This window comes from Miscanthus floridulus, chromosome 12 (genome assembly GCF_019320115.1).
Source record: "Miscanthus floridulus cultivar M001 chromosome 12, ASM1932011v1, whole genome shotgun sequence".
NCBI classification, from domain to species: domain Eukaryota; kingdom Viridiplantae; phylum Streptophyta; class Magnoliopsida; order Poales; family Poaceae; genus Miscanthus; species Miscanthus floridulus.
Genome location: NC_089591.1, coordinates 33,887,536 through 34,031,714, shown reverse-complemented (window position 1 = coordinate 34,031,714; position 144,179 = coordinate 33,887,536). Strand labels below are relative to the sequence as shown.

Below are 144,179 nucleotides of genomic sequence, written 5' to 3'. Positions count from 1 at the left end.
GGGAGTTAACCCCTTTTGGATATACTTCTTGTTGAGCTCTGACCTCCAACGTCGGAAATGACTCTCCCATCATCCTGAAAGCATTCTTTTTTACCAGTTCATGCTTACCCTCTGGAAATCTAAAATTGAGCTTCAGCTGCCTATCCCATAGTTCATCTTTTTTCTTCTCTGGTACCTCTTTCCAGTTAGGGATTGTTGGGTTCAATTTATCTCTAACTAGGGCCCCGATCGCATTACGGAATCGTCCTCTTAATTCCTTCGGCTCAAGGATCTCCCCTGCTGGCCTGACCTCCATTATCACATAGCATGCCTTATCTAGATATAGATTTGCTTTTCTATCCCCTCGTTTCCTCTTAGGCTTGGTAGTCGTGGTTGTGTCTTGAGGTTGTGGAGCAGAGGCCTCAATGTTCGTCTCTATGGTTGTTGCCTCTGCTCTCCTTTCCTCTACTCCTTCTTGTCCAGTGAGATGTCGCGGACGTCGACGTCGTCTTTTCCTGAGTTTTAGGAGGGACCTGTATATACGACAGGTCAAAGTGTTAGCAGAGGTAACACAACCAAAGCTTTAGCAAAATTTACAAGCTAAGGCTTTTTCCCTACCTCCTCATTCGGGTCAAAATCCTTGTCCAAATCTTCCTCTGTTGGCCTCCTTCTGGCTTCACGTGGGAAAGGATCCTTAGGACTTACATATCCCTCTTCTGAGTCAACATCATCATCATCCTCTTCTTCTTCGCCTTCAGCAGCCTCTCCTGCTCTTCCTCTGCTCACCCTTCCTCCTCGTCACACTGCTCCTGAGTAAGCATCACTTCTAGATCCTTTTCTAACACGTTATCGAACTGCTCTTGAGTAAGCTGGTCCTCTAGTGCTTGCTCCTCATAGGTTGGCTGCTCATCATGCTCGAGGCATCGGGCTGCACTGTCTGGTGTCCGCAACATTATTTCACGCTTTGTTCTAATAGATGCAAGAAAGTGTGCTTTAGGTACACGAGAAGGTATAAGAAATCAAAAAGGTCTATAAACCTAAAGTAGTCCTATAAAACAACAATATATCAAAAAAAGAGTAGTAGCAGTAGTAGAGGCCTCAGAAACATGTCAATCATCATTTGATCATGAACTTAGGAGCATCAAGGCATCATAACAGAGAAGAGAGGAGAAGGTAAGTGTAGGGGCGGTTGTTAATGATGCCAAGTTCCTCATAAGTTCTTGATCATCAGCTCATATTCCATATAATGTATGGACTTGGACAATTTCATCATTCGGCAAAACAAAGGAGAGGAGAGGAGAGGGGAGATTTGGCAAAAAAAAAGCAATAGCTGCTTAGCAAACATAGAGCAGCAACTGATGGCAAAAATGACCAAAAAATAGTTGACTATTGCCACATGGTTGGAAGACCCCTGCAGATCAAAATCTGGTAACTTAGATGTGATAAATAATGGATTAGAGTAGAGGAGGAGTAATAGTAGATAGAGTAATAGTAGAGGAGTAGAGAAGTGTAGCAGCCAGTAGTTAAGAGCAGCAGCCACTTAGATACAGTAGTAGTCGTAGATAGAGTAGTAGAAGTGAGCCACTTAGTACCAGCCACTTAGTAGTATAGGGAAGTGAGTAGAGTAGCAGCTAGCAGCTAGGGAAGAGAGTAGAGTAGCAGCCAGCTAGTAGTAGTAGGAGTAGCTAGCAGTAGCAAGTAGAGTAGTAGTAGTTCAGTAGAGTAGTCTAGGACAGTAGTAGGACAATAGTATAGCAGTAGAGTAGTAGTAGAGTAGAGAGTAGTACAGTAGTAGTAGAGTAGAGAGTAGTTGAGTAGTAGTAGAACAGTAGTATAGCAGTAGTAGTACACGAGCAGAGCCACTTAGTAGTGCAGTTGAGAGTAGTAGAGTAGTAGTAGGATAGTAGTATAGTAGTATAGCAGGAGCCACTTAGTAGTATAGGGGAAGAGGGCAGAGCAGCAGCCAACACTAGAGTAGTATAGAGTGGTAGTAGAACAGTAGTAGTAGTAGTAGTAGTAGTAGTAGTAGTAGTAGTAGTAGTAGTAGTAGTAGTAGTAGTAGTAGTAGTAGTAGTAGTAGTAGTAGTAGGACAGTAGTATAGAAGTTGCAGCCAGCAGTGTAGTTAAGAGAAGCAGCCACTTAGATACAGTAGTAGTCGTAGATAGAGTAGTAGAAGTGAGCCACTTAGTAGCAGCCACATAGTAGTATAGGGAAGTGAGTAGAGTAGCCGCCAGCAGCTAGGGAAGAGAGTAGAGTAGCAGCCAGCTAGTAGTAGTAGGAGTAGCTAGCAGTAGCAAGTAGAGTAGTAGTGAGAAGTTTCGGCCAGTATTATTGAATTCAAACAAAAGTGAGAAGTTTCTAAATTCTACAGTGTTCTTGAATTCAAACAAAAGTGAGAAGTTTCATCCAGTATAAACTTTTGCTAGGACCACCTAGTAAAGGCCATTACTGCCAAAATTTCATAGAAATTAAATCATCTACACTATTTCTATGCATGCCTAAAGTCTCCTTTTTGCAAAACAATGTGTCTAGTGGCGCACGTAAAAAAAGGCGAAAGATCTGATATGCCAATGTGTTCCAGGAAATAAAGCAATTAATAAGAACAAGTATCCTTAATCCCAGTCAAGTGGTAGCTTAACTCAAAACATTTACTGGCCTTCTACATATTCTATACAAGTTTTAGGTTACAATATTTTTAGTTACTAGAAACACGTCCACTGAAAATGTTACATATTTAAAAAAGGCTAATATATGGAGATATAAATCTAAGAAAAAATCAATTGCTGCAAGTAGAAGTATCGAGCTACAGTTAGAGATGAGAGAGATATAGAGTTTAGTATGGGAGAGAGACTGAAGAATGCTGCAGATATTTAAAAAAGTGATGGAGTGTACTAAGGGTTCGATTTGTGGACAGGCTCGTGTTTGGGGAGAAGAGAGCAGAGTCTAAAATTTATGAGAGATAGAGGTGTTGTGATGCAATTAGAGAGGAGAAGTGATAGACTGCAGTAGATGCAACAAGGCAATGGAGTGATAGTTTGGGAAATGTGATAGAATACAAGCATCAGTAGTACCATGTTGACAAGGTGGGAGGTGCTGTTAAGTAAAGAGGGCCTTAATTTCTATGGCAAGTGAGAGTTATGCAGTAGAAAGTATTAGAAGAAGCAAGCAGGGTCTAAAATTTATGGGAGACAGTGTGCTGCAGTTAGAAAGAAGTGATGTACAAATTAGTATACAGTTGCATTGATGAGTAGGGTATGGACACAAGAGGAGTTGACAGTGAATTTTTTAGTGGAGGTGTGGTGGCAGAGTGCTTTGTGCAGTGCAAGAAATATAGTTTCAGGAGGTGCTAGAAATATGAGTGGTAGATAGAGAAAAAAGGCTCGTAGGCTACAGCAATGTACTAGTTATAGGCGTGCAAGTGAAGGGCTCAAAGACAGTAAAGAGCAGTGACAGATTGCTGAAGTAGTAGATCAAAAGCACATGTAGGGATTGGACATTTCTATAGGCTGGCTATAGCTAGGTTAATAATATCCTTGGCCATTTCTTCTCAATGACAGATTGAGTCCACGAAATTTAAACTATATGCAGAATGATAACTAAGCAAGTAAAAACTTGATTTTCAATGGTAGAATTCCTGAAGAATTTTCGCTAACTAAAAACAACACTTCAACTGCTTTTCTTTTCTTTTTCACTTAAACAAGTTAGGTATTTTACTCTTAGATGCTGCTGTCCAAAGGAACTTTGCAAGCATGCACAACCAAGTACAAGAATAAGAACAAGAAAACACAGAGCAATAACACAACTCCCAAGTAATTTATGTGGTGTTAGGCTAGAGCTCTATCCCAACAAAAACAGAATGCATTAGTTCTCTATAAAAGAGTTTGCAAGCTCTAGCAGATCCACTGCATGGCAGTGACATTAAGGCCTCCCATCACATGGCAATAATTAGCCTTCCAGACAACATGGAAAATGTGAATACAATGAAGAAAAGGTCCCCAGTAAGAACCTTGATAAATCTTACTATGGCCCTTCATGTACGCCCTTTCAAGTAACATATTTTGTTCAGATGCTAATAGGGAAGAAACAAGAAAGTACTGATACAGATTTTCAAGAAAGCACAATACATAAAGAATTTGCTTTTAGCTTCTGATGGTTAACACAGTGGCCAGGGATAGAAATGCATGGAAATCAGTAATCCACATGCCAGAACCAATACTAGGCTACTGGTCTACTCTTATTACTATTGCTAGGAACTTTTTTTCCTTTTGCTCTTCTACATTTTTTGTCTCTCATGTTGAGTTTCACCTCTAGACTACCCCAACTTGCTTGGGAATAGAAGGTTGTGTTGCTCAAATATCTAAAGATAGTAAAGGGAAGTAGAATTTTATGTTGAGTTTGGCCTAGTGCAGGCCTTCTTTTGAACCCAGTTAAAAAATCATACCAGTCATTCACCAGCTGAAACAACCCTTTCACTAGGTCCTAGTGGCACTCAAAATGTCAAACCAAAATATTATTATGAAAGTTTGTAGAGTATTGTACCCCAAACATAATGTATGTGGATAGTGAGTAAGCAAAATTAGATTCTGATTTAATACATTTGAAGTATGGGTTGCTAAATTTGTTTCTGTTGGCACATCTGGCCAAAAAATGCTAGGAATTAGTGGCTGGGTGAAATTAAAATCCCATTTTACAGAACCTGTGGTCTGAGTTTTGATCATCACAGAGGCCACTACAGTGGTCTATTAATTTCTCTCTGTAAAAAAAACTAGAATTTCATTGCAGTAACTTTCAGCGCAAACTAGTGTCTCCCATCCAAGATTCCAATCACGAGAGGAAGGAGCCAAGCGAGCGTACCTGCGGGGGGACTTGACGGAGACGGGAGGAGTGGCGGCAGAGGGGGATCTCGACGGCGACAGCGACAGGGAGGTTCGAGCCGTAGGGCGCACCGCGGGGAGTAAGGAGCCGCGCTGCGGGGCACGCTGCAGGGAGGGAGGAGCCACGCCTCGAGGCTGCCTCAACTCGCGGCGGCGGAGGGCTAAGGAGCCCCAGGGACGGGAGGGTCGGAGGGGTGGCGGCGTTGCGGAGGAGCCCTAGCCGCCATGGAGATGGGGCGCGGAGCGAGGCGCTCAGGCTCTAAAACCCTAGCGGGAGCACCGTGGGCGCCCGGGAAAAGGTTGGGCAGCCTGACGGCGTCGGGAGGAAGAAGAGAGCACCCAACACTTGTTCAACCGAGTGCCCTTGTTTTTATACTCTGGACGATTTGTAGGGGTGGTTCCTGATCCAGCCGCCCCTACTGCATTTGTAGGGGTGGTTCCTGATCCAGCCGCCCCAACAAATATTTTCTATTTTATTAAATTATTAATTCTATATTTTTTATATCACAAAAACACAAAGCAAATGTATATAATATTTTATATTATTCTATATATGCACAAATATACATAAAAATAATTGTAGTCGTAAAAGTTGTAAACATAACTCAATCTTGTCATGTGACTACAATTTGAATTTTAAAACTTCGACTACAATTTTAGGACATTAAATGACCTAAAATAAAAATATTGTAAACATAAAAGTTGTATAACTCATCAACATGTACAACTTTTATTTTGGTCATCTTGTAATGTGACTTTGTTTGAACAATTCAAAATTTAAAATTCAAATAATTTTAACTTGAAACGATATTTTGAAAGAGTAAATGATTTCAGGTGGAAAACTCATGAATACCAAAGTTGTAGAACTCATCAATATGTACAACTTTTATTTTGATCATCTTTTCATTTGACCAAATTTGAATAGTTGAAATTTTGAATTTCAATAAATGACAACTTCAAATAAGATTTTGAAACATTAAATGATTTCAACAATAAAAGTCGTGAACATAAAAGTTATTGAACTCATAACTATCTACAACTTTTATTTTGGTCACTTCTTCATGTGCCAAATTATTAGTAAACATTATTCACAAATTCACATATGGCTCATAGTTTCATGAACTATACGAGAGACATGTTGATTTATGAACAATGTTTACTATCACTTTGTCAGTTGAAGAAAAGGCCAAAATAAAAGTTGTAGATCTTGATGAGTTATACAACTTTGATATTCATCACTTTTTCAGCTGAAATCATTTAATAGTTGAAAATCTTGTAAGAACTTGTCATTTTTTTAAATTTGAAAATTTGAATTGCTCAAACTTTGTCAAATGAAAAGAATGACCAAATCAACATAGTAACTTGATAGGGCATGATTTTAGAAAATTTTAGGAAAAAAATCATCACATTTAGAGCTAGTATGAGGGAGAAAGACTAGTTACAAATTTTACCTAGAGATTAAAAAGAAAAATCATAACTGCTCATGATGATCAATGATGAACAAGTGTGATTTCTCTTTTTAATCTGTGGGTGAAACTTGTAACTAGTTTTTCTTCCTCATACTAACTCTAAATGTGATGGTTTTTTTCCTAAAATTTTCTAAAATCATGCTCTATCATTTTAGTCTAGTCATCTATCTTTGTCACTAATTTTAAACAATTTAAATTTTGAATTTCAGAAAATGATAGCTTCAAATCTGATTTTCAACCACTAAATGATTTCAGCTATAAAGGTGATGAATATAAAAGTTGTTGAACACATCACTATCTACAACTTTTATTTTGGTCATCTTTTTATTTGACAAAATTTGAACAGTTTAAATTTTGAATTTCAGAAAATGGCAGCTTCAAACCTTATTTTCAACCACTAAATGATTTCAGCTGTAAAGGTGATGAATATAAAAGTTGTTGAACACATCACTATCTCCTACTTTTATTTTGGCCATTTCTTCATTTCATATAGTGTTAAGTGATTTCATAAAGTTTTAGTAGTAATAAAGTGAATGTTGAAATAGATTCATCTGGATGTTGCAAAGGGTAGTCTCACATATATGCATAAATGTAGTCTCATACACATATATAAATATATAGTCTTACACACATACATAAATATATAGTCTCACACGCATGCATAAATGAAGTCTTATAAACACACACTTACACAAACACTCCACGTTCAACAACTAGCTAGCCCGCTGTAACGACTTTCCCCTTGACACCTTTTCGTTCCCATGGCAATATATCTTTGGATAGGTTCTTTTCCACAACACTGATCTTCTTAGAAAAGTCTGTAAATAGCGGCATCTCATCGTAGTTATTGTAAGCTTCAACATCGTCCACGCCATCAACTCCGATAATGTGCTGTTTCCCGGAGGCAACCACGTGCTTTGTCTTCTTCTTCGGGGGGAGGTTACTTTGTGGGTTAGACATATAGAAAACTTTTGCGACACGTGAAGCAAGCACCCAAGGGTCATCTTGGTAGCCTAGATTCTCAAGGTCTGGGACTCTCAATCCGATCTTGTTCAGTTGGTGTTGTTTGATCTAGCGGCGTCGAAATAGGGTCACCATTATATCCCTTCCATAGTCAAGTTCTCATATCTCTTCAATGATGACAAAGTATTGGATCTTTCGCCCTAATCCATCAAGAGCCTCTATTTGAACGCCGCTGTTTTGGTTCACATATTTACTATCCTTTGCGTGGGTATAGTATGTATAGCCATTGATGTCATAAGCATTCTAAGATATCACTTGTCTCGATGGCCCCTCCGCCAACCTACTGATGGTAATAGAGTCTATGGTTTCTCCAGGCGGTATGTTTTGGTCCTTTAGCCATGTAGTTAGTCGTTGATTATGTTGTTTCATGACCCAATCATCCGAACAACCATTTCTCTCCGCCATAATGATAACCAAGTGTTCATCAATGTACGATTGCATCAGTTGTGTACTCTATAAGATGTTGTAATGCGCTCCGACTCACCTCTTTGTAATCATGGTCGATGAATACTTTTCTACCACCGGTGCCCTTCCCAGCCAGCCTACCCTTATGACGAGAATCGTGTTTACCAATCCCTTTTTGTACTTTTAGGTACTCTTGACAGCACTTGATGACTTCTTCAGTACTGTAACCCTCTATCATGGAGCCCTTTGGGTATGCTCGATTATGCACGTATCGACTTAGAACTGACATGAACCGCTCGTAGGACCACATTTCATGCAAGTAGCAAGGGCCCAGCGCCTGTATCTGATGAACCATGTGAATCATGAGATATGGCATTATATCAAAAAAGCAGGAGGTAAACACATCTCTAGTTGGTTTTGTGTCTCCACCACAAATTCATGTAGGTCACTCAGCTCTTGCTTGCCAATCGTCTTCTGTGAGATCTTCGAAAAGAAGTAGCACATGCGGGTGATGGCCATTTTCAAGAACTCTGGCTTTATAGCCCTGATTGCAATGGGTAGAAACACTGTCAGCATCACATAATAATCATGAGCCTTGTAGTGTGTTATTAACAAGTTATTCATCGACACTAGCTTCTTCACATTTGCTAAAACCCTAGTCGGGACTTTGACCCCCTCAGGAAAGTGCATATAGCTCTCTTCTCGTCTGGTGTTAGGTTGAAGCACACCACAGGCAGAGTGTATTTTCCATTAGCCTCAGGTACTGGGTGAAGCTGTGGCATCACGTTTAGCTACACCATATATTTCTGTGCTTTCAGACCATCCTTTGATTTGCCTGTGTCCATCAAGGTAGCAATGAGGCTCTCAAAGACATTCTTCTGCACATGCATAGCATCAATGGCATGGGGGACCTCCAAGTCTGGCCAATAAGGCAGATACTAAAAGAAAATTGATTGTTTCTTGAAAGGTACGCCTTCGACAGGAGGTGTGCTTCTATCTCTATTCGTCCCATCTGGATTCTTCTTTCCATAGACGACTGCGTATGTTTTTCACTATTCTATACACGTGTTCTCTGTTATGACGTCTCTCCGGAGGGGGTTCAATCTCCGGGGTGTTGTCATAAAATCTAAAGAACAATTTGCTGTGGTACTTGTGACTTGTCTTTAAGAAGCATCGGTTCCTTAGGTAAACTATCTTTTTGGATGCATCTAGGTACACCCATGTAGTATCATCCAAGCAAACTAAGCATCCTGTCTTCCCTTTGATCTGTCCAGACAAAGCAAACAACGCGGGGTAATTATTGGTAGTAACAAATATTATTGCTCTATATATGAAGTCCTCCTTTTGGAATGCATCGTACATCGGCTCCCCATGCCTCCATAGCCTCTCCATTTCTTGCATCAAAGGCTCGAGGAACACGTCTATATCAATGCCTGGTTGTTTAGGGCTAGAAATAAGAATAGTGAGGAGAAAGTACTTTCTCTTTTGAAACAACCACATTGGGATGTTGTACATGGTCAAGATCACTGGCCAAGTGTTGTGGTCGCTCATCCTCTTATTGAAGGGATTCATTCCATCGGTGCTCAAGCCAAATCGTACATTCCTTGGGTCATCGCTGAATTCTTTGTGCTTCTCATCGAACCTTTGCCACTGACTACAATCAATCGGGTCTGCAATCTTATCATCATCCACCTTGCGCTCATCATCCCATCATGTCATGAGTGCAGCTTCTTTAGGGTTTAGGAAGATACGTCTTAAGCGGTCAGTCACTGGCAGGTACCACATTACCAAGGCAGGAATTCTTCTCTGCTTTGCATCGTTGCCTAATGCAGTGTCCTCTGGGGGACTGAGATTCTTGTACCACCTTTTTTGTACCCTTCTTATTCCTCTTTTTCCCCATGGAGGCTTCGTCCCCACCGTAAAGGTCATTGTTCTTGTACCGGCTAGGCCCCACACCGGGGACATTTATCCAGTGACTTGAATGTTTCACCACGAAAAAGTATACAGTGGTTGGGACATGCATGGATTTTTTCAACCCCCATTGTCAATGGACTTATGATCTTCTTCACTTAGTATGTGTTGGCAGGGAACTGAGTTTGGTTGTGGCAGCACCCATGACAGGAGATGCAATAGATCATTGAAACTACAGTCTGACCAGCCGTACTTAGCCTTCAGGATGAGTAGCTCAAGCACAAAACATAGCAATATCTAATGTGTCGGACAACCCTTTTCAACACCATACACAGTCTCCTTCGATGCTTTGGTCACCCTTTCCAAATTTTCTATACCTTTTGGGCTATTTAGTAAAATCTTTGGTCTAAGGGCTCGAATCATGTCCTTCAAATCATCTTCATTCCCGACATGTGCGCCACCATCATTATTGGCACCACCTTCGTCGTTACCATCCCACCCACCAGCATCACCACCTTGTTCATTGCCAAACTCGGAATCAATTCGTGCAAGTAACAACCTAAAATTTGCATTCTTTTAAAATAGTTAAATTTGATTTATTTATGTAATTATGTGTGCATTCAAATATAGAAAAAATAATAATTTTTGTGCAATTAAAATCAATCTTAAGGATAGATACATGTTGATGCACTCATGCTGTAGCATTTTATTTATTGAGTAGAGTGGTTTGATCCAAAACTCAAAATGATTCCAAAAACTATTTGAAAATGAAATTGGAAAAATTGTTTTGGAAAAAGAAAAGCCAATTCTTTGTCCCTCCCTCTCTTTCTCTCATTCGGCCCGCTGGCCCATCTTTCCCCCGCCGGCCCGCTCGCCCACCTTCCCTTCCTTCCCCTTCTCCCCTTTCTCTTCCTGGGCCGGACCAACTCAGGTGAGCAACTGTCGCCGCCGTGCCCTCCCTCCTTCTCTCCCCATTGACCTCCTAGGCCCACTTGTCGGTGACCATCGCCCACCTCCCGCGTCGCGCGTGGTCAAGGCGGAACCTCCACTACCATGCCTGCCCCTCACGTCGTGGGAGCATCCCCGTGCCCTAGCCTCTATAAAGGGGAGCTCAGACTCGTCGCTGCCCTCCCTGCTACAGTTCCCCATCGCTAGGGCTCACAGAGCCGCAACCACCACACAGAGATGCGTCGAGATCCGCCGAGCTCGGAAACCGCCATGCCGTCTGCCATTTCTCGCCACATGCCGTCTCCGTTCATCTCCGACTTCATTTTTCATCCGTGGTGAGACCCCCTTGTTCCCCTCCTTCTCCCATGTGCCTTTAATTTCATGAATCATGGCCTCTAAGGCCCTAGCCGTGGAACACCGGCGGGATCCTCGCCGCCGGCCATGGCCACCACCGCGTCGGTCCGTGTCCTTCAGCCGCGTTCTCGGCCTAGGCAAGATCGCCTTCACCTCCTCTCTCTCTCTCTCTCTCCCAGCGCCCTCGGTTCATCGAATCATGGCCCGAAGGCCTTGTTTCCTGCTCGCCGATGACCTCCTCACCACAGGCCATGGTGCCCCACCCTACCGGAGCACTGTTCTGGCCGCCAGTTTTCCCCTCTCCCCCTTTCTCTTAATCCGAGCCGTCCATCCTTGATCCAATGGCCCAGGATGGAAAATAACCCTTCATGTGGCAGAATTGCTTAAGAGCCCCTCGGCTTTATTCTTTTTACACCCGCAGTCCTCGGCCAGATGAAAATCCTGATTTTTTCTGATTTATTTAAATTCAAAAATAGTTCATTCTATTAACAGAAATGCCACTGCATTGTTTTGCTTATAAAATCGTCGTTTTAGCTCCGAATCGACCCGTTCAAATTGCGTTAGGTTCGTAATTAAGTTCTCTACGTGTCAATACCACTGTCAAACATGTTTGCAACATTTAAATTTTGAGGTTAGATTTAATTAAATAAATTGCTATAGGAAACCCCGTTTAATTCATAACTTTCGTGTTTTAGCTCTGTTTTTCGTGAACTTCGCGTCTATGTGATTGTAGAGAGATGTAGATTCTTTTTAAGAACCTTTTTATCTTGTTGTTTATGCCCTAGTGTACTGTTCTAATCCCATAATTGTTTTCTTTGCATGAATGCCTTTGGAATGCTTGTATGTTGCTTTGTTGGTCGAGTTCAGACGGTGAGGAGAACGTTGGAGACCAAGAGTTCTTTGACGACGAGCAGGAGCAGCCCGAGTTTGTTGAGCAAGGCAAGTATAGCATGGGATCTACCTTGATGTCCTATTCACCATTTATTAATTTCGCATTTGCATGTGTCTAATTTTGATACCCGTAAGGACATCCTAGTGATTGAGTATCCTGTTTCCTTGTCTCCTACGGGTTATATGCATATGGGTAGTTTGCTAGCGCTCAATATAACTGTACATGATCTACATAATGACTAATGGTTCTATAGAACGAAAAGGTAAATTTGCTTTTAAACAACTAAATTATAGGGCAAAGGAGCAGATGACTTTTGATCATGATGCTCTTGGCCCTCCATAAGGACTTATCTATCGGTAAAAGCTGGGACTGACAGTGCAACCGTGAGGGTCACATGGCTCTGACTTTAGATCAGTAATAGGACCTTTTCTAGCTTATTAGAGGTTACCTTCATGGCACAAAAGGGGCTTGCCACGTTGGGTATAGGGCTGCCTCTATTCCTATGTGTATAGCCGTGATGGAGATGTGCCATAGGAAAGGGGGGTTCCTACATCTGCCTGTCGAGGAAACCTAGCGGCCCTAACTTGTTAGAGAAACCTATGAAATGGCTTCATAGTGTACCCCGCCTGCTCACCTTGGTAGTGTTATGGGAGTAATTAACCCGGGCATATGGGAATCACGACTCACGGTGAAAATGCACAACCTCTGCAGAGTGTTACAAACTATTATAACAGCTGTGCTCACGGTCACGAGCAGCCTAGAAAACTCATAGAATAAATGGTTACTTATTGTTGTTCATTTATGATGTTCTACAAAGATAATATGATTCAATTGTTTCTGATATCTGATCATGTGGGTTTAATTGGAGCTTAAGCATAACTTGATAATAGTTGATGATAAAATCTTGACTTACTAAAAGTGCTAACCGTAGTAAACCAGAGTCACCCTTTTTGAGCTTTCATAACCCCATATTATCTTGTTAAGTACGGAAAGTACTTACGCTTGTTTACTTTCAATATTGGATAAAAATCCCGGATGGGTAACAGATGTCAACGGATATGAGGAGTTTCTAGAGGACTTTTAGGTTTGTGGTCAACTAGTTGACCGTCCCTGTGTTGGAGCTACCATGAGAGAGTTACCTTTTTATTTTCCGTTGTATTATGTAACACTATGTGATTGTATTTAATCATGATGTAAGATACACCGTGATGATATTTTTTTGTAATTTGTCAACTTATGTGTGTGACTGATCCATGGGCACACATGAGTTTTATGCATTCAATTTTATCCTTAAAATTGGGTGTGACAAATTGGTATCAGAGCCGTGTTGACTGTAGGACGCAAGCCTAGTTAGAGATGGTCGTTTTAGCATCTTTGCTCCACTGGTTTCATGCTTACTGACTCATTCTTGTTATTTTATTAAAATATCTATGCTTTTCATACCTTAATCTATTATATAAAATTGTTGATTCTAATTATATCTTACTCTAAATCTATAGATGCCTCGTAACCCGAAGACCGCCCGCCTCAGCTCTGCAGGCTACCGTGCCATGTTCACCCCCCGTGCTCCATAGGAGGAGAAGGAGATTGTGCTCATCTCCGATGATGAGGTGGAACCCTTGATCGAGGAAGATGAGGAGTGGATGGCTACCCCGACTCCCGCACTAGCACCTACACCCGCACCTGCTCCTACTCTAGCTGTTGCACCTGTCTATGCTGTTGCAGCTACACCAACAGAGTCATCAGCTACTTCATCAACGCCTGTGCCACCCCTAGTCGTCCCTGTGGTGGATGAGGAGATGGGTTGGACATGCAAATACTACTTCAAGCAGGCCCCGGAGATGGCCTACTACCACACCCTTCTTACTCAGGTGCTGGAGGACTACTACACTAATCTGCACGCCTCCATCAACTATCACTGTGCAGAGTACCAGCACCCTTTAGAGGCAACTTTTTGGAAGATAGAGTTGGTTGTCACCACCTGGAATATATGCACAAAAATTCTTCCAAGTAAAATGTGGCAACATAATTAAATATAGATCGAATGCAAGGAATAAGAATATATATAAATATAGAATGCAAAGAAACATGAATATAAATATAGATCAAATAAATATAGATAGAATATTAAAGAAGACAACATATCAATACCATTGAAAAATGCAGGAGCCATGACCAAATCACGTAGAGATAGAGTGGATTTCTTGAGAAGTGAGAGTGAAACGTGAGAAATGAGACTGTGAGAGTTCGTGGGTGGGTGGGATCGATGTATGTGGCCGACGGTTGTTTTTTAAGGAGGGCATGGACATCAGTGTCAGTTTTTAAGTAGAACCGACAGTGAAAGTTAATATCACCGCTGGTTTGTAAGTAGAACCGACAGTGAAGGTGCATATATGTAAAGGATATATTTATTTAGATAGTACAGTGGGAAAGTTTTAACATCAACAATATATTTATTTAGATAGTAATGAAATACATCAAAAATAACAAAAATATTAGAAATAAATTACATATACGATAACAAAGACCTTACACTAAAATTCCATATATGATAACAAAGACCTATTTGCATATAGGTCAATGTTACAATCAATGTGTATCAACACATTATAATATAACCACCTCAGTAGCATTCATCTAGCACCACAACTAGGGTCAAACAGCAGCACCGAGGTGGTCTACGAGCTATACCGGTTGGAGATGACAAGGTGGCATCGATGAATCCGCCTTGTCTGTACATGGCCTTATTTCTAGATGCGCGCACCGAGCGGATGGCTCTGTGAACCTCGTGGCATCTCCAATCTTCGTGTGTTGCTCTATCTTCAGTAGCATTCTTCTAGTACCTCTTGTGTGCACCATTTGGTGGACTACGACGCATAACGATATCTGTAATTTATTGTGAGAGGAAAACATTGTATCATGGCTGATAAGGCCTGGCTAAAACTAATATGCAATGAAGAGGCAAGCTCCTATTTGAGGGCCATTTTATAGGGGCTAGCAGTCATGGTACATTTTTATTTTTGAACTAAAGTTGTCGGGGTAGGTGGGAGCAGTGTTCCAACTGTTGTGGTTAGTGGGAGCACTGTTGGCATGTGAGAAGCATCTACACATCACTGTCGGTTTTAGTTTAAAACCGACAGTGAATGGAGCCTTCTGTGTCAGTTTGAGCAACCGACAGTGATAGAAGCTATCACTCCTAGTTTTAAAATCAAAACCGGCAGTGATTTGGTGTAGCAGTTTTTTTTCTTGAAAAATATAGCCAGTTAGGTGTTAAGTTAGGACAACTTTTCATTTTCTTTCAAACTCCTCCAACTTGCTCAACGGTTAAGACCCCTCAACCTAGCCCCTGAGACCCGTGTTTGAGTCCCAGGCTTGCCCAATTTTTTTCAATTTTATAATTATTTAATTAATTTGGGCAATAGCTCATCACCGCCGGTTATCATTATAAACCGACAGTGATGAGGGTACATCACTCCCAGTTCATTCCCCGAACCGACAGTAGTGATGTGGTGTAGCAGTTTTTTGAAAATGTACGTAGTGTTAAGTATGATAACTATTTATTTTCTTTGACTCTCCTACTGGTCCACGGTTAAGACCACCTCAATTAGCCCAGAGACTCGTGTTTCGGTCCAAAATTTTTGTTTCAATTTTATAAATTATTAAATGACATTTTCTCTATGCACCTTCTTCTCTAGGCCTTCCTTAGCGTTCCTCTTCATCTCGGCCTATCTGGAGACTGGAACAGTACATGCATCAAGTAAATGACTCAACTCAACACTCAACACACAAGCCATAGGCCATTCCCATTCACATCTCGAGGAGCCACATACATCAATGATCAATGAAGGTTGGAGCTACTACACCCCCTTTGCTCAATGCCTACTATGGGCTAGGCTCCTTCGAGTATTGCGAGCAGGGACTACAAACTGGTTGGGGGACAGTGGCCACCGAGGAGCTGTGGATCCCTCACTACTAGTAGTAGCCCAGAAGAGAATGGCCGCCCCCAATGTCTTTCTATCGAAAGTCTAGACATATATATTTATATTTATATTTAGCTGGTGTTTAAATTCGAGAGTAAAGTTTAGAAATGTTACATCCGGTTGTCTAATCGAGTGTTTGAATAGTAATAAGGTCAGTCTCAATGGTTAGTTTTAAATAACTTTCATTCTCATTAATTGCTATGATACGTTGGCATATTGTTGAGGGTAGTCGTAGAGTATTACGAGGAGGAAGGAGGAGAGAGGAGATGAGAGTTTCATCAGGATCAAACATCCTCTCACGGTTATGTGCATAATGATTACATAGTTAACAATAATCTAACTATCTTTACGTACATCAACAATGAGGGTCTCATTGTGATCAAGCCATACGTAAGTAGGTTTTTCACACCTCTTGAAGGATAGGTAGGGGTACGTTCGTCCCAAATAGAGGCATTTCCTGATAGCCCCTGTAGTCTTCTTCGCCCGTCACTCCATCGACACCGACAATCTTCCTTTTCCCTTCTAGGACTACTTCTTAGCCTTCGTTTTGTCTTGTTGTCCCTTGTATAGAAGACTTGCATAACATCTCTTGCAAGGATGAAGGGGTCGTCTCTGTATGCGGTCTTAGTGAGATCAACGGTCGTGAACCCTTCACTATCCAGTGTTTATTTCCTCAAGATCGACCCACTGACAGCGAAAAAGAGCTGCCTTCAATGGACCATAGGCTAACTCCCATATCTCCTCTATGAAACCATAGTATGTCGCCTGCACGTTGTCGTTTTTGTCGGTGAACATCAACACGAACACCACAATTTTGGTATGTGCTCTTTCCATCTTGATTTTTTGTGTAAAATGTGAATCCATTGATCTCATACCCTTGGTACTTAAGATATGTACTTGAAGGTCCCTTGGCTAAGGCATCCAGTTGATTACCCAACTTTATTTCAAGCAAGCGATGTCGCAACCAGTTGACAAATTCCTCCTTATGTTTTTATTTAGCTAAGCCTATGACCTCCTCGGATACAGAGTTTGCAATGATTGTCTGTACTCGTCAATGTATGGCATCACACCCTCGGCTTGCTGGAGACAGCAAACTGTGCCTATCTAAAAGAAACAGATTTCTCCCTAATCGTTCCTTTGCCATGTAGTCTTCCCTCGTGACGAGATTCTAGAACTCCACCCCTTTTGATGTCCAGATAATATGTGTAGAACTCAATGGCCTCCGCCGTTGACCATCCTTCAACCATGCCCCCTTCTGGCCTGAATCTGTTCCTAACATACCTCTTGAAAACTTTCATCAATCTTTCGAAAGGGAACATCTGATGCAGGTACATTGGCCCAAGGGCTCTAATTTGGTCAACAAGATGAATGAGCAGATGCAATGAGATATCAAAGTAAGTCAGCGGGAATGAGATATCAAAGTAAGTCGGCGGGAAATGCATCTCAAGACTAACGAGAGTTTCGGCTATGTCCCACTGTAGCTGCTCTAGCGTGGACACATCAATGACCTTTTTTGAGATCGCGTTGAAGAACGAGCAAAGCTTTATGATTGGGGCGCGGACCTTTGGGGGAGGATACCACACAGGGCAATAGGGAGCAGCTGAGTCATAATGACATGACAGTCATGGGCCTTCATAGGGCCATATTGAACTTGAGTTCTCTCATGTTCACTAGCCTCTTTGGGTTCACACAGTAGCCCATCAGGACTTTGAGTTCATTGAAGAAAAAAATAAGCGCACGCTTTTCTTCCTTCTTCAATGTCCATGACGCAACCAGAAGTTCAAACTGGCCATTCTCTAGCTCCACGGGATGCAGCTCCTTCCTGATTCCCAAGTGTTGCATGTCCATGCGTGTGGCTAGTGAATCCTTCAATGTCCTCCCAGTGTCCATAAAGGTGTTAAGAGTGTTAGCGCACACGTTTTAGTGATGTGTATGGGATCAAGACAGTGGCGTACACTCGGAAATGGCTAGTAAGGTAGTTTCTAGAAAACCAATTTTTTCTTCCAAACGCTCCCATCAGGCGCTACTACTGCATTGTCCCCCTTCCCAAGGACAACCTCTAGTTTGTTGAGTTCTCGAAGTGTCGTAGGCCCGTCTCGATATTTTGGAGCTAAGCGTTTCTCAATAGTACCATTGAAATCTTTTCTATTCCTACGGTAAGGGTGATCCTTAGGTAGGAACCTACGGTGTCCCATATAAACTATCTTTAAGTTATTTGGTAGATTTACCGCATCGGTGTCGTCCAGGCACTCGACACATCTAGTATAGCCTTTTGTCTTCTCTTTGGACAATGAACCTCGACCTGGTAGGTCAGTGATTGTAGCGATAAGTACTCCCTTGATCGTGACATGTTCCCTTTTGTACTCATCCCAAACATCTGGCATACCCTTTTCAAACATCTCCACTAGTTCATTGATCACTGGTTCCAGAAACACATCAATGTCATTCTCAGGTTGTCTTGGCCCTTGGATCAGTAGTGGCATCTGAATGTACGACCGCTTCATACAGACCCAAGGTGAAAGGTTGTATATATAGAGCGTCACTGGCCAGGTGCTATGATTGCTTCTAACCAGGTCGAAAGGATTCATCCCATCTGTGCTCAAAGCAAACCAAAGGTGCCTTACCTCTCCACTGATGTCCTTATAGAACATAGTATTGATAGTCCTCTAGTCATGCCCATCGGCGGGGTGTCTCATCATCGTATCTTTCTTACGCTCTTTGTCATGCCAGCGCAACAGCTTGGCTGACTTTGCACATGCAAATAGCCTATGCACTCGGGAAGCTATAGGGAAATACCAAACGACCTTTACGGGACCTCCTCTGGTCTTGGTACCCTCATCTAACGGCCCTTCCTTGTACCGTGGAGCTTCACACTTGGGGTACTTGTCCAAGTCTTTGTATTTTTCTCTATGGTACAATATGCAATCATTGGAACACGCGTGGATTTTTTCAACCTCAAGCCTGATGGGGCAGATCATTTGCTTGGCCAAGTATGTCTTTTCTAGCAACTCGTTTTTTTCTAGGAGCATTTTCCTTATCATACCTAACAACTGATCGAAGCATTTATCGCTCAATTCGTTTGTCAATTTGAACTCTAACAGTATGATGTCGGCTTCCAGTTTGCTCGTTGGACAATCCTTATACAATGGTGTTTTGCCATCTTATCTTATTTTCTCTAGCTTTCTCAGCTGTCTTTCACTAAGACATCCGGTCTCTACATTACGTAGTAGCTGAGAAATGCCATCGTTATCCTCGGTGTCATCAGCTAGCGTGTTCCTAAACACATTATTAACTATGGCCATAGGTTCTGTGTTGACACCGGGTTCCTCGTCAGCATCGTGGATGGCTACATCAGGCATGTCCACATCATCATCGTTTTTCTGCAGAACATTCACACCAACCTCGTCATGCATAGTCCATATTGTATAGTTTGTATAGTTTGGTATGAACCTCCTAGTAATCAGTGTGATCGTATAGACTCAATTTGATGAAAGTTCCTTTGATTCTTATAATCTTTGCATGGGCAGAAGACAGGGTTTCCATTCACAGCATGGGCTTTGGTATCGGTGATAAACTGGCTGACGCCATGCATGTACCGCTTGTCCGTTCGGAATAGATGCATCCACTCTTGATCTATCTCTGCACAAAAAAATATTGAGACAGTAATTACAAATAATTAATAAGAAATCGAGCTTCATGAACAACAATTGTAGCTCGAAAGTACCATTTTAGGAAAATATTATTGTGCACTAATTGTTGAAAAATTGAAATTGGTAGCCCCAGCCCTGTAAATTGAAAATAGTAATAAAAAATAATTATTGCACAATATTAAAGAACAACTATTCTACTCTACTTCTAAGAACTAATTATAGCATCATGTACTAACAATGATGATCTTGACCACCATGGAATAATTAGCTAGGAATTTAAATGTGTTTATAGACACCAACAGTTTGGACGATGGATTCACCGTAATTTGAGCCTTGCACAAATATCCAATTGGAAAAGTGCTCTCTAGAATGGAGAAAGAACTAGAATGAGAATCAAGCAATGTAGCCATTAAAACGAAGCTAATTAAGCAACAAAATTAAAGCAGTGAATGTTTGTTACTAACCTTAAAGCAAAAAGATCAAGCCATTCTTTAAAATACAAGCGCTAGCTTCATGGTGAAGAGCAGCCGCAACAATGGAGGGAAAGGCCCAAACGCGCGCCTCTGTTCTCGGGATGGAAGAGAGGAGGAAAAAGAGGACGGCTGCAGCCTTTTGTATTGTAGGCTTATCACCGTCGGTTCTTGGTTACAACCGATAGTGATAGAGCCAAATCACTGCCGGTTTGTGGCTTGAACCGGCAAAGATAAGTGGCCACAAAAACACTGCCGGTTCAAGCCACAAACCGGCAGTGATGTGGTGCTTCACTGCCAGTATTAGCCCAGCCCCAATCGTTTTCTCATTTTTCAAGCTCATAACCAGCAGTGAAGGTACATCACTGTCGGTTCTCATAATTCCGGTAGTGATGATGCCAGGAGTAATGTCAAGTCTGACATAGTGACTAGTCGAATGGCAAAACCTACGATAATTAGCGTGTCAGGTAATTGTGTAGATCCATCTTCATGGATCAGATGGGCTTCATCAATAACGACGTTGACACCTTCACTCCGAGCATCAAGATCTCTTTTGGTAGTATAGACTTAGTTGATGACCAACTCGGTGATCTGTTATTTGATCCCAAGCCGATCGAGCAGAGGAGACCCCAATCCCCTCTTCTTGTTCCTTGCCGCATTGGAGGACGCGGTGGTTGCTGGTGCACCTGCACTCACACGCCACATATATCTTATTTATGTCCAGGACCACTTCATCGAAGGCGATTGGGAGCACATCCTCAATGGTGATCTCCTTCTTGGAAGTCAGACGCAACCACTGAAGACCTACCACATGGTTTCCCTAACTAATCCATCAGACTTAGTAATGGGAAGCAGCATACAAACTAGTGATCGCGTTGCAATTGCATCTACTGGACCTGACCGATCACTACTCGAGTTTCCCCAATGTCACCTATCCCGCAAAGGATGGTAGCACAGATGAACAACCTCACCATGGCTCCAGGTTTTCTTTGGCATAATTGAGCCTGCGGATTACGACCTTAGCAATCTACGAGCAGATCTTGACAATCTAACGACCTATGACCATATGGGTGCATCTAGGGAATGCTTCGTGGCCACACCCGAGCGCGTCAACAACAGCAACAAACACGAAGGACCACTGGCTACCGATGTAACGGCTGTAGGTGGTAACGCCGAAGTGGCTGTGAAAACCCCACAACAAGAACTGGCTATGGAAGCAGATTACGACCAGTTTTAGGGCGTGTTTGATATATAACTCTATCTGATTTTGATTCTCTATGAAAGCTGATTCTCTGATATGAGTGATTCTACGGTCGAAAGTGATTCTCTTTGATTATTTAGCGTAAAGTCCCAAAATCACGATGGAGAATCACTTCACAGAATCGGGAGAAGCTACTTTTTTAGCTCTCAGCCTATTAGTTCATTTCAAAGAATCACTTTACGAAATCAGCAGAGAATCACTTCTCTTTGAAAAACTGTTTGGCAGAGCTCCTGCTGGATTCAGCACAGAATCGGCTCTGTGAGCTCTGCCAAACAAACAGGGCCTTACATGTTTTCAACTTTCTATGTGTTTAATAATGCAATCATGACGTACTACTTGCCATTAACATACCCTATGCTTTAGAGTCTCCATAGTATAGTAATGGGCCATTTGGAAAGCAGATATATATTTTGGTCACACCTCATTTTACGTGCCAAGTTCTTGATCAAGTGATATTTATATTTATACTAAATAGGATTAAATATGAGGTGGTTACATGACACTAATATTGTTGTCGAAGTCACTTGGCTTTTTACATAGTCCAAGTTATCAATGCCGACTAATTACAATAAAAAGCACATCTACTAATAAATAAACACAAAAGAAGAGATACTAAAATATTCAAATAACTCCAAGCTAGGTGCTAGAAGATAATGTATGACTTTATTAAAAAAATCTGAAACGGACTTCATATTTTTCTAAGCTAAAATAATTTTTCTAACCGGCTTTTAGGACTTTTAATTGCGAAAGTTTACAAAAAAAAATATTGGATAAATATTTGTATATTTTTTTGGTAAAGCCTTTCTGACATCTAAACCATCAACATAGTCCAATTTAACCCCTCATGTGCCGTCAATAGGATGGCCTAGACTAAAATCGCTATGAAACAACCATCAAAACCAAATATGGGTTGTCAGCTCAAAAAGAAAACAAATAGGGGTGTGATTTGTTTAGTATTAGACAGTTAATAGTTTACCGTGTAGGATACCTAGTTTTGTACTTTGAGGAGGAAAATCGGGCAATGTCGATAGTAGAGGGAGGTTGGCTTTCTCCCTTTCACAATCTTATATAATAATGTCTTGTAGAATATGTAGTCTTACTTTAAAAAAATCTTTAAATCTCTTAAGATTTTGTAAGTATTTTTCAATACAAGTCTACATTTATATCTTATTAGATGTTTCCAAACCAAACAATTTAGAAACCAATTGATGTTTGAAGTTTTTAACGTGATTAAATCTTGTCATAAAGATGACGTGTGTTTCTGTGACCGGATGAAGGGATGATATCCTGTTCGTTGCTAGACCACACACGCATGGCATGGGCATGGCTCATGCTTATGTATGCACTTTTGACGTGCACTGTGGCACCTTCTTGTACAGTGTACACCGAGAAAATGACATGACAATACCGGAGGCGTACACGTACGCGCATGTAAGCCACGCGCTGCTTACATGGCGCTGGGCTGAGAAGACTGTCTTCCTGGTGTTTGCCTGTTTGGATAAGAGCGGCATCGCCTGCCGTCAGTCACGGCCGCGAGGCAAATTCTTTTCCGTGCCTGGTCGGTGTCTGGTGGAGCTGATGTGTACGGTAAGTATAAGCCAAGCGTAGCTATGGACAAAATACTCATGGCTCGTCAACTTGTTTGACTCGTGGCTGACTCAGCTCGGCTCGACTCGGCTCGTTTTAACTTTTTCATGAGTTAAGCTAACGAGCCAGCTCGAGCCAGCTCACGAGTTGCTCATGAGCTGAAACGAGCTAAGGCATATCAACCCACGATCATGAATTCAGAAAATGATAATGTTGACCTAGAAGTGTACACATATTCTATTGGTATGTAATCCTTATTTTCAGCTGTTTCATATGAATTTTAATTTTATAATTGTCGTGGTACTTAAATGTTGATTTTATAGATTGTTTTCTAGGGAGAAGATAGATGATGCTGAGATTGAATCTATGGGCTTTCCTAAATTTGTGGTTACAAGCAACTAATTAGTATGCTGGAACTGCATGATCATGGATGGACCAGCTATGTTGCATGGTTGATACTTTTGATGAACCTGATATGTATTAATCATGTATGGTTGTATAATGGTGAACGTCACCTTCTGAAATTAATGTAGCATAAACATTATAAACATGTGTGTCCTATTTTTTTTAGTAACTCGTGAGCTAAACGAGCTAGTTCGAGCTCGGTAAAGAGCCGAACCAAGCTGCCCCTCTACCTCGTAATATTAACGAGCCGAGCCGAACTGGCTCGTTAGTCTAACGAGCCAGCTCGAGCTGGACCGAGCCGAGCCGAGGTGGCTCGATATCCAACCCTAGCCACGCGGCTTCATCACCCAAAAAAAAAAATGTCTCCTTCAGTTCTGATTCCGTGAACAAAATGTTACACGCGTGACCACCATGCAAAAATGTGTTAAAAGAACAAAAAGAGCATGGGTGTAATTTGTTGGCACTCGATGAGCATACGTGCCTTCCTAGGCACCGCGCTTCTCTTATCTCCAACATCTAGTGGGTCTAGTCTTTGAACTCGTGTGTGCCACTAAACATACTGTGAAAATGCACATGTTATTTATTTTTGTGGCTTTGTGCCAATTAGATCCATTGATTTTTAAATTGATAATGCGCCAACGAGTAGAATGGGCTTCACCCATAAGTTGCTGAGGTCAAGATGACGAAGGGGGTCAGACCTACCCAAACGGTTTACCAAACCGACCAGACAGGTTCCCCTGTAACCTGGCTCGGCCGAGGAGTCTAGCCTCGTGAATGTCGGCTAGACCGGTTTTGGAATCGGTCAGGCCGATTTTTCCTGTTCCGAGACCGGTTGGACTCCAATTCGGTTTTGGAATGTATTTTTGTATAGAAAACTTGTGGGGCACATCTTAGAGTTGTTTCCTATTGGGATAAGATCTGAGAGGATCACGGCTGATCGAGGAATCCAACTTCCAATTAGTCAAAAAAACGCATCTTCTACCCCTTTTGCCCTAACTCTCTCTACCTTTGTTGTTTGTCATGCATATCTCTCGATGAGATTTGCCGGTGTTCTAGGTGGCATTGCCGACCCTAGGACAACCTCATTGTGCCCCTCCCGATGGGCCTTCTCAGTAGTCAACCAGGTGAAAAAGGGCGATGAATCGGCCTAACCCGTTTGCTAGCTAGTTTCGCTGATTTACTGCATTCTTGTTGCGATCTAGGTTCTGTGCAACTTCGAGCATTCTAGCCCTTGCTGGTGTGTGATCGGAGAACCACTTCGGCGTCAACACACTTATTTGCGAATCCACTGGGAGGAAGAAAGTAGAAGAAGAAGAAGAAGAAGAAGAGTAAATCCACTTCTTCACTATTTGTTAGTGATACTGAAGGTTGTCCATCAACTGCTCTATTTCCCATCCATTCGCAGATATAATCTACCATTTCTAGCAAAAAGGAGTAAAATAATTACCATTGGAAATATGCCTGCCTCTTGATATCCCTAGGTTATGGACTCTAAAGATGTAGAGGGTGTTTGGCAGAGCTCCATGCAGCTCCATATCTAAAAAGGATTAAGTCCACTTTTGGTCCCTCAACTATTGTGTCGGTCTAATTTTAACTCTCAACTACAAAACCGTCTAGTACCGCTACCCCAACTGTCAAAACCGTTCACTTTTAGCACCTGGGTGGGGGCAAGGCGGTTTTGACTGACATTGAGCGGTTTTGACACGCAACCTCCATCTCAGTGATATGTGGGGCTCACACGTCATCGAGTCAATCCCTCCCTCTCCATCCTCACGGCCATGGCTCGAATGTGTTGAGCGCCGGCTCGAACGTGTTGAGCGCCGACTCGAACGTGCCGTACGCGTCCGCGAGCACGAGGAGGCCGTCAAGCCAACAACAACCAAATCCATCTAAAAAAACAGCTTCGCTCCTAATTTTTTCCAGCCAAACATCCCACCTCCGCGAACTCCAGATCTGCTAAAAACGTGGATTTGGCTCCCAGATCCACCAAATTCATGGAGCGGGTGCTCTGAAAACTATAATTTCATAGAGTTGGTGGAAATTACCAACCATTGTCATTCATTACACAAACTAGTTCGATTTGTTCCGTCCATCTCTGTGAGCGCCGCCATGGCCCAGCCCACCACGCGTAGCAACCCCGCCCTCGCCGGTCTCTACCCCGCTGCTGGCCTCCCGGGATGCCCGCTGCCCAACCCCGCTGGTCGTTGCGCGTGCCGCGTGCGCCGCCGCCCCGCCTCGCAGGAGGCCAGCCACGACCAAAGCCCGGCTTGTACCACACTGGGGGAGCAGGGCACTGTGCTAGGCTAGGAAGAGCAAGGTGCAGCGCTGCGCTGGCCACGGGCCTCACCAGCCGCGCAGGGAGCTGAGGAGCAGGGCACCGCGCCTAGAGTTGGAGGAGCAGGGCACCGCAGTCGGGAGGAGTAGGGCGCCGTGCCATGCCGGGAAGAGCAGGGTGTCGCGCCGCACCAGCCACGGGCCTCACTAGCCACACAGGGAGGAGTAGGGCGTCGTGCCATGCCGGGAAGAGCATGGTGCCACGCTGCACCTACCACGGGCCTTACCGGTCGCGCAAGAAGAAGTAGGGCGCCGCGCCTAGAGCAGGAGCAGCAGAGCACCGGCCACCGCCACAGGATGCACATGGGAGGAAATCATGTCTTGCCTCAACCATAACAACACTTATGCACAGTAAAGTCATGTCTCGCCTCAACCATCTAATTTACGATTTGCTAGTTGAAAATTCCATCACATAACGTCACACGAGAGCATAAAATAATAAACGCAATAAAAGAAGCATGAAAATAAATAGCAACATGTTTTCGAAATGAATAAGTGGAGTCACCAATAATCTTTTTTGCTTGACAAACATAATAATTTGCATATGATACGTGATGAGTTAAAGTTTTCCTTTGAATAATAAGCATTTCTTGCAATTTTGAGCTTGGACAAACCAAGAGGTATTCCCTAGTTCGTTTCATCTCACAAGAGTCAGGCACTCAGCTCTTGACCTCACTACTACAGATATCATTTGTAGGGGCGGCTCAAGACCATTTGTAGGGGCGGTTTGGCCAGCCGCCCCTACCAAACCGTCTCTACAAATCATGCATTTGTAGGGGCGGTTCCCAGACCACTCCTACAAATCAATTTGTAGGGGTACAAATCAATTTATAGGGGCGACTGGTGTTACCAGCCGCCCCTACTACAGCCGACCCTACAAATTGATTTGTAGGGGCGGCTGTAGTACCAGCCGCACCTATAATACCTATTTGTAGGGGCGGTTCAGTCTAGAACCGCCCCTAAAGTACATTTTCCCGCAAAAAATTTAAATTTTCAATTCAATTTCGACCAGAACACTGTTTGTTTCCGCATATTCCATCCAGTGTTCGCGTTGACGAATGCCCCGCGACCAACGTTCCGCCGAATGCCCCGCGACCAACGTGAGCGAGGAAAGCGAGATAATCTCGCCGAACGCCCCGCGACCAACGTTCCGAACCGTGTTCGCTCAAGAGTATTATATAAACTACAATTACAAGTCCAATTCACAAGAATATATACAATCAATCATTAAATAGACATAATTCACAAGGTAAAACCAATGTCAAATTTCATACACATTGTTATCAACGGCCTAGAGCTAGCCTTTCGGTCTCACGAAGGTGTTGGTACTGAGGATTTCTACCTAAGTCAGACTCTCGGTCATGGTAGGTGCCTTTGACGTGTACAATCTGGTCCAATATGAAGTTGCAAAGGTCACCGACGAGCTCTAAGAGTTGGTCAACCTTGTATGGGTCTCTTTTCATTTCTTTCTCTTCTTTCCACTACAAGAGAACAAGTTTCAGTTTAGTATTTCATACCATGTACGAAGTTTTTATACTACGGGTGAAGAGGTTCAAACTTACCCTTAAGGGGTGTCTCCTGTAGGCACCAGTGTTACTCATCATAGAACATATATAGTATCCACAATGCACACTCCTAGGCTTCTGCTTGGGGCACTGTGTGTTTTGCATATGAAAATGTTAAGTAATGCTTTTGACAGCCATGTAATGGAGTACTAAAAATAAGTTACACTTACCGCACATAGTGTTTTTATAGCCAGCTTTTTCTTCCTTGCTAGATCATGCCTTCCGTGATGTTTAGTGACATAGAACCTAAATGCCCTATTCGAATTATTTTAGCAAATACAACTTGTTAGTATCCAAAAGTGAATGTTACAAGTATGTATACAAACATATAAGCTAATGAGGATTGTCGATATGTATACGTCTTGAGAATAGTTATGAAGACTTTGTATGTCACCGGGTCCCTTTCTATTGAATCAAAGACCCATGCCATGCTCCTCCCGACATCGACGCCTATACAAATCCAGTGGTTACTGCATGGATTTAATCATAGAACTAGATAAGCTCTTTTGCATCGAATAAAATATATCGAACAAAGCTTTAAGTGTAGAGTTGAACTTACTCGAAGTTATATGGTAGCCATATAGTAGAGTGCTGTTGGAGAATTTTGAAAGCCAGGGCAATGTATGCCGCAACCTTAAGGGACTCTTCCCTTAGTTTCGTCATACGGATGTGCTCTTTCTCCCAAAGAGTCTTTCCAGCAGCTAGCTCTTTGGCATCCAGTTTCCACTGTTTAGGGTAATTAAAATTTGTTTGTGCTATAGCTTGGGTCTATATACCCGGCTTTCACACTTGGCATTTGTTTGACAATGTGCACTTGCATTCTACAAATTACGGCGTGGGTTAGTTATAATAAAATTCAAAGATTACATTCATATCATATTGGGAGGACAAGGACTTACAGGCACCACGTGTGAATTAGATTCATCTCCATTGCTCCGAGGTGAAAGCATGTCTGCATGTCATTGAAGTCAAAGACAATTTTCCCGGCTAGGCTTCTGAATGTGCCGGTGGGGAAGCATGCTTGTATGAGGTCTATGCTCATTGGGAGAACACAAAAGTACCAATCATGGAACCTTCTCATTCCAAGTGGTAGGCGCTGGATGTCCCGGTTTGGTAGGAAGGGCTTGCCTCTTTCATATGTTTTTGAGCAATCCTTTGACTATTTGATGGCATCAACATTTGGATACTGCTTTGCTGTTTGGTGGAGTTTGCTAGTGATGGCCTCCTCAGAACCCCATGATGTGACTTTTTAACTTGGTTCTCAGGCTTGAACTAGTGATGGGAATACAACTTGTGCACCAACGAGACGTCTTTCATCGGAACATAAACTGGTCTTATGATGATTGGATGCTTCTTTTGAAGTTCCTATTCAGGCATGTCCTCATCTTCTTATGCATCACCTTCTTCAGGAGGCACTCGTTGTTCATGTATCGGCTGTGCTTGTTGAGAAGACTGTGGCATCTCATCATGTACTTGCTCGGTACGAGCTAGAGAAGGTTGTGGCTTATCAAGCACATGCTCGCTAGGAGGCAGGGAAGAATGTGCCATCTTAGGAATGTGGTGGTCATGAGACGGTGAAAATATCTCTCCGACCTCAACAACTCGCTCCAAATTTGGGAGAGGAGGAGGCGGCGAAGAAGCAGTCAATATAATGTCCTGTTTGTGCCAGAGGATGAACTGCCCCATTACGTCTTCAAGTAACACTAGCCCCTGGGGAGTTGCGTAGTCTATCCTCCACTACATGAACTCAGGCTTCACGGTATGCACCTAGACCCTAGTGTAGTCCGGTGGTATCTTATTATTGTGGTGTAAGCCACCGGGAGGATGTGCCACACCCATTGCCACCTCCATCACAATGTTCTGCCGACCGCTGAGAAACACCAAGGTTCAACTAGTTGGTTCCCGTATGCGATCGACAGGGGTTGTGGCTATAGTGGAACCTTGGTTGCTAGGAACTATCAAAGGGCTGCCAACTAATGCTAGTTCTCCTGACGGTGTCATTAATGTCCATGGCTCCGTAGACAGTCCTTGCTCCTCCAGCGCCTTTACAACTAGAGCCTTTACTTGGAGCTTAAGATTAGTCTCCCGGTCTCTGCCATGTTTCTTGTACATGTGCCTGTCCTCTTCGAATCTGTGCTTCCAAGTCATCATTTTCCATAGCCCCCTGGTGCGGCCTATGTGCTCCTTGTTTCCCAAGCCAAGGCTAAGCTCGCCCCTCTCTTTGGAAGGATTGAATGAGCCCTTCTCCTTGTCTTCAGCATATTTCAATATCCTTGATACTGCCTCTTGGGTCTCCGGCTTATCAAACTTAAGATTACCGCCGGATGATTCTGTACTCCTCGCATATATCCAATTCCTTGAGCGTACCTTCAAATTTATCACATCGATATTCCCAGCAGTTGTGGCCTCTTCGTCCATCTTCCTAAACTGCTCTTCCTTGGCATAGTAGCCACCGAGGCCTAGATGATGGTGGTGTTTGTTCCTCTTCGCTAGCTCGGTGTTACGGGCACTGAGCTCTAATGCCTCCGGTGAAGTCTTCTGAGCCATGAGCTCCTCCCATTGACTAGGAGTTATTTTGCCAAACTCGTTGAAGGGAGTTAACCCCTTTTGGATATACTTCTTGTTGAGCTCTGACCTCCAACGTCGAAATGACTCTCCCATCATCCTGAAAGCATTCTTTTTACCAGTTCATGCTTACCCTCTGGAAATCTAAAATTGAGCTTCAGCTGCCTATCCCATAGTTCATCTTTTTTCTTCTCTGGTACCTCTTTCCAGTTAGGGATTGTTGGGTTCAATTTATCTCTAACTAGGGCCCCGATCGCATTACGGAATCGTCCTCTTAATTCCTTCGGCTCAAGGATCTCCCCTGCTGGCCTGACCTCCATTATCACATAGCATGCCTTATCTAGATATAGATTTGCTTTTCTATCCCCTCGTTTCCTCTTAGGCTTGGTAGTCGTGGTTGTGTCTTGTGGTTGTGGAGCAGAGGCCTCAATGTTCGTCTCTATGGTTGTTGCCTCTGCTCTCCTTTCCTCTACTCCTTCTTGTCCAGTGAGATGTCGCGGACGTCGACGTCGTCTTTTCCGAGTTTTAGGAGGGACCTGTATATACGACAGGTCAAAGTGTTAGCAGAGGTAACACAACCAAAGCTTTAGCAAAATTTACAAGCTAAGGCTTTTTCCCTACCTCCTCATTCGGGTCAAAATCCTTGTCCAAATCTTCCTCCGTTGGCCTCCTTCTGGCTTCACGTGGGAAAGGATCTTCGGGACTTACATATCCCTCTTCTGAGTCAACATCATCATCATCCTCTTCTTCTTCGCCTTCAGCAGCCTCTCCTGCTCTTCCTCTGCTCACCCTTCCTCCTCGTCACACTGCTCCTGAGTAAGCATCACTTCTAGATCCTTTTCTAACACGTTATCGAACTGCTCTTGAGTAAGCTGGTCCTCTAGTGCTTGCTCCTCATAGGTTGGCTGCTCATCATGCTCGAGGCATCGAGCTGCACTGTCTGGTGTCCGCAACATTATTTCACGCTTTGTTCTAATAGATGCAAGAAAGTGTGCTTTAGGTACACGAGAAGGTATAAGAAATCAAAAAGGTCTATAAACCAAAGTAGTCCTATAAAACAACAATATATCAAAAAAAGAGTAGTAGCAGTAGTAGAGGCCTCAAAAACATGTCAATCATCATTTGATCATGAACTTAGAGCATCAAGGCATCATAACAGAGAAGAGAGGAGAAGGTAATGTAGGGGCGGTTGTTAATGATGCCAAGTTCCTCATAAGTTCTTGATCATCAGCTCATATTCCATATAATGTATGGACTTGGACAATTTCATCATTGGCAAAACAAAGGAGAGGAGAGGAGAGGGGAGATTTGGCAAAAAAAAAAGCAACAGCTGCTTAGCAAACATAGAGCAGCAACTGATGGCAAAAATAGCCAAAAAATAGTTGACTATTGCCACATGGTTGGAAGACCCCTGCAGATCAAAATCTGGTAACTTAGATGTGATAAATAATGGATTAGAGTAGAGGAGGAGTAATAGTAGATAGAGTAATAGTAGAGGAGTAGAGTAGAGGAGGAGTAGAGAAGTGTAGCAGCCAGTAGTTAAGAGCAGCAGCCACTTAGATACAGTAGTAGTCGTAGATAGAGTAGTAGAAGTGAGCCACTTAGTACCAGCCACTTAGTAGTATAGGGAAGTGAGTAGAGTAGCAGCTAGCAGCTAGGGAAGAGAGTAGAGTAGCAGCCAGCTAGTAGTAGTAGGAGTAGCTAGCAGTAGCAAGTAGAGTAGTAGTAGTTCAGTAGAGTAGTCTAGGACAGTAGTAGGACAATAGTATAGCAGTAGAGTAGTAGTAGAGTAGAGAGTAGTACAGTAGTAGTAGAGTAGAGAGTAGTTGAGTAGTAGTAGAACAGTAGTATAGCAGTAGTAGTACACGAGCAGAGCCACTTAGTAGTGCAGTTGAGAGTAGTAGAGTAGTAGTAGGATAGTAGTATAGTAGTATAGCAGGAGCCACTTAGTAGTATAGGGGAAGAGGGCAGAGCAGCAGCCAACACTAGAGTAGTATAGAGTGGTAGTAGAACAGTAGTAGTAGTAGTAGTAGTAGTAGTAGTAGTAGTAGTAGTAGTAGTAGTAGTAGTAGTAGTAGTAGTAGTAGTAGTAGTAGTAGTAGTAGTAGTAGTAGTAGTAGTAGTAGGACAGTAGTATAGAAGTTGCAGCCAGCAGTGTAGTTAAGAGAAGCAGCCACTTAGATACAGTAGTAGTCGTAGATAGAGTAGTAGAAGTGAGCCACTTAGTAGCAGCCACATAGTAGTATAGGGAAGTGAGTAGAGTAGCCGCCAGCAGCTAGGGAAGAGAGTAGAGTAGCAGCCAGCTAGTAGTAGTAGGAGTAGCTAGCAGTAGCAAGTAGAGTAGTAGTGAGAAGTTTCGGCCAGTATTATTGAATTCAAACAAAAGTGAGAAGTTTCTAAATTCTACAGTGTTCTTGAATTCAAACAAAAGTGAGAAGTTTCATCCAGTATAAACTTTTGCTAGGACCACCTAGTAAAGGCCATTACTGCCAAAATTTCATAGAAATTAAATCATCTACACTATTTCTATGCATGCCTAAAGTCTCCTTTTTGCAAAACAATGTGTCTAGTGGCGCACGTAAAAAAAGGCGAAAGATCTGATATGCCAATGTGTTCCAGGAAATAAAGCAATTAATAAGAACAAGTATCCTTAATCCCAGTCAAGTGGTAGCTTAACTCAAAACATTTACTGGCCTTCTACATATTCTATACAAGTTTTAGGTTACAATATTTTTAGTTACTAGAAACACGTCCACTGAAAATGTTACATATTTAAAAAAGGCTAATATATGGAGATATAAATCTAAGAAAAAATCAATTTGCTGCAAGTAGAAGTATCGAGCTACAGTTAGAGATGAGAGAGATATAGAGTTTAGTATGGGAGAGAGACTGAAGAATGCTGCAGATATTTAAAAAAGTGATGGAGTGTACTAAGGGTTCGATTTGTGGACAGGCTCGTGTTTGGGGAGAAGAGAGCAGAGTCTAAAATTTATGAGAGATAGAGGTGTTGTGATGCAATTAGAGAGGAGAAGTGATAGACTGCAGTAGATGCAACAAGGCAATGGAGTGATAGTTTGGGAAATGTGATAGAATACAAGCATCAGTAGTACCATGTTGACAAGGTGGGAGGTGCTGTTAAGTAAAGAGGGCCTTAATTTCTATGGCAAGTGAGAGTTATGCAGTAGAAAGTATTAGAAGAAGCAAGCAGGGTCTAAAATTTATGGGAGACAATGTGCTGCAGTTAGAAAGAAGTGATGTACAAATTAGTATACAGTTGCATTGATGAGTAGGGTATGGACACAAGAGGAGTTGACAGTGAATTTTTTAGTGGAGGTGTGGTGGCAGAGTGCTTTGTGCAGTGCAAGAAATATAGTTCAGGAGGTGCTAGAAATATGAGTGGTAGATAGAGAAAAAAGGCTCGTAGGCTACAGCAATGTACTAGTTATAGGCGTGCAAGTGAAGGGCTCAAAGACAGTAAAGAGCAGTGACAGATTGCTGAAGTAGTAGATCAAAAGCACATGTAGGGATTGGACATTTCTATAGGCTGGCTATAGCTAGGTTAATAATATCCTTGGCCATTTCTTCTCAATGACAGATTGAGTCCACGAAATTTAAACTATATGCAGAATGATAACTAAGCAAGTAAAAACTTGATTTTCAATGGTAGAATTCCTGAAGAATTTTCGCTAACTAAAAACAACACTTCAACTGCTTTTCTTTTCTTTTTCACTTAAACAAGTTAGGTATTTTACTCTTAGATGCTGCTGTCCAAAGGAACTTTGCAAGCATGCACAACCAAGTACAAGAATAAGAACAAGAAAACACAGAGCAATAACACAACTCCCAAGTAATTTATGTGGTGTTAGGCTAGAGCTCTATCCCAACAAAAACAGAATGCATTAGTTCTCCATAAAAGAGTTTGCAAGCTCTAGCAGATCCACTGCATGGCAGTGACATTAAGGCCTCCCATCACATGGCAATAATTAGCCTTCCAGACAACATGGAAAATGTGAATACAACGAAGAAAAGGTCCCCAGTAAGAACCTTGATAAATCTTACTATGGCCCTTCATGTACGCCCTTTCAAGTAACATATTTTGTTCAGATGCTAATAGGGAAGAAACAAGAAAGTACTGATACAGATTTTCAAGAAAGCACAATCCATAAAGAATTTGCTTTTAGCTTCTGATGGTTAACATAGTGGCCAGGGATAGAAATGCATGGAAATCAGTAATCCACATGCCAGAACCAATACTAGGCTACTGGTCTACTCTTATTACTATTGCTAGGAACTTTTTTTCCTTTTGCTCTTCTACATTTTTTGTCTCTCATGTTGAGTTTCACCTCTAGACTACCCCAACTTGCTTGGGAATAGAAGGTTGTGTTGCTCAAATATCTAAAGATAGTAAAGGGAAGTAGAATTTTATGTTGAGTTTGGCCTAGTGCAGGCCTTCTTTTGAACCCAGTTAAAAAATCATACCAGTCATTCACCAGCTGAAACAACCCTTTCACTAGGTCCTAGTGGCGCTCAAAATGTCAAACCAAAATATTATTATGAAAGTTTGTAGAGTATTGTACCCCAAACATAATGTATGTGGATAGTGAGTAAGCAAAATTAGATTCTGATTTAATACATTTGAAGTATGGGTTGCTAAATTTGTTTCTGTTGGCACATCTGGCCAAAAAATGCTAGGAATTAGTGGCTGGGTGAAATTAAAATCCCATTTTACAGAACCTGTGGTCTGAGTTTTGATCATCACAGAGGCCACTACAGTGGTCTATTAATTTCTCTCTGTAAAAAAAACTAGAATTTCATTGCAGTAACTTTCAGCGCAAACTAGTGTCTCCCATCCAAGATTCCAATCACGAGAGGAAGGAGCCAAGCGAGCGTACCTGCAGGGGGACTCGACGGAGACGGGAGGAGTGGCGGCAGAGGGGGATCTCGACGGCGACAGCGACAGGGAGGTTCGAGCCGTGGGGCGCACCGCGGGGAGTAAGGAGCCACGCTGTGGGGCGCGCTGCAGGGAGGGAGGAGCCACGCCTCGAGGCTGCCTCAACTCGCAGCGGCGGAGGGCTAAGGAGCCCTAGGGATGGGAGGGTCGGAGGGGTGGCGGCGTTGCGGAGGAGCCCTAGCCGCCATGGAGATGGGGCGCGGAGCGAGGCGCTCGGGCTCTAAAACCCTAGCGGGAGCACCGTGGGCGCCCGGGAAAAGGTTGGGCAGCCTGACGGCATCGGGAGGAAGAAGAGAGCGCCCAACACTTGTTCAACCGAGTGCCCTTATTTTTATACTCTAGACGATTTGTAGGGGTGGTTCCTGATCCAGCCGCCCCTACTGCATTTGTAGGGGTGGTTCCTGATCCAGCCGCCCCTACAAATATTTTCTATTTTATTAAATTATTAATTCTATATTTTTTATATCACAAAAACACAAAGCAAATGTATATAATATTTTATATTATTCTATATATGCACAAATATACATAAAAATAATTGTAGTCGTAAAAGTTGTAAACATAACTCAATCTTGTCATGTGACTACAATTTGAATTTTAAAACTTCGACTACAATTTTAGGACATTAAATGACCTAAAATAAAAATATTGTAAACATAAAAGTTGTATAACTCATCAACATGTACAACTTTTATTTTGGTCATCTTGTAATGTGACTTTGTTTGAACAATTCAAAATTTAAAATTCAAATAATTTTAACTTGAAACGATATTTTGAAAGAGTAAATGATTTCAGGTGGAAAACTCATGAATACCAAAGTTGTAGAACTCATCAATATGTACAACTTTTATTTTGATCATCTTTTCATTTGACCAAATTTGAACAGTTGAAATTTTGAATTTCAATAAATGACAACTTCAAATAAGATTTTGAAACATTAAATGATTTCAACAATAAAAGTCGTGAACATAAAAGTTATTGAACTCATAACTATCTACAACTTTTATTTTGGTCACTTCTTCATGTGCCAAATTATTAGTAAACATTGTTCACAAATTCACATATGGCTCATAGTTTCATGAACTATACGAGAGACATGTTGATTTATGAACAATGTTTACTATCACTTTGTCAGTTGAAGAAAAGGCCAAAATAAAAGTTGTAGATCTTGATGAGTTATACAACTTTGATATTCATCACTTTTTCAGCTGAAATCATTTAATAGTTGAAAATCTTGTAAAAACTTGTCATTTTTTTAAATTTGAAAATTTGAATTGCTCAAACTTTGTCAAATGAAAAGAATGACCAAATCAACACAGTAACTTGATAGGGCATGATTTTAGAAAATTTTAGGAAAAAAATCATCACATTTAGAGCTAGTATGAGGGAGAAAGACTAGTTACAAATTTTACCTAGAGATTAAAAAGAAAAATCATAACTGCTCATGATGATCAATGATGAACAAGTGTGATTTCTCTTTTTAATCTGTGGGTGAAACTTGTAACTAGTTTTTCTTCCTCATACTAACTCCAAATGTGATGGTTTTTTTCCTAAAATTTTCTAAAATCATGCTCTATCATTTTAGTCTAGTCATCTATCTTTGTCACTAATTTTAAACAATTTAAATTTTGAATTTCAGAAAATGATAGCTTCAAATCTGATTTTCAACCACTAAATGATTTCAGCTATAAAGGTGATGAATATAAAAGTTGTTGAACACATCACTATCTACAACTTTTATTTTGGTCATCTTTTTATTTGACAAAATTTGAACAGTTTAAATTTTGAATTTCAGAAAATGGCAGCTTCAAACCTTATTTTCAACCACTAAATGATTTCAGCTGTAAAGGTGATGAATATAAAAGTTGTTGAACACATCACTATCTCCTACTTTTATTTTGGCCATTTCTTCATTTCATATAGTGTTAAGTGATTTCATAAAGTTTTAGTAGTAATAAAGTGAATGTTGAAATAGATTCATCTGGATGTTGCAAAGGGTAGTCTCACATATATGCATAAATGTAGTCTCATACACATATATAAATATATAGTCTTACACACATACATAAATATATAGTCTCACACGCATGCATAAATGAAGTCTTATAAACACACACTTACACAAACACTCCACGTTCAACAACTAGCTAGCCCGCTGTAACGACTTTCCCCTTGACACCTTTTCGTTCCCATGGCAATATATCTTTGGATAGGTTCTTTTCCACAACACTGATCTTCTTAGAAAAGTCTGTAAATAGCGGCATCTCATCGTAGTTATTGTAAGCTTCAACATCGTCCACGCCATCAACTCCGATAATGTGCTGTTTCCCGGAGGCAACCACGTGCTTTGTCTTCTTCTTCGGGGGGAGGTTACTTTGTGGGTTAGACATATAGAAAACTTTTGCGACACGTGAAGCAAGCACCCAAGGGTCATCTTGGTAGCCTAGATTCTCAAGGTCTGGGACTCTCAATCCGATCTTGTTCAGTTGGTGTTGTTTGATCTAGCGGCGTCGAAATAGGGTCACCATTATATCCCTTCCATAGTCAAGTTCTCATATCTCTTCAATGATGACAAAGTATTGGATCTTTCGCCCTAATCCATCAAGAGCCTCTATTTGAACGCCGCTGTTTTGGTTCACATATTTACTATCCTTTGCGTGGGTATAGTATGTATAGCCATTGATGTCATAAGCATTCTAAGATATCACTTGTCTCGATGGCCCCTCCGCCAACCTACTGATGGTAATAGAGTCTATGGTTTCTCCAGGCGGTATGTTTTGGTCCTTTAGCCATGTAGTTAGTCGTTGATTATGTTGTTTCATGACCCAATCATCCGAACAACCATTTCTCTCCGCCATAATGATAACCAAGTGTTCATCAATGTACGATTGCATCAGTTGTGTACTCTATAAGATGTTGTAATGCGCCCGACTCACCTCTTTTGTAATCATGGTCGATGAATACTTTTCTACCACCGGTGCCCTTCCCAGCCAGCCTACCCTTATGACGAGAATCGTGTTTACCAATCCCTTTTTGTACTTTTAGGTACTCTTGACAGCACTTGATGACTTCTTCAGTACTGTAACCCTCTATCATGGAGCCCTTTGGGTATGCTCGATTATGCACGTATCGACTTAGAACTGACATGAACCGCTCGTAGGACCACATTTCATGCAAGTAGCAAGGGCCCAGCGCCTGTATCTGATGAACCATGTGAATCATGAGATATGGCATTATATCAAAAAAGCAGGAGGTAAACACATCTCTAGTTGGTTTTGTGTCTCCACCACAAATTCATGTAGGTCACTCAGCTCTTGCTTGCCAATCGTCTTCTGTGAGATCTTCGAAAAGAAGTAGCACATGCGGGTGATGGCCATTTTCAAGAACTCTGGCTTTATAGCCCTGATTGCAATGGGTAGAAACACTGTCAGCATCACATAATAATCATGAGCCTTGTAGTGTGTTATTAACAAGTTATTCATCGACACTAGCTTCTTCACATTTGCTAAAACCCCAGTCGGGACTTTGACCCCCTCAGGAAAGTGCATATAGCTCTCTTCTCGTCTGGTGTTAGGTTGAAGCACACCACAGGCAGAGTGTATTTTCCATTAGCCTCAGGTACTGGGTGAAGCTGTGGCATCACGTTTAGCTACACCATATATTTCTGTGCTTTCAGACCATCCTTTGATTTGCCTGTGTCCATCAAGGTAGCAATGAGGCTCTCAAAGACATTCTTCTGCACATGCATAGCATCAATGGCATGGGGGACCTCCAAGTCTGGCCAATAAGGCAGATACTAAAAGAAAATTGATTGTTTCTTGAAAGGTACGCCTTCGACAGGAGGTGTGCTTCTATCTCTATTCGTCCCATCTGGATTCTTCTTTCCATAGACGATGCGTATGTTTTTCACTATTCTGTACACGTGTTCTCTGTTATGACGTCTCTCCGGAGGGGGTTCAATCTCCGGGGTGTTGTCATAAAATCTAAAGAACAATTTGCTGTGGTACTTATGACTTGTCTTTAAGAAGCGTCGGTTCCTTAGGTAAACTATCTTCTTGGATGCATCCAGGTACACCCATGTAGTATCATCCAAGCAAACTAAGCATCCTGTCTTCCTTTTGATCTGTCCAGACAAAGCAAACAACGCGGGGTAATTATTGGTAGTAACAAATATTATTGCTCTATATATGAAGTCCTCCTTTTGGAATGCATCGTACATCGGCTCCCCATGCCTCCATAGCCTCTCCATTTCTTGCATCAAAGGCTCGAGGAACACGTCTATATCAATGCCTGGTTGTTTAGGGCTAGAAATAAGAATAGTGAGGAGAAAGTACTTTCTCTTTTGAAACAACCACATTGGGATGTTGTACATGGTCAAGATCACTGGCCAAGTGTTGTGGTCGCTCATCCTCTTATTGAAGGGATTCATTCCATCGGTGCTCAAGCCAAATCGTACATTCCTTGGGTCATCGCTGAATTCTTTGTGCTTCTCATCGAACCTTTGCCACTGACTACAATCAACCGGGTCTGCAATCTTATCATCATCCACCTTGCGCTCATCATCCCATCATGTCATGAGTGCAGCTTCTTTAGGGTTTAGGAAGATACGTCTTAAGCGGTCAGTCACTGGCAGGTACCACATTACCAAGGCAGGAATTCTTCTCTGCTTTGCATCGTTGCCTAATGCAGTGTCCTCTGGGGGCTGAGATTCTTGTACCACCTTTTTTGTACCCTTCTTATTCCTCTTTTTCCCCATGGAGGCTTCGTCCCCACCGTAAAGGTCATTGTTCTTGTACCGGCTGGCCCCACACCGGGGACATTTATCCAGTGACTTGAATGTTTCACCACGAAAAAGTATACAGTGGTTGGGACATGCATGGATTTTTTCAACCCCCATTGTCAATGGACTTATGATCTTCTTCACTTAGTATGTGTTGGCGGGAACTGAGTTTGGTTGTGGCAGCACCCATGACAGGAGATGCAATAGATCATTGAAACTACAGTCTGACCAGCCGTACTTAGCCTTCAGGATGAGTAGCTCAAGCACAAAACATAGCAATATCTAATGTGTCGGACAACCCTTTTCAACACCATACACAGTCTCCTTCGATGCTTTGGTCACCCTTTCCAAATTTTCTATACCTTTTGGGCTATTTAGTAAAATCTTTGGTCTAAGGGCTCGAATCATGTCCTTCAAATCATCTTCATTCCCGACATGTGCGCCACCATCATTATTGGCACCACCTTCGTCGTTACCATCCCACCCACCAGCATCACCACCTTGTTCATTGCCAAACTCGGAATCAATTCGTGCAAGTAACAACCTAAAATTTGCATTCTTTTAAAATAGTTAAATTTGATTTATTTATGTAATTATGTGTGCATTCAAATATAGAAAAAATAATAATTTTTGTGCAATTAAAATCAATCTTAAGGATAGATACATGTTGATGCACTCATGCTGTAGCATTTTATTTATTGAGTAGAGTGGTTTGATCCAAAACTCAAAATGATTCCAAAAACTATTTGAAAATGAAATTGGAAAAATTGTTTTGGAAAAAGAAAAGCCAATTCTTTGTCCCTCCCTCTCTTTCTCTCATTCGGCCCGCTGGCCCATCTTTCCCCCGCCGGCCCGCTCGCCCACCTTCCCTTCCTTCCCCTTCTCCCCTTTCTCTTCCTGGGCCGGACCAACTCAGGTGAGCAACTGCTGCCGCCGTGCCCTCCCCTCCTTCTCTCCCCATTGACCTCCTAGGCCCACTTGTCGGCACCATCGCCCACCTCCCGCGTCGCGCGTGGTCAAGGCGGAACCTCCACTACCATGCCTGCCCCTCACGTCGTGGGAGCATCCCCGTGCCCTAGCCTCTATAAAGGGGAGCTCAGACTCGTCGCTGCCCTCCCTGCTACAGTTCCCCATCGCTAGGGCTCACAGAGCCGCAACCACCACACAGAGACGCGTCGAGATCCGCCGAGCTCGGAAACCGCCATGCCGTCTGCCATTTCTCGCCACATGCCGTCTCCGTTCATCTCCGACTTCATTTTTCATCCGTGGTGAGACCCCCTTGTTCCCCTCCTTCTCCCCGTGCCTTTAATTTCATGAATCATGGCCTCTAAGGCCTAGCCGTGGAACACCGGCGGGATCCTCGCCGCCGGCCATGGCCACCACCGCGTCGGCCGTGTCCTTCAGCCGCGTTCTCGGCCTAGGCAAGATCGCCTTCACCTCCTCTCTCTCTCTCTCTCTCCCAGCGCCCTCGGTTCATCGAATCATGGCCCGAAGGCCTTGTTTCCTGCTCGCCGATGACCTCCTCACCACAGGCCATGGTGCCCCACCCTACCGGAGCACTGTTCTGGCCGCCAGTTTTCCCCTCTCCCCCTTTCTCTTAATCCGAGCCGTCCATCCTTGATCCAATGGCCCAGGATGGAAAATAACCCTTCATGTGGCAGAATTGCTTAAGAGCCCCTCGGCTTTATTCTTTTTACACCCGCAGTCCTCGGCCAGATGAAAATCCTGATTTTTTCTGATTTATTTAAATTCAAAAATAGTTCATTCTATTAACAGAAATGCCACTGCATTGTTTTGCTTATAAAATCGTCGTTTTAGCTCCGAATCGACCCGTTCAAATTGCGTTAGGTTCGTAATTAAGTTCTCTACGTGTCAATACCACTGTCAAACATGTTTGCAACATTTAAATTTTGAGGTTAGATTTAATTAAATAAATTGCTATAGGAAACCCCGTTTAATTCATAACTTTCGTGTTTTAGCTCTGTTTTTCGTGAACTTCGCGTCTATGTGATTGTAGAGAGATGTAGATTCTTTTTAAGAACCTTTTTATCTTGTTGTTTATGCCCTAGTGTACTGTTCTAATCCCATAATTGTTTTCTTTGCATGAATGCCTTTGGAATGCTTGTATGTTGCTTTGTTGGTCGAGTTCAGACGGTGAGGAGAACGTTGGAGACCAAGAGTTCTTTGACGACGAGCAGGAGCAGCCCGAGTTTGTTGAGCAAGGCAAGTATAGCATGGGATCTACCTTGATGTCCTATTCACCATTTATTAATTTCGCATTTGCATGTGTCTAATTTTGATACCCGTAAGGACATCCTAGTGATTGAGTATCCTGTTTCCTTGTCTCCTACGGGTTATATGCATATGGGTAGTTTGCTAGCGCTCAATATAACTGTACATGATCTACATAATGACTAATGGTTCTATAGAACGAAAAGGTAAATTTGCTTTTAAACAACTAAATTATAGGGCAAAGGAGCAGATGACTTTTGATCATGATGCTCTTGGCCCTCCATAAGGACTTATCTATCGGTAAAAGCTGGGACTGACAGTGCAACCGTGAGGGTCACATGGCTCTGACTTTAGATCAGTAATAGGACCTTTTCTAGCTTATTAGAGGTTACCTTCATGGCACAAAAGGGGCTTGCCACGTTGGGTATAGGGCTGCCTCTATTCCTATGTGTATAGCCGTGATGGAGATGTGCCATAGGAAAGGGGGGTTCCTACATCTGCCTGTCGAGGAAACCTAGCGGCCCTAACTTGTTAGAGAAACCTATGAAATGGCTTCATAGTGTACCCCGCCTGCTCACCTTGGTAGTGTTATGGGAGTAATTAACCCGGGCATATGGGAATCACGACTCACGGTGAAAATGCACAACCTCTGCAGAGTGTTACAAACTATTATAACAGCTGTGCTCACGGTCACGAGCAGCCTAGAAAACTCATAGAATAAATGGTTACTTATTGTTGTTCATTTATGATGTTCTACAAAGATAATATGATTCAATTGTTTCTGATATCTGATCATGTGGGTTTAATTGGAGCTTAAGCATAACTTGATAATAGTTGATGATAAAATCTTGACTTACTAAAAGTGCTAACCGTAGTAAACCAGAGTCACCCTTTTTGAGCTTTCATAACCCCATATTATCTTGTTAAGTACGGAAAGTACTTACGCTTGTTTACTTTCAATATTGGATAAAAATCCCGGATGGGTAACAGATGTCAACGGATATGAGGAGTTTCTAGAGGACTTTTAGGTTTGTGGTCAACTAGTTGACCGTCCCTGTGTTGGAGCTACCATGAGAGAGTTACCTTTTTATTTTCCGTTGTATTATGTAACACTATGTGATTGTATTAATCATGATGTAAGATACACCGTGATGATATTTTTTTGTAATTTGTCAACTTATGTGTGTGACTGATCCATGGGCACACATGAGTTTTATGCATTCAATTTTATCCTTAAAATTGGGTGTGACAAATTGGTATCAGAGCCGTGTTGACTGTAGGACGCAAGCCTAGTTAGAGATGGTCGTTTTAGCATCTTTGCTCCACTGGTTTCATGCTTACTGACTCATTCTTGTTATTTTATTAAAATATCTATGCTTTTCATACCTTAATCTATTATATAAAATTGTTGATTCTAATTATATCTTACTCTAAATCTATAGATGCCTCGTAACCCGAAGACCGCCCGCCTCAGCTCTGCAGGCTACCGTGCCATGTTCACCCCCCGTGCTCCATAGGAGGAGAAGGAGATTGTGCTCATCTCCGATGATGAGGTGGAACCCTTGATCGAGGAAGATGAGGAGTGGATGGCTACCCCGACTCCCGCACTAGCACCTACACCCGCACCTGCTCCTACTCTAGCTGTTGCACCTGTCTATGCTGTTGCAGCTACACCAACAGAGTCATCAGCTACTTCATCAACGCCTGTGCCACCCCTAGTCGTCCCTGTGGTGGATGAGGAGATGGGTTGGACATGCAAATACTACTTCAAGCAGGCCCCGGAGATGGCCTACTACCACACCCTTCTTACTCAGGTGCTGGAGGACTACTACACTAATCTGCACGCCTCCATCAACTATCACTGTGCAGAGTACCAGCACCCTTTAGAGGCAACTTTTTGGAAGATAGAGTTGGTTGTCACCACCTGGAATGACATAAAGAATGGACATGAGGTGGAGATTGTCCACAGTGCCACTGCTAGATGGACTCATGCATTGGTTGGCATGGAAGATGCAGCGTAGGACGCTTACATCTACTACCATGGTCGTCGTTTTGAGGCCATGAAGGAGGATCGTTTTAGGTTCCTTCCTCGCAATGATCATGAGGGTAATTGGCAGGTCCTGGCACCACCAGAAAGTGATCCAACTCTAGAAGCAACAGTGCGACATGTCCATGCCATGTAGGGGGTAGATGAAGAAGTCAAGGGAGAGCTGTGTGCATCACAGAGGGCCAAGAGGTGTCTCCAGAAGCAGGTTGACGAACTGCATGCTCAACTTGGGCTGCCATCGATCTACAAGAAGAAGCCCCGGTCGTTTACCATGGTTGACACAGCTCCCTAGGTGTTTGGTGCCTTGTTTAAAGCTACGACATTGTTAGTTCGTGTGTCATATCTAGTCTTGTTTTGTCTTGTGAACTTTAGTGATTAGATGTTTTTAATTGTGAACTTGGATGATTTGGAGTTTGTTTGATTGCTGGAAGTTTGTGGGCATGTCCACAAATTCCATAGGTTTGAACCTTAAGTTTAGATAAGGTCTTAATGCAGATGGGTTGCTTTATCATATCTCTGCTGTGCTATTTTCTGGAGCAGCCTGTGTTCTTTATCTTGTATCTCAAGATTTGGGTTGCCAAAAATTCTGAAATTTTTGTGGAGATATCTAGAATTCTGTATCTTTCAAATGTCTCTAGAATCACGTTGATATCTATTCAGGTTTGTGAGATCTAGCTGTCACAACTTGATGATTCTGTGCAGTCTAGAACTCATAACAGATTCGGTTTAGCTCTGTTTTTTACCATGTGTATGTCAGAATATGTAAAAGTGTTCTAAATAAAAGTTGTAGCTGATCTCCTAAGCTTTCTAACCATTCTTGGTACGCCTCTGTTGGGTCTCTAAAACTCAAGTTATGACAGATTTACTGAACTGTTGTATTTGAATCTTGTCCAGAAAATTCTCAACGTTGCTCTTTATCTTTTATAAGTTCTCTATAATTTGGAAATCTCTAAAATGTTGTGCATTTGTTTGGAAGGCAAATGGCCGCAAGAGGAGGAAGAGGCAGAGGCCGTGGTCGTGGTCGTGGTGCTCGCATGAATCCACCACCACCGCCACCAGTGACTATGGAGCAATTGATGGGAATGCAAGCACAGTTGATGCAAGCCATGATGCAACGCTTGGATAACGAACCTACAAGAGGACCACCGCCTGTTCAGGTCAAAGACAAGCATGGAGAATTCATGAAGGGTCACCCTCCGGTGTTCACCCACGCCTTAGACCCCTTGGAGGTAGATGATTGGTTGCGTGCTGTGGAAAAGCAACTTAACATAGCACAATACAATGATCTTGAGAAGGTGTTGTATGCTTCTGGTCAACTCCAAGGAGCAGCTCAGGATTGGTGGGAGTCCTTCTAGTATGGACACCTCAACGATGCTCCTGTTATCACCTGGTGGGAATTCAAGGATAATTTCTAGTCATATCATATCCCCGATAGACTAGTGAAGCTGAAGCAGGAGGAATTCAGGTCTCTTAAGCAAGGATCCATGTCTGTGGTGGAGTATCATGACAAGTTTGCTCAACTATCACGCTATGCTCCAAATGATGTAGCTGAGGATAGTGAGAAGCAATGCCGCTTCCTTAAGGGACTTTATGATGGCCTACAGCTCCAGCTTATGTCCAACACATACCCTAACTTTCAGTCATTGGTGAACCGCGCTATTGTGATAGATAATAAGCGCACAGAGATGGAAGCCAAGAAGAGGAGGCTTCAAGGGCAAGCTTCTAGAAGTAACACCCACCCGCGTGCCTATCCCTAGTAGAGTTTTCAGCAGAGGAATCAAGGACCATCTAACCAGGGAAACCATGGTCAGTATCCTTAGCGTAACCAGTTCCAGCAACGCCCTTAGTACCAGCAACAGTTTGGTAATCAGCGTCCCCAGCAACAGACCAGCAATCCTGGCATCACATCAGGGAATGCCCAACAATGCTCCTATGAAGAGTGGTGCACCCAATAACCCTAACGCATGCTACCAGCTGTGGAGAAGTAGGTCACTATGCTCATCAGTGTCCAAAGAAGCAGAACCAGCAAGCTCCATAGAACTAGAATGGCAATCCGAAGTTCAATGCCCGACCACCTCACACTACAAAAGTGAACTATGTGTCATCTGATATAGCTCAGGAGACGCCCGAGGTCATGTTGGGATACGTTCAGTGTCAACTCTATCTCTGCTACAGTACTTTTTGAGTTCAGGTGCTTCGCATTCATTTATTTCCTAAGCTTTTGTTAGAATGCATAGCATACCTTTATGTGCCATGAAAAACCCCATACTAGTAAATTCACCGGGAGGTAGCATGCCAGCTTCTTATTGGAGTCCCTCAGCTAGCCTTTCCTTAAGGGGGTAGACTTCAAAGTGAAACCTATTGTGTTGAGAACAGCGGGAATTGATCTTATTCTGGGTATGGATTAGGATGAAACAACATCAGGCAGTGATTCAGTGTTAGGAGAGATCTGTTGTTAGTGACATCACCCAATGGAGATAGAATCTATGTAGAAGTGGTAGTGCAAGCTTAGCCAATAGCCACTGTGAACCAGCTGGATGGTGATTGCCAATAAACAAGATCGTGTTGTGGAGGAGTTCCTAGATGTTTTCCCCGATGACTTGCCAGGTATGCCACCTGACCGTGACATTGAATTCATTATTGAATTATTACCTGGAACTGCACCAATAGCTAAATGTCCATATAGAATGGGGGTTAATGAATTAGAAGAGCTTAAGAAACAACTAAAAGAGTTGCAAGAAAAATGTTTCATACGCCCTAGTTCTTCCCCATGGGGGACACCTGTGATCTTTGTGGATAAGAAGGATGGTACCCAACGGATGTGTGTGGATTACCGTTCACTTAATGAGGTTACTATCAAGAATAAATACCCTTTGCCAAGGATTGATGATTTGTTTGATCAGTTGAGAGGTGCCTGTGTGTTCTCCAAGATTGATCTCCGCTCAGGTTACCATCAGCTAAAGATTCAAAACTCGGACATACCCAAGACAAGCATTCACTACACGGTATGGCTTGTATGAGTATACCTGTTATGTCTTTTGGATTGACCAATGCACCTGCATACTTTATGTATCTGATGAATAAGGTGTTCATGGAGTTTCTTGATAAATTTGTGGTGGTATTCATTGATGACATACTGATATTCTCCAAGACTGAAGAAGAACATGCTAGACATATAAGGTCGGTCTTGCAAAAGCTTAGAGAACATAAGTTGTACGCTAAGCGGAGCAAGTGTGAGTTTTGGTTGAAGGAGGTCTCTTTTCTAGGGTCATGTTGTCTCCAATGGTGGAATAGCAGTGGATCCAGGCAAAGTGCAAGATGTATTGAATTGGAAACCACCAACCAATGTAAGTGAGATTCGTAGCTTTTTGGGATTGGCTAGGTACTATAGGAGGTTCATTGAAGGTTTTTCCAAGCTTGCTAAGCCTATGACAGCTCTATTGGAAAAGAATGCTAAATTTGTATGGTCTGATAAATGCCAAGCAAACTTTGATGAGCTAAAGAAGAGATTGACTATAGCTCCTAGTGTTGATTTTGCCAGATTTAAGCAAGAACTTCTCTATATATTGTGATGCATCTCGTCTAGGCCTTGGATGTGTTCTTATGCAAGAAGGAAGAGTGGTGGCATATGCATCTAGACAATTGAGGAAGCATGAGTTGAACTACCCTACTCATGACTTGGAATTGGATAGCTGTGGTTCATGCTTTGAAAATCTGGAGACACTTATCTAATTGGGCATAAGAGTGATATCTATACATATCACAAGAGTTTGAAGTATATCTTTACCCTAGTTAGATCTGAATCTGAGACAACGTCGTTGGTTAGAATTGATCAAAGACTATGAATTGGATGTGCATTATCATCCGAGAAAAGCAAATGTCGTAGCTGATGCACTTAGCAGGAAGAGTTATGCCAATGGACTTCGGATGACATTTATGCCAGCAGAGTTGTGTGCTGAAATGGAGCATCTCAACTTGAGCTTTGTCACTAATGCAATGGAATTGGTGATAGAGCCTACCTTGGAGCAAGAGATACGCAAAGGTCAATTGGAGGATGAAAAACTTAAGGAGATAGCGGAGAATATAGTGCTTGGAAAGGCACCAGGATTCAGGATGGATGAGAATGGTACTCTTTGGTTTAGGAAAAGGATATGTGTACCTGAAGTGAAGGCTATCCATGATGCAGTTCTGCAAGAGGCACATGAGTCTGCTTATTCTATACATCCCAGAAGTACCAAGATGTATTTGGATCTCAAAGAGAAGTATTGGTGGTATGGTTTGAAGAGAGATGTGGCAGAGTATGTGGCTTTGTGTGACACTTGTCAAAGGGTGAAAGCTGAGCATCAAAGACCTACAGGGTTGCTACAACCAATGAAGATTCCTGAATGAAATGGGAAGAAGTTGGTATGGATTTTATCATAGGTTTGCCCCACACTCAAAGAGGTTATGATTCAATATGGGTAATAGTGGATCGACTCACCAAGGTTGCTCACTTTCTACCAGTCAAGACTACCTATATAGGTGCAAGGCTAGCAGAGTTGTACATGGAAAGGATAGTGTGCTTACATGGTGTTCCCAAGAAAATTGTGTCTGATAGAGGCACTCAGTTTACTGTCGCAATTCTGGCAGAAAGTACATAGATCTTTGGGGACAAAGTTGAATTTCAGTTCTGCTTACCACCCACAAACTGATGGATAGACTGAAAGGATCAACCAGATTTTGGAAGATATGTTGAGAGCTTGTGCACTGCAGTATGGTACTAGTTGGGACAAGAGTTTGCCATATGCTGAGTTCTCGTACAACAATAGTTACCAAAAGAGTCTCAAGATGTCACCTTTTGAGGCGTTGTATGGGCGTAAATGTAGAACGCCTTTGTTCTAGAATCAGACTGGTGAAACTCAAGTGTTTGGACCCGATGTCCTTAGAGACATAGAAGAACAAGTGAGAATGATTAGAGACAACTTGAGAGTGGCTCAGTCCCTGACAGAAGAGTTACGCTGATACTCGTAGAAGAGAGCTGACTTTCGAAGTTGGAGATTATGTGTACTTGAAGGTGTCACCAATGAGAAGTGTGAAAAGATTCAATATGAAGGGAAAGTTGGCACCGAGGTATATTGGACCTTTCAAGATCCTAGAGAGACGTGGAGAAGTAGCCTATCAGTTAGGAACTGCCTGAGAGTTTGTCAGGTGTGCATGATGTGTTTCATGTTTCTCAATTAAAGAAGTGTTTGCGAGTACCAGAAGAGCAGATTCCTTTAGAAGAACTTGCTGTTAAGGAACATCTCACATATGAAGAGTATCCGATAAAGATCATATAGACGGTAGAAAGAGTTACAAGGAGCCTGAGTTATAAAAATGTGCAAGGTACAGTGGAATCGGTATACAGAGGATGAGGCTACTTGGGAAAAGAGAAGAGGATTTGCGAAAGTCTTATCCACAACTGTTTGAGTAAGCAATCATCCAAATCTCGAGGATGAGATTCATCTTAAGGGGGGTAGAATTGTAACACCCTAAAATTTGCATTCTTTTAAAATAGTTAAATTTGATTTATTTATGCAATTATGTGTGCATTAAAATATAGGAAAATAATAATTTTTGTGAAATTAAAATCAATCATAAGGATAGATACATGTTGATGCACTCATGCTGTAGCATTTTATTTATTGTATTGAGTGGTTTTGATCCAAACTCAAAATGATTCCAAAAACTATTTGAAAATGAAGTTGAAAATTGATTTGGAAAAAGAAAAGTAAATTATTTTCCCTCCCCCTCTCTTCCTCATTTTGGCCTGCTGGCCCAGCTTCTCCCGCTAGCCTGCTCGCCTCCCTTCCTCCCCGTTCTACTCTTTTCCTCTTAGGCTGGCCCAACTCGAGTAGGGCAACCGTTGCTGCCCTCCTCACTGTCTCTCCCCGCTGACCGCATGGACCCACTTGTCGCCGCCGTCGCCCACCTCCCGCGTCGCGCACGGTCAAGGCGGAACCTCTGTTGCCACGCCCACCCCACGCGTCGTGGGAGCATCCCCATGCCCCAGCCTCTATAAAGGGGAGCTCAGACCCTGTCGCTGCCCTCCCTGCTACAGTTCCCCCTCGCTAGGGCTCACAGAGCCGCAACCACTGCACAGAGATGCATCGAGATCCGTCGAGCTCAGAAACCGCCGTGCCATCCGCCATTTCTCATTGCACGTCGTCTCCGTTCATCTTTGACTTCGTTTTTCATCCGCGGTGAGACCCCCTTGTTCCCCTCCTTCTCCCCCTGCCTTTAACTTTGTGAATCATGGCCTTTAGGGCCTAGCCGTGGAACACCGACAGGATCCTCACCGCCGGCCATGGCCACCACCACGTCGGCCGTGTCCTCCGGCCGTGTTCTCAGCCTAAGCGAGATCGCCTTCACCTCCTCTCTCTCTCTCTCTCTCTCCCGGTGCCCTCGGTTTGTCGAATCATGGCCCAAAGGCCTTGTTTCCCGCTCACCGACGACCTCCTCGCCGCAGGCCATGGTGCCCCACCCTGTCGGAGCACTATTCCGGCCGCCGGTTTTCCCCTCTCCCCTTTCTCCTAATCTGAGTCCGTCCATCCTTGATCCAATGGCCCAGGATGGAAAATAACCCTTTGCGTGGCAGAATTGCTTAAGAGCCCCTTGGCTTTATTCTTTTTACACTCGCAGTCCTCGGCCAAATGAAAATCCTGATTTTTTCTGATTTATTTAAATTCAAAAATAGTTCATTCTATTAATAGAAATGCCACTACATTGTTTTGCTTATAAAATCATCGTTTTAGCTCCGAATCGACCCGTTCAAATTGCGTTAGGTTCATAATTAAGTTCTCTACATCTTAATACCACTGTCAGACATGTTTGCAACATTTAAATTTTGAGTTTAGATTTAATTAAATAAAATGCTATAGGAAACCTTGTTTAATTCATAACTTTCGTGTTTTAGCTCTATTTTTCGTGAACTTCGCGTCTATGTGATCGTAGAGAGACGTAGATTCTTTTTAAGAACCTTTTTATCTTGTTTTTATGCCCTGGTGTACTGTTCTAATCCCATAATTAGTTTGCTTTGCATGAATGCCTTTGGAATGCTTGTATGTTGCTTTGTTGGTCGAGTTCAGACGGTGAGGAGAACGTTGGAGACCAAGAGTTCTTTGACGACCAGCAGGAGCAGCCCGAGTTCAGTTGAGCAAGGCAAGTATAGCATGGGATCTACCTTGATGTCCTATTCACCATTTATTAATTTCTCATTTGCATGTGTCTAATTTTGATACTCGTAAGGACATCCTAGTGATTGAGTATCCTGTTTCCTTGTCTCCTACGGGTTATATGCATATGGGTAGTTTGCTAGCGCTCAATATAACTGTACATGATCTACATAATGACTAATGGTTCTATAGAACGAAAAGGTAAAATTTGCTTTTAAAACAACTGAATTATAAGGCGAAGGAGCAGATGACTTTTGATCATGATGCTCTTGGCCCTCCATAAGGACTTATCTGTCGGTAAAAGCTGGGACTGACAGTGCAACCGTGAGGGTCACATGGCTCTGACTTTAGCTCAGTAATAGGACATTCTCTAGCTTGTTAGAGGTTACCTTCATGACGCAAAAGGGGGCTTGCCACGTTGGGTATAGGGCTACCTCTATTCCTATGTGTATAGCCGTGATGGAGATGTGCCATAGAAAGGAGGGTTCCTACATCTGCCTGCTGAGGAAACCTAGCGGCCCTACCTTGTTAGAGAAACCTATGAAATGGTTTCATAGTGTACCCCGCCCGCTCACCTTGGCAGTGTTATGGGAATAATTAACCCAAGCATATGGGAATCATGACTCACGATGAAAGTGCACAACCTCTACAGAGTATTACAAACTATTATAACAGCCATGCTAACGGTCACGAGTGGCTCAGAAAACTCACAGAATAAATAGTTACTTATTGTTGTTCATTTATGATGTTCTACGATGATAATATGATTCAATTGTTTCTGATATCTGATCATGTGGGTTTAACTTGGAGCTTAAGCATAACTTGATAATAGTTGATGATAAAATCTTGACTTACTAAAAGTGCTAACCGCAGTAAACCAGAGTCACCCTTTTTGAGCTTTCATAACCCCATGTTATCTTGTTAAGTACGAGAAGTACTTACGCTTGTTTACTTTCAATATTGGATAAAAATCCCGGATGGGTAACAGATGTCAATGGATATGAGGAGTTTCCAGAGGACTTTTAGGCTTGTGGTCAACCAGTTGACCGTCCCTGTGTTGGAGCTACCACGAGAGAGTTACCTTTTTATTTTCCGCTGTGTTGTGTAAGACTATGTGATTGTATTAATCGTGATGTAAGATACACCTATGATGATACTTTTTGTAATTTGTCAACTTATGTGTGTGACTGATCCCTAGGCACACATGAGTTTTATGCATTCAATTTTATCCTTAAAATTGGGTGTGACAGTGCATCAAGCTCTGCTGAATATTGGGACGGGGATTCTATGGTTTCATCGTTGTATTCCTCCTCATCCTCGTCGTTAACAATAATTGTTTCACCATGATGAATCCACATTGTGTAGTCCTCAACAAATCCTCGCATAATTAAATGTGATCTGATGATAGTCACATCTTTCCATGCCATAGGTTCTTGCAATCTTTACAGGGACAAATAATTGTATCCTTATTCTCTGTCAATGTCGTTGCATGCTTCTTTGCGGCTTCAATAAATTTATCCACCTCTTCACGGAAACCTGCCTTGAACCTTAACGAACCATACATCCAAGAGTTCATATACTCCATCTTTTACAACAACAACAAAACAAACATTAAAGGACTACTTATTCAGATATGTATAAAAATGAATCAAATTAATAATTACTTAAGAATAATTGTATATACTTCAGATATATATGAATATAAATCAAATATAATTACATGAAGCATACAAACACACCATGGTAGAGAAAAATTAATTAATGGCCCATTTATCTATAAATAATTAAAATACATATTTGTTGATTACAATAAATAATTTGAAAGACAACAATTAGCAACAATTATATTTTACCTAATATCTTTCATACAAACCCTAGTCCAATTTCATCAAACACAAATTTACAAAAACGAAATTAATAAAAAAACCAAACCCTAGATCTAGATCTACATGCACATGAAACATCCTTAAAACTAACTAATTGTTCACTAAAATCAAGAAACATGGACCAAATAAGGGTATGATCTTGTTCCCCTACCTAATTTACCCTAGTACATTCAAAACTTGGGTCTAATTTGTTTCATAAGTAGCTCAAGCACCATAGAAGAGAGAGAAAAATAAAACTCTAATTACTCACTAACCAACCATTAAAACTTCAAAAAAAGTGTAGAATAGCATTTTCTTACCTTCTACAACCTCTCCATCAAAGGATTTGAGACCAAAACCTTTCCCCCTTAGTAGAGCAATTTTTGGGAGGTGCCCAAGGCCTCCACACCTTTCTTTCACGGGTTGGAGTGAGTGACCCGAGGAGAAAGAAGGTGCTACAGTTTTTTTATATGTGGGTCATTTGTAGGGGCGGCTGTTGATTGAGCCTCCCCTACAAATAACAGGTGTTTACACGCGGGGCATTTGTAGGGACGGTTCAATCACCAGCCGCCCCTACAAATATCAACACTGGGGGCGGCTGGTGAGTGAGCCGCCCCTACAAATCAGATCCATTTGTAGAGGCGGCTCGTATCACCAGCCACCCTTGCTGATTCATTTGTAGGGGCGGCTGGTCTTTGGGCTCCCGAGCACGCCATTGTAGGGGCGGCTCCATCACCAGCCGCCCCTACAAAAAATTGATCCTGTTGCTACAAACCGTTTTTCACGCAGTGCCTTTCTCTCTTACTGTAATGCATGAATATATCACCCCCCCCCCCCCCCCCCCCCCCAAAAAAAAAACATATTTTCCTGCAACCAACCAACCAAAAACTGATTCCAGCAACATAGCACATATATATATTTTGCCAAAAATGCTCAAAAGATGACAAGATAAATAAAAGGTAACAATCAGTGGCATTTTCTTTCATATCTAGTCCATGCTACTGTAACCCAAACCGAACTCCCATAAAATCTATATTTACTAAGAATCCATGAATCCTCCTGCAGATCCTGAGGATCTTTGTGTAGGAAGTGAATCACATCATCTACAGGTGATTAACAGGGCCACTGCACTGACCGCACATGGCCACATGGGCATGTTGGAAACTTGGAAATGCTTAATGTAGTACACTGATCCCTCTAATTGGAGCTCGAATATGGTGATCTATCTTTCTGGAATCTGAAACTCCATAGCTCTCCCCTATTTTGGAGATAAATATTATATCCGCATTACCCTAGCAACACAGAAAACCATATATGAAAATATAAATATTCCTTCGGTCTTAAGGCTTGGAACACAGGATCAGGCAAGGAAATTATACTTATTGAAGAAATGAAAAAATGACAATTTTTAACGACAATCATAACTAGTAGCAGCAATATGATGTACTATTAGACTTCATTCACTTTTTATTTGTTTTCTATAGCCTATGGTTTCAACTTTTCTTGCGCTTCATAGCTTCACAGAGCAGCTTTTCACAAATCAACATAATGAGAACAGTACTACATGTAGTAACAAAACTTTTCATGCGCTTCCACGATACCACAACATAAAATTAACGTCACATGGAGGCCGTTAAAAATACCAAAATTGAGTCGGATGTTAAAGATTAGTAACGTTCAGTCAGTCGTTATATCTCGTTTTCTCAACAGAAAGTCGATTGTTATTTTTATTCCGTACTTAATGGAGCAATATATTGAGAACAGTACTTATATGTAGTGACAAAACATGCAAGCAAGGGGGGCAAGAGCCCATGTTTGCCTCTATGAGGCTCCGCCGGGTGGGGTCTCCTATTTTATTTTGTCTACTTTTTGGCCCAAATATATGATTTGTGCATAAGGATTTGTAGAGGCACCATTTCTAGAGGTGGTTGTTATTCATAGCCGTCTCTGGAAATCTGATTTATAGAGACAACTGGATAACTATCTTTGTAAATCGTTGATTTGTAGAGATAGAAAAATAGAGGCGACGGACCAACCGCCCTAACAAATCCTCTCAGTAGCTGTGAACCATGCCGAGCTTTGGTAAACTGCAAGCTAGCAACGCCATTTGGCCATGCATGCCGCGGCTCCCGGCTCGCACATGCCGTCGACGGTCGTCGACGCTGACGGCTGTCCGAGGGGGCCAGGCTGACCTGGTCACTCCACGCAAACGTTTGATTTGCTTCCGGGAAACCAGCTACGAGAGGTGTAGCTGGCTAGCTAGCTCCCACTCGCTCGCTAGTCTGTAGTCTGTACTCACAACAAGTCAAGTCAACTTAACTAATTAAATTAAGGAACACTAGTCTACCGTCTAGTACTAATCTAGTACGTACACTCTGATACTCTGATGTGATCGAATCAGCCGTCACTGTCCAAAGATCGCCGCCACGAGCGAGCTGAGATGAGACAAGAAGGCTGCGCCATCCGCTGGACTGTCTGCCTTCTTCTTCTCTGCTTCCGATCGATTCTCACTCAACCATCGACGTCCGTCCACTAGCTTGCTTGCGAGTGCACTCCACTGCTACTACTGCTTTTCCTCAGCCGAAACGTACATACGTAGGTGCTGCTCACGCCTCACGGACAGACACTGCTGCTGGTCGTCTCTGCCTCAGAGCTAGCTAGCAGCCAGCAACTACAATTTTCCGTGGATCGGAGAGATCGTGTTCACCCTTCCGTGGACGTCTCCTTAGCGTTGACAAACACAACTAGTACCTCGCGTGCTTGACTTGCATCGGTTTTCTGGGCTGTTGCTTCCACACTGACAGTGCTAGCTTCATTAATTAGCTACATATATTATGAGTCGTGTATGATCAGGATCCAGGCAGGCCCGGAGGAGCTGATTCAGGTTCGCCCAATAACGTCCTTTGTTACCTATCAAGAGTCTCTATATACTGAAGCATACCCCGCGTGTTTCTTAAAAATAAATCTATTTTATATATAGCATTACTATATGAAATGTTGTATACCATGTGTATATATATATGAATTTGACTGTTGTATGTTATTTTATTGTATCGGATCCGGTAAAAAATCGGTAAGCTAATAGAAGAAAAACCAATTGAACATTTGATCACATTATAGGAAAAATAGGGGACGAAACAAATAGCATATGTAGATGACCTTACATTAATAAATTAAAGATTAAAAGTATTGCACATAATAGAAATAGTGGGATGACATTGATAGCTTACATGAAAGGATTGCAAGTTAGTGAAACTTAGCGGGGAATGATGTGGATTGCATGAAGAGAGAAAACATCTAGTGGGATTTAGCTTTATAAAAGTATATAGATATAGATATCATGTACAACACTGGAAAAAAAAGATTGATGGTGTACTGTATCATGTACGGAGTACTCCTCTCCCCCCTTTGAGTACACGAAACATTTTCGATCACTTGCTTTAACGGCAACCACACCATGGACTCGACCTCAACCTCATCAGTCATCACCTTTCCTCCATGATTGCTTCTTCCATCACGGACGACCTCAGCCTGAGCTCCATCGATACATGCGCACGTGCCTTCACCAAAACACACACACACACACACACACACACACACACACACACACACACACACACACACACACACACACACACACACACATATATATATATATATATATATATATATATATATATATATATATATATATATATATATATATATATATATATATATATATATATATATATATATATATATATAGAACTACTATCCTATAGCTGGCTGCAGAATAACTTATTCTGTAGCCACTTTGAGTTACGATAATTACTATGTTAATTTACGAGATTTACAGTAACTCCTTACTAAGTGGTTTACTATAACGTTATGGTAAATATTCCCATGTGTTATAGTAACCCAACTATCGTAAATATGTATTGACATTATGGTAAATTAGTATATAAAATTATGGTAAATAGAGGTGGCTACAGAATAACTTATTTTGTAGCCGGCTGCTGAATAGCCTCTCCCTATATATATATATATATATATATATATATATATATATATATATATATATATATATATATATATATATATATATATATATATATATATACTACCTATAGCTAGCTACAAAATAACTTATTTTGTAGCCACTTTGAGTTACGATAATTACTATGTTAATTTACGAGATTATAGTAACTCCTTACTACTATAACTTTATGATAAATATCCCCATGTGTTATAGGTAACCCAATTATCGTAAATTAATATATAAAATTATCGTAAATGAAGGTGGCTATAAAATAACTTATTTTATAGCCGGCTACTAAATATACTCTCTCTCTCTCTCTATCTATCTATCTATCTATCTATCTATATATATATATATATATATATATATATATATATATATATATATATATATATATATATATATATATATTAAGGGGTTGTTGGATCACTATAGCTAGTTACTAGTTGGGAGTTAAAAATTAGCTAGATAAATATATCTCATTTCCAAAGAAAAGACAAATATGTATGTATATGTATATATATATGACTCACGTTTGCTATATCATCTTGCAATAAATTACAGAAACCACCACCACTATATATATTCATAATTTTTTTTTTCGAAAGCGTGCATTAGCACGTGCTTCATTAAGAGGAAAAGGGAATAAAGTCAGCCGGTGTTAGCCACGGCGAGATGCCATAATTAGCGAACCGGAGGAACACTTACACGAATTACCAACTTCAACGGCGGCGCTAGAGCGGTGCACTAACGGAGGAAACAAATTGAGCGACAACAGAAATAAAGGCCGTGGCCACTAGGTAGGTAAGGCGGTCAGCAACGCAAGGCTGCGAAATCCCATGGCGACCCAAGCGTCAGCCTCCTCTAGAATGAGAGCGATCAACTGAGACGACGTCCTCGTGATTCTATCGAAGGTTCTCCGATTGCGCTCCTTCCAAACCATCCAGGAGACGAGCAGCACCAGCGAATTGAAGTTGCGCTTGAAGTGCTTCGGGATGGTCGATCGCGTGTTCTGCCACCAGTCCACTAGACAAGAGAGATCAATCGGCGCCAAGTGCTGCAACCCCACCCTAGACAGCAGTCTGTGCCAGACTTCACGGGTGAAAACGCAGGAGGCCAACAGGTGGTCGGTGGCCTCGTCCTGCTGATCACAGAGCACACAAGCCGCATCTTGCTAAAGACCGTGACGCTTGCAGCGCTCCGCTAGCTGTCCACAAGCGCCCATGGAGAGAATTTGACCTTGGGCGGCACCACCGATCTCCACACATGTTTGGCTCCAACCAAGGTTGTCATCCCAGTGAAGTAAGCTCTATACGCTGACGAGGCGGTGTAGTCTCCCTTCTCTGTCCATTTCCGGACAAAACGGTCGGAGTCCAGTGGCTAACGGTGGATTGCTTCGAGCTTTTCCCACAGATGCACATATTCACAAAGTACCTGGGCCGTTAGCGCGCCGGTGACGTCCCGCGCCCACTGGTGATTCAACAGCGCATCCCTTACCGTGCGGTTACGTCGGCGACGGCCGATCGCACGGAAGAGGTTTGGTGCGAAGAGACAGATTGCGCCGTCTGGAAGCCAGGAATTTGTCCAGAAGCGCGCGGTGGCCGGTGGTGCCGTCGCCCACCTGAACCGAGACAGAGGCGCTGAACATGGCGGCGACGGCGCGTTCCGGTCTCGACGACAGTTGTGCCCAGGCTGCGTCCGGCCGAGTCCGCCGCAACCACTCCCAAAGAAGGCGCAATGCGAGACCGAGCACCCGAAGGTCGGGCAGCCCCAGTCCACCATGCTCCTTGGGCGAGCACAGCCACTTTGCAACGACCGCCAGAGACGGAATCAGTACCTGCCCACAGAAATGCTCTTCGCCTCTTGTCGATTTGCTAGATAGCCCATGCCGAAAGATTGCAGCAAATTGATACGTGGATCGGGATGGCGGAAAGGGTTGTCTAGGTAAGGGTAGCCCATCCCGCGTTCGTCAGAAGCCCGCCCTTTCCAAGTTGGAATACGGGCTGCCACCGCATCGACGAGTCGCTGTTTGTCGGCATGGCTTAGCCTGGACAAAGTGAGGGACGCGCCCAGGTACTTCGTCGGGAACTCTTGGATCCTACAAGGAAACACTTGTTGCACTGCCTGGATGTCTTCCTGAGGGCAATGGATGGGTGTCATTGTGCACTTTGTAGAGATTGGTGGAGAGGCCGGAAGCACCAGCGAACAGTTCCAGAATTTGCTAGATACATGTGAAGTCCTGGGCAGAAGGATGCAGGAACACGACCAAGTCGTCGGCATAGACCAACGCTCGACACTTGACGGCTCTATCAGGGAGCGGCATGAGCAAAGCACGGCGATCAGCCTCGGCGATGAGACATTTAAGACCTCCATAACAATGATGAACAAGAAAGGTGAAAGTGGGTCGCCCTGCCTTAGCCCACGAGCATGACAGATACGATGTCCAGGGCGTCCATTAACGAGGACCTTGGTGCTCGAAGAGCCCAGTATGGAGGAGATCCAGTCGCGCCAGCGCAAGGGGAAACCGATGTGATCAAGCACCTCCAGGAGAAAAGGCCAGGCAACTGTGTCGAAAGCTTTTGCGAGGTCCACCTTGAGCAGTATCGTCGGACACCGCCGAGCATTGAGCCAACGACACGCGAGCAGCATAGTGCGGAAGTTCTCGTGTATCCTGCACCCCTGGATGAAGGCCGACTGGTTGTCCTTCACAATGTGCGACATTCTAGGCGCCAGGCGCCAGGCGCAGGGCGAGGCCCTTAGCGAACAACTTTCCAATGGAGTGGATCAGGCTGATAGGCCTATAGTCCCTAAGTCCAGTGGGTGCCTCGGTTTTGTACAATAGGACCATGATCGCACCATTGAGGGTGTGGAAGCTTCTGAAGTCAACCTCCCAGAGCGCCTGGAATGTGCGCACGACACCGGGGCCAACCACCTCCCAGGCAGCCTTGAAGAAGACCCCGTTAAACCCGTCCGGACCGGGCGCTCTATCCGCCGGTGACTCCCGAACGATCCGGGCAACTTCCTCCGCCGAGAAAGGAGCAGCCTGCTCACTAAGGTCCAGCCTGCTCATTTTAGATGGAGTTTAACCAGCTCAGGTTCATTCTCAGTCAGATCCATGTATCTCAACCTTATAGATACAAATACATCTTTTCGGCATAGGAAGATTTGGAAGATAAAAGTTCCTCTAAAAATAAAAATTTTCCTCTGGTTCCTACAAAGAGGTGTCATTCTTACCAAAGATAACCTGTCTAGGAAAAATTGGAAAGGGAGTCAGAATTGCGTTTGTTGCAATGGGAATGAAACTATTCAACACTTATTCCTGGACTGCCCTATTGCCATAATGATTTGGAGGATTATCTTCTTTGCTACTAGTTTAACTCAACCTAGATCAATCAGCCACATGTTTGGTAACTGGCTGTCTAATCAAAATAAAAGGATTAGAAATTTGATTTGGGTGGGAGTGGCTGCTATGTGTTGGGCTATTTGGAGATGCCGTAATGATGTTGTTTTTAATAAAATAAAATCTAACTCTATTATGCAGGTCATTTTCAGGGGAGCGTACTGGTTACGCTTCTGGGCCCAGCTGCAGCGTGAAGAGCAAGCTAAGGACGCGCTCTCGACAATAAGCAAGAAATTAGAAGTTATTGCTCTAGAGATATCCAATAACGGATGGAAACAATTTTATTGTTTAAGTTAGCGTCTTGGTCATGTTATAAGACCTTGGCTTTCTTTTTGGTTTTATCATTATCTGTAATTTTGGGCTGTGTACATCTACGGATGTAGAGGCCGGATGTTTATCCATTATCTAAAAAAAAAAAAAAAGCTGCGGGATGTTCAGTTGCGACAGATCAATGCGGTGCTGCCTTGCGAAGGCAGAGCCTAGCAGACCGCTATAGTAGGAGAATACTATGTCAGCTTTAGCCTCCTCTTCACTGAAAGTCTGGCCGTCATGGGTGACAGCGAACAGGTAGTTCTTGCGACGGCGATGGCAAGCTTGTAGGTGGAAATACTTGGTGCAGGCATCCCCTTCCTGCCAACCCTGAGTTTTGGCGCGTTGCCTAGCCATAGACCGTACCAGGGAGCTTAGGACAAGGACGTTAGCTTTAAGTTCACGGCGCAGCTCAAGCTCGCCAGGCGACAATAGCCTAGTTTCCTTCGGTCCCGGTTTCTCGCTCGGGACTAAAGGTAATACCAACCGAAGCTAAAGAGGCTTCTCGGCCTGGCCACTTGGACCGGCCCTTACCAACCGGGACTAAATGTTTTCTTTTTTTATTTCTATTTTCTTTTTCTTCTTTTTTTTTGTTTTTATTTTCAATTGATGATTCGTTCGCATTCGACGCTGCTACCGGGACTTTCAATTTTTTTCTTTTCTTTTTTTTGTTTCTATTTTCAATTGACGATTTGTTTTGGTTTTCGAATACGCATTCTACGCTGCTACAATATACGTATTCTACACGTTTATAATGTTTGAACATTTTGTGCAAACTAAAGTATGAAGGACCTTTAATCAAGGATGCAGCGGTATGATCCTATGGAACAGATCATGTTCAAGTAAGATCGTGGTGCATGGCTTCAGAGCTGAGCTTTTAAGTTAGTTTTCACTATTCTGAGCAAGCGAGGTGGTGCTAATAGGTGGGACTGTCAGCAATTTCAACATATTACGTACTAGGCCGCTCCATTCTGGTATATGCTCTCTCCTATGTGTGGGCGTCAGGTCGAGCCGGCCCATCGACAGAGCTCAATCGGTTGGAGACCTTTAGTCCCGGCTCCTGTAAACGCTGGGCCGCTCCATTCTGGTATATGCTCTCTCCTATGTGTGGGCGTCAGGTCGAGCCGACCCATCGACAGAGCTCAATCGGTTGGAGACCTTTAGTCCCGGCTCCTGTAAACGCCCGGGACTAAAAGACCTTTAGTCCCGGCTGATAATACCAGCCGGGACTAAAGGTATTACCTTTAGTCCCGGCTCGTAATACCAGCCATGACTAATTGATTGCACCGACACAGCAGCCGAACGAACAGACTCAATATTTTGTGTGCACCCTGTCAGTGTATTCAATCATTATTCTAGTAGCTAACGTGCACAAACACAAACAACAGCCACAATAGCTAGGCTAGGCTCCGTATATTCTAGTAGCTAACGTGCACCCTGTAGTGTCAGCTCAAAAGAAGCTTTCTTTTTAGCTCCATTTGCAATAGTCCCGGCTGCAATAGTCCATTAGCTTTACCTCTGTTTGCCTCACCTGCTCGATCAGCTTTAGTTCCGGTTGGAGACAGCAACCGAGACTAAAGGTCCCTTTCTAGTCCCGGACGGAGTCTCTAGCCGGGAGTTGACTTTTACTCCCGGTTGGAGGGACCAATCAGGAGTAAAAGTTAACCTTTAGTCCCAATTGGTAGCTCCAACCGGAACTAAAGGTCCCCTGCAGCAAAAGCCTGCCGCAGTAGCCATTGGGCAGGGACCTTTAGTCCCGGTTAAAGCTATAAACCGGGACTAAAGGTCTCTCTAGTCCCGGGCGCGAAAAATACCGGGACTAAACCCAAATTTCGAGATGAGATTAAAGGTCGTTTTTCTGAGTGCCCTGGCCAGAGCGCGCAGCTTCTGGTCCAGAGAGCGACAAGCATCCGCATCGACACGGCAGGCCCCCCAGGCGACACGCACGACGTCCAGGAAGCCGTCCATCTTGGTCCAATATTGCTCGAAGCGGAAGCGTGGCCGTGCCCACGGTTCGGAGTTAAGCACGAGCAGGAGTGGTGCGTGGTCGGAGCAGTCTGACGAGAGACACCGCAATTGGTGACATGAGTATTGCTCCATCCATTCAACCGTGGCGAAGGCACGATCGAGTCGTTCCAGCGTGGGGTAGTCTCTTCCGCTCGACCAAGTGAAGAGACGGCCAGAGAGGTGTAGCTCTTCCAGTTGCAAGTCATCCAGCACACTACGGAAGCTACGCATAAGACCGTGATGCAGCCTTCCGTTGTTTTTGTCAGCGGCTTTATAGATTAAGTTGAAGTCACCGCAGAGTAGCCATGGGCCTGGGCAGTTGGCTCGGATGACGCGCAACTCCTGGAGGAAGGCAGCCTTGTCCGCCCTAGCTGTAGGGCCGTAGACGTTGGACAGGCACCAAGGTTCGCCCAAACCATATTCAGCGGTGCCAGTTTGACAGTGATGGAGAACCGGCGCACGCATGGGAGCGAGGCGTTCCAGAGATCATGGCGCCAAGCGACAACAGCCCCCCCAGCAATGTCAATCGCAGGGAGGCTAATATAATCGAAATCGATCCCTGTTATGTCAATGTTCAGGGCTACAGAGAAGTCGGCGACCTTGGACTCTTGCAGGCACACAACGGAGGCGCGCTGCTGAGCGACGATATCCCTAACAACGCTACGACGCGCACGGCTATTCAAGCCACGTGCGTTCCATACAAGGATGTGATTTGCACTCATTGGGGAACCCCACTTTAGCGACGACGAGCAACGACAATAGCTCAATCCGACTCAGCCGCCGGCGTTGCCCAGCGTGCGCCGTGCACGGAGAAGAGTTCGCGCATCGCTGCCTTCTTGGAAGACAGACAATGGCTCCGCGAAGGTCTCGTGGAACTTGGTTGCAATCGCGGCGTCCGGGGTGGAACTGACCGCGTCATCAGGCCTCTTCCGCCACTTGTTCAACATCACGCGCTTCACTTGCTTCTCCGGCTGCGGGTCACGAAAGGCCGACTTGGCCGCGAGCCTGTCGCTGCGACGTGGTACAAGATCAGCCTCAACATTGCGCGCAACGCGGGGACGCGGCGCTGATCGGATCAGAGTCTCCTGCAGCGGCAGCCTGAGGGACTAGATGAACCCGACAACCGACGTGGGTCCTGTAGCCTTTCCGGCAACAGACTGCGTGGCCGATGGGCCGGCGGCCGCTGTCGCATCCGTCATGACTGGGCACTGGCCCGAGGATTCCTGGGCCGGAGAATCTATATTAGCACAAACTTGAGCGGCCCACGCAGGGTCATCGGCCTCCGCCGGGTAAGTTGGGCCCAGGTCAGAAGGAAGAGGCCCAGGAAGGCGCTCACACTCCATAAGCCAGCCAAGATCCCTAGGGCCTCGCTCCTTCCACCCTGGCCACAGACAGGGTCCTCCAGAAAACTCGGTCCAGCAACCGGGTCCGGGCGACATATGGTACGCGCACCCGCGAGCAGCGACCAGTCTTGACGCAGCTGCGCGGCGATAAAGCCTTGGTTCCCGTGGCCACTGTCAGCGCGGGAACACAGGAGTGAGGCACCATCATGGTACGGCTCGCACGGCCGCGGCGCCTGGTGGTCCTTCTTTCCTGACTGGGAAGGTCGCGCGGCTGCTTCGCATAACATGGGGTCCACGGATCTTTCCGAATCCGCATCTGTCGGGCGATGTAGACAGAGCGATGGGTCAGCGGTGTCCTCTGACAGCTTTCAACCGGGAACACGGGTCCAGCGACCGCACGAGTCCCGACCCAATGCACCGCCGACGGGCGGCCAATCGCGCGCGACGTGACGACTGGGCATGCGAACGAACCGACGAGAACGGTTCGCCGTGACCTGAAGGTGGGTCCACGCCCGTTGCCCAGCGAAGGCGCATCGTCTCCGGCGCCGGCGAGCCGCTCCGACTTCGGCCCCCAAGACGAGCGACGTCCCCCGTAGTCGAGACCCAGGTGGTGCCGTGGTGGCGGTTGTGGTTGCTGTCCCCACTATCATCTTCGTCATCGTCGTCGGGCCTGCCATGCCCGTCATCGTCATCGGGTGTGTGCCGGGTGACAGACCAATCTTGAAACTCGACGACGTGGCATCGGACCAGATAGCGGAGGGCAGGAAGCTCCATCATGTCTACCAACGCTTCAGGGACCGGTGGTTCCGGGATGGCCATGATCTTCTCGTCCGGAACCAGCTTCGGGTGAATGCACCAGGCAGCGACAAAGAGCTCGTGGCCATCGTCCTCGGGTACAACCTCCGGTGGAGCGATCTCAACGCCGGCACAGGACGTTCCTAGAATGCGCTCGGCGATGGAGACACTCCGGGCATGGGCAGGGACGTTCTTCATTCCAACGAGCACCTGAACGTGAAGGCTCCCGCCAAGGCCATGGATGTGCGCCTCCATGGCCGCCAGAGCAAGGTGAAGGGGTGGCGCGGTGGCGCGCTGCTCAACACGAGGTCCCGATCCAGGCGACTGCTGAACCGAACTATGAAGTCCTCCGGGGCGTGACGATGGATGGAGAAGGCCTCTATAGGGAAGCCGAAGTGGGTGCAGAGATGCTGCCGAACCATGGCCGAGGTGACCACTGGCCGCGTACCCCAACGATCGTGACCAGTGCACGGGAGAGGTCCTCCTCGGCTGCCGCCAGCTCCGCAGAGCGAGGGATGACGACTATCTCTGTGAGACGTCCTTCCGCCGACGGCGCGCCAGGCACCGGGTTCATGCTATCCACGACCTCCCTGTCGGGAACCTCAGGAGGTGGCGGCGGAGGAGTCGGAGGTACGCAGCAACGGGGCACAGACGGAGAACGACCAGTGGAGACCGACCGAGCGGAGGTCGTGTCATCATCGTTCGCAGCCAAGAAGCCACCGTCAACCGGGGCGCGGGCATGTCGTCTCCTCCGCGGGCGGCGCCGGCGTGGCATCTCGACTTGCTTGCCTCTACCCTCAGGCGGCGGGGAGGGGGCTCAGAGTCCGCTGAAGCATCCAAGTCGGTGAGGGATACCCGTTCCGCACACCCGGCCCCAGAGCTCGCCGGCGAGAAGGGAGCCGTGAATGGGTTGAGGCTCGACGCCCTGGTGAAGCGGCCACGCAGGGAGTCGAACTGTTCAGCCTCTTCGGCAGTTCGGCCTCATCAGCCCAGGAACGGCGCGACTGAGAGCCACGCTCCGAAGGAGAAGCCATGGAGGCGAGCGAAGCAGCGGTAGTTATGGTGGGCGGCGAAGCCGGGGTGGCCGTCGGCGGCTGGCTACGGGGGACGCCGGGGCCGGAGTGGCCACCGGCGGGGGGAGAGGCTGGCCTCCTAGCTCAATTCCGCAGAAAGACAATCTTTTAAAAGCTATTTGTTTTCTAAGCCAGCGAGCCACGCTCCTATGATCAGTGAGGATATATATTCATAATCCTCCGCCCAAATCTAACATTACTTCTCACTAGTATAGAATAGAACTCGCCTCTGTCATTTCGTCATTGTTAATCAAGATTATAGAGGCGGGCAATACTGTCTGTCTCTATTGTGGCGCCCGGTCCGTCAAACTCATATCTAAGCCTACCGCCACTGCCCATTGTGAGCTTTCGAGTCCACATTTGAGCCTACAAGCGAACTAGCATTTGAGCCCGCCGTTGCTACCAGTCGTGGAGATCCGGTAGTCATCGAGCCCATTCCGAGCCCTCCTTCTCCTCCTCTGGTAGTGGGGGATTCGGGCTCCTCTGCACCGACGCCACCACGCACGAGATGACACCAACAGCTACAGACGCAGATGCCATGGAGGGAGTGAGTGAGAGAGAGAGGAGGAGAGGATGTCGGTGGATGCGACTCACCTCCGACGACCACGCTTCAAAGCACACCTCCTGGATCCTTGCAGTCTTGATCCAACCCTCCCCGATCCGCGCATCCTCGATCCAACCTTCGATGTGGTTGTGCATCGCGTCCGTGGCAGACTACAGCTCGGGCTCGCGCCCCACTCTCAGGCGATGATAGGGGTGACTCAGGCTCGAGGTGTGAGGGCTCATCTTTTCCAGACATAGCTTGTTCGCTGGTCTTAAGAAACCAGCCAGCCAGCTGGTTTCCCCTCACACGGTACTATTCATCCATTCGGCCAGTTTCAACCAAGATTCTACCAGCCGAACGGGGCCAAAGGTAGGATAGAAAGCAAGCCAATTGGAAAATTTACATGGTGTCCAAAATTCCGTTATATACTGTTGGATGAGACGATGAGTAAGCCTAATAGAAGACAAAGGAATCTCAGTTCATCAAGCTGGCGAGTACATGCATGAGTAAGCCTAGGCCTTAAGGCGAGAGTGTAGTCTAATTGTGTCATTGCTTTGGCAAGACAAACATTTGGTTTCAGGCTGTCACTAAATATGGCAGGAAAGTGTGGGCAAGAATGTGAGAGCCATCATGCCCTAGAGAGTTGTTCAAAGGAACCGAATGTCCTAGAGAGGAGAGGTGAATTGGGCTCTAAAAAATCAAGTGCGAACTAAATGAGAGGAGAGGTGAATTGCCCTAGAGACACTTTTTTTTTACGAGACCCAGTTACAGACGCAGATGCTCACATACACGAGCTCACACCCTACCTCTATGCGCACCTCCGAAGAACTGATTTGCATCGGCAAATCTCGAGATTGACGAAGTCACCACATGAGCCTCGTTGTCGATGGGCACGTCGCTTACCATTGAAAGAATAGCGTCGTTAAATTGTGAAATAAATCCAGAAAAATACGAGCACCCGTGTTAAGTCAGGGACTTGAACCCGAGTGGCAGGTTCCACCGCAAGGAACCCAACCAGCTGAACTACGCTCAGTTTGCTTGCACTAAGACACCTTGTTACACCCAAAAAAATTCTATTTTTTGCGTAATGAATAGTTTCCATTGATTGAAATAGATGGTTTTTTTTGCTAGTTTGTTGTCATTTTTATTTAAAAATAGTTTTATAATAAATCTAAATTAATTTGTCACGAGTGTTGTATTCATGCTGACTGTTTTATTTTATTTGAGTGAAAAATAAACTACAAAATTTAAGTATGACCTGAATATGTTTTTTTATCTACTTTTAAAACAAAAAGTATAAAAATAAGTTACAAAAATCAAAAGAGGGCCAAGTTTTGAGAAAGTCAAATATCGTTTTTTTACAAATTTTTAAATGTTTTTAAAATGAAATTTTACAAAAATATTGTTCAAAAACAAGATTTATTTTATTCAAAATGTATTTTTACTTTAGAGCCTCATATATCTGACATTCTGCTGTTCTGCAGCAATCTCCTGTTAAGCTACATTTGTGTTTCTTATGCTGATTTTGCTCCTATACAATCAATTTTACAAAAATATTGTTCAAAAACAAGATTTATTTTAGTTCAAAATGTATTTTTTACTTTAGAGCCTCATATATCTGACATTCTGCTGTTCTGCAGCAATCTCCTGTTAAGTTACATTTGTGTTTCTTATGCTGATTTTGCTCCTATACAATCATCTCTATTTCTATATATACGTCATAACTTTAGGTCATAAAAAGCATGAAAATGAGGAAAATATAATTTTTCTCGAAAGGAAATGCCATAGAGTCTGTAGTGCAACGTCGAGCGTGTCATTGGTGCTCATTCAATCCCGTTTATTTTTTGTTGTAAAAAAAATCTCGTTTATTTTTATGCAAAAAAGCAAGTACGGCCATATTGGGCAGCGGAAAAAAATGCGTCTGCCGGGAGTCGAACCCGGGTCTATTGCTTGGAAGGCAATTATCCTAACCGTTGGACTACAGACGCTTTGATGGATTTGATTGGTCATTGAAGATACAAATTCGCATAGTTGAATGATTTTTGCTAGCATGGGCATATGGACATATGGTTCATGGTTGAACTTCGATTCTTTGTCAAGTTCTGCGGTCTCCATGTGTTCTGTGTACATGCTCTTCACTTGGATATATTTTTTTTAGAAATTTGCTTGGATGGTTACAGATTGTGCTTTAGAGTGTGTCGATATGAAACAACACTTGTTCTCTTGAGAGAACATAATTACCATTTAACTTGACTAATATAGCATAGAGATAAAGTATGCATTCAACAACTAAAATAACATGACGTTGACCTTTTTCTCGTAAGATGTTAACCTCAATGATTTGAGGCGCATGTATGTGCAGTGTGCATGCTTGAGGGTGTGTTTGGTTTAATACCATAACATATCACACCAAACTTTTGTCCATGCCGCAAGTATGGCAACTAAATTTAGGGTTTGTTTGACTGGTAACTACAACGCACCATGTCTAAATTGCGCATGGCGTACCTTTGCTTGGTTATTGCCACGGGTGTGTCGAAAGTGCACGGCGCCCTTCATTGTGTATTCTTGCGTTAATTCTTGATGAATGAGCGGCGCATGCTTTGTCCGTTACCATTACTACACGATTCCTTTTAGGTGGCGGCACCCTGACCGCCTCCATTATCACCCGCCAGGGCAGGCACCCAAGCGATCGCATCGGTTAATCTTTAACGACGCCTCGGTTAATCAGCCATTTAAGACGCCTCCAAAAATGAATCCATTTTCGGAGGCGGGCCTGTTATGAGGCCTGCCACCGGAAACAAGCCCAACATATATAATAGGGAGTTAGGGTTTGGAACCACCGCACTCATCACTCAGTTTTCCTCACCTCAGCCGCACTCATCCTCACTGTTCTCTCCCCACGCATCCTCCCTCTCTCTCACCACACAAGCAGAAGCGCCGGCGGCCAGGGAGCGCTCCTCCCTCCTCGACACGAGTCTCCCTCCTCCCTCCTCGGCGCGGGTCTTCCTTCTTCCTCCTCGGTGTAGACGGTGGCACGCAGGTCTCTCTTCCCTCCTCGGCACGGACGGCATCGCGCTGGTCTCCCTCCTCCCTCCTCGGCGCGGATGGCGGTGGCTTGGGTCCTCGCCCTCCTCGGCGGCAGCGCAGCGCGGGTCCTCCTAGGTGGCAGCGCGCAGCCGCAGCTCCTCCCTCGACCCTAGATCCGGTCCCTCTCTCTCTGGATCCGGCCGGCGGCGGTGGTTCAGGGATGCCTCTCCCCATCTTCCTCTCTCTTCCCCTCTTCATGTCCCTCACTCTTCTCTCTCTCTCTCTCTCTCTCCAATAGAGATCCAGGCGACGGCGACAGATCTAGGCGGACGACGGCGGCAGATCTGGGTGGACGAAGGACGGATCTGGGCGACTCCAGAAGCTGGAGCTGGTTCCCGAAGCTAGAGCTGACTCTAGATACTGGATTTTTTTATTAATGGAGGCGGGCGTTGTAGCCAGCCCGTCTCCGTTAAACGATTAACCGAGGTGGGCAGGGCACCTGCCTCCGTTATGTCACGATTAACCGTGACCATTGATTGGAGGCGGTTGTAATGCCCGCCTCCATTAACCCATTTTGTCCGCCTCCATTAAGATTTCTGTAGTAGTGTACGGTGCAAGCAGACTCGCGACACAAGGATATGCGGTAAGACCCAAAGTGGCCCTCAAACTAGACTTCTGGTTAGATATGGCGCAGAAAATGAACTGAGCAACGCTAGGCGAAGTTGGCCATGTTACATGATGCCTGATCACCCAAGCAAACGTAGACTAAGCTTAGACATTATAAGCTGTGGTAACCTTTGGCATGTTTTGGTAACAAACGAAGCGCGCCCTTTTAGCTATTCAAGTGTTGTATATAATGTTGCTGTGGCCTAAATAGAAGCTCGGTTCAAGTACACCCAACAGATATACTCAAACCACATATTATTGCCTTCATGGATGCCGAGAAAACTGTGCACATGGATAATCATGCCCAAAGGCTCTCTTTGGAACACGGAAAATCTTTATTTTTTTTTGCGTTTTGCTATAAAAATGAACTAATTCCTGTAAATTTCTTCGTTCCAAAACGGCCCTAAGTTCCAAGGCACCGGTTTCTCATAAGTTTTTTTTGTGTGTACGTCGGCCCTAAGTTAGAGCTACCGGTGTCCCATAAGGTTTTTGGTGTATGACAACCTGGAGTTTTGTCTAATCTAAACTTGTGAAAAAATGCTTATGCCTCGAACAAAGTTGTTAACATCTGTACGTAGGTGGGAAAAGCTAAAAATTAGCTCAACCCTTATCTGATTGTGGCCACTAAGGAAAAAAAATATTTGACTTCCTAGACATTTCACTACCTAGATGACTTTGCTTTTTTTCCCAGCAAAAGATGTTAGAGCATCTCCAAAGAGACTCTCCATATCCTTCCTAAATGCTAGGAATAGAGATTTTGATGAAAAACTACCCTCCAATAGCTTTTCTAAATGATCATTTAAATATAGCCATCTTCTATTCTAGATTTTTCGCTAGCCAAAAATAGAAGACTAGAATGGTTCTCTTGAGTGCGCATGAGATATAGAAAAACTGTTGGAGAGTGAAAAGATATAGAAAATGATTTTTTTAAATGACTCCAAATAATTATTTTTTAGAGATCCAAATAATTATTTAGATAGTGAGATTTAGAAAGACTTCTGGAGATGCTGTTAGGCTTTGCTAATTGAGCCGAAACCAAATAGCAACTCTTCCGTCAGCCCACCTCGCAATCAATGCCAACGGCCCACTTAGATTTTTTTTTTCTGAAATCAGGAAAAAGAAAAAACCATCTCCAGGTAGCGAAGGCGTAGCAACTTCCTACTGACAAGGGGACCTGCACGTCATCCTCAATTCTCAGTTCCTTCCCAGCGTCTTCCTCCTTCCCCCATTCGAAGCCTTTGGACTTTTGGAGGGAAACCACCAAAAAAATCCTCCCAAAACCCTTCCCCCACCCCCATTTGATGCCCAGATTAAACCGCCGCCAAAAACTTCCTTCAGAAAAAGATGAGACGCCGGAGGAACCTAATCGTGCATTCCGACTCCGACGAGGAGGACGGCGAGGGCGTGACCGCCACCACAACCTCTGCCTCGGTTTCAGCTTCCGTCGCTAGCGGCGGCGTCAGCGGCAGCGGAAGCGTCGGCCGGCCCTCGCCCCCAAACCCCAGCCCCCTCCCAGTCCCCTTCCCGTCACTCTCTCCGTCATCTGCTCCCTTCGTCATCTCCGATGACGACGAGGTAGTTGACGAGATCGTGGACCCCGACGGGGGCTCTCCCATCGTCGACGCCCCCGAGGTCTTCTCCCCGCCGGCTCCTCCCGTGCCCACTGCCCCCGCTCCCCCTCCCCCTCCTATCACTACCCCGTCCCAGACCCCAATCCCGATTCCACCTCCGGCCCGGACCCCAACCCCAACCCCGACTCCGCCTCTCGCCCGGACCCCAATCCCGCCTCCGCCTCCGGCGCGGACCCCGGCCACAACAGCGCCTCCGCACCCGTCCCTGTTGAACGGGCGGTTGCGGCCGGTGGACGAGTTCCTGCGGCGGCTCGGGCTGCTTCTGCGGCCGGACTGGCTCGAGTCCTGCGCTGCGGGGATTCCCGGGTTCGACGGCCTCGGTGGTGCGGAGGCGCAGGCCAGGCGGTGCTTCGAGCAGTTCCTCTTCGCCGACATGAACTCCTGCGGGGCCGGGGTGCTGCCGGAGGGCGTTGGGGGCATGCATGCTGAGTTCCTTGATGGCCCCTTCGTGCTTCAGGTTTGACATTGCATAATCCAATTTGGGAAAATGGTCGCTATACTTTGCCCTGCTGAGCTATTTGCAATTGATATCCATACTGTTTCTATGCTCCTATTGTGATTAACTATTTAAATTCATGAAAAAGTTTGTGGATACTTCTGATTGGTGATGAGAATGTCTTGATTGAGATAATAAGATGTTATATCAATATTCAACTTGTTGCTATTAAATTGCTTCTCATTGGTGATAAAAATGTTGAATCAACTTTACATGTTTAAATCATCTTCAAATTTATGATGAAATCCAAAGCACTGCTCTCACTGGCAGTTCTCTGTACATTCTGCTCAGTTCATCACCCTATGCCATACTATTTTTTTTTCCTGAACCGAGGATTTTCCATTTCCATTATCAAACGGAAATACAGAAGTTGGAGCACACCTGACTCAGACGCTAGACAGAGCAACAGATACAGGACACGAGCAGAATTGAAAAGCAAAGTCAAGTTCTAACAGACTGTCTACTAAGACAACCAACTATCAAGCTGCCACACCTGGCGAAGACTCTAACAGTATTCTAGTCTGACAAGACCATTCTCTATACACAAAAGAACTTTCTAGAGAACATCGACGCTTGGCCTGCACACGATCTCCCACTAGTTCGCTTGATCATCAGCATCCCTGCGATCTCCTTTGATCTGCATGGGCGCCGAGCTGCTTGAAGAAGGCACCAGCATCCTTGTAGCTATCTGAAGCATAATATCTGCACCTTCCAGTAGCATTTCTTGAGCTTTCTTGGAATATAGACCTGCCCAGTAATTCATAAGAGCACAAGCATAACAAAGGATTTCAGCAGGATTCCAAATCAACTTATTCTCAAAGCAGGCTTTGTTTCTCGTTTTGCAGGTGGCCCAGCAAATCGCTGCCACCCCAAAGTGTAAAAATGTTGATCATTTTGAAGCCACTTAGACACCCATCTCCAACACTGAGATCTGTGCCATACTAGTTCTTTAGCCTTTTGTCATTACTGAATGGCTAGTTGTGTGGAAATGTAAGTTTTCACTATGCATTTCTTTATAGCACCATTCCACTCAAATGTGTTGTACTTCCTGTATATATTTACCAGGTTATTTTAAAGTCGACATTTTACCTTTATTGTATGCTCATTGTATGTTTTATTTGTTTTTACTTAATATTTGTACAATGTAGTAAATGACTTTTTCCTTGTGATGAGGTATCATCTATATGTCTCTGGGTTTTGTAGGTTGATGAAGTTGTCAATATTTCGTCTCCTTTAAAGGAAAGATATCGTGAAGCACCGGCAGGACCCAAAAGATGTTTAAAACTATCAATGACAGATGGCATACAACGAATATTTGGAATGGAATACAGACCCATCAAAGACCTGGCAGTTCTTGCTCCTGCTGGTTTAAAGGTTATTTTTCCCGTACCTCTATTCTAGAGAAAGTATTTCTTAGCCTATTACTGTTAGCAATGCTTTTCCATAGCATGTACTTGAGACAAATATTTCTTAAAGGTGCTTTTTCGTTGAAGACAATCCTCAGTTTCTTTTTGGGACAACCATAACATCTGGTTCATGTGACATGTGAGGCTTTGGTCAGAGCTGGCTAAGGCTTGTTTAAAATTGAGAAAAAATTGAAATTCTTCTTGAGAAGAAAAGCCTTCTTAGGAATTCTGCATTAGTTATATTTCTTTTCCTTTACTATTTTTTTACGTGCAGCTCATTTTTTTTTTATGTATCTCAGATTATTATAAGGAATGTACACACAAGGAGGGGCCTTCTTATGCTAGTTCCTGAGGCTGTTGATATTCTTGGTGGTGTAGTTGACGAATTGGAGGCAGCGCATGACAGACTTGTTTCTGAAGTAAACAAACCACCTCGTGGCAAAAGGTATACATGGTACACTAGTGAAGTATTGTACATGCTCCTTCATAGTGGACCTTCAAGGAATAACTCGACAGTAATTTCTGCTAGTGTCCTATTAAATTTACGACTATTGATTAGATCACTTGAAACACACATCTCAGTTTAGGATCTTTAATATGCAGTGACAATCTTGCTTTCAGTTTTATTTATTTTGGCTGTATAGTTTCAAAATTTATACACCAAATGCTCAATGTTTATATATATTCAATCCGCTGCATGCCATCTTGTTTTTGTTTAGATAAAAGACTGCTTGGTCCAGCCTTTATTGAAAGCTGACATCAGAGAGTTAGAAATTAGAACTCGGGACACCAGTTTACAGAGATAGTTCAAACATCCACACCGACATCAACTAACACGAAGACGGCTGACAGCCACCACTAAACGCCTACCCTTTGAAGAACAGGACAGCAAGCAACCACCTTCCCCTGATCAGCAGCACAGTGACCAAAACAATTTTAGACAGCAAAAGGCTATGCAGCAAAAAAGACTGAACATCAACGATCCTCGGTAGGACACCAGCACCCCTTCAATGACTTTGCCAACAGCTCTTCACCATCTTAACCCTTCTGAAATTCACACCCCCTTTAAACCTTCCACCATCTTTACCACCAGCTCTTCCACCCTGGTGTCAAGGGCAGTGACGCCCAAGGTAGCTGGACCTCGACTGCGAAGCTCGTAGTCACGATCCGTCGTCGCCGGCAGGGTTATACCCCCACGCCGCCGCCGTCTTCGTCAACCGGGTTATGCCCCCTGGTTGCCGGCTTAGAGAGGAAGAGGTAGGAGATAGGCTGATAATGCTTGATTCATTTCCAACGTGTGGTTACAATAATATATGGCAAAAGGCCCAACTAAAAGGAGCAACAATCTCCTTAATCTTAGGAACAAATAACAGAAAGCTATCCTACTTTCCTTCCTAGCCACCAACGTTGCTTATGCCCTGCGCCTCCTCCTGCGCGGCTGCTGCCCGCTCCAGGGCGCGGCGCACGTCACGGGCCCGACGCCTTCTCACATACGTGCGCCCAACCATGACATCTCCCTCTCCGTCGAGAGTCAGCTCGTCCTCGAGCTGGAAAGAGGGGAACCTGGTGCGGAACGTGTCGGTGTCCTCCCAAGTAGACGACGCCGCTGAACAGTCCTTCCATTTGATGAGCACCTGCGGAACGCCGCGGGCAAGACGGTAGCGCACCGCGCGCTCAGGCTCCGGCTCGATGGCGCCATGACGGAGCGGGGGTAACGGCGGTGTCTCAACTGGTGGAGCTCCTAGGAACTTCTTGAGGAGGCCCACATGGAAAACATTGTGGATACGAGCGCCCGTTGGAAGAGCAAGACGGACGGCGACATCGTTGATGAGCTCAATGACGCGGTAGGACCCGACAAAACGAGGCTTGAGCTTGCCGCCCACAGCCTGAGGCAGCGAAGACGCCGAGCGTTGCCGGAGACGAAGTAGAGCCCAATCCCCGACCTGGTAACTGACTGGGCGATGGTTGCGGTCGTAGTACAGCTTTTGCGTGGCCTGCGCTTGCTCAAGGCGGTAGCGGACGTCGGCCAGGAACTCCGTGCGCTCCTCCATAGTCTTGGCGACCGCCTGCACCCTGGTGTCGCCCGGCTCAAAGGATCTGATCGAGGGCGGGTCGCGCCCGTACACCACGCGGAAAGGAGTGTCCCGCAGGGATGACTGGTACGCCGTGTTGAAGAGGTACTCCGCCCACGGCAGCCAACGGACCCATTGGCGAAGCCGATCCCCGGTCAGGCACCGCAGGTACATGATGATGACGCGGTTGGCCGACTCGGACTGCCCATCGGACTGGGGGTGGAACGCCGTCGTCATATGTAGCTTGGTGCCCATCAGTCGCATGAGCTCTTGCCAAAAGGAGGATGTAAAGACCGTGTCCCTATCAGAGACTGATGGATAAGTCTCATGTGTGGCTGGTCTTTGTGGGGCTATGATGCTCACATGGTCATGGTCCTTGTGGCTGTTTTTCTGTTTTTAGGACAGCATCTTAGACTAGAGGACAGCATCTTAGAGGACAGCATCTTAGACTAGAGGACAGCATCTTAGCTAGGACAGCATATTAGCATCTTAGACTAGCATCTTGGCATATGCTTGGCTGGCTAGCAGCCTATAAATATGTAACCCCAACCCCTTGGGTTGGCATGGCATTTGTGTGAGCTTGTGTGAGAAATAGACAAGAAAATTGCCCCAACTCCTAGTGTCATCCTCTCTCGATGAGAGTAAGAATTCTCCTACTACCAAGAGTGAGAATTCAGCGACTAACAAGTGGTATCAGAGCCGTATTATCCTGTAGCCTGAGCATCTCTTGCTCATCTTCTCTCCCAGCCCCACAACAGCCCCAGCTGTTGGCAGCAGCAGCTCCTCCGGCCGCTCCTGTTCACTCCTCTCCCAGCTCGTCTGAAGCAGCCCTCTCCCCACGCAGCAGCCCCCCGGTAGCGCGTCATGTCCGCAGGGCAGTCTCAGCGCTCGGTCGCCTCGAGCACGCGGCGTCGGCAGGAGGCCGAACTTGCCGCGACAGAGGAACGCGAGCGAGCGGCGGCAGAGACCGCTGCGGCGGCGGCAAGGGCGTCGAGGCTAGCAGCGGCGGAGCTGGCAGCAGCCAGAGCGGAGGCGGAAGCAGCGGCGGCGGCGAATGCAGCGCGTGCGGCGGCGGCGGAGGTCGAGGCTCTGCGCGGCAGCATCGGCAGCTCCATTTCCGCTGACGACACCGCCGACGCGGACCTCGAGCTGCTAGAGAGGGAGGCAGCGCGAGCGCGGGCGGCGCAGTGGACAGCCGCGCACGTCCACGAGCGTGGCGGCAGCCCAGACAGGCGCGGACGCGCTGGCGGCGCTCCTGGAGGAGGCGCGCACGGCGGTGGCGCTCCTGGGGCAGCCGCGCACGCCCACGAGCGCGGCGGCAGCCCAGACAGGCGCGGACGCGCCGGTGGCGCTCCTGGAGGAGGCGCGCACGGCGGCGGCGCTCCTGGAGGAGGCGCGCACGGCAACGGTGGCGGACGGGTCGATGGAGAGCGCGGCCTTCACAGGCAGCGTGGCTCTCTCTCCCCGGATCGGTACCGACGGGTCGATGGAGAGCGCGGCCTTCACAGGCAGCGTGGCTCTCTCTCCCCGGATCGGTACCGTGGTTACCACGGGCTCCAGGCTGTTGTCAGGGACGTCGGTCCCGGCGGTGGGTGGCCTACCCTCACCAAGACCAACTACGTCGAGTGGGCTGCGGTGATGAGGGTAAAGCTCTAGGTGCGGCACATGTGGGAGGCAGTCCGGTACGGCGACGTCGACTACGACCTAGATCGACGGGCGCTGGATGCTCTCATCGCTGCAGTCCCGCCCGAGATGCAGTTCTCGCTTACCAGCAAGCGGACTGCCAAGGAGGCTTGGGACGCCATCGCTGCGGCACGCATCGGCAGCGACCGCGCCCGCAAGTCCACACTGCAGGCACTTCGCAAGGAGTGGGAGAACCTGGCTTTCAAGCCAGGTGAGGACGTTGATGACTTTGCTCTCCGTCTCAACACTCTGTTGCAGAAGATGGTGCAGTTCGGCGACGACACCTACGGCGAGGAGAGAGCTGTCGAAAAGCTCTTCCGCTGCGTCCCCGAGAAGTACAAGCAGATGGCTCGCTCGATCGAGTCGCTGCTGGATCTCTCCACGATGTCGATCGAGGAGGCGATAGGTCGCCTCAAGGTCGTCGATAGTGATGAGCCACAGTCCCTCTCAGAGCCCATCACCACTGGCGGGAAGCTCCTTCTCACTCGGGAGCAGTGGCTTGCCAGCCAGGGTGACCGGAGGAAGGGGGAGCCTTCTTCCGCGACAGGCGGCCGCAAGCGTGGCAAGCCACGTAAGGCGCGCAGAGACGCCCAGGCCGGGGCGCGAGGACGTGCCGAGGGTGATGCCCGCGGAGGCGCCCAGGGCGGCGCCGCCGGCAGGCACAAGCCGGCACGAGACGACGCCTGCCGCAACTGCGGCCAGCTTGGCCATTGGGCCAAGGACTGTCGACAGCCACGACGCGGCCAGGCCCACGTCGCACAGGCGGAGGAGGAGGAGCCGGCTCTGTTCATGGCACATGCCAGCATCGAGCTACCTCCAGCGGCACCGGCCGCAGCGGCTCTCCTCCACCTTGACGAGCCAAAAGCACACGCCCTCCTCGGCGACAGCTCCGGCAACGACAAGACTGACGGGTGGTGCCTCGACACCGGCGCCACCCATCACATGACCGGTCGACGGGAGTTCTTCACCGAGCTTGACTCTAGCGTCCGAGGCTCCGTCAAGTTTGGGGATGCCTCCGGCGTGGAGATCAAGGGCGTCGGCTCCATCATCTTCACCGCCGTGTCTGGTGAGCACAGGCTGCTCACCGGAGTCTACTACATCCCCGCGTTGAGGAACTCCATCATCAGCTTGGGACAGCTGGATGAGAACGGTTCGCGCGTGGTGGTTGAGGACGGAGTCATGAGGATTTGGGATCGTCGTCGTCGCCTTCTTGCCAAGGTATCCAGAAGCGCAAATCGATTCTACGTCCTTAACGTGCAGGTGGCACAACCCCTCTGTCTCGCTGCTCGTCGGGACGACGAGGCGTGGCAGTGGCACGAGCGTTTCGGGCACCTTCACTTTGAGGCCCTGAAGCGGCTCAGTGCCACGGAGATGGTGCGAGGCCTGCCGTGCCTCGACCATGTGGAGCAGCTCTGCGACGTCTGCGTGTTGACGAAGCAGAGGCGACTCCCCTTTCCCCAGCAGGCGAGCTTTCGAGCCAAGGAGAGGCTCGAGCTCGTGCACGGGGACTTGTGTGGCCCGGTGACACCGGCCACACCGGGAGGACGACGCTACTTCCTGCTGCTCGTCGACGACCTCTCCCGCTACATGTGGGTGATGGTCCTCGGCAGCAAGGGAGAGGCTGCGGACGCCATCAGACGCGCGCAGGCTTCTGCGGAGGCGGAGTGCGGCCGCAAGCTGCGCGTGCTGCGCACCGACAACGGCGGCGAATTCACGGCGGCTGAATTCGCGTCGTACTGCGCTGACGAGGGCATTCAGCGCCACTACTCCGCGCCGTACAGCCCGCAGCAGAACGGCGTCGTCGAGCGGCGCAACCAGACGGTTGTGGGGATGGCTCGGGCCCTCCTCAAGCAGAGGGGGATGCCGGCTGTCTTCTGGGGAGAGGCGGTGGTGACGGCCGTCTACATCCTCAACCGCTCGCCTACCAAGGCGCTCGACGGCAGGACGCCGTACGAGGCTTGGCATGGGCGCAAGCCGGCGGTCTCCCACTTGCGGGTCTTCGGCTGCCTCGCGTTCGCCAAGGAGCTTGGCCACATCAGCAAGCTCGACGACAGGAGCACTCCGGGAGTGTTCATCGGCTACGCGGAGGGCTCGAAGGCCTACCGCATCCTCGACCCGAAGACACAGCGTGTGCGCACGGCGCGCGACGTTGTGTTCGACGAAGGGCGAGGATGGGCGTGGGACAAGGCGGTGGACGATGGCTCGGCCCCGACTTACGACGACTTCACTGTCGAGTACGTCCACTTCGAGGGAGCTGAGGGAGTAGGCAGCTCTTCTTCGGCGAGCGCGTCTACCCCAGTCCCCGAGCCTCCACCGACCCCGGCGCCTGCTACTCCGACAGCTCCACGCTCTCCAGCCAGGACCTCGGCTGCGATGAGTTCTTCGCCGGCTTCACCACAGCCGGCAACGCCACGCACTCCAGCACCGACAGGCACCTCTCCGGGCACGTCTACTCCAACACCAGCTCGTGTCGAGCATAGCCCGGTTGAGCTCGCTACTCCGCTCTCTCACGACGAGGAGCGCATCGACGCGTACCACGACGGCGAGCCGTTGCGGTACCGTACGATGGAGAACCTTCTCGGCGACCAGTTGGTGCCGGGACTGGTGCCTCATGACCTGGAGGACCTGGAGGCGCAGTTGCACCTTGCGTGTGACGACGGCGAGCCTCGGTCGTTCGCAGAGGCCGAGAGACACGCGGCATGGCGCGCCGCGATGCAGTTGGAGATGGATGCGGTTGAGAAGAACCGCACCTGGGAGCTTGCTGACCTTCCTCGTGGTCATCGCGCGATCACCCTTAAGTGGGTGTACAAGCTGAAGAGGGATGAAGCCGGTGCCATCGTCAAGCACAAGGCTCGCTTGGTGGCACGAGGTTTCGTGCAGCAGGAGGGGGTCGACTTCGACGACGCCTTTGCTCCCGTGGCACGGATGGAGTCCGTGCGACTCCTCCTTGCGCTAGCTGCCCAGGAGGGCTGGCGTGTTCATCACATGGACGTCAAGTCGGCGTTCCTTAACGGCGACTTGAAGGAGGAGGTCTACGTGCACCAGCCGCCGGGATTTGCGATCCCCGGCAAGGAGGGCAAGGTGCTCCGCCTGCGCAAGGCCCTCTATGGCTTGCGACAGGCACCGAGGGCGTGGAATGCCAAGCTGGATTCCACGCTAAAGGGGATGGGCTTCGAGCAAAGCCCGCACGAGGCGGCCATCTACCGACGGGGCAATGGAGGTAATGCCCTGTTGGTGGGTGTCTACGTCGACGACTTGGTGATCACCGGCACCAAGGATGCGGAGGTGGCGGCATTCAAGGAAGAGATGAAGGCCACCTTCCAGATGAGTGACCTGGGGCCTCTCTCCTTCTACCTGGGAATCGAGGTACACCAGGATGACTCTGGGATCACGCTTCGACAGACCGCCTACGCCAAGCGCGTCGTTGAGCTAGCTGGGCTCACCGACTGCAACCCAGCTCTCACTCCGATGGAGGAGAGGCTGAAGCTGAGCCGCGACAGCACGACGGAGGAGGTGGACGCTACGCAGTACCGGCGTCTTGTGGGGAGCCTTCGCTACCTCGCCCACACACGGCCGGACTTGGCATTCTCCATCGGCTACGTTAGTCGGTTCATGCAGCGACCGACGACGGAGCACCAGCAGGCTGTGAAGAGGATCATCCGCTACGTTGCGGGGACTCTCGACCACGGCCTCTACTACCCGAGGTGCCCTGGGGCGGCACACTTCGTCGGGTACAGCGACAGCGACCACGCCGGTGACATCGACACCAGCAAGAGCACGAGCGGGATCCTCTTCTTCCTCGGCAAGTGCCTCGTTAGCTGGCAGTCGGTCAAGCAGCAGGTGGTGGCCCTGTCCAGCTGCGAGGCCGAGTACATAGCGGCCTCCACCGCTTCGACTCAGGCGCTCTGGCTCGCTCGACTGCTTGGTGATCTCCTCGGCAGAGACACTAGAGCGGTGGAGCTCAGGGTGGACAGCAAGTCCGCTCTGGCCCTGGCAAAGAACCCCGTGTTCCACGAACGCAGCAAGCACATCCGGGTGAGGTACCACTTCATCCGAAGCTGTTTGGAGGAAGGGAGCATCAAGGCGAGCTACATCAACACCAAGGACCAGCTTGCGGACCTGCTCACCAAGCCCCTTGGGAGGATCAAGTTCCTTGAGCTCTGCTCCAGGACCGGGATGGTTCAACTCTCCCACAAGACGACGCACAAGACTTAGGGGGAGAATGATGGATAAGTCTCATGTGTGGCTGGTCTTTGTGGGGCTATGATGCTCACATGGTCATGGTCCTTGTGGCTGTTTTTCTGTTTTTAGGACAGCATCTTAGACTAGAGGACAGCATCTTAGAGGACAGCATCTTAGACTAGAGGACAGCATCTTAGCTAGGACAGCATATTAGCATCTTAGACTAGCATCTTGGCATATGCTTGGCTGGCTAGCAGCCTATAAATATGTAACCCCAACCCCTTGGGTTGGCATGGCATTTGTGTGAGCTTGTGTGAGAAATAGACAAGAAAATTGCCCCAACTCCTAGTGTCATCCTCTCTCGATGAGAGTAAGAATTCTCCTACTACCAAGAGTGAGAATTCAGCGACTAACAGAGACGATGGACTGAGGAACGCCGTGTAGACGAACGATGTCGGTGAAGAAAGCTTGGGCAACGGATTCAGCGGAGTACGGATGTGCCAACGGAATGAAGTGGTAGTACTTGCTGAACCGATCCACCACGGTGAGGATCACTGACTTGCCGCGGACGCGAGGGAGGGCCTCCACAAAATCGAGCGCGATGTCCGTCCAGACACCCTGTGGCACCGGCAGTGGAAGGAGCAGGCCCGCCGGCTGAAGGTGCTCTGATTTGTACTGCTGACACACAGCGCACACTCGCACCATGTCCTGCACCCGTTGCTTCATGTTGGGGAAGTGGAAGTCGCGCCGTAGCCGGTGCAAGGTGCGCTGGACGCCCTCGTGGCCGTCCGCATGGACCGCCCCCATGATTTTCGGGAGCAGCGGAGAGGTGGGCGGGATGTACAGCTTGCCGGCGAACTGGACCATGCCGTCAACAAGCGTCCACGGCGCCTGGCGAGAGCCGGCTGTGATCTCAGCCTGGAGGGCGACGAGGGCCGGGTCGTTGAGCTGGGCTTGGCGCAGGCGGGCGATGAAGTCGAAGCGGGGGGCCGAGAGAGCGAGCAGCGCCCCGTCCTCAGTGTCCCGCCTGGACAGCGCGTCTGCCACGGCGTTCGCAGCGCCTGGCTTGTACTCGACGGAGAAATCGAAGCCCAGCAGTTTGCCAACCCAATGGTGTTGCGGGATGGTGGCGAGGCGCTGGTCCAGCAGATACTTTAGACTGTAGTGGTCCGTCTTGACGCTGAAGCGGCGTCCCCAAAGATACGGGCGCCAGTGCCGCACAACCTGGACCAACCCGATGAGCTCGCGCTCATAGGCCGCAAGAGCGCGGTGTCGCGGCGCCACCGGTCGACTAAAGAAAGCGATCGGGTGCCCGTCTTGGATGAGCACAGCCCCGAAGCCGTGGGACGACGCGTCACACTCGACCACGAACGGCTTGGCGAAGTCGGGCATGGCCAGGACCGGTGCTGCAGTCACGGCGGCCTTGAGGTCTGCGAATGCCGCGGCGGCCTCCGGACTCCACGAGAAGCCCTCCTTCTTGAGCAGGCCGGTGAGTGGTGCCGCCAAGGCGCCGTAGTTGTGAATAAACTTGCGGTAGTAGCCTGCCAGGCCGAGGAAGCCCCGTACCGCCCGCGCCGAGCGAGGCACCGGCCAGTCGTGTATGGCCTGTACCTTGGCCGAGTCCATGGCCACACCCGCCGCCGAGATCGTGTGGCCGAGGTAGGCGACCGAAGGCACCCCGAACGCGCACTTGGAGCGCTTGACGAAGAGAACATGGCGACGTAGCTCGTTGAGGACCGCGCGGAGGTGCCGGAGGTGGTCCGCCCATGACTTGCTGTAGATCAATATATCGTCAAAGAAAACGAGTACAAAGCGATGGAGGAAGGGACGCAGTACGTCGTTCATGAGGGCCTGGAATGTCGCCGGGGCGTTGCACAGCCCGAACGGCATCACCAAGAACTCGTAGAGGCCGTCGTGTGTGCGGAACGCCGTCTTGTGGATGTCCTCCGTCCTCATGCGCACCTGATGGTACCCGGAGCGTAAGTCGAGCTTGGTGAAGAACCGGGCACCATGAAGCTCATCCAGCAGCTCGTCGACGACGGGGATGGGGTACGCATCCTTCACCGTGAGCGCGTTCAGCTCGCGGTAGTCGACGCAGAATCGCCACGATCCATCCGGCTTTTTGACGAGGAGGACCGGGGAGGAGAAAGCGGAGTCGCTGCGCCTGACGATGCCTTGGGCGATCATTGCGTCGCACTGCTTCTCTAGCTCATCTTTGTGTGCCGCCGGGTACCGGTACGGGCGGACCGCCACGGGAGCCGCGCCGGGCTTGAGGACGATGCGGTGTGTCCGGCCCCGCTCCGGAGGCAGGCCACTCGGCGCGGCGAAGACGTCGGGGAAGTCGTCCAGGAGCGCGTCGAGGAGTGGTTCTGCGGCCTCAGTAGCGTGTAGACGGGCAGGAGCCTTGGGGGCGATGCCGTGCCAGCAGACGAACCTGCTCGCATGCTGGAACGCCATGGTGCCATCCGCCAGGTTCCACACGATGTCCCCCAGTGGCGCCATCCAATTGGTGCCCAACACCACGTCATAGCCTGCAAGGGGCATAATAAATAGATCGACCTGGAACTCCAAGCCATCGATGAGCACTGGAGCGTGGCGGAGCACCCCGGGGCAGGAGACACGTTCGCCGTTTGCCACGGTTGCCGTGAGTCGAGGGCGCGGTTCGATGGGAACACCGGCACGTCGGGCGGCGTCCTCCCCAATGAAGCTGTGCGTGGAGCCGGTGTCGATGAGCGCGATGAAGTCGGCCACCCCAACTCGTACCCGGAGCTGGATCGTGTTGCTGCCGGGAATGCCTGCGACCGTGTGCAGGGAAAACACCGGGGCTTCCTCGTCTGCGCCTCCCTCGTCCAGCTCGACGCCGTTGATGTAGAAGATACGACGGCATGTGCGGTTATGGCCCCGCGAGTACGGCTCGTTGCAGTTCTAGCAGAGACCAAGGCGACGTCGTTCCGCTTGTTCCTCGGCCGAGAGACGCCGCACCGGGTTGGCTGCTCCTCCTCGGATCGGCGGTGCCGGCAGGGCCTGTACAGCGGGCGCTGGTAGTACGGGTGCCGCTGGAACGGCGGCAGGCGCGTGGCGGATCGCCGGGGCCGGCAGCACCGCGCGCGGCGCGGCTCGGGCTGGAGCGGCTGGCACCCGCTCGAGCTCCATCAATTCGACCTGGCGGGCGAGGCTCATGGCCGCCGCGAGCGTCTCCGGGTTGTGGAGGCGGACGGCGTGGTTGAGCGGCGGAAGGAGGCCGCCGATGAAGAGTTGGACGCGCTGCGCTTCGTCAAGTCGGCCGGCACGCGGGAGGAGGGCCTGGAAACGGTTGGCGTACTCCTCCACTGTCCCGGTGCGCCGGCATTCGGCGAGCTCGAACATCGGGGCGGATCGGAGAGGTGGGCCAAAACGCAGATTGAGGAGGTCCTTGAAATGACCCCACGGCGGCGTGCCCTCGTCATCCTGGAGCTGGGTGAACCACAACTGCGCGATGTCGTCCAGGTAGTACGACGCCAGGCGCACGCGCTCCTCCCCCATGGTCCGGTGTTGGCGGAAATAGGCCTCGCACTTGTTGAGGAAGAGCATTGGGTCGGTCGTGCCGTCGAAGCGGGGAAAATCCCACTTCCTGTGTTTTGGGTGGAAGTCTTGATCACGTGGCTCGTCCGGGCGACGGTTGTCGCTGCCGCCGGAAGACGACGAGGACTTGTCCTTCATGGCCGCCATGTCAGACTTCAAGGACGTCAGCTCGGTGTTCATGGCCTTCAGCATGTTCATGACCTCAGCGAGGGTGGGTTCGGACATGGTGGCTGGACTGGGCGCAGAGGCCGTGGGCGATGGGGGTGAGGTTGCGTCGGCGGCGGCGGTGGGCGGACTGGAGCGAGTGGGAGAGGATCGGCGTGACCGTGATACCAGGTTGTCAAGGGCAGTGACGCCCAAGGTAGCTGGACCTCGACTGCGAAGCTCGTAGTTACGATCCGTCGTCGCCGGTAGGGTTATACCCCCACGCCGTTGCCGTCTTCGTCAACCGGGTTATGCCCCCTGGTTGCCGGCTTAGAGAGGAAGAGGTAGGAGATAGGCTGATAATGCTTGATTCATTTCCAACGTGCGGTTACAATAATATATGGCAAAAGGCCCAACTAAAAGGAGCAACAATCTCCTTAATCTTAGGAACAAATAACAGAAAGCTATCCTACTTTCCTTCCTAGCCACCAACGTTGCTTATGCCCTGCGCCTCCTCCTGCGCGGCTGCTGCCCGCTCCAGGGCGCGGCGCACGTCACGGGCCCGATGCCTTCTCACATACGTGCGCCCGACCATGACACCTGGGGATATCTTTCTTGCTTAAGAAAGGACACCATTGCTTTAATTTGCTCTTGATTCTGTACATGACCGCCACTAGGTTCTTCACCAGCTTTTCAAACACTATCTCATTTTGTGTCTTCTCAAACACCCTCTGTATCTGTCCCCTCCTGCTTATCACCTGCCTTTTTTGAAGGACCTGATTCATTCTGGTTGGCACCCCCTTTCTCTACATTACCCTTGATGATGTCAAGCCATTGTTCACTATTCTGAGAGTCTAGCTCTTCCTCATCTGTTACTCCATCATCATCTTCATCATATCTCTGTCCAGAGGTTGTTTATTTGGAGGTTTGTCTCTATCCAAAGCCCAGGAGATCCAGTGGCCCTGAAGACTGAAAAACACCTCAGCAGTTCCTTTGATTTCATTTTGGTTTCTGTATGACACCTTAATCCAGACCTTCCTTTCAAAGATTCAGTGTGCAACTCTTCAAAATCTCCAACTAGGTAGGCTAGCTCTTCTACCACTTCCTCTTGTTGCTATTTATTTGCTATAATAGGCGAGCAGTGTTTTTTTGAGTGAGGTGCGGTGTGTGTGTGTTGTTGTTTGGGTTTTGTACCCCTTTTCTTCTTAATATATAATGATACACAGCTGTCCTACGTGTTCGAGAAAAAATAGTGTGTCCCTGAGGGCACCCTTAACAGTACGAGATGGTTAGTAGCTCTAAGACAACTTCTCCAATGGTATTAACTTTTAACACATACGTCATAATGTGAATAGTCCCACATGACAAACTCACATAATCTTGGAGTGTGGGCATGAGACTAGCTCTTAATCAAGAGATTGTTTTTCTCTCTTTTTATTAAAAATATAAAATAATATGCTTATAGCTCACTCATAGGTCACCATTGGAGGTGCCCTTATGGGGCCACTGGTTGGGTCAGTCAGGATTTAATTCGATCTGCTGCATGCCCTCCTTTTGCTTTTTAATATGTCCCTTACGGGACACTGGTTGGTCTGTCATGATTTAATATTGATATAGATTGTACATGTCTTCACCTCTTAACTGTGCAGTAAACAGGGTGGATTATCTTTGTCTTCAAGAGTCACGCGAGCTGCCTGGCCATGTAGTACCAATAATACAAATGGTGGTGAGCAAGGGATCTCAATTCAAAGAGCAGTTAATTCCTCTTATCCAACAGGATTAGGTACCATATGTTAAGTAATCTGCTGCTCTTGTGTGGTGTGAACGCACGGCAGGGACAGGCAGCGCCGAAAAGGGCTCCCTGCTGTTGCACTGTAGCAGCTGCAGGGGCAGGCGCCAAATGGCTCTCCTGCCGCACTGTAGCCACAGCAGGGGCAAGCGTCAAAGTCAGTCCTGCTGTCACATATAGTCACTGTGGTAGCATGGCAGACTGACATGCCTGTGTATTAGGATTAAATGGGTAGAGTTGTATATATAGTTTGTCACTGCAACTCAGTAAAGAGAATGAGTTTAGTTTTGTCATCTCCTCTGCAGAGCTCCGGCCAACGCTGGTACTTGTGCTGTGTGTATACTCTGTTCTTCCTCCCTTCTTCTACCTCTATCCATAGTGTGTGGTCGGCAATGACAGTGCGTGGTCGGCAACGGTGGTGAGTGATCGACTCACCCGTTGTTGGAGATCCAGGGGCTAACAAGTGGTATCAGAGCCGTACAAGCGCCGTCGCCGGACTAACCGCTGGCGATGACGCACGGTTTGGAGATGGGCGACAACAGCGGTGCTGCTGTGGCTGCCCAGCCACGACAGGTCGTTGTGCTCACGGTGCGTGAGGTCAGCAGCACGAATTGGCCGACGCCGACTCGCACCAACTATGGCGAGTGGTCGGTGACCATGAAGGTCAAGCTCAGAGCCCAACGGCTCTGGAATGCTGTTGACAAGGGCACCGACAACGAAGAAGACGACATGTCAGCGTTGGAGGCTATCCTTGCTGTTGTACCAGTGGAGTACAGGGAGCCGTTGGGGGTGAAGAGCTCTGCTAAGGAGGCGTGGGAGGCCATTGCGGCGATGCGCGTCGCTTTCGACCGCGCAAAGAAGGCGACGGCCTAGCTACTAAAGCGGGAGTATGCCAACCTTAAGTTCAAAGATGGTGAGGCGGTGGAGGATTTCTCCCTCCGCCTGCAGACGCTCATTAGCAAGCTGAAGAGCCATGACGTCACCATCGACGAAGAAGAGGCGGTCTCCAAGTACCTCCACTCTATGCCGGCGAAGTACATCCAGATCGCTTTCTCCATAGAGATGATGCTGGACCTGTCCACCCTCACAATTGAGGATGTGACAGGCCGTCAGTGGGCGGTGGACGAGCGCATGGAGCAGGCCACAGCAACGAAGGACAACGGGAAGCTGATGCTGACAGAGGAGGAGTGGGCTGCCCGGAGGAACTCTGGGGAAGCCTCCTCCAGCCGCGGTGGCGATGACAAGCGCCGTGGCAAGGCTTCTTCGGAGAAGAAGAAGAAGGTCGACCCCAACACCTGCCGGCGGTGTGGGAAGATGGACCATTGGGCAAAGGAGTGCCCAAATCGCTGGCAGGAGAAGAAGGCTAAGGCACATCTGGCGCAGGCTGATGATGAGGATGAGGCCACTCTCCTGATGGCGACGATCTGTGCACTGCACGACGTTGAGACCAAGGAGAAGGAAGAGGTGATGGCGGTGGCCGAGCACGGCAAGGCTCTGAAGGCTGTCCACCTCGACGAACCACGCGCCCAAGTCCACCTTGGACGTGTGGGCGGCGGACAGGAGCAGCGGTGGTACCTGGACTCTGGCGCCAGCAACCACATGACGGGCTCTGAGGCAGCCTTCTCCGAGCTCGACGACGACGTGACCGGCACGGTGAAGTTCGGTGACGGCTCAAGGGTGGTGATTCGAGGGCGCGACACCATCATCTTCTGGTGCCAGAACGGTGAGCACCGTGCGCTAACGGATGTATATTACATCCCGTAGCTGCGTTCAATCATCATCAGTATTGGCTAGCTGGATGAGCGCGGTAGCGAGGTACTGATCAAGGACGATGTCCTCAAGATCAGGGACCGGGAGCAGCGCCTTCTTGCCAAGGTGAGATGTCCCGGAACCGGCTGTACCTGCTCGACTTGAAGGTGGAGCACTCGCTGTGCCTCGCAGCACGTCACATCGAGGAGCCGTGGCTGTGGCATGCCCGGTTCGGCCATCTCAGCTTCGACGTGCTCGGTCGACTAGAGAAGATGGTCCGAGGGCTGCCCCACATCGAGCACGGAGGCGAGCTGTGTGACAGCTGCCTGGCCGGGAAGCAGAGGAGGCTGTCGTTCCCAAAGGCGGCCAAGTATCGCGCGGCGGACGCTCTCGAGCTCGTCCACGACGATCTCTGCGGGCCAATCATGCTAGCCACAAACGGTGGTCGACGGTACTTCCTCCTGCTCGTGGATGATTACAGTCGCTATATGTGGCTGCAACTCCTGACGAGCAAGGACGAGACGGTGGAGGCGATCAAGAAGTTCAAGGTGCGCGCGGAGGCGGAGAGCGGCAAGAAGCTGTGCGTGCTGCGGACTGATCGAGGCGGCGAATTCACTTCGGTGGAGTTCGCTACTTACTGCGCGGATCAGGGTGTGGTGCGACACCACACCGCGCCGTACTCGCCACAACAGAATGGCGTGGTGGAGCGGCGGAACCAGACGGTGGTCGGCATGGCTCGATCCATGATGAAGGCCAAGAGCATGCCGACAAGGTTCTGGGGTGAGGCGGTGACCACGACGGTGTTTATCCTCAACCGCGCGCCCACCAAGGCCCTAAAGGGCAAGACGTTGTTCAAAGCTTGGTATAGGCGCAAGCCGAGCGTGTCCTTCCTCCGGACATTCGGCTGCATCGTCCACGTCAGGAAGACAAAGCCGGTCCTCACCAAGCTAGAGGATAGGAGCACACCGATGGTGCTCCTGGGCTACGCGGAAGGTACCAAGGCGTACTGGCTCTACGACCCACGCGGAGGCAAGGTGCTTGTCTCGCGTGACATCGTGTTCGACGAGAAGGCGGCCTGGGACTGGAACAGTCTAGGCACGGGGGAAGCTAGCGGCTTCACCAGCACCTTCGTCGTCGAGCACTTGGTCATCCACGATGGTGCAGATGCTGGAGAGGAGGTGCCGACCACTCCAGCAACAGAGCCGAGCACTCCTGCAGTGGTGCCGAACCCTCCAGGAGTGGTGATGAGCGGTCCAGGAGTGGTGCTGAACACTGCAGCAGGGGTGTCGAGCACTCCAGGTGCCGTGTAGACCACTCCGGCGGAACAGGGAACTTTATCGATGCCGATCGAGTTCGCCTCACCTCCAAGCAACATCACTGAGTTTGTGGATGCCTTCCATGACGGTGAGGAGGCGCGGTTCTGCAAGTTGGACGACATTGTCGGCGGCACAAGGCCCTCAGGCCTGGCGGGTCGGCTGCTCAATGACCCAGAGCTACTTCTCGTCGGTGCTGAGGAACCACCCATGTTCGCGCTGGCCGAGCGCGATGCAAACTGGCGATGGGCGATGCTGGAGGAGATGAAGGCGATCGAGGAAAACGAGACTTGGGAGCTCGTCAATCCACCTCCAGGATGTCGTCCGATCGGCCTGAAGTGGTTGTACAAGGTCAAGCGGGACGAGCACTGCGCTATTGTCAAGCACAAGGCGCGCCTCGTCGCCCGAGGCTTTGTCCAGCGCGAGGGCATCGACTTCGAGGAAGTCTTTGCGCCGGTAGCGCGCATGGAGTCTGTCCGACTTCTTCTGGCTTTGGCAGCGGCAAAGGACTGGCGCGTCCATCACCTGGACGTAAAATCGACCTTCCTCAACGGCGAGCTGACGGAGACGGTATTCGTCGGGCAACCTCCGGGTTTTGCTGTCAAGGGAGCAGAGCACAGGGTGCTCCGACTGCGCAAGGCGCTCTACGGGCTGTGACAGGCCCCACGAGCGTGGAACGCCAAGCTTGACGCCAGGCTGGGCGAGCTTGGGTTCACGAGGTGCGCAACCGAGCACGCGCTCTGCACGCGGCGACGGGGGAAGGAGGAGCTCGTCGTCGGCGTGTATGTGGACTACTTGATTGTCAACTGCGCGCGTACGGAGGACATCAACAGCTTTAAGCGCGAGATGGCGGCTCGTTTTCGAATGAGCGATCTCGGCGCGCTCTTCTACCTCGGCATCGAGGTGAAACAGGGGAAGGAGGCGCTCACGCTTGGTCAGAGCGCGTACGCCTCAAAGTTGTTGGAGCGGAGCGGCATGGCTGAGTGGAAGCCGTGCGTGACTCTGATGGAGGAGCGGCTAAAGCTGACGAAGGCCAGTACCGCGGCAAAGGTAGATGCAACACTCTACCGGAGCATCGTCGGTGGACTGCGCTCCTAGTCCACACGAGTCCGGATATTGCGTTCGCCGTGGGCTACGTCAGCCGCTTCATGGAGGATCCCCGAGAGGATCACTGGGCTGCAGTAAAGCGGCTGCTACGCTACGTTAAGGGGACGGTGGATCATGGGATCGTCTTCCCGAAGACCGGTGGAAGTAGGCTGCAGCTCACTGTGTTCAGCGATGCAGACATGGCGGGGGATATCGACGGACGGCGGAGCACCTCTGGCTTGTTCGTCTTCCTCGGATCGGCTCCAATCTCATGGCTGTCGCTGAAACAGAAGGTTGTGGCGCTATCCACATGCGAGGCAGAGTACATAGCGACGGCCATAGCGGAGTGCCAAGCTGTATGGCTGCGCCGACTGCTGGGCGAGCTAACCGGTGTGGAAGCTCACCCACCAGCACTGATGGTGGACAACCAGCCCGCCATTGCCCTCGCGAAGAATCCAGTTCTCCACGACCGGAGCAAGCACATCGATGTCAAGTTCCACTTCCTCAGGGACTGTATCGATGGAGGACAGATCGTCATCGAGTTCGTCGAAACTGGTCGGCAACTCGCGGACGTTCTCACCATGCCGCTCGGCCGTCTTCGGCTCACGGAGCTGAAGAAGATGATCGGCATGGAGGGGGTTCAAGGGTTAGCAGCAGGATTAGGGGAAAAATTGTTAAGTAATTTGCTGCTCCCCTTGTGTGGTGTGAACGCACGGCAGGGACAGGCGGCACCGAAAAGGGGCAGGCGCCGAATGGCTCTCCTGCCGCACTGTAGCCACAGCAGGGGCCGACGCCAAAGTCAGCCCTGCTGTCACATCTAGTCACTGTAGCAGCATGGCAGACTGACATGCCTGTATACTAGGATTAGATGGGTAGAGTTGTATATATAGTTTGCCACTGCAACTCAGTAAAGAGAGTGAGTTCAGTTTTACCATCTCCTCTGCAGAGCTCTGGCCAACGCTGGTGCTTGTGCTGTGTGTGTGCTCTGTTTTCCCTCCCTTCTTCTATCTCTAGCCATAGTGTGTGGTCAACAACGATAAGGCGTGGTCGGCAACGGTGGTGAGTGGTCGACTCACCCGTTGCCGGAGATCCCGGGGCTGACACCTTATAGAATTTGTATACGATTCATTTGGATGTCAGATTTGGGATAATCACTTACATGTTTCATGGTCAATTAATGTATTTGTGTAGGTAATGCTTTCCAGGTTGTTGGAGCTACCGAAACTGTGGTTGAAGAGCTTGTTAGCCCTCCTGTAGTAAACACGGTCCAAGAAATCAACATGCAGGGCCTATATGCTTCTCTTACCAGGGAAACTACTGAAACTTCTATGCGTACCACCCATAACTATGATCCCACTCATATCATTGAAAGAAGTACAGGGACCATCATGGAAGAATGTGTTGATCCTCCTATTATAGCAAACAGTGTCCATGAACAAATGCAGCGAGTCCAACCTGCTAACGTTGTGGAAGGTGCACAATCTCCAAATGTTGGCAAGATCAATGAGATGGAACAGTCTTTCATTCTAAGTGGTGAAAATGAAAAACCATTTACATACATATACAGCATGCTTATTGACTGGGGTAGACAACAGGACACAAAAGCCTACATTCAAGGAAAAATCAAGGTTCATTTTCCTTTCCTGTTTATTTGCAAAAGTTAGGAACCTTTCTGCTTCTTTTATTTTTAGTAAAAGAATGGATTCAAAAATGTATCTACTCCATACCTCCAGTTGGTCTGAATGTATTCGTTTTATTAAATTTATGTGATTTATGGGAGTGGTTAATTATTGATTTTATGGCATAACTGCTACAGGGTCTGATCACTTCCGTCAAAAAATTTCAGTATAAACAACGAACCAAATATGAGCTTTATGTATATATAGATGATGGGAGTTTCATTTCAGAGGCCTTCATTGAAAGTGATGTGAGTACATTTGTTTCTATTACTATATCCTATTTTTTCCATCTTACAACGTATGAACATATCATTATATTTCTGTTCTGTATGATAGATTGTGAATAACATGCTTGGTCTTTCTCCTGGAGAGGTTACTGCTGCCCTTGCTGGTGAATTAGAGTTTGTATCACCTAGTGAAGTGAAAGAAACTTTGAAAGGATTTCAGAGGTTTTTGGTGAAATTTGAGGTTGGTTTATTTGTTCTTGTCTATCCACAACTGTATTTTTATTTTAAAAATAGTTTCTTTAGTTAGTAGATAGCATCATATGTGTGTCTCTCTCCTCTTTAGTTAGCAAATAGCATGTGATGATGGATACAACATACAGATAAATGAGCTGGCAGAAATTCAAAATTGAAAAAAATAAAAGTTTGTTTTTGAGGGGAGTCATATTCCTGGGGGTTTGGGCAGGGTAATGGAGTTTCTGATTTTTGGGCCCTCCATTGTTGTACAAGCCACTTGGATTTATAGAATATGTCAGTTAAACAAGCTAAGTAAGCCCATGAAGTTGGTTTAGATAAACACTGCTCCTAACCCTTTCTATAATGCAACCAGCAACAGCCAGCCCAAACCAGCCCAGAAACCAACCAGCGAACAGGCCGATTCGACCTGTTCGCTGGTTGGTTTCTGGGCTGGTTTGGGCTGGCTGGTACTGGTTTATTGTGAGAGGAAAACATTGTTGGCTGGCTGATTTGGGCTGGCTGAAACCAACAAGCGAACAGGCTAAGCATGCATGCACCTGTGCTAGGAGGGTTTAATCTAACAGTATACATGTAAAAATTAGGCAACTTATTTTGAGTTTGAACATTAAATTTGTTTTGTATAATTATATGTTCTGGGGTAGTCTTGGGACCATCCACGCTGTTTTTATTCACAAAGGTTAGAGTTATTGAATTTCCAATTTGTAGTGTTTGAAATGTGTGTAAGGTTTATTTGGTTGATTGTACAGGGTATGATGGTTATTGAGTTAAACAAAAACTCTTCTATTCCTGTCGTACGTGAGCTGAATGAAGGTTGCTCAAGTTGTACATGGCTTCTGCTCCGAAGGCTGAAAACAGTTTCTTCTCAAAAGCGCGCGCAACCTCTGGATATTATGGACACTACGCAATAGAAAATGAATTTAAAGCGAACTCCACCCTGATCCAAGCGGAAGATAGCAACGATCTTTAAGTCCAGCGTGGTCATTGGTCAAACTCCATAAAACATTACACTACGCACGTTGCACCTAAAATTCAGTCATTTGTTGTGGTCTCGGCAGCTTATCATTCTGGTCAGAAGGTGCGGCGGGACACATAATGCCGATTAGAAGCTCTCGTCATCTCTTTACTATAATCTCCTTTTAATGATCGGTGTAACAAAGTCCATCTAATTGGCGAAGTAGAAGGGCAGACAGGAGGTCCACAAGACCACAACTGAAAACATCGTACAGATACAATGTCTGAAAAAAAAGAGAACTCATAATTTGTACTGGCATTATGAGAATTTACTCCTTTATTAATCGTCGATGTCTAAAGGAACTTCGGTGTCATACAGAACGCTAGTCGCTAGACAGTACAGCAGCATTCGCATGGCACGACAACCAGAACGTACACGACCACCGCGTCAGATCATCACGTGGCCTATAGCTCACTTAACGGTCCTTGATCTCCGGCGACCGGAGCGAGGGCGGCTGCGCGAAGCGGCGCACGCCCGGCAGGTCGAGCAGACACTTCCCCAGCGTGTCCGTGATGGACGCGCCGACCCTGTCGACGGTGAGCAGGCGGGAGTTCCAGACCAGGACCTCCGGGAGGCAGGCCCGGAGCAGGTAGACGCCCATGTACCACCTGGGCTCGAACACGTACCTGGCGCCCCGGCACACGTCGCGCACCACCGTCCTGGCGAAGTCGCCGACGGGCTCCGCCGGCGTCGGCCCCAGGATGGTCTGAAGAAATCAGAAAATCAGATGAGATGACTGCATGATCTTGGTAGCATCAGAAATCAGATGCGTGCATACTAGCTAGTGCGTACGTCTCTTTCGTCTTGGTCCACCTTCATCTCGCCTTCCTTGGTGAGCATCTTGCCCTTGGTGATCTCAGACTCCACCACGCCGGGCACCACCTCGGTGATGCGGATGTCGCCGCCCAGCTCCATCCTCAGGGTGTCGTAGAAGCTCAGCGCTGCCGCTTTGCTAGCCTGCGAGAGTATATGTATATGTATATGTATATGTGAAATTCAGATGCATGGTTTCGTCTATGTTCAGTACTACTAATAAGCTACAGTAGCAGGATTTGAGCACTGCACAGACATTGTAGAAAGTGTCCCTCCCGATGAATATGTAGGACGAGTTGGAGGTGACGCCCACGATCCGGCCATGGCTTCTCTTGAGGTGAGGGATGGCGAGCCGAGTTGGGTACACATGGCCCCAAAAGTTGATGTCCATCAGGGCTCTGAAGTGCTTAACGTCCTCGATCTCTTCGAACTTGCACACCTGCCGGATGGACGCGTTGTTCACAAGGTGATCCACTGCAAATTAACTATAATGCGTCAGTCGTCACATAAGATAAACTCCGTTGTTTCAGGCTTTCAGCAGCTAGGTGAACTCGTGTGTCAGACAGACTTACGTCTACCAAAGTAGCGGATTGTGTCGTTGATGAACGTCTCGCAGTCCTGAGGCTTGGAGACATCAGCCAGGAGGACGAGGACGCCCGGCGAGCCGAGACCCAGCGCGACGTCGCCGACCTCGCGGAGGCTCGCCTCCCTCCTCGCCACCAGCGCCAGGTAGGCTCCCCTCTTGGCGTACTCATATGCCAGGTGCTATATATGTACACATCGACCGATCACTCAAAATGAAACGAGTTACGTTCTTGGAGGCCGCGCGATGGTACGGTACGCGTACGTACCTCGCCGATGCCGGAGGAGGCGCCGGTGATGAGGACGACCTTGCCGGCGACGTCCTCGGGGAAGACGGCGCCGAGGAGGTACGTGGTCACCTTGTACACGTAGTACGCCGGGAGTACGAGCGGCAGCAGCGCCGTCAGCGCCACCTGCAGCGCCGCTCCGGCCAACCTCCTGCTGCTCATCACCATCTTCGTCGTTGCCGGCAACGTCGAGAAGGAAGGATGACAAACACACAGCGCAACGATGCAAAGCGGCGGGCGACAGCGTGTGGGACGGTCTGCTAGTCTGATATGCTACTGCGTCTGCGTGCCGCGCGCGAGGCGACTGGTACGGCTGAAGCAGACACGTGGAGAGGAACATGACACCTGGGAGTGGGAGCCAACACGTACCACAGGACGGGGATGATGCCACCGCTTGCGCCGCGGAAGAGGCCGAGCGGCGGGACCGACCAATTTGCAATTTTGCTTGCACTCTCTATCCGTATAGGGCATAGCCGTGATTTGTGAAATTGGCGATGATTTCATCTTTTTACGTAGAGCAGATAGATGATAAATTTTGCCTGCCAAGGTATACGTCTTTAAAAGTTCCATAACATCTAGAGGCTGCTTCATCGGATTTCAAGCGTTGGATATGAGGAGCGTTGGATATCAGACGGCCATCTCCATTTGTTAGGCTGCTAATAATATTATAGAGCAATCTATGCAATTACTCTGACCACAGAAAGAAAAATTGGCACAACGTATATACACAAAGTTTAAGTCGCATATATTTCACACAACGAACGAACGAACGTGACAGCTGATGGACCATTTATTTATTTACATCTTCTCTATTGAGCTCCACATTATTTGGATGTACTACCGAACAGACAAGCCCTCTGTTACTGCCAGCTGCCTCAACGAAGCCGACGACCATTGCAGTTGCAGCTTTTGGCTACTCCCGTTTGATATCCGAGCTGTGCAGCGACGCCGGCTGGAGCACCCCTTTGCCGCCGGTGAACTCCAGGAACCGCTTGGGCCTTCGCCAGGTTACCGTGGCCGCCAGCGGTCCGGCGGTAGAACAGTCTCTGGCTCAAGTCCGTCACCTCGGGCGCCAGCGTCCGCCACAGGAACAGCGCCCGGTACCACAGCGGCACGGTGAGGTGGCGCCGGCCGCGGCAGATGGCGTCCACGATGACCTCGGCGCACCGCGTGGCGCGCACCACCGTGAACAAGCCGACCTGAGCCTGAACAAAACAATCTAGACACATCATTCACTCAGCCAGCACCCGGAAGGAGCTTTTACAGTAGCTCCATTTAAAAAAATCAAGTGCGAACTAATCTTAGTCTATGCAAAACTACTTTACCTGCTTGCACCAAGACACTTTTTTTTTGCGAGACCTAGTTACAGACGCAGACGCTCACGTACACGAGCTCACACCCTACCTCTATGCGCACCTCCGAAAAACTGAGTTGCATCGGCAAATCTCGAGGTTGACGAAGTCATCACATGAGCCTCGCTGTCGATGGGCACGTCGCCTACCATCGAAAGAATAGTGTCGTTAAATTATGGAATAAATCCAGAAAAATGCGAGCACCTGTGTTAAGTCAGGGACTTGAACCCGGGTGGCAGGTTCCACCGCAAGGAACCCAACCAGCTGAACTACGCTCAGTTTGCTTGCACCAAGACACCTTGTCACACCCAAAAAAAAATTCTATTTTTGCGTAATGAATAGTTTCCATTGATTGAAATAGATGTTTTTTTTTTGCAAATTTTCTATGTTTAGTTAGTTTGTTGTCATTTTTATTTAAAAATAGTTTTAGAAAAATCTAAATTAATTTGTCACGAGTGTTGTATTCATAATGACTGTTTTATTTTATTTGAGTGAAAAATAAACTACAAAATTTAAGTATGACCTGAATATGTTTTTTATCTACTTTTAAAACAAAAAAAGTTTAAAAATAAGTTACAAAAATCAAAAGTGGGCCAAGTTTGAGAAAGTCAAATATTGTTTTTTACAAAATTTTAAATGTTTTTAAAATGAAATTTTACAAAAATATTGTTCAAAACAAGATTTATTTTAGTTCAAAATGTATTTTACTTTAAGAGCCTCATATACCTGACATTATGCTGTTCTGAAGCAATCTCCTGTTAAGTTACATTTGTTTTTTCTTATGCTGATTTTGCTCCTATACAATTATCTCTATTTCTATATATACGTCCTAAACTTTAGGTCATAAAAGCATGAAAATGAGGAAAATACAATTTTTCTCGAAAGGAAATGCTATAGAGTCTGTATGCAACGTCGAGTGTGTCATTGCTGCTCATTCAATCCCGCTTATTTTTTGTTTGTAAAAAAACAATTCCCGTTTTTTTCTAGGCAAAAAGCAAGTACGGCCATATTGGGCAGCTGGAAAAAATGCGTCTGCCGGGAATCGAACCCGGGTCTATTGCTTGGAAGGCAATTATCCTAACCGTTGGACTACAGACGCTTTGATGCAATTGATTTGTCGTTGAGGTACAAATTCGTATAGTTGAATGATTTTCGCCAGCATGGGCATATGGACATATGTGGTTCATGGTTGAACTTCGATTCTTTGTCAAGTTCTGCGGTCTCCATGTGTTCTGTGTACATGCTCTTCACTTGGATATATATATTTTTTTAGAAATTTGCTTTGATGGTTACAGATTGGGTTCTAGAGTGTGTCGATATGAAACAAACACTTGTTCTCTTGAGAGAACATAATTACCATTAACTTGACTAATATAGCATAGAGATCAAGTATGCATTCAACAACTAAAATAACAAGATGTTGACCTTTTCTCGTAAGATGTTAACCCTCAATGATTTGAGCCGCATGTCATGTGCAGTGTGCATGCTTGAGGGTGTGTTTGGTTTAATACCATAACATATCACACCAAACTTCTGTCCATGCCACAGTATGGCAACTAATTTCGGGTTTGTTTGACTCCTAACTACAACGCTCCATGTCTAAATTGCGCATGGCATACCTTTGCTTGGTTATTGCCACGGGTGTGTCAAAAGTGCAGGGCGCCCTTCATTGTGTATTCTTACGTTAATTCTTCATGAATGAGCGGCGCATGCTTTGTCCGTTACCACTACTACAGGATTCCTTTTAGGTGGCGGCACCCTTTTTTTATTGGAGGCGGGCACCACTTTTACCGCCTCCATTATCACCGGCCAGGCCAGGTTCCCGGCGGTCGCAATCGGTTAATCTTTAACGGAGGCGGTCGCCTTAAAGTGATCGCCTCGGTTAATTAGCCATTTAAGAGGGCCCGCCTCCAAAAATGAATTCCATTTTCGGAGGCGGGCTTGTTATGGGGGGGGTGAGGCCCGGCCACCGGAAACAGGCCCACACCATATATAATAGGGAGTTTTAGGGTTTGGAACCACCGCCACTCATCACTCTCAGTTTTCCTTCACCTCAGCCGCACTCATCCTCTCTGTTATCTCCCCAAGCATTCCCCCCCCCCCCTCCTCTCTCACCACATAAGCAGAAGCGTCAGCGGCCAGGGAGCGCTACCTCCCTCCTCGGCATGGGTTCTTCCCTCCTCCCTCCTCGGCGCGGGTCTTCCTTCTCCATTCCTCGGCGGGGGAGGAACTACGGCGCGCGGGTCTTTCCTCCCTCCTCGGCGCGGACGGCGGCGTGCTGGGCTCTCCCTCCCCCTCCTCGGCGCAGATGGCGGCGCTGCGGGTCCTCGCCCTCACCGGCGGCGGCGCAGCGCGGCTCCTCCCAGGCGGCAAATCTGGTCCCTCCCTCTCTGGATCCGCCGGCCGGCGGCGGTTCAGGTATGCCTCTCCCCATCTTCCTCTCTGTTTCCCCTCTTCATGTCCCTCACTCTTCTCTCTCTCCCCCCCTATGCAGATCCGGACGACGGCGACATATCTGGGCGGACAACGACGGCGGATCTGGGAGGACGAAGGACGGATCTGGGGTGACTCCAAAAGCTGGAGCTGGTTCCCAAAGCTGGAGCTGACTCTAGAACCTGGATTATTTTATTTTATTTTTTTTATTAATGGAGGTGGGCGTTGTAGCGTGCCCACCTTCGTTAAATGATTAACCGAGGCAGGCAGGACATCCGTCTCCATTATGTCACGATTAACGGTGACCATTGATTGGAGGCGGTTGTAATGCCCGCCTCCATTAATCCATTTCGTCCGTCTCCATTAAGATTTCTATAGTAGTGTACGGTGCAAGCAAACTCGCGACACAAGGATATGCGGTAAGACCCCAAAGTGGCCCTCAAACTAGACTTCTGGTTAGATATGGTGCAGGAAATGAACTGAGCAATGCTAGCCGAAGTTGGCCATGTCACATGATGCCTGATCACCCAAGCAAACGTAGACTAAGCTTAGACATTATAAGCTGTGGTAACCTTTGGCATGTTTTGGTAACAAACAAAGCACGCCTTTTTAGCTATTCAAGTGTTGTATATAATGTTGATGTGGTCTAAATAGAAGCTCGGTTCAAGTACACCCAACAGATATACTCAAACCACATATTATTGCCTTCATGGATGTTGAGGAACTGTGCACATGGATAATCATGCCCAACGGCTCTCTTTGGAACACGGAAAATCTTTCTTTTTTTTGCATTTTGCTATAAAAATGAACTAATTCCTGTAAATTTCTTCCGTTCCAAGCGGCCCTAAGCTCCAAGGTAACACGTGTCTCATAAGTTTTTTTTTGTGTACGTCGGCCCTAAGTTAGAGCTACCGGTGTCCCATAAGGTTTTTGGTGTATGACAACCTGGAGTTTTGTCTAATCTAAACTTGTGAAAAAATGCTTATGCCTCGAACAAAGTTGTTAACACCTGTACGTAGGTGGGAAAAGCTAAAAATTAGCTCAACCCTTATCTGATTGTGGCCACGAAGAAAAAAAAAAGGAAAATATTTGACTTCCTAGACATTTCACAACCCAGGTGACTTTGCTTTTTTTCCTAGCAAAAGATGTTAGAGCATCTCCAAGAGACTCTCCATATCCTTCCTAAATGCTAGAAATAGAGGTTTTGATGAAAAACTACCATCTAATAGCTTTTCTAAATAATCATCCAAATATAGCTATCTTTTATTCCGGATTTTCGCTAGCTAAAAATAAAAGACGATAATGGCTCTATAGAGTGCGCATGAGATATAGAAAAACTGTCGGAGAGTGAAAATATATAGAAAATGATTTTTTTCAAATGACTCTCCAAATAATTATTTTTAGGGGTTCAAATAATTATTTAGAAAGTGCGATTTAGAAAAAGCTCCTAGGGCGCGTTTAGATCCAAAATTTTTTTGGGTTTTGGCTACTGCAACACTTTCGTTTGTATTTGGTAATTAGTGTCTAATTATGGACTAATTAGGTTCGAAAGTTTTGTCTCGCGATTTCTCACCCAATTGTGCAATTAGTTTTTTTTCATCTACATTTAGTACTCCATATATGTGCCGCAAGATTCGATGTGATGAGTACTGCGCAAAATTTTTTGGGAACTAAACACGCCCTCACCTTCGTTGAGCCGAAACCAAATAGCAACTCTTCCGTCAGCCCACCTCGCAATCAATGCCAACGGCCTACTTAGGCCCCGTTTAGTTGCCAAAAAATTTTGCATAGTAACTGTCACATCGAATCTTACGGCATATGCATGGAGTACTAAATGTAGACGAAAAAAAAACTAATTACATAGTTGGTCGAGAAATCGCGAGACGAAACTTTTGAACCTAATTAGTCCATAATTAGACACTAATTACCAAATACAAACGAAATGCTACAGTGAGCCAAAATCCAAAATTTTTTGATCTAAACGCACCCTTAGATTTTTTTTCTGAAATCAGGAAAAAGAAAAAACCATCTCCAGGGCCACGTTTAGTTGGATGAATTCGGCGCCGCCGGATTCACTGTACATTACCGTAGCGCACTGTAGCATTTCGTTTGTATTTGGTAATAATTATCTAATCGTTGACAAGTTAGACTTAAAACGTTCGTCTCGTAAAGTACAACCTAACTGTGCAATTAGTTTTTGATTTCGTCTACTCTATACATATACCATAAGTTTGATGTGACAGAAAATCTTCTTTTTATATAGTGCCAAAGTTGGAAGTTGGGAGCAACTAAACATGGCCAGGTAGCGAAGGCGTAGCAACTTCTTACTGACAGAGGGACCTGCACGTCATCCTCAATTCTCAGTTCCTTCCCAGCGTCTTCCTCCTTCCCCCATTCGAAGCCTTTGGACTTTTGGAGGGAAACCACCAAAAAATCCTCCCAAAACCCTTCCCCCACCCCCATTTGATGCCCAGATTAAACCGCCGGCAAAAACTTCCTTCAGAAAAAGATGAGGCGCAGGAGGAACCTAATCGTGCATTCCGACTCCGACGAGGAGGACGGCGAGGGCATGACCGCCACCACAACCTCTGCCTCGGTTTCAGCTTCCGTCGCTAGCGGCGGCGTCAGCGGCAGCGGAAGCGTCGGCCGGCCCTCGCCCCCAAACCCCAGCCCCCTCCCAGTCCCCTTCCCGTCACTCTCTCCGTCATCTGCTCCCTTCGTCATCTCCGATGACGACGAGGTAGTTGACGAGATCGTGGACCCCGACGGGTCTCTCCCATCGTCGACGCCCCCGAGGTCTTCTCCCCGCCGGCTCCTCCCGTGCCCACTGCCCCCGCTCCCCCTCCCCCCCCCTATCACTACCCCGTCCCAGACCCCAATCCCGACTCCACCTCCAACCCCAACCCCAACCCCAACCCCAACCCCGACTCCGCCTCTCACCCGGACCCCAATCCCGCCTCCGCCGCCGGCGCGGACCCCGGCCACAACAGCGCCTCCACACCCGTCCCTGTTGAACGGGCGGTTGCGGCCGGTGGACGAGTTCCTGCGGCGGCTCGGGCTGCTTCTGCGGCCGGACTGGCTCGAGTCCTGCGCTGCGGGGATTCCCGGGTTCGACGGCCTCGGTGGTGCGGAGGCGCAGGCCAGGCGGTGCTTCGAGCAGTTCCTCTTCGCCGACATGAACTCCTGCGGGGCCGGGGTGCTGCCGGAGGGCGTTGGGGGCATGCATGCTGAGTTCCTTGATGGCCCCTTCGTGCTTCAGGTTTGACATTGCATAATCCAGTTTGGGAAAATGGTCACTATACTTTGCCCTGCTGAGCTATTTGCAATTGATATCCATACTGTTTCTATGCTCCTATTGTGATTAACTATTTAAATTCATGAAAAAGTTTGTGGATACTTCTGATTGGTGATGAGAATGTCTTGATTGAGAAAATAAGATGTTATATCAATATTCAACTTGTTGCTATTAAATTGCTTCTCATTGGTGATAAAAATGTTGAATCAACTTTACATGTTTAAATCTTCAAATTTATGATGAAATCCAAAGCACTGCTCTCACTGGCAGTTCTCTGTACATTCTGCTCAGTTCATCACCCTATGCCATACTATTTTTTTTCCTGAACCGAGGATTTTCCATTTCCATTATCAAACGGAAATACAGAAGTTGGAGCACACCTGACTCAGACGCTAGACAGAGCAACAGATACAGGACACGGGCAGAATTGAAAAGCAAAGTCAAGTTCTAACAGACTGTCTACTAAGACAACCAACTATCAAGCTGCCACACCCGGCGAAGACTCTAACAGTATTCTAGTCTGACAAGACCATTCTCTATACACAAAAGAACTTTCTAGAGAACATCGACGCTTGGCCTGCACACGATCTCCACTAGTTCACTTGATCATCAGCATCCCTGCGGGCTCCTTTGATCTGCATGGGCGCCGAGCTGCTTGAAGAAGGCACCAGCATCCTTGTAGCTATCTGAAGCATAATATCCGCACCTTCCAGTAGCATTTCTTGAGCTTTCTTGGAATATAGACCTGCCCAGTAATTCATAAGAGCACAAGCATAACAAAGGATTTCAGCAGGATTCCAAATCAACTTATTCTCAAAGCAGGCTTTGTTTCTCGTTTTGCAGGTGGCCCAGCAAATCGCTGCCACCCCAAAGTGTAAAAATGTTGATCATTTTGAAGCCACTTAGAGACCCATCTCCAACACTGAGATCTGTGCCATACTAGTTCTTTAGCCTTTTGTCATTACTGAATGGCTAGTTGTGCGGAAATGTAAGTTTTCACTATGCATTTCTTTATAGCACCATTCCACTCAAATGTGTTGTACTTCCAATCTGTATATATTTACCAGATTATTTTAAAGTCGATATTTTACCTTTATTGTATGCTCATTGTATGTTTTATTCGTTTTTACTTAATATTTGTACAATGTAGTAAATGACTTTTTCCTTGTGATGAGGTATCATCTATATGTCTCTGGGTTTTGTAGGTTGATGAAGTTGTCAATATTTCGTCTCCTTTAAAGGAAAGATATCGTGAAGCACCGGCAGGACCCAAGAGATGTTTAAAACTATCAATGACAGATGGCGTACAACGAATATTTGGAATGGAATACAGACCCATCAAAGACCTGGCAGTTCTTGCTCCTGCTGGTTTTAAAGGTTATTTTTCCCGTACCTCTATTCTAGAGAAAGTATTTCTTAGCCTATTACTGTTAGCAATGCTTTTCCATAGCATGTACTTGAGACAAATATTTCTTAAAGGTGCTTTTTCATTGAAGACAATCCTCAGTTTCTTTTTGAGACAAGCATAACATCTGGTTCATGTGACATGTGAGGCTTTGGTCAGAGCTGGCTAAGGCTTGTTTAAAATTGAGAAAAATTGAAATTCTTCTTGAGAAGAAAAGCCTTCTTAGGAATTCTGCATTAGTTATATTTCTTTTCTTTACTATTTTTTTACGTGCAGCTCATTTATTTTTTTTATGTATCTCAGATTATTATAAGGAATGTACACACAAGGAGGGGCCTTCTTATGCTAGTTCCTGAGGCTGTTGATATTCTTGGTGGTGTAGTTGACGAATTGGAGGCAGCGCGTGACAGACTTGTTTCTGAAGTAAACAAACCACCTCGTGGCAAAAGGTATACATGGTACACTAGTGAAGTATGTACATGCCTCATAGTGGACCTTCAAGGAATAACTCGACAGTAATTTCTGCTAGTGTCCTATTAAATTTACGACTATTGATTAGATCACTTGAAACACACATCTCAGTTTAGGATCTTTAATATGCAGTGAAAATCTTGCTTTCAGTTTTATTTATTTTGGCTGTATAGTTTCAAAATTTATACACCAATGCTCAATGTTTATATATATTCAATCCGCTGCATGCCATCTTGTTTTTTTAGATAAAAGACCGCTTGGTCCAGCCTTATTGAAAGCTGACATCAGAGAGTTTAGAAATTAGAACTGGGGACACCAGTTTACAGAGATAGTTCAAACATCCACACCGACATCAACTAACACGAAGAGGCTGACAGCCACCACTAAACGCCTACCCTTTGAAGAACAGGACAGCAAGCAACCACCTGCCCCTGGTCAGCAGCACAGCGACCAAAACAATTTTAGACAGCAAAAGGCTATGCAGCAAAAAAGACTGAACATCAACGATCCTCGGTAGGGACACCAGCACCCCCTTCAATGACTTTGCCAACAGCTCTCACCATCTTAACCCTTCTGAAATTCACACCCCCTTTAAACCTTTCACCATCTTTACCACCAGCTCTTCCACCCTAGGGATATCTTTCTTGCTTAAGAAAGGACACCATTGCTTTAATTTGCTCTTGATTCTGTACATGACCGCCACTAGGTTTTTCACCAGCTTTTCAAACACTATCTCATTTCGTGTCTTCTCAAACACCCTCTGTATCTGTCCCCTCCTGCTTATCACCTGCCTTTTTTGAAGGACCTGATCCATTCTGGTTGGCACCCCCTTTCTGTACATTACTCTTGATGATGTCAAGCCATTGTTCACTATTCTGAGAGTCTAGCTTTTCCTCATCTGTTACTCCATCATCATCTTCATCATATCTCTGTCCAGAGGTTGTTTATTTGGAGGTTTGTCTCTATCCAAAGCCCAGGAGATCCTGTGGCCCTGAAGACTGAAAAAACACCTCAGTAGTTCCTTTGATTTCATTTTGGTTTCTGTATGACACCTTAATCCCGACCTCCTTCCTTTCAAAGATTCAGTGTGGCAACTCTTCAAAATCTCCAACTAGGTAGGCTAGCTCTTCTACCACTTCCTCTTGTTGCTATTTATTTGCTATAATAGGCGAGCAGTGTTTTTTTGAGTGAGGTGTGGTGTGTGTGTGTTGTTGTTGTTTGGGTTTTGTACCCCCTTTTCTTCTTCTTAATATATAATGATACACAGCTCTCCTACGTGTTCGAGAAAAAATAGTGTGTCCCTTAGGGCACCCTTAACAGTACGAGATGGTTAGTAGCTCTAAGACAACTTCTCTAATGGTATTAACTTTTAACACATAGGTCATAATATGAATAGCCCCACATGACAAACTCACATAATCTTGGAGTGTGGGCATGAGACTAGCTCTTAATCAAGAGATTGTTTTTCTCTCTTTTTATTAAAAATATAAAATAGTATGCTTATAGCTCACTCATAGATCACCATTGGAAGTGCCCTTATGGGGCCACTGGTTGGGTCAGTCAGGATTTAATTCAATCTGCTGCATGCCCTCCTTTTGCTTTTTAATATGTCCCTTACGGGACACTGGTTGGTCTGTCATGAGTTAATATTGATATAGATTGTACATGTCTTCACCTCTTAACTGTGCAGTAAACAGGGTGGATTATCTTTGTCTTCAAGAGCCACGCGAGCTGCCTGGCCATGTAGTACCAATAATATAAATGGTGGTGAGCAAGGGATCTCAATTCAAAGAGCAGTTAATTCCTCTTATCCAACAGGATCAGGTACCATATAGAATTTGTATACGATTCATTTGGATGTCAAATTTGGGATAATCACTTACATGTTTCATGGTCAATTAATGTATTTGTGTAGGTAATGCTTTCCAGGTTGTTGGAGCTACCGAAACTGTGGTTGAAGAGGCTTGTTAGCCCTCCTGTAGTAAACACGGTCCAAGAAATCAACATGCAGGGCCTATATGCTTCTCTTACCAGGGAAACTACTGAAACTTGTATGCGTACTACCCATAACTATGATCCCACTCATATCATTGAAAGAAGTACAGGGACCATCATGGAAGAATGTGTTGATCCTCCTATTATAGCAAACAGTGTCCATGAACAAATGCAGCGAGTCCAACCTGCTAACGTTGTGGAAGGTGCACAATCTCCAAATGTTGGCAAGATCAATGAGATGGAACAGTCTTTCATTCTAAGTGGTGAAAATGAAAAACCATTTACATACATATACAGCATGCTTATTGACTGGGGTAGACAACAGGACACAAAAGCCTACATTCAAGGAAAAATCAAGGTTCATTTTCCTTTCCTGTTTATTTGCAAAAGTTAGGAACCTTTCTGCTTCTTTTATTTTTAGTAAAAGAATGGATTCAAAAATGTATCTACTCCATACCTCCAGTTGGTCTGAATGTATTCGTTTTATTAAATTTATGTGATTTATGGGAGTGGTTAATTATTGATTTTATGGCATAACTGCTACAGGGTCTGATCACTTCCGTCAAAAAATTTCAGTATAAACAACGAACCAAATATGAGCTTTATGTATATATAGATGATGGGAGTTTCATTTCAGAGGCCTTCATTGAAAGTGATGTGAGTACATTTGTTTCTATTACTATATCCTATTTTTTCCATCTTACAACGTGTGAACATATCATTATATTTCTGTTCTGTATGATAGATTGTGAATAACATGCTTGGTCTTTCTCCTGGAGAGGTTACTGCTGCCCTTGCTGGTGAATTAGAGTTTGTATCACCTAGTGAAGTGAAAGAAACTTTGAAAGGATTTCAGAGGTTTTTGGTGAAATTTGAGGTTGGTTTATTTGTTCTTGTCTATCCACAACTGTATTTTTATTTTAAAAATAGTTTCTTTAGTTAGTAGATAGCATCATATGTGTGTCTCTCTCCTCTTTAGTTAGCAAATAGCATGTGATGATGGATACAACATACAGATAAATGAGCTGGCAGAAATTCAAAATTGAAAAAATAGAAGTTTGTTTTGAGGGGAGTCATATTCCTGGGGGTTTTGGCAGGGTAATGGAGTTTCTGATTTTTGGGCCCTCCATTGTTGTACAAGCCACTTGGATTTATAGAATATGTCAGTTAAACAAGCTAAGTAAGCCCATGAAGTTGGTTTCGATAAACACTGCTCCTAACCCTTTCTAGAATGCAATATCATCTCATAAAGCATGCATGCACCTGTGCTAGGAGGGTTTAATCTAACAGTATACATGTAAAAATTAGGCAACTTATTTTGAGTTTGAACATTAAATTTGTTTTGTATAATTATATGTTCTGGGGTAGTCTTGGGACCATCCACGCTGTTTTTATTCACAAAGGTTAGAGTTATTGAATTTCCAATTTGTAGTATTTGAAATGTGTGTAAGGTTTATTTGGTTGATTGTACAGGGTATGATGGTTATTGAGTTAAACAAAAACTCTTCTATTCCTGTCGTACGTGAGCTGAATGAAGGTTGCTCAAGTTGTACTGCATGGCTTCTGCTCCGAAGGCTGAAAACAGTTTCTTCTCAAAAGCGCGCGCAACCTCCGGATATTATGGACACTACGCAATAGAAAATGAATTTAAAGCGAACTCCACCCTGATCCAAGCGGAAGATAGCAACGATCTTTAAGTCCAGCGTGGTCATTGGTCAAACTCCATAAAACATTACACTACGCACGTTGCGCCTAAAATTCAGTCATTTGTTGTGGTCTCGGCATCTTATCATTCTGGTCAGAAGGTGCGGCGGGACACATAATGCCGATTAGAAGCTCTCGTCATCTCTTTACTATAATCTCCTTTTAATGATCGGTGTAACAAAGTCCATCTAATTGGCGAAGTAGAAGGGCAGACAGGAGGTCCACAAGACCACAACTGAAAACATCGTACAGATACAATGTCTGAAAAATAAGAGAACTCATAATTTGTACTGGCATTATGAGAATTTACTCCTTTATCAATCGTCGATGTCTAAAGGAACTCCGGTGTCATACAGAACGCTAGTCGCTAGACAGTACAGCAGCATTCGCATGGCACGACAACCAGAACGTACACGACCACCGCGTCAGATCATCACGGTGGCTGAGCGAAGCGGCGCACGCCCGGCAGGTCGAGCACACACTTCCCCATGGTGGACGCGCCGACCCTGTCGACGGTGAGCAGGCGGGAGTTCCAGACCAGGACCTCCGGGAGGCAGGCCCGGAGCAGGTAGACGCCCATGTACCACCTGGGCTCGAACACGTACCTGGCGCCCCGGCACACGTCGCGCACCACCGTCCTGGCGAAGTCGCCCGACGGGCTCCGCCCGTCCCCCTGGCCTGAAGAAATCAGAAAATCAGATGAGATGACTGCATGATCTTGGTAGCATCAGAAACCAGATGCGTGCATACTAGTACGTACGTCTCTTTCGTCTTGGTCCACCTTCATCTCGCCTTCCTTGGTGAGCATCTTGCCCTTGGTGATCTCAGACTCCACCACGACGGGCACCACCTCGGTGATGCGGATGTCGCCGCCCAGCTCCATCCTCAGGGTGTCGTAGAAGCTCAGCGCTGCCGCTTTGCTAGCCTGCGAGAGTATATGTATATGTATATGTATATGTGAAATTCAGATGCATGGTTTCGTCTATGTTCAGTACTACTAATAAGCTACAGTAGCAGGATTTGAGCACTGCACAGACATTGTACAAGGTGTTCCTCCCGATGAATATGTAGGACGAGTGGGAGGGTGACGCCCACGATCCGGCCATGGCTTCTCTTGAGGTGAGGGATGGGAGCCGAGTTGGGTACACATGGCCCCAAAAGTTGATGTCCATCAGGGCTCTGAAGTGCTTAACGTCCTCCATCTCTTCGAACTTGCACACCTGCCAGATGGACGCGCTGTTCACAAGGTGATTCCACTGCAAATTAAATATAATGCGTCAGTCGTCACATAAGATAAACTCCGTTGTTTCAGGCTTTTCAGCAGCTAGGTGAACTCGTGTGTCAGACAGACTTACGTTCTACCAAAGTAGCGGATTGTGTCGTCGATGAACGTCTCGCAGTCCTGAGGCTTGGAGACATCAGCCAGGAGGACGAGGACGCCCGGCGAGCCGAGACCCAGCGCGACGTCGCCGACCTCGCGGAGGCTCGCCTCCCTCCTCGCCACCAGCGCCAGGTAGGCTCCCCTCTTGGCGTACTCATATGCCATGGGCTATATATGTACACATCGACCGATCACTCAAAAATGAAACGAGTTACGTTCTTGGAGGCCGCGCGATGGTACGGTACGCGTACGTACCTCGCCGATGCCGGAGGAGGCGCCGGTGAGAGGACGACCTTGCCCGGCGACGTCCCTCGGGGAAGACGGCGCCGAGGAGGTACGTGGTCACCTTGTACACGTAGTACGCCGGGAGTACGAGCGGCAGCAGCGCCGTCAGCGCCACCTGCAGCGCCGCTCCGGCCAACCTCCTGCTGCCTCATCACCATCTTCGTCGTTGCCGGCAACGTCGAGAAGGAAGGATGACAAACACACAGCGCAACGATGCAAAGCGGCGGGCGACAGCGTGTGGGACGGTCTGCTAGTCTGATATGCTACTGCGTCTGCGTGCCGCGCGCGAGGCGACTGGTACGGGCTGAAGCAGACACGTGGAGAGGAAACATGACACCCTGGGAGTGGGAGCCAAACACGTACCACAGGACGGGGGATGATGCCACCGCTTGCGGCCGCGGAAGAGGCCGAGCGGCGGGACCGACCAATTTGCAATTTTGCTTGCACTCTCTATCCGTATAGGGCATAGCCGTGATTTGTGAAATTGGCGATGATTTCATCTTTTTACGTAGAGCAGATAGATGATAAATTTGCCTGCCAAGGTATACGTCTTTAAAAGTTCCATAACATCTAGAGGCTGCTTCATCGGATTTCAAGCGTTGGATATGAGGAGCGTTGGATATCACGACGCCATCTCCATTTGTTAGGCTGCTAAATATATTTTAGAGCAATCTATGCAATTACTCTGATCACAGAAAGAAAAAATTGGCACAACGTAATACACAAAGTTTAAGTCGCATATATTTCACACAACGAACGAACGAACGTGACAGCTGATGGACCATTTATTTATTTACATCTTCTCTATTGAGCTCCACATTATTTGGATGTACTACCGAACAGACAAGCCCTCTGTTACCCCGCCAGCTGCCTCAACGAAGCCGACGACCATTGCAGTTGCAGCTTTTGGGCTACTCCCGTTTGATATCCGAGCTGTGCAGCGACGCCGGCTGGAGCACCCCTTTGGCGCCGGTGAACTCCAGGAACCGCTTGGCCTTCGCCTGGTTACCGTGTCCGCCAGCGGTCCGGCGGTTTAGAACAGTCCTCTGGCTCAAGTCCGTCACCTCGGGCGCCAGCGTCCGCCACAGGAACAGGGCCCGGTACCACAGCGGCACGGTGGAGTTGGCGCCGGCCGCGGCAGATGGCGTCCACGATGACCTCGGCGCAACCGCGTGGCGCGCACCACCGGGAACAAGCCGACCTGAGCCTGAACAAAACAACCCAGACACACCATTCACTCAGCCAGCCACCCGGAAGGAGCTTTTACAGTAGCTCCATTTCAATACTAAGTATATCATCATCATTATCTATGAATCGAGTACTCATACTCACATCCCTCGTGTCTTGATCGACCTCCACCGTCCCTTCCTTCGACAGGTGCTTCCCTTCGTCATCTCCGACTCGATCCACCCGGGAGTAGCGATCGTGATGCCGACCTCGTCGCCCAGCTCCATCCGCAGCGTCTCGAAGAAGTTGAGGACGGCAGCCTTGCTGGCCTGCAATTCATTTGAAGCATTGAGTACACGCAGAGCCGTTTTGGATCTCTGTCTGTCGAGAATGTACATTGTGGAAGCTCATTCTTGGCATTGCCAGCACCGCCGCAGCCGAGGAGTTGGCGAAGACGATCTTCCCACCACTCTTCTTCAGATGGGGAAGTTGCGCAGTGGGTCGGATGAACTGCCCCCCAGAAGTTTACGGCCTGCGCCATGCATGACTAGTTCAGACATCTAGAACCCTCATTGAGAGAAATAAGAGAATAGAGCAGCGCATCTGCTGCTAAACCGTACCCAGGACTTGCTTCAAATCAGCAACATCTGTACTTCCTCAAACCAGCAGACATTTGCTACACCAGCATTATTCACAAGATGATCCACTACAATAGAACAGACAGAGTTAATGGTCGTACCATGAATTTTGTAGTTGTTCTATTACTAGTAGTATACAGAAGATAGCTAATGGTCATAAACTTACATCGGCCGAAATGTTCAACTGTGGCCTGCACAAACCTCAGGCAATCCTCCGAATTGCAACGTCCCCGGCAACAACCAGAACGTCGGGCGAGCCAACATCCTTCGCTCTCGCCGCAACATCATGCAGGCTTCCCTCCCTCCTCGCCACTAGCGCCAGTCTTGCTCCCTTCGCGTACTGGTAAGCTATTTGCTGGATACAGATACGGGCTCATGCTTAAAATATAGTGAGGCCACAACACACTCAGCACAACTATTTTATGAGGTCCTAGGTGGACTTTGGAGGGCATTGTGTCCAAAAGTTGTTACCCATGCTTAGAAAAGCTCTGCTATTCCAAACACAAGAAAGGAAACCAACATTCTTGTTTAAATCAACTCCTCCAATAATAGGTATATTGCAATTTGTTTACAAACTATTGAACAAAAATCAGGACGATACATGAAAAGAGTTACACTTCTCAAACATGATAACACATTGTGCTGCCAACTAGATCCCTTTTCTTTTTTGAGCCATTACTTTGTCTTCTTTTAACACTGCTAGTTGGTTATAACCAATTCAAATCATTCTGAGATACTAGGAATACGAAAAGCATATAATAGGCGATAGTTTATTTTTGTGCCATTTTTTGATGCAGCTGCAAGCATATTGAGCTTCTGAGTAGTACGTAGGAGCAACAGTTGGACTATATGCAGCTGCATGTATGGTTGCAAGGAATTAGATATACCTACTAGGGCCATTTTTTTTCATGGTCATTGTTGGGCGCAACAAAATAACAATTTCTCTGTATATATGTCTAGGCTGCCCTTATAATTGAATTATCAGTAAACTGGATATGGAATTGGTTGTTCGCAGAAAAAAACAGTTGGTAATGGCAAGATATAACACAACAATTGTGATTCATTAAAATTTTGTGTTGATACGGTGTGGAGACAGTAAAATGAAGAAATGTAGTTTCATATGGTTTTTCTAAAATTTTAGTAATGCAAAAATATCTTTTTACTTAGGTATCAAAGAAGTAGCCGGTTATAAATCCCTATTAATCTGGTCCACCAAAATTGACCATGCAGGGGGAAGGAGCAGGTTATCAGTTCACTATAAGACATGCTAAAAAAACAATGGCTGCTTTGGGAGTTACAACGCCACCTGTTTTCTCGGTACTTGATTGTGGTGTCGAAGGTTTAAGGTTTCTATAACCTTGATTTATCCTTTGGCAATGAAAGCAGCATGAACTCATTGAAGGGAAACCATTTCCATCAAAAAACTGTTAGCTGAAAATAGTGCTGTGATGATTGCTTTCAGACACCTAGAAGAGAAGTCCATGATTAAGGTCCTAGACTTTTAGCAGTAGAGTTTCAATGAGTTTCAGTGTTTACAACACTACAGTCAGTCTACGAAGCAATCGATCAGTTCTGGAGGTGCTAGCTAAGTTTGAAACTACCTTTGGCAAATGCAAGGATTTAGCTATGGAACTTGAAGGTTTGGGGCTGGAAAAAAATGTTGGCGGTCTTTTTGGAAAGGGACAATTATATGATGGAATTAAGACTTTGTGGCAGTTTAGTGAAAGAGTTTTCAGTCAAAGCTTCAGCTGTTAGATCAAAGATAAGCACTATATGAATTTTGAGAGGATGAAATATCATAAAAATAAGACAGAAAAAGGCAAGCTGCAGCACGCAAGGTAAACTTTATCAAATATCTGGCTTTCTTTAGTAACTTCTGTCTAATTTTTGGAAATTAGTATCATAGACTTAAACTGGTTTGTTGTTTCATTGCTATTTGAAGAAGGTGCTTTTGTCATCCAAGGTCTTGATTGATTATGTGCTATCATACGGGTTTGAAGAATGCCAAGTATAGCAAGGTCCAGATGGCCATGGTATGGTCGATGCTTGTGTTAAGTTCGATTCCCATACTCAAAGCAGTGTAAGTATGGTGGTAATTTGAAAATTAGAGCAAAAGCCAATACTTCTACAAATGCCGAAGAAAATGCAGCCATTTGAAGCTTTGTTGTTTATCGAAGAAAATTTCGGTGTCACCTATTGTTGATCTTAACTTTTGTGAGCGTGTGGATGCTGAGAATGAACAGATGATGCTAACTAGGATGCTTGGTCAAATCATAGAAGTGGGCAAAAGTGTTAAAGAGATGTGGGGAAACATTTGTTGACACACTTGCCGGCAAGAGTGAAGATTTCAGCCATGACAGTACTTCACTGTTCGACGGGGCATATTGGAGATTGACCAGATTGAAGGCTTACAAGTACTGCTTAGATGGAATAGCAAGGTTGGAACAAGATTCAGCCAAGTGTATTGGTGCAATGCTGGACGATGTTTGATACAATGGAGATTGATAACATCCAAGCTGAATGCATTGAAGATCAAGTTTGATACGCTGTGAACTGCAATGGCTGACAGTTTCTTTTGAAGCGATCACAGAAGTGTTCTGCTGTGTCTCATTATTGTTATAGCCTGGTTCTGTACTATTTAGTTTGTGTCCCCTAAAAAACCAACTATCTGGAAACTTGTTATGATTGTGTTGAAATGACCCCTACAAACATACCGAAAGGCATTTTGTAGATATTTGTACAGTACGTTGTGTCGAAAGTAACTGCATCACCAAAGAAGTTGTACTAACTACGACTCCTGCCACTTGTCCAAATTAGTGTTCTGGCCTTCTTATCTTCATCAAGGTCTACACTGAATTGAAATCCAGGATCTTCTGTTCACATCTTTCTGAATACTTCTAAAGTCTTGGAAATATCATCAAGCTTTTGGTCCCTTGAAATTTGGGTAGTGATTTTTGATTGAAAGGGACACCATCCATACTCCAATACATACTTCCCATAAAACAATGCACTCTGCTTAGGGACACATTATTCTCCCTTAGATAGCGAATCATATTCTTTGTGCAATCCTCTATCTTACTATGTGAATTCCATTCCCTTTTTTCTCCACAGGAGACAGACATTGGATGGTTGTGTTGAGTTACATGTTTACTAACATACCAACCTAGGTCTTCTGTTCGGTGCATCTTTATCAAAGCTTTGCATGCTTCTCTTGGAATTATTTTTGCAACGTTTGTCAAATCTCTGCATTGAACAAGATATTTTTGAATTAGTTTAGCTTATTATACATCCATTAAGTGAATAATCTTGTACTGAACTGAAGAAATTGCTCACCTCCTTCTCACACACTATTTCCTGCATTGTTCTCATCTGGTTTACTCTGTTCTTAGCAAAGCTTCCAAAATGACGCCGGCTGGAGCACCCCTTTGGCGCCGGTGAACTCCAGGAACCGCTTGGCCTTCGCCTGGTTACCGTGTCCGCCAGCGGTCGGCGGTAGAACAGTCTCTGGCTCAAGTCCGTCACCTCGGGCGCCAGCGTCCGCCATAGGAACAGCGCCCGGTACCACACGGCACGGAGGTGGCGCCGGCCATGCAGATGGCGTCCACGATGACCTTGGCGCACCGCGTGGCGCGCACCACCAGGAACAAGCACCTGAGCCTGAACAAAACAACCCAGACACATCATTCACTCAGCCAGCACCCGGAAGGAGCTTTTGTTACATTATCTCTAATTCAAATCTGGACCCAACGGACCAGTTGGACCTTTGATCCGCGTTCTGATCGGGGGCGCTCAGCCCACTATGGCTGGAGGCCCTCTGTCACACTATGTAATAAATAGAGATGGGGTCGACGGCTCTGTGTACGAGGTTTGCCTGAGCCGAGCTTCCCACCGAAACCTAAACCCTAATCCGATCAGAGAGGGGCGCAGCCAGTGACGGGAAACCACCAGCCGCGCCGCCACCGCATCTGCATCTACACCGAGGGGCTGCTACGTCGCCGGGCTGCCCTACAACCCTACTCCTACCCACCACGCCCCCGACTCAACACCCCACTGGGTTATCGCCAAGCACTACGATGGCGAGCCCATCTTCATCCAAGGCGGCTGAAGGTTTACACATTCACTCTCTCTTTCTCTCGTTCTATCTACTGCTACTGCTACTGCTCTAGTAGACATTTTAGGACTCATGGTTTTATTCAAAAGCAAGTATACATGCTAGTTCTATGCCTAGAGATCTTGTTTTAGGTCTAACAATGGTATCAGAGCCTAACTAGGTGTAGATCTAGCCTATCAGAACCCTCTGTCTAGATGTAGATCATGTCAGGGGTAAGAAAGAGTAAATTCGTTCGAATCTAAGAAAAGAAAAGGGTCACTAACCCTAACCCTAATCGGGTGAAGCACAGAGAAGAGAAATGATGTCGGTTTTTGGAAAGGATCTCAAAGCCGAAACCTAACCCGCGAATCAGTCACGGGGAAGAACAATAGTGAACAAAACTCTAACCCTAACCAAACCCTAATCCCCAAATCGGATAAATCCGAGAAAAGAAGAAAGGAAAAATCAAAGAAAGAGAAGGGGAAAAAGGGGAAGAGCCCTACCTCGCCGTGCACCGCGCTGCCACCATCGTCGTGCGCGCGAGAAGAAGTCGCTGTTGCTGCTAGGGCACGACACCCACCGACGCGGCTGCTGCGAGGCCTCTGGTGTAGGGCGCCGCGACCAGGCTGCTCGACGGCGCGCGCTCACTCGCTGGGGAGCGCGCACGCCGGCGAGGGGGCCGACGACGGTGCCATGGCTCTGCCGTCATCGCTCGCTCTCGCTCGATGTCGATGCGGCGCTGAGAGAGCAAAGAGAGACTGAGAGAGCAAAGAGAGAGGCAGAGAGTGAAGAATGAGATTAGGGTTTTGGGGGAGCGGCGTCGGCCGGTGTTTTATTCCACCGAAATGGCCGGACAGCCGTCCGATGCAGATGAGCGACTGAGATCGACCGGACCGAAGGCCGGCCCAGGCGGGCACGCATGGCCACGCGGCTTTGCCGGCCCAGGCCCAGGTTGCGGCCTAGGTGCAGGCAGCGCCGTGCAAGGGAGCTGGGCCGGGCCGATTTCTTGGTCGGGCCGAAGGAATAGTGTTGATTTGAGTCTATTTTTCCTTTTCTTTTTCCAGTAAATCGTTATTGCCTGGAAAATGGATAAATGACTAAAGAAAATAAGAAAAGTGAATTTTCTTGTGGGTAAAATTCACTAAATTGAGATTATTTTTTCCGCTGCTAAAAAATTATTTATTCTCCGGTTATTTTGAACCAACGTGATATTTAATTGGAGAAAAGATATTTTAACATGATTATGATGTTATTTTCGACCAGCGTTGTTAATAACAATATCGTAATTTTAATGATTTTATGTATTATTTTTATTTCTGCCCAACGGTGATGTAGATTTAATATATAAACAGTTGTATGTTTTAATTTTGATCAACGTTGGAATCAAGGCATGCAATTATTGTTATTATTTATGTTCTCACTCTATATGAATTGTGTTTTTAGGTGGATACAACTTGCTGGGTTGTATCAAAGAGATCCCCACTCTCAAAGGTGACAACTACACGGAGTGAAGAAAAAGATCGACTTGCCTTCATCTTGGCTAAGGTGGACTGGTTAATCAACTCACCGTGTCCACTGAGCATGTGGCACCTATGAGGGAGACAAACGAGGCTAATGCCACTTGGGCAACTAGAGAGAGGATTTTGTATCCCAAAAGATGTCATTGACCTTAAGCATAGGAAGTGGGTCACTATCAACAAGAAATGTTTGGTTGTGATAAAGAACTCGATTGAGCCTGCAATTGTGAGCTCAATCCCAGATGAAAGTCCTAATATGGCTAGAGTGAGGGTGAATAGCCTATTTAAAAATCTACAAATCAACTAGAGCAATGTGATTAGTATGACAAATAGCAAATGCAAATTTACTCTAGCTCCATAAGGGTTGCAAGCCACCTATCCAATAATTCTAGTTACAATGATTACTAGGCACACAACTTAATGTTACTATCACTAAGAGCTCTCAATCTTGCTACTCTAAAGAGCTCCACTAGATAAACTTAAAATAACAAAGCAAGCTCTCAATTCTAATTACACTAAAGAGTTTCCACAACTAGTTTGCCAGAATATAAATGAGTGAGTAGGGTGATTATACCGTCGTGTAGAGGAGTGAACCAATCACAAGGTGAATATTAAATCAATCATCAGGAGAATACCAAATGGCAAGAGACAACCAATTTTCTCCTGAGGTTCACGTGCTTGCCAACACGCTACGTCCCCGTTGTGTCGACCAACACTTGGTGGTTCGGTGGCTAAGAGGTGTTGCACAAACCTCGTCCACATAATTTGGATACCGCAAGAACCTAGCCACAAGTGAGGTAACTCAATGACACGAGCAATCCATTAGAGTTACCTTTCGGCGCTCCACGAGGAAGGTACAAATCCCCTCACAATCACCGGAGATGGCCACGAACAATCATCGACTCATGCCAATCCTCCTCCACTACACCAAACCATCTAGGTGGCAACCACCAAGAGCAACAAGTGAATCCCGCAGTCAAACAACACCAAGTGCCTCTAGATGCAATCACTCAAGCAATGCACTTGGATTCTCTCCAATCTCACAATGATGATGAAACAATGATGGAGATGAGTGGGAGGGCTTTGGCTAAGCTCACAAGGCTGCTATGTTAATGCAAATATCCAAGAGAGTGAGCTTGAGCCGCCATGGGGCTTAAATAGAAGCCCCTACAAAATAAAGCCGTTACCCCTTCACTGGGCACAACTCAGGGTGACCGGACGCTCTGGTCAGTTTGACCGGATGTAGGACCCCAACGTCCGGTCGCCCGAATGCTTGCCACGTGTAATCGGCTTCAAACGCCGACCGCTCGATCTCAACGGTCAAGTGATGACCTTACATGTCAGTTAGAAAGTGACCGGACGTAGGACCCCAGCGTCGGTCGTTTCCAGTAAGGTTCCAAACGCGAACTTTCACGATCGGCGTCCAGTCATGCTCGACTGGACTCACCCGCGTAGTCACTCAACATTTCTCTATGCGCCTCACGTCAGCGTACGTCAGCATTGATCGGACTCAGACCATGAGCGTCCGGTCAGTTTACACGCCAACGCCGGTCATAAGGCCGAGACCGTGTGCTTATTGCTGTCACTGACCGACTCTAAACCCAGCGTCCGGTCACTACACCACCAGCGTCCGGTCACTCTATGAACCCCTGTCCTTTCTGTATAGGGCGCCGGTGGCACCGTCGAACTGTCCGCACTCTATGAGCGGACAGTTCATCGGTGAAGTTTCTAACCCTTGCTCAAATATGCCAACCACCAAGTATATCACCTTGTGCACATGTTGGCATATTTCACAAGCATTTTCAAGGGTGTTAGCACTCTCTAGATCCTAAATGCATATGCAATGAGTTAGAGCATCTAGTGGCACTTTGATAACCGCATTTTAATACGAGTTTCACCTCTCTTAATAGTATGTTATCTAACCTAAATGTGATCACACTCGCTAAGTGTCTTGATCACCGAAACAAAATGGCTCCTACTATGTATACCTTTGCCTTGAGCCTTTTTTTTTCTCTTCTTTTATCAATTCAAGCATTTGATCATCACCATGCCATCACCATCGTCATGATCTTTGCCATTGCTTCATCACTTGAAGTAGTGCTACCTATCTCATAATCACTTTGATAAACTAGGTTAGCACTTAGGGTTTCATCAATTAACCAAAACCAAACTAGAGCTTTTCACCAGAGTGTGACACGACCACCGAGTACCTTGATAGAATAAAGAGTCAGTTCACTGACTCTTCAAAGACATGCTACCTAGCTGATAAAGTAGCTGGTGACAGAGAGGTACTCTAGAAATAGTGGCATAAGAGAGCAGATATTAAGGATGAGCAATTTGGCATCCAAGCTAAAACCAATGGATGTAGCTCTCAAGAAAGAGTTCCTTATCCATCTGATTTTTGCTTCCTTGCCAAAGGAATTTGACACTTTTATTGTCAACTACAACATACAACTCGAGAAGTGAGACTTAGAGAGGCTCATAGCTATGTGTGTGCAAGAGGAGGAGATAATGAAAGCTGCCAATGGTGGCACTATCAATTATGTGAAAGATAACAAGAAAAAGAATAATAATGCTAACTCCTCCTTAAAGTCAAAGGGAAAGGGTCCCATGTTGCATCAGCCTCAGTAGAACAAGTTCACAGTAGAGAAAGACCAGTGTCTCTATTACAAGAACACGGGACATTATAAGAAAGATTGTCCCGATTACTTAAGATGATCATGGCAAAGAAAGGTGAGAACATTATTACGTTCATAAATAATCCCTGTATGTATATTATTCGAAATCTACTTGGTGGATTGACTCAGTGCAACTATTCATGTTGCTAATTCTTTACAGGGATTTCGTTCAACGAGGACTACGCAAAGAAGAGAAAGACACGTTAAAGTTGCAAATGGAGTCCGAGCAGATGTTGAAGCCGATGACGATCTTTCTCTAGAGCTTGCTGATGGTTTCACACTTTTACTTAGAGATGTACTTTATGTTCCCTCCCTATAGAGAAACTTGATTAGTGTTTCATGCTTGGACAACGATGGATATGATTGCCATTTTGAAATGGCAAATGTAAGATAACATTTAATAATGCATGTGTTGGTCTTGCTATCTTACAAAATGAGCTTTATTTGTTATCACTACGTGATGATGTGAATGTTGTATGCGATGATGGGAACGTTGCGTGCACAATGAGAATGTATCCTCGTCTGCGGATGTAAACAGAAAATGAAAGAGAGCTCACGATGCGTTGTCGAAATTATGGCACTGTTGTTTAGGCCATATTTCGAGGGAGAGAATAGAAAGACTAGTTAAGAATGATATTCTTCCTCCATTAGAGTTCTCAGATTTAGAACAATACAGAATGCATAAAAGAAAAGTATGTAAAGAAAATTAAGAAAGATGCCAAACAAGCGCAAAATTTTACAGATTATTCACACAGACATCTGTGGTCCACTTTCTATAAAGAGTGTGATGGTTTTGATTTGTTCATAACATTCACAGATGATTACTCCTGTTATGGCTATTTATCCAATCAAAGAAAGAACAGAAGCATTGGATAAATTTAAGATATTTAAGGCAGAAGTTGAAACTAACACAATTTAAAGATTAAGATAGTCAGGTCTGACTATGGGGGGGAGTACTACGGTCGGCATACCCCATATGGCTAAGTTCTTGGACTTTTTACAAGGTTCTTACAGGAGAATGGCATAGTAGCCCAGTATTCTATATCGGGCGAACCTCAGCAAATGGAATAGCTAAAAAATACAATCATATCCTGATGGATATGTGCGCAGTATGATAAGTTACTCCACCTTACCATTGAGCCTGTGGATGGAGGTTAAAAACCACCATTATATTCTCAATAGAGTACCAAGTAATCGGTGCCCAAAACACCATATGAGTTGTGGACAGGAAGAGTACCTCACTAAACCACTTACATTGTGGGGGAGTCCTGCTGAGGCTAAAGTATTTAACCCAAATATTGGGAAGCTAGATCCCAAAATAGTAAGTTGCCATTTCATTGGCTACCCAGAAAAGTCAAAAGGTTTTTGTTTCTGCTGTATAGACATACATACAAAGTTTGTGAAAACGAGACACACTGTCTTTCTAGAGATGAAATGATGAGGGGGAGCATGACAGCTCGAGAAATTGACCTTGAAGAGAAGTGGGTGTATGCACCCACTCCGATGATTCAAGAGCCATTTTTCACACTACCTGCTGTCGCTGCACTGACAGTGCAAGATACTGTGGTACCAGCACCTATTGTTATTCCGTCTATGGCAACAATGAATGACGATGAAGAACCGTTCTTTAGAATCCTGTAGAACCTATTGCCACACATGAGGGGAGTAACAACAGCCTCAAATATAAGATGTGCCAAATGTGAAGGCCCCTAGAAGGTCTCAAAGAGTTAGAAAATTAGTTTCTTGTGACTATGAAGTATACAACACTGAGGAATTTTAAATAGAGGGTGATCCCACCTCATTTGAAGAAGCCATAAGAAGTGATCATTCATCAAAGTGGCTTGAGGCCATGGAAGATGAAATGAATCTATGAATGCCAATAAAGTTTGGGACTTAGAAATAATTTCTAAAGGAGCCAAAACAGTAGGCTGTAAATGGGTCTACAAAACAAAACATGACTCTCAAGGGAATATCGAGAGATATAAAGTGTGACTTGTGGCAAAAGGCTTTACGCAAAGAGAAGGATTGATTACAATGAGACATTTTCTCCAGTCACATGTAAGGATTCCTTTAAAATTATAATGGCATTAGTGGCACATTACCATTTAGAATTACATCAGATGGATGTAAAGACACATTTCTCAATGGGACTTGAAGGAAAATGTTTACATGGCACAACCAAAGGTTTTATCGTGGAAGAAAAGAACGAATGTGATGCCGCCTAAAGAAATCTATTTATGATTAAAACAAGCTTCAAACAGAGGTACTTAAAGTTTGATCAGACAATAAAGAATTTTGGGTTTAAAAGAATGTAGAGGACAATTATGTCTATGCAAAGTTTAAGAATAAGAAATTTATCTTCCTTGTCTATGTGGATGATATCTTACTTGCTAGTAATGATGTCAGTCTACTACTGGAAACAAAGAAGTTTTTATCCTCAAAATTTGATATGAAAGATTTGGTGAAGCTTCGTTCGTTCTAGGATCGAGATTCACGAGATAGAAGTAAAGGGGTATTAGGACTGTCACAAAAGGCATACATAGAAAAGATCTTAAAGAAATTCAGTATGCACAAATTTAGTCCCTCACCTGCTCCTATAGTCAAGGGCGATAGATATGGGGATTTTCTATGCCCCAGGAATCAGTACGAGATCGATCAAATGAAAACGGTTCCATATGCTTCAGCTATCGGAAGCTTGCAATATGCTCAAGTATGTACGCACCCTGACTTGACATTTGTTACCGGGTTACTTGGCAGATTCCAGAGCAATCCTAGAAGAACACTGGAAATTAGTAAAGAAAGTCTTGCGTTATTTGTAAGGAACAAAAAGGCTCGTGATGACGTATAGAAGATCAGATTCACTCTATATAGTGGGATATTCAGATTCTGATTATGTGAGAGATAATAGAAAATCCACGTCTGGATATGTATTCACTCTCGTAGGGGGAGCTATTTCATAGAAAAGCTCAAAGCAAACCGTCACTACATCGTCCAAATGTATGCTGAGTTTGTAGCGTGTTATGAGGCAACGGGGCAGGTGAACTGGCTAAAGAAGTTCATACCTGGTTTGAAGGTGGTTGACGATATCTATAGACCACTTAAGTTATACTACGATAATAATCCGGCAGTACAGTATGCTTACAACAATAAGTCAAGTGATGCTGTCAAACACATTGACATAAAGTATTATGTTATGAAAGATAAAGTCCAGGATCATGTCATAAGTCTTGAGCATATAAGTACCGAAAAGATGCTCGCGGATCCGCTTACAAAAGGCTTACCACTCAACGTGTTTAGAGAACATGTAGCCGGCATGGGTTTAAGGGAAAGTCTATAATTCCTGGACAAAAGAAGGCCCAAAGTTAAGTATCTATTTTAGAACAGACTGGTGTGTTGTAGTTGTTAAATCTATCGGCAATTGACCGTGACGATGAAACATACTCTATGCGCTAATTTATAATAGAATGAACAAAAGTAAATGATATGAAATTGAAAGATGGTAGGAGATCAAAGGGGAGATTGTTAGATTGATCTCTAATCCCAAACTAGGCCCAACGGCTCAGTTGGGCCTTTGATCCGCACCCTGATTGGAGACGCCCAATCCACTATGGCTGGAGGGCCCCTGTCACACTGCGCAATAAATAGAGGTGGGGGCCAGTAGCTCTGTGTATGAGGTTCGCCTAAGCCGAGCTCCCCTACCGAAATCTAAACCCTAATTCCGATCAGAGAGGGGCGCAGCCAGTGACGAGAAACCACCAGCCGGGCCACCACCGCCTCTGCATCTACACCGAGGGGCTGCTACGTTGTTGGGCTGCCCTGCAACCGCTACTGCACCGCCACCCTTCGACTCGACACCGCCACCGGGTTATCGCCAAGCACTGCGACGGCGAGCCCATCTTCATCTAAGACAGCCGAAGGTTTGCACCCTTCACCTCTCTCTTTTTCTCGTTCTATCTACTGCTACTGCTCTAGTAGACGTTCTAGGGCTCACGGTTTTATTCAAAAGCAAGTAAACATGCTAGTTCTATGTCTAGAGATTATATTTTAGGTCTAACAACTTTTGCAGTAGCTCCAATTCAATACTAAGTATATCATCATCATTATCTATGAATCGAGTACTCACACTCGCATCCCTCGTGTCTTGATCGACCTCCACCGTCCCTTCCTTCGTCTTCGACAGGTGCTTCCCTTTCGTCATCTCCGACTCGATCCACCCGGGAGTAGCGATCGTGATGCCGACCTCGTCGCCCAGCTCCATCCGCAGCGTCTCCAAGAAGTTGAGGACGGCAGCCTTGCTGGCCTGCAATTCATTTGAGCATTGAGTACACGCAGAGCCGTTTTGGATCGCTGTCTGTCGAGAAATGTACATTGTACAAGCTCATTCTTGGCATTGCCAGCACCGCCGCAGCCGAGGAGTTGGCGAAGACGATCTTCCCACCATTCTTCTTCAGATGGGGAAGTGCGCAGTGGGTCGGATGAACTGCGCCCCAGAAGTTTACGGCCTGCGCCATGCATGACTAGTTCAGACATCTAGAACCTTCATCGAGAGAAATAAGAGAATAGAGCAGCGCATCTGCTGCTAAACCGTACCAGGACTTGCTTCAAATCAGCAACATCTGGTACTTCCTCAAACCAGCAGACATTTGCTACACCAGCATTATTCACAAGATAATCCACTACAATAGAACAGACAGAGTTAATGATCGTACCATGAATTTTTGTAGTTGTTCTATTACTAGTAGTATACAGAAGATAGCTAATGGTCATAAACTTACATCGGCCGAAATGTTCAACTGTGGCCTGCACAAACCTCAGGCAATCCTCCCAATTTGGCCCCGTTCGGCTTACCCAGAAACCGACTTGTTCGGCTTGTTTTTTTTTTCAGTCGGAACAATATTTTTCTCTCACAACAATTCAACCAGAACAGTGTTTTTCAACTAAGTTTTAGCAAACCGAACGAGGCCTTTCACTACCGGAAACCGACACTTTACTGAGTGCCGGAGGCTTTGCCGAGTATATTTTATTAGGCACTCGGCAAAGACGGTCTTTGCCGAGTGCTATTTTTTTTGGCACTCGGCAAAATGCGTGGCACTCGGCAAAATGCGTCTTTGCCGAGTGCCTTTTTTCTGGCACTCGGCAAAGATATATTTTGCCGAGTGCCTTTGTTTTGGCACTCGACAAAGAGGCATTTTGCCGTGTGCATTTTTTTTGGCCCTCGGCAAATTATTTTTTCAAAGCAATTTTTGAGGCCCTAAATGAATTCAAATGAAAAAAATTTCAACTACAAAGTTGTATAACTTCTCAAGATCTACAAAGTTTAATTTGGTCATTTCTTCATTTGACAAAGCGACAATAACGTTATTCATAAAATCTACATCTCTCTCATATCTCTCATATTAGTTTCATGAAAGTAGAAGAGAGATATATAAGATTTGTGAACAATGTTACTACCACTATGTCGGATGAATAAATGATCAAAATAAACTTTGTAGATCTTGAGAAGTTATAAAATTTTGTAGTTGGCAACATTTTGATTTGAAATCATCTTGTCATGCAAAAACGACGTTTGAATTTGAAAATTTTAAAATTTGAATTATTCAAAAGACCTCGGATGAAAAATCTTCCTAAATGAAAATTGTAGATCTCCAAAAATTATGAAACTATGTAGTTGACAACTTTTTGATTTGAAATTATTTTATCATGCAAAACTACGTTTGAATCTCTAAAATTTGAAATTCGAATTTTTCAAACGACCTCAGATGGAAAAACTTCCTAAATAAAAATTGTAGATCTCGAAAAGTTATAAAACTTTGTAGTTGACCACTTTTTGATTTGGATTCGTTTAGGACCTCAAACAAACAATTTACTCTCGATTTAAAAAAGCAATTTAAAAAAATATGTTATAGAAAAGAAGAAAAAGACAAAAACTGAAAAAGAAACTGAATTTACCGAGTGCCTCACTTCTGACACCCGGCAAGGGCTTTGCCGAGTGCCAGTTTTTGCACACTCGGCAAACCCCCACTCGTATACCCCCGCATCCGGCCGCACACAGCCACACACGCGCACACGCACCCGCGCCGCACACGCACACAGGCACACCCGTCCCCGGCCGCCGGCGCCGCCCCTACCCCGGCCGCCAAAACTGAAGTGGCTTGTAATCCGACATCTTGAGCTAATCCCAGGATCAAATTCGTGCACCACTTGTTCCCCTCTCCGAAACTGAAGTTTTTATTTTTGTGTGATTTTCGGAGGCATTTTTAGTGATTTTTGGTTCGTCGAATTTGGTTGTGATTGGGGTGAAACTTCTTGAGGGATTTTGGTGCTAGGACATGTGTGATCAAGGCTAGGGTGATCCCCTAACAAATCCTTCACTTGAGCACCACGATTTTGTTTTTGGGGATTTTTCGAGTTCTCGCACGTGATCTGGATTTTCTGGAGTTTGAGCACGAATTGAGCGATGATTTCTTGGGAATAGCTTACCTACTCTGTGGTGATTGCCTGTGCAAAGTTTGGGGACTAATCGTATTGTTTTGGTCGAGTTCCTGTCGAATTTTTGGCGCTCGCTCGTGTCTGTTTCTTGCGCTCGGTCCCAGTTCGTAATTCTCAGGTGCAGCTCGCAGACGCTGGTGCCTTCACCGGTCAAAACCTGTGTGTGCTCGTGCAGACCCGAGCCTGCTCCATCCCTCTGTTTGCAGTTCGGCGCGGCAGTGTCCAGTCCTCGCCGAAGCTCACTCGCCTCTGGTTGGCCGTGCTCAGCTTCCAAGCACCAATCGGTGCTCATCCAGAACCCGTGCACGCACAGCACCAAGAGCAGGAGCAGCAGTTCACATTAATTGGATTTTCAGCAGCAGTAGGCTTTTGCTAATTCCATTTTCAATTGGCAACTTGGCTGGCTTCTTTCTTTTACCACAGGGTGCAGGTTTGCAATGCTTTGGATTCAGAGCAGCAGCTGGACATGGATTCAGTGCTTGTGCAATATAAGCACCTTGCTGTGAATTCATTAGTTTAAGCAGGTAAGCAACAAGTTTCAGTTCTCAAACTGTCAATTGTTACTTTTGTGCTTCACCGACCAATCATCCAGTAATTGTGACATGTTTGCCTGCAGCTCTAATTAATTATTCTAGTGCTCGGTTCATACATGCTTGGAATTAAATACTTGTTTAATCCTTCCTAGCTTTGAAATAGGATGCATGTGTGTCGACAGTAGAACTGCTTCTGTACCTTGCTAGTTCTCTAGATCCATTCTCTGTTTTGAAGTATTTCTTTGTACTGAACTTAGCATATCTATACTGTCATCTATTTAACCTTGCACATAATCGAAAGGACAAGGATTACAGTACATTTGAACTATTTAATTGTAATTTATGCAACCTCTGGGCTGTTTAATTGGGTGTGATGATGTTGGTGTAATTTATATTTTTGTATATATGCTCCTAGACATTCACTAATTTGCTGCTTAATTGCAGCAGTATTGTAGTATTAGGTGAGTGTGTTTAAGGATAAGTTACCTTTTGCTGCACTTTATAATCAGAAACGAAATGGTTGTAGTAGGTGAGTGTGGCTAATGATTTGTGCTCTCTGAACTATACCTTTTCTTTCAGTTCCACACATTTTATTCACACTCTCATGGTATTACAATTAAACTGAAATGATTTGTGCTATCTGAACAATGTGTCTTACCATATAAAGATTATGTGTTATGTTTGTGAGGACTCTGGGCAGTCCAGACTTTAGTACATGTTCCAACACAGGACGTCGGTGTCGCAGGCTGAGTGGAGCATGTCGTCCAACGAGTCGCTCTTCAGCATCCAGGGCGCCAGCGACCTGTACCTCGGCAGCAGGTTGCACTTCGACTTCTACTACTACGAGGCCATGGCGGAGGCGGCGGACTCCAAGCTGCCGTCCCAATGTACTGCACTGCACCGTGATGCCCGTTCTTGATCTTGTCTTGTCGGCAACGACCGTGCAAATTAAGCAATCACCTGCATGCAGACTGGCGGAGACATCGCCGAGGAAGAAGGACGTCGTCAACAGCGCGCTGTACCAGCCGCTGGAGAAGGAGCGCGAGCAGCAGCCGCCGCCGAAGCTCGAGCCCCCGTGTCGGCCTTCATGGAGATGACGACGGAGGAGGAGCGGCGGAGGAGCGACACCGGGTGCTGTTGCTGCGGCTACTGCTGGCTCGATTGCTCCTGGTGTTGTCGGTGCCCGTGGTGGCGATGCGGCGGCTGCTGCTGCAGCTGCTCCTGCCCCAGTTTCTGCCGGTGCAGCTGGTGCCTCTGCTTATGAGAGAAATTGGCATTTGGATCCGACAAACTTGGTGCCAAATGGGAGCTTTAGATGGGTATCTAACCTTCCTTGAGAGGTTAGATCCCTTTCGGACTCCTGCTTGTGTTTTCGGAGGATTATCTGGCAGACAGGGCTTGGCATGTGCACGTCAGCTGGAACAGTAGTATATGCTGAGAAAAAAATATTTTTTTCTTTGGAAAATAGGTTTGCTGAGTGTAATATCAAAAAAACCACTCAGCAAACAGGAACAGTATGCTGAGAAAAAAAATATTTTTTTCTTTGGAAAATAGGTTTGCCGAGTGTAATTCCAAAAACACTCGGCAAACAATAATCCTTAGCCGAGTGCATTTTGGAAAAACACTCGGCAAACCACTTTTTTTGCCGAGTGTCAAATTTGACACTCGGCAAACCATTTGCCGAGTGCACGATAAAAAACACTCGGCAAATAGCTGTTTGCCGACTCTGTAGATGCCGTGTGCTGTTTGCCGAGTGTTACACTCGATAAAGCCTTTGTCGAGTGTTTTTTGATCTTTGCCGAGTGCCTATGGCACACGACAAAGTCTCTGTTTCCGGTAGTGTTTGCAACGTCTCCGGCAACAACCAGAATGTCCGGCGAGCCAACATCCTTCGCTCTCGCCGCAACATCATGCAGGCTTCCCTCCCTCCTCGCCACCAGCGCCAGTCTTGCTCCCTTCTTCGCGTACTGGTAAGCTATTTGCTGGATACAGATACGGGCTCATGGCAAAGCACAGTAAAAAAATTACCCATCCTCATTTACCTCATCTTTTGTTTTTATATCTGATTTATCTGTAACTCAATGAAAATATGCAGACACAATAACATTTTAGCATTTGTTCAGGCATGGATTATACGTCACAATTACTACATGTCAAAATATCCTTTATGTAATCATCGGTATTGTTATTATTATTAAGGAAAATAACATGAAAAGATATATATGAGAATCCATGGTTTAAGCGGTTTGACCAAAAATAGGCGTACAGAAGGGAGCGGGCTGGTTGGCATACCTCGCCGATGCCGGAGGAGGCGCCGGTGATGAGCACGACCTTCCCTGCGACGTCCTCTGGCACGGCAGCAGCGAAGGCCGACGTGTGGTGAGCTTGTAGATGTAGTACGGCGGGAGGAAGATGGCCAGGAGCACAAGGGACCTGCGCGCTGCCCAGTCCATGAAGGTGTTGACGAGGTCCGTCGCCGGCGTCTCGCTGCGCAGGATGGTGTACCCACCTTCAGCATGCTCAGCATCTCCATGGCTGCCCACCTTCTGCTGCTGCTCGCCTCTGCACCCTTCTGCCTTGTGCTGCAGGCCTGTGTCATGTGAGAGAGGTCGCGGGATGGAGAAGCATGACTGCGTGCGTAGGCCTGCATGGTACGTGTCCTCACAGCGTGACACGTCACAGGCTGTAGGGCACGTGGAGTTGTGTCCTGGAGACGCAGAGCTACCTGTGAGCTTCTGAACAGGGCAGGTGGCCTCTGCTGGTCCATTCAGCACGCCTGGTAATATCTCCGAATACGATTCATGCACGGCCAGCGCCAGCCGATCGGGCCACGTCGCCCGTTAGTCTCCTGTCCATCCGATCAACCGTAAATTTCCAACCAAAACAGTATTTTTATCTCACACAGATCAATCAACCATGTTTTTTTACGAACCAGCAACAATAGAATCATCCAACCGAACAGGAACTTGCCATGCTGGATTGGTTCGGGTCTCCCACCCGCTACCCAAAGCCGTCGCGAATGCTCGCGAACCACGCCCGCGAGCACCGATCCGGCCGAGACACGAACCGCCGCCCGTGCCTCCGGCCATTCCCCTCTCTCCACGACCGACTCCTCCCCGCGCGGCACTTCCTCGGCCGCGACGTATCAAGCCCCAGCGCGCAGCAAATCGCCCCCTCTCCTAGCAGCTTCAGAGACCGCCGCCCCCCTCCCACTCCTCGCAGCCGCGGCGATTGTTGCCTACTCGTTCGTCGAAGCCACGACTGCGAAGGCGAGCGGCCGAGCGCAGGCCCCACGGCTATGGGTGTTGGCGATGCGGATGCGGTGGAGGCCACAACACCAGGCAGCCATCACGAGCACCCCCGCGGCGCGCGGCACAGTCTCACGCCTCACAGCCATCCCCATCCTCAGCCACCCACATCGGCGTAGAAGAGAGGCCCCAACCCCGGTCTCGGCCGCGCCCCTACCGTCATCGCTCACTCTTGCCGCTTGCCGGTGCTCCCACGTCACCGCCGATCCGTCATCCTCCGCGCTTCATGGAGCTGCGGGCTGTGCTGGGGAGGCCGCGCGCCGGTACGTTTTCTGGGCATTAGAACCTTTGGTGCTTGGCTCCAGCGTGCGCTCGCTCCCTGCTAGCAGAATTTGTTATTCTTTTTTGCTGGCTGATGATCCTGAGAACACAGGCAAACGCACCTGGTGGACATCCAATTCTATAAGGCGCTGCTGCAGAATTTGTAATTAATTAGTTCTATTTTCCGCTGCAGGTTAGTAAGCAAAAGCTTCCCTCTTTGGTTGGATCCTCCAAATAATGGGAAAAAAAAACTAGGCACGCAGTTATATATGAAAATACGCAAGTTCACGAACATCAATTGTCTTCCTCTAATCTTACCATGCAGGATTGCATGAATCGAAACAGTAAAGAGAGTGCGTGGAATAGGTTCCCAATGCTACTAATATGCTTGCTAAAGTATACTAGAGACAAAGGCAAGGCTTGTTATATGCAGTTCTGACTTTACTATTACCTTCAAGGTTATTCATTTCCTGATTTATAAGGCTGTTATGTTTGAATGTATGTCTTAATTTTTGCATTTATTTCTCAAAATTCTATAGAGATCTAAATGATGTACACAAATTCCAAGTAAATTACCGAAATTAACTGACATTGCCTGGAACATATGATCCCATTTTGATGAGCTTAGCATCTACTGTGTGCTATCAAAGATAGTCGTTTTCAAATAGATATGAGGTTTTTCATCTGCTTTTTAATTTCACAAAAAAAACATAAACACTAATGTTCAACATGTTTGACCAGGTACATCGAGCATGTCCTTCAATCAATTTGTGGTCCACAATTTGAATTCAGAGACTATATCTTCTGAAAGATACAGGTGCATATTTCAATCACACTATGTATTTCGAGCTCAACCTGTAATTACCCAAGGATTATTTATGCAAGAATAGCATTGAAAGAAAAATGTATGCTGGTATGCAAGAATAGATATATCTCTGTAGTGTCTTTCTCAACAATCTCCAGCACAACAAATGATAGAATGTAGTATTAGCTATATTTATTATGTAGTAAAATGTTGATTGTAGGGAGATTAGGCATTATTATCTAAGGTAGCATTTTTTTCCTTTTACTCTGAAAAAATGGATCTATTCAACTCTGAAATTAGCTTTATCAATCTAGACATGTAACATTTGATCTTCCAAAATCTAACGCTTCAGTTATTTATTTCTTTTTCATGGCAGTCACACATATATATGCTTCAGATATTAACATCAAACATATTCATTCATTTCTAATAATCAATAAGTTAACTGTACACAATTATCTCTATAACGCACGGTTATTTCTATCTTACTATCCTCAAACAACATATGTTTTCTTTATTTTCCATTATTTCATCTCTCTGGCTATGAGGTGTGCCCCGCGTGCTGTGCAGAAAGTTTGGTGCCAAGGACGAAGAGCACCGCTAGATATGGACTTCCTGTGGCTGCTGCCCAAGGCTGACCACGCCGGCGAGGCCTTGAGCGCCTAACGAACGGAGCAAGCGTAGGAGCGATTCCCGGTGGAGCACTCATAGCAAGAAAGCCGGCTTGATGGCCGATGGGCGTAGAGAGTTGGCTTCGCGAGTAGCTCCTTCTCCGCCTCCTCTCACCGTGTCGCCACCGCGGTCACATAGAAACTGCGTCATCCATTATTATCCCCTCTGGAATTCCTCACAAATATATGCTACATTAAGTAATATTCACTAGCTTTTGATCCTAACAGGAAGATGTGGATGCATGTTTCATCAATGCGATTCTCTCTAGAATCCAACAAAGAGTTGGAGGTGAAAACATCTAGGCCCCCAGTTGGGTTTCGGTGATTAATGACGACACAAGATTACTATGACTAACGTGTGTTTTGCAGAGGCAATTTAAGTTAGGTTATGGTAATGAAAATTGATTGGACAATCAGGGTTGTCATGTCCCTGTCGGTGGAAATCGTTTTGGTTTTCAAAGGATGGACGACAAGGTTAAGGACGGACTAGTTTGAAGTGTCGTTTAGTGTTGGAGAGACACTTAGAATAGTTTAGGACTTTGTTTTTTCTTTGGCCGTACTATTAAGGGGGGTATGGACTAGTAGCTTAACCTAGATGAGGCTAATGGATTAGGTGTGGTGCACACTTGTTAAACTTAGCACTAGGTAGCTCAGGAATAGCCCTAAGAATGATAGAAGTCAACTTCATTCACAAAGAAATTCGAATTGGAAGTAAATAGAGAGTCAAATGACGAACCGGACGCTGGTTTGGTTGTGACCGGACACAGCTTGGAGAGTTCGGTCAGTTCATTTGATCAGAAGTAGCAGTCAGAGTGCGACTGGACGCTAGGCACCAGTACTCACCGGACGCGACGCTAGCCATATCTGTAGCAGCGTGGACAGGCTGTTGACCACGGACCAGACGCTAAACAGAGAAGTGACTGGACTCTGGGTGCCAGCGTTCGAGAAACATCAGTAAGGTTCCAGAGAGGGTTTTTGATGACCGAACTCGTCCGGTGGGTGCTGACCGGACGCAGGCCAGAGTCCGATCAGAGCAAACGGCTTTTTTCTGACACGCTGACGTATTACACTGACCGGTGCGTCCGGTCATCCCGATACTTGCTGTGTTGGACCTGAACCGTTATGTTTTGAATGGGGGTATAAATACATATCCCACTCGTCCATTTGAGGCCTCTTGCCCATTTGTTCAGCTGAGAATCACCTTTGAAGTGCAAGGGAGAACAAGAGCCTAGTGGGGTGATTAAGATTTGATAATCCAAGATTAAGGACCTCATTAGTGCATAGAGAGTAGCAAGTATGCATCCACCTTACTCATTAAGCTTGTTTTGGTCAAGTGAGAGTTTGTGCTTGTTATTATTGGTGATCGCCATCACTTAGACGGCTCAGTGGTGATTGGGAGCTTGGTGATCATCCAGCAGAGCTTGTGTATGACCCAAGTCGCTTTGTGAGCGGTTGTGGGCGATTCACTATGACGGAGTGTCAAAGAATCAGCTCATAGAGAGCACTTAATCCTTGCGTAGATTAAGGAGGAGCTACACCCTTGCGTGGGTGCTCCAACGAGGACTAGTGAGGAGTGGCGACTCTCCGATACCTCGGGAAAATATCGCAGTGTTCTTTTCCCTCTCTTTACTTTGAGCAATTCATTTTATGTCTTTACATTCCTAGAATTGTTATGCTAGAGTAGAATTAGAATCTAGGATGCAAAACTTTTGTACGGGAGAACAATAGAAACATATTTTAGATAAAGGGGTGAAATAGGCTAAGTGTAGGGCCTAATTATTGCAAAAATTTAGAATTAGCCTAATTCACCCCCCCTCCCTCTTGGGCATCTTGATCCTTTCAATTGGTATCGGAGCCTCGTGCTCCCTAAATTAGAATTAATCGCCTAGAGCAAGATGTCCGACGGGGATAGACCTCCTTCTATCTTTGAGGAAGATAATTTTCCTTATTGGAAAATTCGTATGGAGGCATACCTAGAGGCTTTAGATGTTGAAGTTCTTAGAGCCGCCTCACAAGGCTTCCTAAAACCTAAGGATTCCGCCAACCTTCAAGGCGTTGAGGTTAACTACGAGAAGTGGAATGCAAAGGCTAGAAACACCCTCTTTAGAGGCCTTTGCAAGGATATTTTTAACCGTGTGCGGAACCACAAAGATGCCCATGCACTTTGGTCGGACATTTGTGCGCTCCATGAGGGAACCAAGAGTGAGTGTGAGGAATGCTACCACCTTGTGATGAAAAAACTTAATTCATTTGAGATATTTCCTAGAGAAAATGCCAATGAGATGTATTCACGCTTGAATGTTCTTGTAGAGGAAGTCAATGGGCTTAGACTCACACAAATGCAACCTTCCGATGTTGTGAGAAAGATATTGAGTGTCCTCCACATTAATATGGGCATATTTGTGATGGTGCTTCATCAAGGTGGTCTTTCCACCGCTACACCAACTCAAATATTAGGGAAGATCAATGCACGTGAGATGTACATGCACATCACTCCACAACATGGCTCTTCTTCCACCAAGAAGAAAGATTTAGCATTCAAGGCTAGCCAAGAGAAGAGGGGCAAAGCAAGAGTTGATCATGATAGCTCAAGTGACGATGAGATTGATGATGTAAGTCTTGCTCTCATGGTGAGAAGAACTGCCAAGATGCTCAAGAAGCTAAACAAGAATGGTGTCAAATTTGATGGCAAGAAGAAGAAATTCTTCACTAGTAATAGAAGGAAGCCCATCTCCGAAATGGATTGCTATAATTATGGAGAACTTGAGTCATCTAGCTCATCAATGCTCCAAAACTAAGAAAGATAAGTACAAGAAGTACAAGGGCAAGAAAGGTGACTCGAGTGATGAAAATTATGATGAGAAGAAGAAAAACAAGCCATACAAGAAGGATGGCAAGAAGAAGGAATTTCACAAGAAGAAGAAGAATGGCAAGGCGTATATTGTTGGTGATTGGCTCACTGACATTGAATCATCAAGTGGCTTATCCGATGATGAAAGTGAGAATGAGAAGGAGAAGGTGACCGCTCTTGTGATTGATTCTTCACTATCTTCACCAACACCGCCGCCAGTCATCCTCTACACACCTATGCCTTATGGCCAAGGGTGAACGAAAGGTACAAAATGATGATGATAGTAGTGGTGATGATAATGCTAGCAATAATGAAAGTGGTAGTGATAGTGATGAAGAATTTGAATCACCTTCTTATGATGATCTTGTCAAGTTGCTAAACCAATACACTAAAATCATTAGAAAGACAAGAGCTAAAAATGAAAAGCTAGAACTTGAGAAGGACTCACTCTTAGCAAAGTATGACATAGCTGAAAAGCTAGTGTTGAGCTTAGAGAAGAAAATAAAATTGTGTCATCCAAACTCGAGGAGTTCAAATCCTCTAAAAGGAGCTTAGAGAAAAACATGATAAACTTGAGGGGATACATAATGAGCTCATCACTAGTTACAATTTGCTAAAAGAAGAGTACACTAATCTCAAGATTAATCATGACAATCTTGTTGTTTCTCATGAGTTATTATTCAATGAGCCACATGATGCTACTAACAATGTTGTTAAGATTGATATAGCTACATCATGTGATGACTTGATTGTTGAGAGCATTGAGCAAAGTTCTAGTAGCAAAGGCAAAAAAGTGATTGAGTCCGACAACTATGATGATTATGTCAAGCTCAAGAATGAGAATGAAAAGCTCAAGAAAGATCTTGAAAAGCTATCAACCACCAACACAATTGTGATAGACAATCTTGACAATGATTATGATATAGCTCTTGAGAATGAGATGCTTAAAGAAGAGAACAAGAGACTCAAGATGGAGAAAAATCATGATGAACTTAGAGAAGAAAACAAGAAGCTCAAGTTAAAGAAAGAACATATCAAGACCAGGTTGAGCAAGTTCACAAGAGGCCAATATCTCCAAAGTGAGCTACTCATGAACACCGTGATGAAGATGGATAGAAGTGGTATTAGGTACTTGGTAAATCAAGAGAAGAAAGCTCAAACTCAACATCAACAACAATACAATTCAAAGCCTAAGCCAAAGAGATATTTTGAGTGTGGACAAGAAGGTCACTTTGCTCATGAGTGTCAAACTCCATCACCACAACCTTTGCCCAAGCATGCTAGACCCTTTGCCTTCAATGCTCACTACATGCTTAGAAAGGATTCTAGTGGAAAATGAAAGTCATATTCTTAGGTCCACCCAACAAGAATAGGCCTAAGCAAATTTGGGTTGCAAAGTCACTAGTCGAGAAAGTAAAAATCCCTCATCAAGTTTAGGTCCCTAAACAACAAGCTTGATCTCTTGTGTGTAGGTGAACTACAAGACCGGTGGAAGTCATTGGGTTGTTGATAGTGGTTGCACTCAACATATGACCGGTGATCCTCGTATGTTCACCTCACTAGATGAAGAAGTAGATGGTCAAGAAAGGATTATATTTGGTGATAATTCAAAGGGCAAAGTTTAAGGATTGGGCAAAGTTGCAATATCAAATGATCATTCAATATCAAATGTGCTATGTATTGCTTCATTGAGTTTCAACTTGCTATTCGTTGGTCAATTATGTGATCTTGGCTTTCAATGTTTGTTTACCGAGAAGGAAGTGGTTGTGTCAAAGAAAGATGATAATCAAGTTATATTCAAGGGTTTTAGATACAACAACCTATATCTAGTGGATTTCACCTCCGAAGATGTAAATTTGAAGACATGCTTATTCACCAAAACATCACTTGGGTGGCTATGGCATACAAGACTTGCACATGTTGGGATGAGCTCACTCAAGAAGCTAATGAAGAATGAATTGGTTTGAGTGTTGAAGGATGTAAAATTTGAGAAAGATAAGCTTTGTAGTGCATGTCAAGCCGGCAAGCAAGTTGCAAACACTCATCCAACAAAAGCTTACATGTCAACAACAAGAGTGCTAGAGCTTCTTCATATGGATTTATTTGGACCAACAACTTATAAGAGTTTGGGAGGAAATCTCTATTGTCTTGTGATAGTTGATGACTACTCTAGATATACTTAGGTGTTCTTCCTTCATGACAAGACCGAAGTGGCCGCATGTTTCAAGAAGTTTGTCAAGAGAGCACAAAATGAATTTGAAGTGAAACTCAATAAGATAAGAAGTGACAATGGAAAAGAATTTGACAACACAAACATTGAAGCATATTGTGATGAAGTAGGGATCAAGCATGAGGTCTCCGCAACATACACTCCTCAACAAAATGGCATAGTAGAGAGAAAGAATCAGACACTTATCACCCTTGCAAGAACAATGCTTGATGAGTATAATACACCCGAAGCTCTATGGGTGGAAGCTATCAACACCGCATGTTATGCATCCAATCGCCTATTTCTTAAAAAGTTTCTTGGCAAGACCCCTTATGAGTTTCATAATGGGAAGAAGTCGAACGTATCATTCTTCCAGGTGTTTGGATGCAAATGCTACATCTACAAGAAGCGGCAACACCTAGGGAAGTTCTAAAGACGTTGTGATATTTATTTTCTTGTTGGTTACTCATCAAAGTCCAAAGCATATCGAGTATTTAATCATACCACCGGCTTAGTTGAAGAAACATAAGATGTAGAATTTGATGAATCTAACGGCTCCCAAGGAGCACATGAGAATCTTGAGGATGTAGGTGATGAACCATTAAGGGAGGCCATGAAGAACATTTCGGTTGAAGACATCAAGCCCAAAGATGATGTACAAGTGATTGATCCACCTTCATCAAATGTGCCACAAGATGCTGATAAAGATGGGAGAGTAGAAAATGAAGATACTCATGTCTCTCATGATCAAATGGTGGCACAAGCTCAAGATGTTGATACTCCACAATCTCCCCCCTTAAGTGGTTAATAGAAGAAATTCACCCCTACTACAAGCACATCCATAAGATCTCATCATAGGGAGTCATTCAAAGGGTGTAATGACTAGCTCTCAAAAACTTGCTTGATTTATTGAACATCACTCATTTGTTTCTTGCATTGAGTCTAAAAATGTAGAAGAAGCTCTTCAAGATCCAGATTGGATAAATGCCATGCATGAAGAGTTGAACAATTTCATCCGAAATGAAGTTTGGACACTTGAAGAGCGACCATAAGATGCAAAAGTCTTTGGAACAAAGTAGGTGTTCCGCAACAAACAAGATGATCAAGGCATCGTTGTTAGGAACAAGGCAAGGCTAGTTGCGAAGGGGGTTCTCCCAAGTTGAAGGGTTGGATTTTGGAGAGACCTTTGCACCGGTTGCAAGACTTGAAGTCATCGTATCCTTCTTGCATATGCATCTCATCATGAAATGAAATTATATCAAATGGATGTTAAAAGTGTATTTTTAAATGGTTTCATAAATGAACTAGTCTATGTTGATCAACCTCCTGGGTTTGAAGACCCTAGATATCCTAATCATGTCTATAGGTTGTCCAAGGCGTTATATGGGTTTAAGCAAGCCCCAAGAGCTTGGTATAAGCACCTTCGGGATTTCCTCATTGAGAAGGGCTTCACCATTGGGAAGGTCGATACCACACTATTCACTAAGAAGTTTGATGGAGAGATCTTCATTTGTCAAGTATATGTTGATGATATCATTTTTGTCTCATCAAATGAAGACTATTGCAAAGAATTTGGTGAATTGATGTCAAAGGAGTTTGAGATGTCTATGATTGAAGAGCTTATATTCTTTCTTGGTTTTCAAGTCAAGCAAATGAGAGAGGGAATTTTCATCTCTCAAGAAAAATATACCAAGGACCTTCTCAAGAGGTTCAAAATGGATGAATGTAAGCCAATCAAGACACCAATGTCATCTAATGGACATCTCAACCTAAATAAGGGAGGTAAATCGGTTGATCAAACTCTCTACCGTTCTATGATTGGTAGTTTATTATATTTGACCGCATCTAGGCCTGACATCATGTTTAGTGTGTGTATGTGTGCTAGATTTCAAGCTAATCCTAAGAAGACTCACATAGTTGTCGTTAAAAGAATCCTTAGGTACCTTAAGCACACACCAAGCATTGGTCTTTGATATCCCAAAGGAGCTAGATTCCAACTAGTTGGTTATTCCAATTCGGATTATGCCGGTTGCAAAATTGATAGAAAAAGCACATCCGAAGGGTGCCATTTGCTTGATAGATCACTAGTGTCTTGGTCCTCCAAGAAGCAAAATAGTGTGGCATTGTCCACCGCTGAGGCGGAGTACATTACCGCGGGTGCTTGTTGTGCATAAATTCCTTACATGAAGCAAACTCTTCTAGACTATGGTACAGTTCTAGAAAATGTACCTCTCTTGTGTGACAATGAGAGCGCGGTAAAGCTTGCTAATAATCTGGTTCAACACTCTCGCACCAAGCACATAGATATCCGTCATTATTTTCTTAAAGATCATGTTGCTAAAAATAATCTATCACTAGAAGGTGTAAGGATCGAGGATCAATTGGCGGATATCTTCACTAAACCGCTAGATGAGGCTACATTTTGTCGGTTGAGGAATGAGCTAAATGTGCTTGACTTTAGTAACTTCACTAAAAAATAAGCTTATGTTGTCCCTTGCATTGCATTGTAATATAAAACATGTTTATTTTTTAGTGATGCACTTAGGGCTTGTCTAACATGGTTAAGATAACCGCTAAAAAACGTGTGAAGAAGCTTAACCTTGGATCAAACTTGACAAGCAACTAGATTTACTTTCAAGTATTGCATTGCATGTGCATGTGTGTTGCTTTGTCATTTCTATTCGGTTATCTTTTGAGCACCCGCTGTGTTTATCCATAAATAGGGAGAGCATTTGAAGCTCCTATTGGTCATAAAACTCTCTTGTGTGGTCACATGGTGCTCCTCGCCCCTTTTGTTACCTATTTTCTTAAAAAGAATTATAGTCGAAGGCAAATTATTTAGAAAAACTTGAGGGTTTGAGAGAAGTCTCTCATATCAGTCCCAATTGGTGTTTAATTTGAATCTTATTGAAATTTGGGACTTGATTAGGAGAAAGCATCGCAAAGAAAGGAGGAATTTCTATAGTTGAAGATAGACCGAACACAGGGACCGGACTCACCTATTGCAGCGTCCGGTGAGTACATCAGGAGGAGATACAGTTACTGAAGAAAGACATGAAGATGAACAGTGTTTCTACAGCATCCGGTGTGACAATGTTTCTGCGTCCGGTCAGCGCATGATGGATCTTAGAGAAGGACCAGACCCTGTGCTGCGTCCAGTCAAGGGTCATCGGACACGTCCAGTCATGATTTGAGGGTCTCTGGACCTCTCTGTTGTTGACCGAACTCCGGAGGGCTGCGTCCAATCGTCTTTGCCGGTGCGTCCGGTCATTAGAGTGCAAGCAAAAAAGATTTCTCTTTTCTTTTCTTGTCTGTCACAGGGGGCTACCATATTATTATTCTCTCTCTCTCGCCACGCCGTCGCTGCTGCCCTCACCATGCCACGCTCACGCCTGCCTCTTCACCGCCACGCACGCGCCTGCCTCTTTGCCGCCGCACCCACGCCCGTGCCTGCATCCCTGCCGCCAACACCTCACGCTGCCTTGCTCTGTTTCGGTCACCGCGGCCCTATCGGAGCATAGCACGCGCATCCATGCCGCCTGCATCGCGCCGCCACGCCACCGCACGCATGTCGCCTACCGCCACATGCTCGCGCTCCACTACACCGCCCCATGCTCGTGCACCACCGCATCGCCGCGTTGCCTCCTCTCGCGCCAATGGTTTCCCAGCGCCGTGCCTCCTTGGTCGTTGCACTGCTTCGCGGCACCAACCCTAGCCCTAAGGTGCCATTGTTGTTCCCATGTGGTGTCCCTGTGATCGACAACTTATCCCTTTGCACATCTCGAGATTGTTCTAAGGTAGCAAGCCATATTCGCTCATTACTTTCCTACTACTTGCTTTCCATTAGGTCATTCGCTTCCCTAGTATATAAAGTTGCTTATATATATTCTTCTTATTCTATCGTGCAGTCAGTTCGGGCAGTGAGTCTGCTTGGCAGTTGGGCAGTTGATAAATTTATTCAGGGCCAAGCCTGCGAGTATGGATTGAGACCAAGCCTCACGAGTGTCAGTTGGCAGTTGTTCCTTATCAGTGACAGTGATTCTTGTCGGCTTCAGAGATGGCTCATTGCAAGAACATCGGGGGTGGTCCTGGTGATGAGGTTCTAATGCCTCCGCCTCGCCTGACTGCTTAGCAAAAAGGAAAGGCAAAAAAGACTACAAAGAAGAAGCGCAAGAGAGATGATGTTGAGACAGAGAGAGCAGCAGCAGTGGCAGCCACCGTAGAGCGTGCTGAGATAGGTGGACCTAGCAGTGGCATTTGTATAGACGATCAGTTATCACCAGCTCAGAGGGCCGCCGTCGAGAGGATTGAGGCTAGTCTTGGTAGTCCACCCGGAACCATCATGATTGAAGGACGGTGTCGGTGTTTCGGACCGGGGGGTCCTCAACCGACTAGTGAATTTGTTCTGCGTGCTCCCAATTCTGGATGGTGATGCAAAGAGACACAAGATTTATACTGGTTTAGGCAATCGGTGCCCTACGTCCAGTCTGAGAGATCAAACTCGTATTCCTTGCACCAAAGTGCTCATAGTTGGGGGTTACAAGCTAAGGGAGAGAGGGAACTAGTCCTAGGTCTCGGCAGGGTGTCATGTGGGCCATCTGAGATGTTGCTCTCAAGCGGCTGGAATGTGTGCGTATGTGTGTTACCAGGTCTTCTTCTTCGTTCGTCCCCCCTCTTAGTGGTCCAAGTCCTCTCCTTTTATAGTTGAAGGGAGGACAAGGGCAGTACATGCATTACTATGCGGCGTCGTATCAACAGGGGTGGCATGTCCGAGTCCTGTGGCCTGTTCCTGTGGCGGCGTGGTCGTCGGAGAGGTCCATCCTTGGAGCACTGAGGCGGCGTGGCCATCCCATCCGATCCCGTGCGTCGTGGGAACCTCGGGACAGCCTTGGAGTGGGTGTGGCGGCGGACGTGCAGACCACTACGGACGGACTGTGCGCGAGGCTGAGGCTTGATTGGCGCCGAGATCGCACTGCAGTGGGGGGTCTCGGTGGGCATGAACCCCAAGATAGCCGGGACCTTGGTGTACCGTACCGAGGCCCCGAGTGGGCGGCTGGTCTAATGCATCGGCTTGGAGGCGGTGATGATCCGGGCCAAGTTGTCTGCGTGATGTTGTTTCGAGGCGGGGATCGCAGGGCACAGTGTAGTATGGGCGCTAATCGTGGGCACAGCGGCAGGGCACAGTGGCCGGTAATCCCCACCGTACCCTGTCCCAGCCGGAGTGGGCGGCTGATCGTGGGCACAGCGTTAGGACATAGTGGCAGGTAACCCCCGCCGTGCCCTGTCCCGCCCGGTATGGCACTGATGCGACCTCGGGTCCTGTCGGCCCTTCCGTGGCGTCGAGCCATCGTCCGGCTGAGATTGCGGGAGTGGTTGGAGTATTAATGAGACGTGATGCGTTGTCGGGAGGGTCGGCCGAGGCGGGGGGCGATGGGCCACGGACGAGCTGGCCTCGAGCGACACGGAGAATGAGGCCTCGCGCGAGACGGAGATTAGGCTCCTTGCCAAGGCCTCGCGCAAGAGGCCTCGTGCGATACGGAGAATGCTCCTCCTGCCGAGGCCTTCTGTGGAGAGCCTCAGGCAAGGCAGAGATGGCGTTCCTTGCCGAGGCCTTCCCTGGGGAGCCTCGCACGAAGCGGAGTTTGCGTCAGGATGTCGAGACCTCATGCTCGAGGCCCAAGGCGAGGAGGAGGAGGACCCAGTGGGCTCGGTTGTGGCGAGTGAGGGGCCCACGACTTACCTTCTAGCTTTTATTTTTTAGATGGGACTTTAGCGACCCATTTGATGTTTGCTTGGGGTATCCCGTTCTAAGGTACCCGACAGTAGCCCCCGGCACTCCCCCTGAGGGTTTGCCGAGGCTTGGTTTATACCTGCCCTGTAGGAATTGGGGTTTGTTTTTTGAGGTTCCGGTGGGTGCGCGCGAGCGCACCCGCCGGGTGTAGCCCCCGAGCCCCTGGAGGAGTGGAGTTACTCCTCCAGGGGCTTTCTTCATTTTCGCGTCTAAACAAGTAGTTCTTATTGCATTTGCCGAGCCCCCAAGCGCAAGTTCGGGTTGCGGGGGTCTCGGCGAGGCTGCAGGAAAAAGCCCTCTAGCCTTCGCATGGAGCGAGAGGTTCGTCAGGGGTCCCCTGACTTTGGGTATGATCCTCACGCTTCCTTTCGCTCGGAAGGAGGGGTGGAATGTGCCAGGCTACCCTCAATGGGCACGAGCGTGGACACTTCCGGTGAGCGGTTAGCGGGTAGTCCGAGTGGAGGCCCGAGCCCCGTTCGCTAGGGGATGGCTAGCAGTCTAGAGACGCACTCCAAGAGTACCAGGGGGTTTCTCTAGTGGGTGCTGAGGCCGTTCGCTGGCCTCGGTGGCTCGGTGCCTCCCTACGGTGGGATCCCATTCGGATACTTCCCTACCGGTCTCGGACACGACTTAGGACGCCCCGAACGATCGTTCGCTCAGGCCTAGGCCATTCGTAGGCTCGCCCCGATGTCATCCCTGACTCTGTTGCCCTAGGGCGACTATCGAAACCTCTTGAAGGCCCAGCCTTCGAACCCTTGGACCGTAACGGGCTTGGTGCCCTTTATCGTGTTTGTAGCGAAACCTCTAGCGTAGTTTTAGACCCGTTTGTCTTTGTCTTGGGTGTCCTGGCCCTTTCATCTGATCTTCACATGTCCTTTTCGTTCGGATGGAGGGTTAGTTTGCCGAGCCCATTCTGGTCTCGGCAAGGTTGCAGGAAGAGCCCCTAGCCTCTGCGTG

The 144,179-nt window shown here is 46.3% G+C and overlaps 3 protein-coding genes, 1 long non-coding RNA gene, 2 other non-coding genes and 3 pseudogenes across 7 annotated transcripts; 3 read left to right on the top strand and 6 right to left on the bottom strand.

Moving 5' to 3' along the window:
• Positions 1–68,149: 68,149 nt before the first annotated feature.
• Positions 68,150–68,221, bottom strand: TRNAG-UCC (transfer RNA glycine (anticodon UCC)). Its single transcript has one exon. It is a non-coding gene; the product is annotated as a tRNA-Gly (tRNA).
• A 3,049-nt stretch (positions 68,222–71,270) lies between these two features.
• Positions 71,271–94,117, top strand: LOC136495689 (recQ-mediated genome instability protein 1-like). The gene is made up of 8 exons (XM_066491551.1): positions 71,271–72,014; positions 73,257–73,427; positions 73,759–73,904; positions 86,751–86,827; positions 92,230–92,666; positions 92,855–92,965; positions 93,054–93,185; positions 93,946–94,117. The coding sequence occupies exons 1-8, from the start codon at positions 71,271–71,273 to the stop codon at positions 94,105–94,107; spliced, it is 1,980 nt and encodes a 659-aa protein (XP_066347648.1). The 3' UTR covers positions 94,108–94,117.
• Positions 94,118–94,599: 482 nt separating this feature from the next.
• Positions 94,600–96,617, bottom strand: LOC136495430 (11-beta-hydroxysteroid dehydrogenase 1A-like). The gene is made up of 5 exons (XM_066491373.1): positions 95,876–96,617; positions 95,597–95,789; positions 95,281–95,498; positions 95,004–95,168; positions 94,600–94,917 (listed from the first exon to the last, which is right to left on the bottom strand). The coding sequence occupies exons 1-5, from the start codon at positions 96,059–96,061 to the stop codon at positions 94,627–94,629; spliced, it is 1,053 nt and encodes a 350-aa protein (XP_066347470.1). The 5' UTR covers positions 96,062–96,617; the 3' UTR covers positions 94,600–94,626.
• A 1,655-nt stretch (positions 96,618–98,272) lies between these two features.
• On the bottom strand, positions 98,273–98,344 carry TRNAG-UCC (transfer RNA glycine (anticodon UCC)). The gene has a single exon. It is a non-coding gene; the product is annotated as a tRNA-Gly (tRNA).
• A 3,712-nt stretch (positions 98,345–102,056) lies between these two features.
• Positions 102,057–108,975, top strand: LOC136495432 (recQ-mediated genome instability protein 1-like; annotated as a pseudogene).
• A 6-nt stretch (positions 108,976–108,981) lies between these two features.
• LOC136495431 (11-beta-hydroxysteroid dehydrogenase 1A-like) lies at positions 108,982–119,692 on the bottom strand (annotated as a pseudogene).
• On the bottom strand, positions 111,126–116,804 carry LOC136498244 (11-beta-hydroxysteroid dehydrogenase 1A-like; annotated as a pseudogene).
• A 4,146-nt stretch (positions 119,693–123,838) lies between the features above and the next one.
• LOC136495688 (11-beta-hydroxysteroid dehydrogenase 1A-like) lies at positions 123,839–127,305 on the bottom strand. Its single transcript, XM_066491550.1, has 5 exons — positions 127,212–127,305; positions 124,895–124,980; positions 124,672–124,806; positions 124,428–124,604; positions 123,839–123,934 (listed from the first exon to the last, which is right to left on the bottom strand). Exons 1-5 carry the CDS (start codon positions 127,303–127,305, stop codon positions 123,839–123,841), a joined length of 588 nt encoding a protein of 195 aa, XP_066347647.1.
• A 3,055-nt stretch (positions 127,306–130,360) lies between these two features.
• Positions 130,361–132,590, top strand: LOC136498232 (uncharacterized). 2 transcript variants are annotated; one of them, XR_010769548.1, is made up of 5 exons: positions 130,361–130,897; positions 131,008–131,088; positions 131,221–131,308; positions 131,637–131,712; positions 132,271–132,590. It is a non-coding gene; the product is annotated as an uncharacterized lncRNA (long non-coding RNA). The 2 variants fall into 2 exon arrangements; XR_010769547.1 differs by having other exon boundaries at positions 130,361–131,308.
• Positions 132,591–144,179: the final 11,589 nt, after the last annotated feature.

Coding starts and splice junctions, on each gene's coding strand:
- LOC136495688 (XM_066491550.1), bottom strand. CDS start 127,305: ATGAATTCACAGCAAGGTGCTTATATTGCACAAGCACTGAATCCATGT. Junction 124,981..127,211: donor TTGCAAACCTGCACCCTGTG/GTAAAAGAAAGA, acceptor GTTCTATTGTAG/TGGATTATCTTGTGAATAAT. Junction 123,935..124,427: donor AAGACACGAGGGATGCGAGT/GTGAGTACTCGA, acceptor TTTATTGCGCAG/TGTGACAGGGGCCCTCCAGC.
- LOC136495430 (XM_066491373.1), bottom strand. CDS start 96,061: ATGGTGATGAGCAGCAGGAGGTTGGCCGGAGCGGCGCTGCAGGTGGCG. Junction 95,790..95,875: donor CCTCCTCCGGCATCGGCGAG/GTACGTACGCGT, acceptor GTACATATATAG/CACCTGGCATATGAGTACGC. Junction 94,918..95,003: donor TGGACCAAGACGAAAGAGAC/GTACGCACTAGC, acceptor TGATTTCTTCAG/ACCATCCTGGGGCCGACGCC.
- LOC136495689 (XM_066491551.1), top strand. CDS start 71,271: ATGAGACGCCGGAGGAACCTAATCGTGCATTCCGACTCCGACGAGGAG. Junction 86,828..92,229: donor TACCAATAATACAAATGGTG/GTGAGCAAGGGA, acceptor GTATTTGTGTAG/GTAATGCTTTCCAGGTTGTT. Junction 92,966..93,053: donor AGGCCTTCATTGAAAGTGAT/GTGAGTACATTT, acceptor TCTGTATGATAG/ATTGTGAATAACATGCTTGG.